Genomic DNA, 144,179 nt, shown 5'->3' on the forward strand with positions numbered 1-144,179 from the left:
TCGTGTTTTAGAGCTTGCCACATTACATTAGATTGGAAACGGGCTGTCCCATATGATGGCAGGAGAATGGTGGTAGACACAGTTATGTGGTATGGTTTCAGATTACTGAGCATGATGGTCTTTTCTTTAGATTGTATGGCATAGGGTAATTTGTTTGGGGCTTTGCATTTATTAAATTCTTCATTTGACACTGAGTCTCATGCCAACTGTCAAACTAAAGGGAGGGAATGCCCAGCCTTGAAGGCTACCCTATACCTGGTCCGATCTTCAAAATACTGACTTTGTCACTTTCCCTCTCTAGGACTGTTCTATCCCTCCACTGTGGTACATGTGGTTACCTTCATGGTTATGACTTTAGCTGCTTCTGATTTCAGTCTTTTTTTTTTTTTCAGATTTTATTTATTTATTTGAGAGAGAAAGAGAGAGCAAGCATGAGCAGAGGAAAGGGCACAGGGAGAGGGAGAAGGAGACTCCTCACGGAACAGGGAGCCCAATGTGGGGCTTGATCCCAGGATCCCAGGATCATGACCTGAGCTGAAGGTAGATGGTTAACGGACTGAGCAACTCAGGCTCCCCTGATTTCAGTCTTCTAAATCATTATAATACCCTACTAATTATAGCTAGCATTTTTACAGCATCCACCACATGCTAAACACTGTGCTGAATGTTTTCCATGGATGCTATTTAACCCTCACATGAACTGTGATGAGTGTTTCAGGGAACATCTTAATAAAACCTACTCCCTATGTTACAGACAAGAGGCTCTGACAGACTAAGAAACTTGCCCAAGGTCCAACCCCCAAGTGGTGAACCTGTGTACAGTCTGACTCCAGACCTCACTCTCATCAGCATAGCCTGTGCCAGGTACTGGATGCTATTACCTCCTTGGATAATGGGTGTTCCATGTGAAGTCCATACACTTCCAACCAGAATGTTCTCCAGCTCCTCTTCTCTCCACTACAGAGGGCAGTGCTCTTACCTAGCTCTCCTGGACGTTGGTGGGAGCTAGTGAGTTTGAGGAGACCATTGACCTCTCCCTGAATGACTACTTCACTGTAGCCTGACACATATGGGAAGCTTGCTAGGAGAGTAAGAGACTAATGATTTATACATGGAGGTATCCAGCGCACATTTTATGTCTGTCTTGTGATGTTGGCCTTCATGGGAACATTTTACTGAGTCACAACAAAGTACCCATGTCATAGTAGGGCTACACCAGTATACGAGGTATTACTTCTGCTCTGCAACAATTTAATATCCACTGGTAATCAAGAGTTCTGTCACCTTTTGGGGTCCCAAGCTTGATATCTGAGTGTTCCAGATGAAGAAGGTGACAAACTTCATGCCTCATCCAGCATACCTTTTCTTTCACTGATAAAGTATCTTTGAACCCAACTTTTTGGTCTGCCTAAGGCAAAAGCCCTCCTCTCTTCTTCCTGCACCCAGGTCCTGGGATAGTGCTCTAAAGAAATCCTTACTGGGCACCAAATACCCCAGCATCCTATCTGAGAAGTGTTGACTTATGGCAGAAGGAGCCTTTTATTGAGGCTGGTGGAGAGTAAAGGGAGGTGAGTGATTATCTTGACCTTCAGGGAAACCTTGAAATCTCGGTGAGGGGCATGAGGCCAGAAGTCAGCCGATCATCAGTGATAGTCTATCTAGAGGACACAGGCAGCTGTGAGAGCTGTAGTAATGACCACATACCACCAGTCGGCTATTTACCACCATGCAGAACCAAGCAAATTTGTGGTCCTGGGATTCTTTTTAAACTCATGCTCAGGACAATATTTCCGAAGATTCTATATTAAGACGTTGATATTCTACTGATGAAATATTTCAGCTGCACATGTGATCTCCAGCACTTTGTTGTAATATGCTTTTGAATATTTGGTAGTTTGGTCAAATGAAGCTAGGAAAAGAGAGGGAAATGGAAGAGGGTAGCTGAATTTTTAAAAATCTTGATAAATGGGTTGTTGTTTTCCTTAGTTGGTGTAATGAATTCTGAGCTTTTTATTTTCATGGCAATATTACCCCCATGATGCTTATGTCCCCTAGGCTAATAAATATAATCACTACCAGCTTGCAAAACCAGCTACTGACTACTATCCAATAGTGTAGGACAGGCATCAGCATACGGCAAAATATCTGATGATAGAATGAGAGCCTTTTCTAAAGGTCAGATCATTTTTCTGTGGCCTCACTAAGTAGTCTACAAAAGACTTCTCTCACTTGCAGGGTATTTTTCTCTAACTCTGGCATATTGTTTTTGCTCCCTAACTCTAGAAATATATATTTTTAAGTTTCTCTTATTTTTATATCAAGTAGAAATGGTGAAGTTTTATCACAGCATATTGTAGAATTTTACCGTAGGGATTTTCATCTTTCCCTAACTTTTTTGTTCTCTTTTTAAAAAATTTTTAATATACTATCCTACCTTGGGATATCTTCTTTCCTACCTGACATAATTTTTGTATTCTCCTCTTCTGGAGTATGATTTTTAAATAAAATGACTATAACATAGAAATTCACAGATTTCTTTTTATAGCCTCATACTTAGACAATGAAATATTTTAATAACAATTACTTATTAAAATATATTGTGATAGCCTTATAAAAATGGAGAGGCTGTCTGACACTGTTCTGACAAATATTCCACAAAGTCATAAAAGTACAATTACAATTTCTGGTCAATAAACAAATATTTTTTTAAAGGCCTGTCTTATGGAAATCACAGGGAGATATAAAAACATATGAAGCATGGTCTATGATCTTAAGGTGTATACTATAGATATAGAGAACCAACACAAAATAAAAATGTTGTCATGGGCCAAGAGATACATGACAGTTTAATGTAACAATAAAAAAAGTATCTACATGATTAATTGCAAAGTGAACTGTATAAATAATATGGTCACTTCTTGGAAATGGAAACATGTGAAGTATATCTGCTTGTTGAGCATTTGACCTACTCTAAAGAAGTTACTACTGAGATTCAAAGTAAGAATGTAAGCCATTATTGTGTTCAGATGTGGCACAAATCTGGCTTCAGAAGCTGTGCTTCGTTTTTTTTTTTTTTTTTTTTTTTGATTTAGTAACAGAAATTATTTAAGACTGTGGTCACCATCTGTCAACATCAAAGCTTTACTTAATGACAAATAATGCTTTGAAACTATCTCTGTGTTGATTATAAAGCTTTCGTGTGCTGGAAAATTTCAGTCGAAAGGAAGAGCAAATACATCTAGGCCACTATTGATATAGATACAACATTTATAGGTGACTGTATTTTGGCCAGGGTTGGTGGGAAATTTCTTATTACCTCCAAATTTCTTACCATGACAAAACTGTAGATAAGTTAATTACATTTCGCAAGAGGTAGTGCATATCTCCTATGCAGATTGGCAAATTCTGATTTTCTAGAGTTATCCAACTCGCTGTTCTGCATATATTTCTATGCAGGAATTTTTGTTTGGCATTTATGTTTTCTTACAACATTTAATTTGAACATTTTCAAACCTGTAGAAAATCTGCAAGAGTAATAAAATAAACAGCCGTTAAGTTTACCAAAACTCATCAGTTATTAACTTTTTGAAACATTGCCTGTTTTTTTTTCTCTCTTTCTTTTCATACACACATGTATGCACACAGACACACACAATGATTTTTTTGGCTGAACTGTTTGAGAAGTAGTTGTAGGCATTATGACACTACACTCCTAAATATCCTAAACATAATATTGGCTGAACTATTTGAGAGAGACGTGCAGGCATTATGACATTACAGTCTTAAATATTTCAGGTGCATCATCTAAAAGCAAGAAAATTCTTCTTATAACCACAATACAACTATTAAGCTCAAGAAATTGAGTATTGATACAATACTGTTATTTAATATATAGCCTATTCAAGTCATTCTTTCTGCGTTAATAATATACTTTATCATTTTATTTTTAATGTTTTATTGAAGTATAATTACGTAGAGTAAAATGTACAGATTTAAAGTACGCAGTTTAATGTTTTGGTAAATGTGTACAAGTAACCAACACCCCAATCAAGATCTAGAACATTTCTGTAACCCAAAAAAGTTCATTCATGGCAATCCTCTATGCTTTACAATCCCTAAAGGAAATCACTATTTTTAACCCAAAAGAGTGCATTGGTCTGTTTGTGAATTTTATATACATGGGATCATTCAGTGTGTATTAATTTGTGGTTAGTGTCTCTTTCTCTGGTCCTGGATACCAGCGTCTATAGATAAATTTTATTAGAACACATGCTTGTTTGATTATATTGTCTATGTATGGTTGTTCTCATATGATAACAACAGCACTGGCTTGTTGTGACAAGAATTGTTTGTCACATTCTCTCTCCTTTCCATTGCTGTTTGGTATACTATGAATTACTGCAACCCAAATATAAATTAACAGCATTTTGAATGCCATGCCTATTACTGTGCCATAACATTTAATTATTTATTTTTTATTACCAGTGCCTACCCGCTGGTCAAAACATGATAAGAAAAGTCAGTTTGGAATGTTGTACTTTTAAGGAAGAATGAAGGATGAACTATTTTATCAAATTAAATTGCACAGCACTGCATTTTGTCTGCAGTGATACAGTAGCTGTGCTGAGATAATGTTAGAAACATAACAGTAATAGACTAAGCTCTCTTTACAATAGTCCCACTCACAGAAAACCAACTTTCAGAAAAATTAGAAGTTTTAAAATGGAAGATCGCATCAGAGCAATATTTCATCAAAAAATTTAAAAATATTAAAATATGGCTGAAATCAAAGTAAATTTTTGAGCAGCTCCTTTGTTAGCCAAGCAAGGAAAACCATTTACCAATGTTGAGTTAATTTGTGTTTGATTGCAACAGATGAAGAAATGTGTCCAGACTATTGAGACTATTAGCCTTTAGTATGAACAGTTGCTTCAAGAGTTAAGGATATTGAGAACATCAGATGGAGTAAACATACTTTCCATATTCCTCCCACCTAGAACACCTGGATATTATATATTAAAAAATTAAGAAGAGTCTGAAAAATGGAGAGAAGGAGGCAGACTGAGTAGGGAGCTTAGGGCTTATGGAATGACATAGTTTTTGTTTTGTTTTGCTTTTTTCTGACGCATCTATCCCATACTGGGGACAGGAGAAGCCAGGAACTTACTAATGCCAAATGGTATAGACAAAAATGCCCTAAGAAGGACCTGCTCACTCTAGCCAAAGGCCCAAGAAAGGGGCTGCCTAGCAAGACAGAAAGCTTTTAATTTATAACTGTACTACTCCAGCCAAACACCACAGAAAAAACTGTGATCAACCTTCACCCTCACCAATGCTAGAGTGGAAAGTATGGATATTTAACAAGTTACCCCAAATGCATTTCCATAGCTGTGTCAGAGGCTGAGTCGGGAAATAGGATCTTCATCCTTGCTGGGTGGTAATGAGAAATCCGTGGTGCTGATGGAAATGACATAAGAAGCCTGGAATTCACCTACACTTGGAAGAGGAGTATCAGGGAAAGCTTAGTGGAGAGGGGTTTTTCACCACCACCCAGAGATAGAGGTCATTCCTCCCAACATTGTCAGTGGAGATCATTTGGGGAGCTTCTAGCTCACAGTAACAAGGAACCCCACTCTTCCTGTTGACAACAGACAACAGAAGCCTAGTGAAGAATCTGGGCATCTAATCCCACCTGGCAGTAACAAAGTGGTGTCCTCTTTCTCACTGGAGTTGTGTCAGAGGGAGTCTATTAAGATACAAGATTCATAAAAGACCCCAAATGTCCAGATTTTAATAATAGAAAAATCACTTGTTATTCAAAGAACCTGGAAAATCTTAATATGCATGAAGACATCATTAGATGCCAACCCTGAGATGTCATAGATGCTAAAATTATCTAACAACTTTAATGCATCCTTCATTAAAATACGTTAGCCAGCAACTATGAACACACTTGAAACTAATGAAAAAAAAATTGACATTCTCAGCAAAGAAATAGAAAACGTAAAGAAGAATCAAATGGAAATTCTAGAACTGAAAAATACAATAGCCCTCGAACAAACTCAATGGATAATCTCAACAGAAGAATACATGTATTGGATGATGGAACAATAGAAAATACCCAAGCTAAATAAGAGAAAAAAGACTGAAAATAAAAGTGAACAGATACTCAGGGACCTGTGGACTATAAAAAATATCTGACATTCATGTCATCAGTGTTCTAGAAGGAGAGGAGAAAGAGGACAGAGCTAAAAAAGGATTCAAAGAAATAATGGCTGAAATTTCTCCAAATTGAGCAGAAGGCATCAACTTAGAGATTCAAGAAGCTGAATGAACTCCAAACAGGATAAACCCAAAAACATCAAAAGCTTTTGAGAGTTAAAGGCAAAGAAAAACATTTTGAAGGCAGCCAGAGAGAAACACTTCAAATAATTTGAACGACAGCAGACTTTTTAACAGAAACCAGGGAGGCTAGAAGGAAATTGTGTGACATTTTTTCAAGTGCAGAAAGAACTGTCAACCCAGAACTCTATATCCAGCTAAAATATTCTGGGATGAAGAGGAAATTAAGACATTTTTAGATTGAAAGGAAGACTAAAAGAATTTGTTGTCTGCAGACCTACTACAAAAGAATAGATAAAAGAAGTCCTCTAAACAGAAAGGAAATGATAAAAGAAGGAATCTTGCAACACCAGGAGGAAAGAAAGAAAAGGATGAGCTAAAGCAGAAGGAAATATACTACACTTTCCTTCTTCTCTCATGTTTTTATTATTATATTTAATATTTGAAACAAAATTTATGACACTGTCTAATTTCTTTTGTTTATATAGAAGAAAAATGACAGACAATAGCATTATAGAGGGGGAAGGAGAAATGGACATAAAGGAAGGTAAAGTTTCTGGGGCGCCTGGGTGGCTCAGTTGTTAAGCGTCTGCCTTGGGCTCAGGGAGTGATCCCAGTTTTCTGGGATCGAGCCCCACATCAGGCTCCTCCTCTGGGAAACCTGCTTCTTCCTCTCCCACTCCCCCTGCTTATGTTTCTTCTCTTGCTGGCTGTCCCTCTCTGTCAAATAAATAAATAAAATCTTTAAAAAAAAAAAAGGAAGGTAAAATTTCTATACTTCACTCATACTGAGAAAAATGTCAACACTAGTAGACCATAATATACATGTGCAATATAATATCTAGAATGCTACTAATATTGTTAGGGGAACAGATACTCTTAAAAACATGACAGATATATTGAAATGTATTTCTTAAAAAATTTAAGTGACAAAAAACAAATGAAAAACAGAATAAACAAAAGAAAGTAAAATGGCACAATTAAGCCCCAACATATCACTAATTACATAAAATGTATATAGTCTGAGTACACCAATTAAAAGAGGAATTGGCACAGTGGATTTTAAAGACAAAAAAATAAATATGATTTCACTATAGGCTGTCTATAGGAAACTCACATCAAATGTGATACAGATAGGTTGAAAGCAAAAGAATGAAATGAGATATACTATGCAAACACTAATCAAAAGAAAGCAGGAGTGGCTATTTTAATATTAGATTAAGTGAATTTCAGGACAAAGAAAATTAAGAGAGAGAGAGAGAGAGAGAGAATTCATGAAGACACAGGAATCCTAAATCTGTATATACCAAAAAGCTGTGCTTCAAAACATGTGAAACAAAAACTGGAAGAAATAAAAGGAGAAGACAAATCTATAATTACAGTTGGAAACTTCAATACCCCATCTAACAACTGATAAAACAATGACACAGCACATCATCAAGGATAGAAGAGCCCAAAAGCCAACAGGAGCTAATCCATACTGATAAGGCATACTACCCAACAACAGCAGAATATCTAATATTTTCATGCATCCATGGAACAACACCAAGATATTATCCTGGGCCATAAAACAAACCTCAACAAATTTAAAAGAATTGAAATCACACAGAGTGTGTTTCTCTAACCACATGTAATAAAACTAGAAATCAAGAACAGAAAGAGATCAGGAAAATCTCCAAACACTTGGAAAATAAACCAGCACACTTTCATATTATCTATTGGTCAAGGAGGAAGTCTTGAGACAAATAAATACATTGAACTTAGTGAAAATGAAAGCAAAACATCAAAAATTGTGGGGCCTTGCTAAAGCAGTGCTGAGGTGGAAATCTATAGCCCTAGATGCTTATTACATAGGAAGGAGGAAAATCTCAAATCAATAATCTAAGCTCTCAGTTTCTGAGACTAGATGAAGAGCAAAATAAACTCATAATTGGGGGTGGAAAAAGCACAGAAATCAATAAAATTAAAAACAGGCACGCAATAGAAAAGCTCAAACAAAAGTTTTTATTTAAAAAGATCAACAAAACAGAAAAAACTCCAGCAACACTGACAGAAAAAGAGACAAGACAGAAATTCCTATTATCAGGTTGAAACAGAGTATCGTACTACAGAGTTTGCATACATCAAAAGAATAATAGAATACTCTGAATAACTTTACACAGTACATTTGACAATTTATAAGACATGGACTAATTTCTTAAAAAGTGTAAATCACTACAACTCATTCAAAGAACAGCCCCCAATCTACTAATAAAACTGAATTCACACACACACACACACACACACACACACACACACACACACACACATCAAACAGAATAAAAGCCCAGAAATAATTCCATACAAGTATGGCCAATGGATTTTTGACATAGATGTAACAGCAATTCAATGGAGATTTAATTATCTTTGCAAAAAGGGCTTTAAGTAATCACATAATTATAGCAAAAAATTAAATATTGACATAAACCTCACACCTGATATAAAATTAAGTCAAAAGGATCATAGATTTAAATGTTAACAAAAATTATAAAACTTTTCGTTGATAACATAGGAAAAAATCTTTCAGACGTAGGGTTTGGTGAAGAGTGTTTTGTTTTTGTTTTTTTGTTTTTGTTTTTGTTTTTTAAAGTTAGCTCTAAGCCTAAGTGGGGCTTGAACTCAAGACCTGGAGACTAAGTCACATGGTCTACCAACTGGGCCAATTAGACTGCCCAGGTGAAGAGTTCTGATAAAATACCAAAAGCATAACCCATAGAGAATAAAATTAGACTTCATTAAAATTAAAAATTTTACTCTATGAAAGACTCTATAAATATGATGAAGAGACAAGTTACAGACTGGAAGAAAACATTTGAACACCACATAGCACAATGGCTCAAAAAAAAAAAAACAGTAAAAAGCAAACAATCCAATTAGAACACAAAGAAAGTGAAGAGACATTTCACTGAAGAGGATATACGGGTGACAAATAAGTACATGAAAAAATATTTATTACTAATCATTAGGGAAATGCAAATGAAGACTGCAATGAGAAATCATTGCACACCTATTAAAACAGCTAAAGTTAAAAATAGTGACAACACCAAATGCTAATAAGGATGTGGAGAAACTCAAACTCGGACTTTGCTGGTGGGGTATGGAAAATGATATACACCCACTCTGGAAAATATTCTGACAGGTTTTAAAAAAAACTAAACATACACTCACCATATGAGTCAGCAAATGAATTTCTGAGCATTTATCATGCAGAAGGAAAATTTAAGTCTACACGAAAACCTATACACAATTGTTCATAGCAGCTTTACTTGCAAGAGCAAAGCCTGGGAACAGCCAGGTATCTCTCAATAGTTGAACAAAGTGTGGTATAGCCGTATGAATCTACAACAGTAAAAATGAACAAAGTATTGATATACTCAGGAAGTTAAGATATATTTCAGGGGTATTATGCAGTTGGGGGGAAAACCCAATCTCAACAAGACATATGATGTATTTACATAACATTTTTTAGATTACAAAATTATACAGATGGAAAAGAGTTCAGTGGTTCTCGGGAGTTAGAGATGGTGGTGGTATGACTTTTAAGGGATAGCACATGGGAGATCTTTGTGGTGACGTAAAAGCTCTCTATTTTGATTGCATGGCAGAGGTTGCTTGACTTTACCCGTGTATAGATTGATAAATATTGCACCAGTATTACTTTCTTGGTATTATATGCATTATAACTATGCAAGATATAACTTTTTGAGGAAATAGGATGAAAAGTACATGGGATATAACTATACCATCTTTGCAATTTCCTGTGAATTATTTCCAAATGTTAAGTAAAAGAAATAAGGCAGATTATTTTAAAGGTTTTCCTTGATTCTTAATGAACTTAGAGATTTTCCTAATAAATCTCGATGGCTGTTGTTTGCTTGAGGATGAATGCCAAGTTTGATATGACTGAAGAATGCGTGGAACTAAAGCGTAGAGCTTGCTTCTCCCTCTGCCTCTACTGTTCCCCCTGCTTGTGCTCTCTCGCTCTCTCTGTCGAATAAATTTTAAAAATCTTAAAAAAAAAGACCCTCTATTCTGAATAAATAAATAAATAAATAAATAAATAAATAAATAAATAAATAGTTTCACTTTTACTTGGTCAGGATATATAATATTTACATGTTATTTTCCTCTTTTGCCTTGTAACTTTTTGTCTTTGAAGGATTCATTCATAAATTCCTCTGTCCTCTGCTGAGGTTTCTCAGCAGTCTCTTGGATGAAGCTTATCCTCCTATGGGTTTGTCAGGATCGGCTCATGAATAGAGTATTTCTTGAGATCCTGCAAATTTGCTACTTTCCTGTGGCTTTGACACTTGAAGAATAGTTTGGCTGAATATAAAATCCTTGGTTCCAACTTTGTCTTACTGTGTCTCTGAAAATGTTGCTGCATTCTTGTACTGCTTCATAAGTGGATGTCAAGAAGTCAGTGGTCATCAGATTGATTTTCCTTGTTAATAACAATAGCTTAGCTGGATATAAAATTCATTGATTCTCACTTTGTTTTGTAGAATTTCTTTCAAATGCTGGTCCGCTGTTTTCTTGCTTCCTATGTGGTTGCTCATAAGTCTTGTCAACGGGATTTTCTTCTCTCTCTAAGTGACTGTTTTTTCCCTGGATCCCCTGAAGGTTTTTTTTTTCCCCCTCAATCTTGAATTTTATTTAAGGTTTATAATAGTTTTATCAGGATACATCAATTTCCCCAAACATGCAATGAGGACTTTCAATACATAGATTTAAGTCTTCTTGTATTCCCAGAAAGTTGTCTAGGATAACAATTTTATCTTTTTTAGGTTAATAATTTTAAATATTAGGTATACTTCATTGGTCTCTTCTTTTTTTCCATGGTAAGTTGTATGTATGTTTTATGTCTTCTTTGCCTATCTTCTATTTCTAACACATTCTGTGTGATTCTTTGCACTTTTTCAAATTACCTTTTCACTCATTTGGCTTTTTCTTCATGTTCCTTATTAATATTGCATTTAAATCTCTTCTGCTCTGGGCTTCTTGCAATTTAAATGTAATTTCACTTCATTGTGAATTCCCCATTGCTCTCAGACCACAACGCAGACATGTTTCAAGTATTTTCCACTAAGGATGGTATTCTGTTGGGAATGATTTTCTCTATATTCTCTCATTTCTAGGCTCCATGCTATCATTTCCTCTTTTCTACACACTTTCCACTTAAGTGTCCCCATAAGCCTTGATTCTGGAGCTGAGAATTATGAGGTACGCAGGACCTTTATTTTTCTATTTACAGGTAATTTGAAGGAAACTAGTGTTGTATCTTTAATTTGGAAATGTTTCCAAATCTGTTCCTACATAACTAGATAACTCGCAACTTCTCTGCTTCAGATAACTGAAGAAAAAGAGTGGTTATGCATGTCCTTCATTATACAAAGGGGTAGTAATTATGACAGTGTGGCCTTGGTGCAGAAACATATAAACAAGTGGTATAGACTAGAAAGTCCAGAAGTATATCACACTAGAAGGCACATTGATTCGTGACCAAGAATGTTAATGCAATCCATGGATAAAGAATCTACTTTTTAACAAGTGATATTGGAACAGGAGAGAAAGAACATTGACTCTTATTTCATGACATATGTGTAAATTAACTTGAAATGAATCATAGGCCTAAGTGTAAAAGTTGAAATGAAAATTTCTAAAATAAAATATAGAAGAACACCTTCTCAGCCTTGAAATAAGCAAAGACTTTTAAGACAGAAAGAGCATTAACCATTAAGAAAAAAATGTTAAATTGGACACCATTGAAATTAAAAATGATTGCTTTTTGAAAGATTTCAATAAGAAAATGAAAAGGAAAGCCACAGTATGGGAGAAAATACCTGTAATACATAATATTTGACCAAAGACTTGGACCCATAACTCAAACAACTCAATACTAAGAAGAAAATCAACTCAGTAAAATAGAGCAAAAGATTTGAACAATTTCTCCAAAAATGCTGATCTACAAATGGCCAATAAGCACATGAAAAGATACTCAACATCAGAAAAATGCAAATCCCACAGAATGGGATCCCACCACTCAGAACCAGAATGGCTGAAATTAAAGACATTAGCAATAAAAAGTGTTAGCTTTTGGAGCTTTTATACATTTCTGGTGTGACTGTAAAATAATACACTCACTTTGGGAAACTGGCAGTTTCTTTAATGTTAGCCATACATCTACCATATGATCTAGCAATTCCACTTCTAGATATTTACCGAAGGGAAACAAAAATATACATCCACATAAAAACTTGCAAATGAATGTTCTTAGTAGCTTTATTCATTATAGCCCCAAATTGTAAACAACCCATGTCCATAAGCTGGTGAATGGATACACAAACTGTGGTACTATCCATACAATGAGGTATTACTCAGTAATAAAAAGGAACTAACTACAGATTCATGCAACAACATGGTGGATCTCCAAATGTTATGCAAAGTGAAAAAGCCAGACACAAAAGTACATAATGAATAATTCTCTTTATACAAAAATCTAGAAATGAAAAATCTAATGTATAGTGATAGAAAGCACATCAGTGGTTGACTAGAGCCAGAGATGGGCTGAATTGACTGGGAAAGAGCACAAAAGAGTTTTCCAGAATGATGAAGTTATTCTGTATATTATTGTGGTGATGGTTACATTTGTCAAGCTTAACACACTGTTCACTTAAAATGGATTCATTTTTATTATTTATTTATTTATAAAAGATTTTATTTATTTATTTGACAGAGAGAGAGCACAAGCAGGGGGAGCAGCAGAGGGAGAAGGAGAGGGAGAAGCAGACTTCCTGCTGAGCAGAGAGCCCGACATGGGGCTCGATCCCAGGACCCTGAAATCATGACCTGAGCCAAAGGCAGACATTTAACACACTGAGCCACTCAGGCGCCCCTGGATTCATCTTTTAAATGTGAGTTATGCTGCAATTGAATTGGTAACAAATTATAAAAGATGTTCAATCATCTCTTCCTGTTATTTATTCTTTCAAAGGGGTAAAATAGTGTTGGAAATTGAACATTATAATGCTTTCAATTAGTGAGCACCCTTTGCACGAAGTACTTTCAAATAGTACAAAGTTGAGAAATAGTCACTTGATCTTAATATTAAGATCATAAATCTTTCCTAGATGTTCTGTAAAATAAAGACTACTTTCTTCTTGAAAACTGGCCATAGTGCCAGGACAACATACTCTGATCTTTTTGTAAATCTACCTTGTGTTGTTACAATGCTTATTTTCATGGGTATGTTACTGAGGTATAAGTTACAATGTACCTGTTTTAAAACACGCTTCCTTTTTTCTCACTTTATGCTTTTCTAACTACTGGCTGACATCTGTCTTCTACATCAGAAAGTGAAAAGTCAAAAACCTTTCATGTCTTGAAGTGTTCTGAAGCTTTATTTTCCATATTTTTTTTTCACTCCTCCAGAGCTTTTTGCAGAACTATTTTTTTTCCTTGGGGAGTACAAATTATCCCATTCTAGTAGTAATCTTTTGAAAATATCACCAACCTTAACCATCTGCTTCCAACTATTAAAATCTGACTAGCAATGATCTTAAGAAACACAGAAACTTCAACTGGTACATTTAGATGGTTTCTTTCTAAGATGCACGGTCCTTGTTCCGTAGTCCTGAATCTTGATCTACCACTTCTGCAGACTCAACTGTTAAAAGTAGGTAGATGCACGAACATGGTTGTTTTCTTGTAAACTAACTGCCAAATACGGACGCATTCATTTGCTAGGGCGTGTGTAACAAAATACCACCGACCTGATGGCTTAAACAACAGAGATGTGTTTTTCCACAGTTCTGGAGTCTGGAAGTCCAAGATCAAGGTGTCAGCAGGTGCGGCTTCCCCTGAGGCCTCTTGCATTGACTCGCAGATGGCCATCTTCTGGCTGCATCCTCACACGGTCTTCCCTCTATGTGCGCACATCCTTTGTGTTTCCCTGTGTCCAAATTTCCTCTCCTTATGACACCAGTCAGATCGGATTAGGGCACATGCTAACAGCCTTGTTTTAGTTTCATTATTTCTTTAAAGACCCTATCTCTGAATATAATCACATTCTGAGGCAGTTCGGGTTAAGGCTTCAACATATGAGTTTGGCGGGGTGGCACAATTTAGCCCATAACAACACCTGACTCATCATTCCCTTACACACGGTTCTCTAGAGCCCTGAGACATCAATAGACCACTGTGATTTGGCAGAATATTCCGGTAGAGACCCTCTATGAACAGTGCTCTGTGTGAATCATCTCTCTCCTACTCAAGCTTTGCTTGAATGCAAAGTGTACATTGATGCCAGAGATGATTCCCATTGGCAATTTAGAAACAGATCTTTTTCCACACAATTTGACCCACTTCGCTAATTATGTGAATAACATCTGAGAGAAAATTACTATCACTTTACATAAACTCATTATGGAGCTTGGACACAGTCTTATTTAAGTAGTTTTTGTAATAAAGTCTGGTCAGAGTCATCACACGTGGACCTTTCAAAGGGAATTCTATCTCTGTTTTAGCTGCCTGCCTCAGAATATGTGCCAAGTACTTTTAAAGACATTCACCTTCTGCAATGTAAGTTTTTGTGAGCATGTGGTTTACATTTGAGTTGATTTTTTCATCCATCTGCCTACAAGAATGGACACATTTTATTGAGCATTTCCTGAGTTCACAGTGGAGAAGTATTATTATCTTGAAACACTGACACCCAAAAGGCAAGAGAAAGGGTTACACTTGCCTCAGAAGATGAATTTTTGTTTCAGAAAAGAACATAGAATATCAGTTGGTATTTATGAAAATAGAAATCGAAATTGTGCTTTTTTTGTGTGCTTCTATCTTCCGACACTGTAAACTATATGTCACCATCAAAATGGGAAGACAGCTAGAATGTAACGAACTGGTTTAAACACCATAAGTTGGGGCGCCTGGGTGGCTCAGTTGGTTAAGCGTCTGCCTTCGGGTCATGATCTCAGGATCCTGGGATTGATCCCGTGTTGGACCCCCTGCTCAGTGGGGAGTCTGCTTTTCCCTCTGACCTCCTCCTCATGTTCTCTCTCTCTCAAATAAAAAAAATAAAATTAAAAAAACAACAACACAGTAAGTTGAAGTTGAGAAGGAATTGTTATTACCAAACTGTAATTAGTGCCTCGCTGTATATAAAGCAAGTTAAATAAGCATAACTGTCCTAAGGTCATTTACACAGCATCCCACAATCACGAAGGACACGTTGGTAGCTCTGTACCATTCCTCACTCAGTGGAATTATATGGCAAGCTCCTTGCTTGGAAGTCTTGGCCTCTACTTTCTTCTGGACTTGCCTTTTAACTTGTTTCTCACAGCCCTGTAGACCTCTTGTGGTATGTGCAACAGTGACCACATTCACAGAGAACTCCACCTAGAATCTTGTACCCCAAACTTGGCCTATGTGGGCTTTATTTATCTCATGCAATCTTAATTCTTAAAATTATCTTATATAAAATCAGAAGACTTCACATAAAAAATGCAGAAACTTGTGAGTTTGTTTTTTTCTGAAATCACTGATGTTGGTGAGATTTCAAGCAGTTGAGCCCCGGGTTGAAAACACACACTTACATGTATAACATCATTTAAGGTCCTTTTGTAAAATTTTATAAAATTGGCAGTGACATTATTATTACATTATGATGATGAATTTTGTAATGAAAGATAAAATCATTGAAAGTATAATGAAATGCGATGTTCTACTACCGAAAATGTCTAAGGAATACGTACAATTCACCCAGCTTTATCAATGTGCTTCTTCAGCTTTGGTAATTCAAAAAACAAAACAAAGATGCATAAATTTCTGAAAATCTTTCCAAACTTTTCTTTCTTCCTTCCTCCTTCCCTTCCTTCCTCCCTCCCTCCCTCCCTCCCTCCCTCCCTCCCTCCCTCCCTCCCTCCCTCCCTTCCTTCCTTCCTTCCTTCCTTCCTTCCTTCCTTCCTTCCTTCCTTCCTTCCTTCCTTCTTTCCAATCCATCTTTTCTCTAACATGAAGTAAGAAATGGTTCTATCTTAGGTGAGAAAGACTAGCCAAGCTTTGTTTTGTGAAATAACTTTGGGTGGCAATGGAACGGATGGAGGTGTCATGTTGGCCATTTGTCACTATGATTAGTACAGAAAATGTTACTTTGGAGGAATAAAACATGTATTAGACACACTCAGTACATAACTATATACACACATGCACTTACACACACCTACAACTAGCGTTTCCATGTAGGAATTTCTGCCCAGCATTTCTTGGGAAATTTATGTTTTCCGAATGCTGAATCCTGAGGAAAATTAGTCCACAAACTGGGAAAGTGAAGAAAAGTGTTATAGTTTTCATGTGAGGGTTTTTTTTTAAATTTTATTTATTTATTTGACAGAGAGAGAGAGAGAGACAGCCAGCGAGAGAGGGAACACAGCAGGGGGACTGGGAGAGGAAGAAGCAGGCTCCCAGCGGAGCAGGGAGCCCCATGTGGGGCTTGATCCCAGGACCCCAGGATCATGATCTGAGCCGAAGGCAGATGCTTAACGACTGAGCTTCCCAGGTGCCCCTCATGTGAGATTTAAAGCTTAATAATCTATAGAGCATTACTGGTTGGAAGGAATCCACTGATATCAAGTCAAAAGCAAGAGCAGGAAACAGGCACACCATGGAGTGAAAAGTTAAAGTTGACATTTCCAGGAACTGGCACAGGAGCAGGTAGGAGAGAGGCAGTCCTCCCGCCCCCCTCCACCATCAGCCTACTTGTAACTAGTGCTATGTTACAGCTGTATGTGCGTGGTCCTATCTCCCTGATGGTGAGTCATTGTGGTATATTGAATACTATTGAGTTTATGCACACATTTTATACAAATTCAGTTGGCGGTGTCCCAAGAAATAACAACTGGAAATAATTGGGAGAAATAACATTTGGAAGCAAAATGAGTCTTTCAATGGGAAATTTTAATACACAGTGCCGATAGGAGATGTGAATCTTATGTTATTTAGGTATGGCCTAATAATGTCCGTGGGAGTTTCCCATTATTTGAATATTTGCTATAGGTGACAGCTCTCTGGAAATGCTATTAAAGGTAACATTTCTTATTTACTAAACAACTGTTTAAGGATATCTGAAATAATTGGGGCACCTGGATGACTTAGTTGGTTGTGTCTGACCGGCTCAGGTCATGACCTTGGGGTCCTGGGATTGAGCCCCACAGGGAGTCCCACATTAGTCTCTGCACTCAGTGGGGAGTCTGGTTCTCACTCTCTTGTCCCTCCCTCGCTCCTGCTCTCTCTCTCTCTCTCTAATAAATAAATAAAATCTTAAAAAAAAGATATCTATAATAATGAAAAAGAGAAAGAAGAAACTGGAAGTGCTTTATGACTAACCTAAGATTTCAGGATTACTACAAATTCCCAGGAATTCTGATTTTTTGTTTCCAAATTCTGAAGATTTTTGTCTGTTGGGAATTTGGAAACATTATCTTCCACCAACTTCAGGAGGTGTAGGGAGTCAAAATTTCTAATTTTAAAGCATGATATCTGTCCTTTATTTGAAGGTTCAACTAATAGTCTAATTTGGCAAAAATGGAAATTGTGTAATTATTTATTTCTGAGACAAAACAGAAAAGTACTTTAAATGCTCAAGGTGGGTGCATGTGCGTGTGTGTATGTGTGTGTTGCGTGTGTTCATTGTGTGTGTGTATGTGTGTATAAGATATCAAATGGATAGGTAGTTTTTGGTAAAACAGAAACAGTGGGAATCCTCAAGTAATTTTGAAACAATGTAGTATGCTTTCTATTTCCATATAAAATGAATTAATATGCATTTAATTCAATGCGTTACTTATTCACATTTTATTTAATGATAAGTAAAAGACCTTTTAAAATTTTACTTGACCTTCTCTTCTGTTTTGTTTACTTTGCCAGGGAAAGCAATGCTATGAATATTGAAATTTGTATCAAAGATTTCTAAAATCACCAACTATTGACTTAAAGAATGTTGAAAACCTAATTGTTCACACAGTTGTAATGATAACTCCTCTCTTATAAAGCTGCTTTGAAAACCCACGGATCTTTCTGTACTTAAAAAATGTAAATGACTTTTTTGCCCATGGGGAGATTAATAAATTCACTAAGGTGAAAAAAAATGAATCCTGTCTTCCCCAGTAAGAAAATTGCTCAAAGATTAATTTAGCCTGTTTAATTCAGCTCTCAAATGTTTCTTAGAGCTCTAAAATATTTCTCTACCTTCCCTGCACCTGGGGCATCAATTTGATTATTTTTACTCTTGATTTTAATGTGTCTACTTTCTTCTATAGCAAGCCATTTTCATTTTCATTCAGTTCATTTTACCCTTGGTTTCTTTTTTATTTTTTTTAGAAGATTATTGCTATTCATGTTTTGCTGATGATCTCCTCGTACATTATTTTGGGTTCAAAGCTGAAAGGAATTTGTAACAGATAGCGCATTTTCCCCTTCTCTTTCCACTGTCAGCCCTTCCCTCCCCTGAACATAAATACCCATCGTCGGTGTTGATGAACTTGTGGTTTGCTCTGTACTCGACACAGGGCTTTTTCATGAAGCTAATATTTTAAGCTAAGGGAGACCATAACACACCTTAGCAAACTTTTAGTAACAACATCCAGCGCTCCAAGAGCCTAGTATTTACCGAAAGGTAAAACTGACTGAATCAAATGCTACCTTCCTTATGCATGTTGTTTTGATCAAAAAACACAGTTGACTGTCACATATTTTTTCACTGCCTGTTATCTTAAGCAACGTAGTGGCTGTTGTAACTCTTGAGGTCAACTTCGAAGATTTACTTCAGCTATAATCATCTTTATAGCACAAAATGCAATGTGCTATATAAAAGTAAGATGATTCTATTATTTATTACACTTAATTTTTTTTCCCTTGATATGGTTCTGGCTAGATTTCCTTATAAGATATGCCAGGATTTATCGTTCAGTTTATACTTGATATCAAAATTCATTTGCTTTCTTTATGTCTTTTATTATACTTACCTCTTGTGAAGGATAAACAATTTCATTTTGACTTGAAAGAATAGACATTTTTAAAAACGGTGAGACCTAGTACTTTTTCTGCTTAATGGGATCGATCTTAATGGAAATAGCTTGTTGAGAGTAACCTAGAAAAGCATTATTTTGGTAATAAAGCCAGGATGGTGTCTTGGTACTTTGCTTTAATCATCTTGTTTGACTTAAGAAAGCACATCAATACCTCTAAAATTTTTAACTTTAACGAAATGCTTACATTTATGACAACATTTTGTGAAATCTGGAGCCAGAAGGCTAAGGGCGCTGTATGTGCTTGCTTGGAGTGCTCTACTCAAGACATGAAAAATGTCCAATGGGACTTTTAACCCCAGATCTGTGAACTTGGGAAACTGCTATGAAACAGAGAAAAGACAGTAATTAAGTTACAATCCTGTGACTCATTGCTGTAAGTTGTTTCTATTCTGCATATTACATGCCTGATTAATTCCTGGGGTGGGGTGAGGGACAGATCATTAGTGACTACAAAAGGGAGGCATAGTAGCTGCCATGGTCACCTCTTCTCAGTGGCATCCGACTGCTGCTTATTACCAGGGGGCGACGCTCAGCATTGACGACACACCCTTAGGCCAGATGCTTCTGTTTATTGGGCACAGAATCTGATTTTACCTTTCCTAATGGAAAATGAATTCAAAGAGCAAAAAGATACCGTTTCAATAAGACTAGGGAAAAGATGCAACCTGTAAACTGTCTACAGACTACGGAATAAGTGAAATGTTATGACAGGGAAAAATATGTGTTGGTAACATAGCCTGACTCATATTTCAAGAGCAAAATTGAAACCATACTTCTGAAGGGTACAGATGGTGACAACTGGAAAGGTGCTCTGAAATGCTACTATTTCAGAATGTGTCATGCAGACCCTCCTCTGCCCGATCACTTTCATGTGTAGGACAAATATATCTCAGGAAGAAAAAGCAATTTTGCTCCTAAGTTCTGGGTTGGAGAACTGAGAAGTGGAAGGGCTGAAGAAGAAAGCAAAGTATTAAAATAAAAGGAATTTCTTCTTTGAAACAACACTAATATTATATTAATAAAACATTACACACAAAGTAGGGCCAAAGTCCAATAACTGCACCAAGAAGTGAGTATCATAAAGGTCTGGTTATTGGCCCACAGGGCAAAGTATACATGGATAAATGAGTCCTAATCTTTATACCATCTGGTACTTTATATGCCTTAAAAAAGAAGTAGATTATGTGGAATCAAAGTCAATATAAATTTTATCTTAATATCAAGGTTAAATGAATTCCCAGATAATTAAACATCTAAGCAAAAAGGAGAGTAACAAATAATGTCTAATTGAGATTTCTCTTTCAGTTTTGATTTTTAAATTAAAAAAAAATTTTTTTTGCTTTTAATCAGAGCTAAAAGTAACGGTAAAACATTATAACACAATATTTGCTTTTCAGACAAAAGTGTCTGAAAACCATGTGCAAGGATAATTTCTTATGATGTATTTTTAGGTTAATGAACCTTGGATAAGAATTTAAATTCTCAGTTGATGAGTCAACCTGGAATGGGCTCAGGGATACAGTTCAACTCATCATTCGTGAATTTAGAGTTTTATATTCAGCTAGTGTTAAACAATTTTTAAAATTAGTATCTCAAGCAGGGCTGCAGAGGTACTTTTTGATTCAAGAGAGGCAGATAAACACAGTGTCTCTTACTTACCTTGAACTAGCAGTGCTTTAAGAGGCTCATGTCAAATGGGATCCAAGGGCATGGTGAGGGTAAGGACTTTCTGTGCCATACAGCCCCTTGCTCCTGGATGGAATATGCTGGCTCATGTCAGGTGCACAATGAGTGAGTGCATTATTAAATGAATGAATGAATGAATGAATGAATGAAACGGTTGATCCAGTTGCTTTGTAAAACTTTCTTCTCTTTTTCACTGACTCTTGGTTTTTCATCTGAATCTCTGCCTACTCCTCCGTGGTGTGTGTGTGTGTGTGTGTGTGTGTGTGTGTGTGTGTGTATGTGTTTGTGTGTGTGTGTGTGGTGTTGTATATGTACCCATACCTGTCTGTGTTTCTTCCTTGCTCACCTGTTCATTTAATATTTTTGCTCTTTAAAGTTCAATTTTCTTCTCCTCTAGGTGTATATTTCCTACTGAGGGATCTTACCTAGAGATCTAGTTGTATGGTTTCACACACTAGGTATTCTTGTGACACCCAAATGCCCACAGAGCTTTAGAACCGTGTATCTATCTGCCAAGTAGATATTTCCACTTAAAGTGTCATAAGTATATGACACCATTCATGGTTCAACCAAATGTCTTCATTTTCCAAATTCGGTTTTGTTTTGTTTTTAAAATATTTCCTTTCATCCATCTCCAGAACCAAAATGGTTTGTTAGCACCCTTGACTTCTTCTCTACTCACCCAATCAGACACCAAGTCCTGAAATCTATTTCCTTAATATTTTCTTAATCATCTGCTCCTTGTCTTTCTCATGACACTATATTGGTTCTGATCTCAATGACTTCCTTCTCACATTACTATAACAGCATCCTCTGTTCTTCTGCATCCTTTCTCAATCCCTCCATCTTACACTTTGCTGTCAGAAGGTTCTTTCAAAAATCCAATATGATCACATCACCCTTCTATTCAAATATATTTATTATTTTCCTTTAAGGTTTTCAAAGTCCTTAGTTTGGTATACAAGTCCTTCCACAAACTGGCCTATCCCAACATTTCTAGCTGCAACTTCTGCCACTAACCTCTTGCAATTAAGAAGTTCTCATTTCATGCTTCCGTGTCTTCATTCTTCCTGCTACTTCTGCCTGAAATATCTGCCTGAATCCTTTGTCTTCCCTCTGCCTACTTCTGTACTGGTTATTAAACAGTAAACTGCGTTCAGTGTCACCCCCTGGAAAGTATTCCCTCCTCCTCAACTCTCCTTTGATCTGTATGATTTATATGCTCCCCTTTTATTCTCAGGTCATTCTAAAAGCATAACACTCATCACATTGTGTGATCATTTCTCTCACCTTTAGCTCTTTGAAGACAAGTAACTCCCCATTCAGTTTTGTGTGCCCAGAACCTATCACAGTGCCTGACACATTGTAGACACTCAGTAATGTTTGCGGAATGGATAAATGCACAAATTCACAGGCAGAGTTCTGGGATTTAATTATGGCTTGGACATGAAGAAAAACATGATTCTGATAATGGACAGTTTGGCTCTGACATATTGTGATTTTTCACACATCATTCCAGATATTTGGATTTCAATGATAAGATTAAAAGCATGCTATTAATATAATCACAGCAGTAAAGTAGGGTTATGACTTTGGATTTAATGTATCAAGTTTAGTGATTGTTTTCATTAGTCTTTGGGTTTTATGTTCATGTGAAACTTGGACTCAACCAAGCTGCTTGAGTTTCATTATGAAACTGAAGCTTGTATCTCCTCATACTAAAACCTCAGTTTAAAACTCAGCAGTTTCAGGGGATCATTTTATAAAAATATCAATTCTTGCAGTTTTGGAGTTGAGTGACAGCCAAAAGTTTCAGCAAAACATCTGAGCAAAATTACTTACCAGTGCTTCACAAATGGTGAATAAAGCATAGCAAGACTAAAAAGTGGAGACCCCAGTAACATTATTTTAACTATAAATCAAATGTGTTTTGGAAAAAAAAATGATCTCAGGAAAATTTCTTGTGACCTTAAACTATTCACAGGGTCATCTAAAATTTTTGACCCACCTCTCGTATTCTTATTCTTCATTCCCTTGAATTCTTCATAAGACCTCTGACCCTGACCCTAGATTTCCAGGATGTGCTCATCTATTTGCAATTTCTTTTCGTTAAAAGAAAACTGATTTGAAATTACTTGGAGTCAATTTACCATAAGAAAAATAGGAAAATTGTATAACCTCCTGATGTCTTGTTTCTCACTCATTGGAAGAGTTGATACTCTGTTTAAAGTGCAATTCTATGTAGGTTATTTCAAGCCGAAAAGTGTTTTGATTATTCAGCAGAAGGCATGGATGCAAAAGGCAAATTTATCATTGGGCTTACTTCTTAATAGCCAGAGTATTTCATCTGCCAAATTTCAATGTGAATTTTTGTAAGATTCTTACATTTGATCTCCCATTAAAACATGACTACAGCTTTAATGTCATTTATGAGGCATGTATCACCAAGACTTGTAATTTACATAAAATATTTTTATCTTGTTCTAATACTTTCTTTTTGATTGCTTACTTCATATCCCATAGCAAGTGTATAATTTAATATAAGGTCAGTCTCCTTAAGGGGCATGTTTTACAGTGTTTCTCCAGTGTTATTTAGTCTTATTCATTAACATTTGTTGGCACCTGGAGCAGTGTTCATCAGTACAACAGATCAGAAAAGAAACAATATGAATGTTTTCAAGAAAGCATAATGTATGTTACACTCTATTTAAAAAACACGACCTTTTATGTAATCTTTTATTTTAAAAAATGCATGATCATTTCCCTATGAACACACATAGGAATCTGAGTTGTATGTTGTCTAATCCTCATGAAATCACCTATTTTAGTTGAGCTACAGAAACCACACGAGTAATTTAAAATGGTAAGATATAAAGGACTATATTGACTTCCAGCATGATGGTGTGAGATGATCTGTGGACTTGATCTACATTGAAACTGGTGAAAACTAATTTAAAAAGAACTGAACAACCATGTTTAAAGCCTCTGAAAATGATCTTCATTTCAGAAAAAAAAATTTACTTAACAAAATCTATAAAACTCCTGTAGAAAAAGCATAAATTTGTGATATTTCAACAAAGACCAATCCCTTCCCTCTTCTAGCATCTAAGGACACAAAACTCCTCTTCAGTTCGCTGCAGAAGGAGCTCCCAGGAGGAGGAGCACGACATCAACTTTTCTCACTCTGTCACCAATTGCCTTTCTGAAGGCTAAGTTTTGGGCAGGTGTTTTTGAGACATTAGGAACACCTTTCCTCTGCCCAGCCTCCCGTCAATAAACAGAGACTTCTCCTTGGGCAGGGATGTGCTGAGACAACTTGGACCATGACTGCCCTTGCATGTGTTGTGAAATAGTGGTTCCGTATTAGAAAAGGCAAGCCAAGAATGATTTAGGCTGCTGCCCATACTCCTCCATCCAGCACTCAGTTCCTAGAGCAGGGGTGTCACAGCTTGCCGTTGTCCCACCACCAGTTCCAGATACCTGCCTCAGAGATTTTGTCTGGGGTGAGAGGCAGGTTATAAAACAGAGAGCATATACACTTTCCCAAAGGAATTGACATCATTTGCAATAGAGCATGGAGAAGTCCAAACCTAATGGTGTTCTCCAAAACACTGGAGGTTGCATTAGAGAACAACTGGAAGAACATTCAAGATACAGGCTGAACTGTAGGTCAGCTAGTTTGCAGGAGAGAGTTGGAGAAGGAGATAGTGAGGAGGAGCCCTCCTGGGGTCAGAATAAATACCAAACACTGAGTTTGGGTGCTGTTCCTTCAAGGGAGCCCAAATTTGGTTAGATTGTTTTTAGAAGAATTTATGCCCTAAGGCATTATAGAAACAATAGAACAATCAACCTCCCATTAGTGGGGCCTACTAGTTAGGGGTGGCCAGGGAAAGACAAGAAGAAGCCCTGCTAAAACCACTGTCAAACCATATTGACTGTGGGTGTACCCAGAACTATGCCTTCTTGAGAATGAACATCATGGGTTTAACATTATGGATGAGGAAATAAACTTTACTTAGATAACCCAGCCAGTCACTGAGCAAATAAACTATCAAATAACATTAAGAGCCCCAAGGTGAGGGGTAACTGGTACCCAGAGTTGCTAAAATATATGATAAAAAATGTCCAGTTTCTAACAACAACAACAACAAAAATATGAGACATGTAAATAAATAGTAAAGTATGATTCATACACAGAAAAAATAAACCAGGCTGCAGACATTGTGTGGGGAAGTGACTGGATGTGGAATTTAATAGAAACACACTTCAAAATAGTCATGAAAAGTGTGCTCACAGAACTAAAGGAGACTTCAAATAAAGGAGTAATGGAAGATATGACAATGTTATATCAAGTGAGAATATCAGTAGAGATAGGAATTATAAAAAAGAACCAAATGGAAATTTTAGAGTTCAAAAGTATAATAATTGAAACTAAGAATTTACTAGAAGGGCTTAACAGTAAATTTCAATGGTTGGATGGAAGAATTATCAAACTTGAAGATAGATTATTCAATACAGTCTGAAAAAGAGAGAGAAAAAAAGAATGAAGAGAAATGGAAAGAGTGTCATAGAAAAGTGGCACACCATTAGGTACATCAAAAACTGCATAGTGAGAGTATCAGAAAGAGAGCATGGAAGTGAAAAGAACAGAAAAATACTAGGAGAAATAATAACTGAAAACTTCCTAAATTTATTAAAAAACACTGAAGTACACAAGAAGTTCAACAAATTGCAAGATGGATAACCACAGAGAGCTCCATGAGCAGACACATGATGATAAACATGCTGGAAGTCAAAGGTAAGGAGAAAATATTGAAAGTAACAAAAGAAAAATGACTTGCCATTTACAGTGGAACACCAATAAGATAATAGCTGAAAAATGCTCAAAGATTAAAAACTGTCAACCAAGATTGTCATATCTAGCAAAGCTATCTTTCAAAGGTGAAGGTGGAATAAAGACATTCCCGGGTAAATAAAAACTGAAAGAACATATTACTAGCAGATTTGCCTTACAAGACATACGAAAGGAAGGTCTTCAGACCGAATTCACAGAAAGAAGGAAAAAGCACTAGTAAAGTAATTATGTAGTTATAAAGAATAGTATAAATGCATATTTCTCTCATTTTTTCTGATTAAAACAAATGATATGAAATGATATGTATAAAATGTATTGTTGGGCCAATAACATAAAACTGTAATATATTTGTAATAAAATTGCCAAGAATAGCACAGAGGAAGTGGGTAAGATAAAAGCTGTTTTGGGCCAAGGAAATGGCTACAGATGGTTAATTAATTATAACAAAGTATTTAAGTTTATAACATTAATAAATGTAGCATGTATAACATATAAAAAGGGGGGAAAGGATTTTATAAATTTATATATTTTACTATATAATTAATATATTTTATATAAAATATGTTAATATATTATATATTTTAATATATATTAGTATTATATATAATATTATATTGTAAACATATATGCCCCTAATGACAGCATGAAAATATATGAAGCAAAACTGACTGAAATAGAGGATGAAATAATTTAACAATAATAGTTGGACACTTTCAATAATATATAGAGCAATTAAACAAAAGATTAACAAGATCAATAAGGAAATAGAAACACAATAAAGACACAACATACTAAAACTTATGGAATGTCATTAAAGCAGTACTTAGAAGGAATTTATAGCTGTAAATTTCTGTATTAAGATAAAAAGAAAGATCAAATTAATAACCTTACTTTCTCTGTGAAGACACTGGGAAAAGAAGAACAAACTAAGCCTACAGTAAGCTAAAAAAAGAAAATAATAAAGATTATAGAGGGTATTAATTTAAAAAAGAGAATAAAAAAAACAATTCAGAAAAATCAGTGAAATGAAGAGCTGATTCTTTGAAAAGATTAACCAAATGGATATACCATCAGTTAGACTGATCAGAGAAAGAAAGGACTCAAAAGACTAGAATTAAAAATGGAAGAGGAGGCATTACTGACAACCATCCAGAAATTAAAAAAAAAAAAAGATTATAAAGGAATTCCATGAAAAATTCCTGTATGCCAATACCATGTATGCCAATAAATTTAGATCATTTAGAGGAAAGATTCCTGAAAAGACACAAGTCTCCAAAACTGACTCAAAAAGAAATAGATCACCTGAATAAACCTATGAAAGAGTAACACTGGCATAATAATCAAAAAACTACCTGTAAAAGAAAGCTCGGGCCCAGATGTCTTCACCACTGAATTCTACCAAACTTTTAGATAGGAATTAATGCCAATTCCTCATGAACTCTTCCAAAAAATAGGAGAGTAAAGAGTACCTCCCAACTCCTTTTTTGATCCCAGTTTTACCCTGATACCAAACCCAAAGTCATTGCAAGGAAAGAAAATAATTAATATCTCATGTGGAAATGGATGCCAAAATCCTTAACAAAATACTATTAAACTGAATCCAGCAACATATATATGTAAAAAGAATTATACACTCTAACCAAGCAGGATTTAGCCTAGTTATGCAAGGCTGGTTTAATATCCTAAAATCCATCAATGAGAATAAAAAACAATCATATAATATATCAAATTATAATCATATATCAATAGATAAAGAAAAAGCACTCAACAAAATCCAACACCCTGTGATGACAAAAACACTGAACAAATTAGGAATAGAAGGAAACTGCCTAAATATGATAAAGAACATCTATGGAAAACCCACAGCTAGTATCATACTGAACAATGAAAGACTGGATACTTTCCCTCTAAAATCAAGAATAAAACAAGGATATGTGCTCTCAGTTCAACATTGTACAGGAGATTCCAGCCGGGGCAACTAGCAGGAAAAAGAAATAAAAGCCATCCAGATTGGAAAGAAAGAAGCAAAACTACATATGTTCACAGACAACATAATCTTGCATTTAAAAAAATCCTAAAGAGTTCTCTAAAAACCATGGGAATTAACAGAAGAGTTTACTAAGGTTGTAGGATAGAAGATCAATGTACAAAAATCAATTGTATTTGTCAACACTCATAATGAAAAACCTGAAAATAAAATAGACTTATAGATCAACGAAATAGATTGAGAGTTGAGAAATAAAACCAGGCATTTATGGTCAGCTGGTTTTTGACAAGAGTTCCAAGACCCTTCAACAGAGGAAGAATAGTCTTTTCAACAAAGCATAATGGGACAACTGAATAGCCACATGCAAAAGAATGAAGTTGAACACCTATACAAAAATTAACTTAAAATGGATTAAAGACCTAATTGCAGAGTAAAAACTATAAAACACTTAGAATAAAATATGGGAATAACTCTTCATGACTTGGATACGGCAAAGGATTCTTATATATTACACCAAAAATATATGCAACAAAATTAAAAAAAAATTTAGATTTCATCAAAATTAAAGACTTTTGTGCTTCAGAGAACATTAAAAAAGTGAAAAGACAACCCACGGGATGAGATAAACTATTCACAAATCGTGTATTTGTTAAGGGTCTTATATCCAGCATATATAAAGACGTCTTAAAGCTCAATAATAAAGAGACAACCTAGTTTAAAAATAGGGAATCTATGGCTTTGAGTGATAATCATGTGTCAGTGCAGGTTCATCGATTGTTAACAACGTACTGCTGTGGTGCTGGATGTGGACAGTAAGGGGAGGTTGTGCATATGTAAAGGCAGGTGGTATGAGGGAAATCTCCAACTTCTGCTCAATTTTTCCATGAACGAAAAGTTGCTCTAAAATAAGGGCTGTTATTTATTTCTTTAATGAGCAAAATATCTGAATGGCATTTATCTAAGGAAGGTATACAAGTTCTACATCCTTAGTCATCAAGCAAGGGAAAATTTTGTGTTATGTATATTTTACCACAAATATAAGGATATGAAAAAATGTTAAAAAGTTCTCAGATGAGGGCAACTGAAACTCTACTTTTAATCTTAAAAAATGATATGTTTAAGGCAAGACAATTGTATTAAAATATGTCTGAGAAACAGTCTATTAACAAACCGGACCGTGAGGGTGTTAAGAACTGTATTTGAGTGTTTCATACAGGATGTTCTCCATGGATCTAGAAGATAGGGAGACAAAGAGCAAATATTGCTGGTGTTTACCAAGCAGTGTCCAAGGAGAGGTTCTATTTGGAAGAGGTGAATTGTGTAGCCCTTGGAGAAATTTACTGTTTCATGAAGCAGGAAGAGTTGATTAAACTTTTCTAGAGCCAATAATTAATATCCATGGTCACAAAGGAACTTCGGGCTTTATAATTTTAATGCCTTGATAATTAGAAGGAGCAGCAGTGTTGGTCACCATAATAGTCTACTGTCTGGCAGTGTCTGTTCTGATACAAATGAATGAGTCTGTATCCTAGTTTATATAGTAGTTACCTATGACATCTTTCCTGGAAAACAGAATGCATAGCTACAGAATGAATCAAACATACATTTGCATTATACAACCCTGGAGTTGGTAACCCCTCAGATCACCACAGGAGGCACCAACCTCTTTCTTTGCAATCACTCTCTAGGTGCAATAAGGATCAAGACACCACAGCTTAAAGCTGATTTTTTGTGTTGTTGTTAAGTGATAGCACATTGCTTTTTAAGATACTTTTTTTTAATGTTTACATTTTTATTACCAATTACATATGACGCATAATTACACAATGCATAATCAGATTCACAATTATACAATAGTTACATTATTGCACACATTGAAATAATACTGCTTATGCTATCAAGAATAGGAAATTATTACAGGGATATCACCAATGGTTGTATTGGTTGTGATTGTGCCTTTTTTTTTTAAAGATTTTATTTATTTGAGAGAGAGAGAGAGAGAAAACAAGTTGGGGGAAGGGGCAGAGGGATAAGCAGGCTCCTGCAGAACGGAGAGTATGATGGCTTGATCCCAGGACCCTGGGATCCTGACCTGAGCTGAAGGCTGATGCTTGACTGACTGAGACACTCAGGTGCCCCTGGTTGTGTCTTCTTCAAAGACATGAATTATCTGTTCAGAGGAGGGAGGCTTTTTAAAATTATAATTCCAGAGGGGGAGATTAATATTTCTGGGTGATGGGCATTGTTTTTAACCAAGTGAGACAAAACAAAGCATCTTCTGGGCCTAGACTGGATCTTTCTTTATGTTTAAATTTATTTTCTTAGACTTTGCCCCCTCCCTGGAATTAACAATTCATCCACTCATTTGGCCCATATTTATTAAATTCCTTCTATGCCTCAGGTACTTTTCTAGAAACTGGGGTACAAAGGTGAGCAAAAGACATAGTCGCTGTCTGAAAAATATATCAGGGATTAATAAATACTTGAAGAAAAAAGAATGTAGAATATGAATAGTGGAGGCAGATCCAGAGACTATTAACTATTTCCCATTATCCATTCTCCATGCTGCCCCCCTTTTTTAAATTAGTCCTAGAACCCATGCAACTAGGTGCAACTATATGACTAAGTCCAGGCACTGTAATGTGTTACTGCATTTATAACCTACTGTAAGTGATCTTATTTTTTAATTATGTTTTTAATTCAAATTCAATTAATTAACATATAATGTATTATTGGTTTCAAAGATAGAAGTCAATGATTCATCAATATTATATAATACCCAGTGCTAATTATATCACGTGCTCTCCTTAATTTTACTCCATCCCTCCACCCTCATCCACTCCAGCAACCCTCATTTTGTTTCCTACAGTTAAGAGTCTCTTACAGTTTATCTCCCTCTCTGGTTTTGTCTTGTTTCATTTTTTTCCTCTCTTCCCCTATGATCCTCTGCCTTGTTTCCTAAATTCCACATATCAGTGAGATCATATAATAATTGTCTTTCTCTGATTGAGTTATTTCACTTAGCATAATACTCTCTCTAGTTCTGTTCATGTCATTGCAAATGGCAAGATTTCATTTTTTTAATGGCTGAGTAATATTCCATTGACTATATACCACATCTTCTTTATCCATTCATCTGTCAATGGACATCTGGGCTCTTTCCATAGTTTGGCTATTGTGGACATTATTACTATAAACATTGGGGTGCAGGTGCCCCTTCAAATCACTGCATTTGTATCTTTGGGCTAAATACCCAGTAGTGCAACTGCTGGGTCTAGGGTAGCTCTATTTTAAACTTTTTGAGGAAACTCTACACTGTTTTCCAGAGTGGCTGCACCCGTTTGATTCCCACCAACAGTGTAGGAGGTTCCCCTTTCTCTGCATCCTCGCCAACATCTGTCATTTGCTGAGTGGTTATTTTTAGCCATTCTGACTGCTGTGAGGTGGTATCTCAGTGTGGTTTTGATTTGTATTTCCCTGGTGCTGTAAGATATATTTTTAGTGTATACAAACAGATAATTTAACAACTGTTTGTTGAGTATTAAATATATGTCCGGCACCTACACAAATGGGATAAATAACTCTATAAATGCCATAAAATCTTCACAAAACTCTTCTGAAGTAGACACTGATGTTAAGACTAACAAGGACAAAACTATTACTATCATATCTATTCTAATGATGAGGTGGGGGAAGCTTAGGCAGAGTAATTGGCTCAATATCACACAGCCTAGAAGTGGGGAGTTGGGTTCCTAATGACTGAGGAATGTGGTATAGTCTCAAAATGCATATTTAAGTCTTACATTCAAATCAAGTTGCTCAGCAAAAGTAAAGAGATACAAATGTTCCTACCTATGTACCTATATAAATGCAAAAATATAAAGAAAATAAAGGAAGAAAAAATAGCAATTTAAGTTATTCTTCCAGTCAATGTCCGTAGTGACAGTTGAATGGGGCTACTACTGTGGTTTTATCAGTAAGATGTGGCTGCGTGTTTCTCATGGTATAAGCACTCATCCTGTGGTGGTTCTAGTGTTTAAGGATAAATATTTATCATGTAAATTATCATGAAGAGAGGTTAACTTTTTCAACTGGCACATATAAGAACAATCAAGGTTATTTGAAAATGGAAGATCTTCACTTTATGCAGTTCCTAGTTCTGAGACATACACTTTCTTATACACACACATTTATTTGCAGTGTAGAAATATACAAGTTAGATGATGTATATTATATTGCTCTGTATGTAGAGATAAGTCCTATCTACTACGGCTAACATTTTCTATGGAAAAGAGCAATTAACAAAATTACAAATATATCTTTTATATCTATTGCAAAAGGTAATTATTTATCAGCTCAACTAAGACATACATTGACTACAGATGACACTAGGTGAATATTGATTTAGTCTGAATCTCTGCTCTGGAATGCCAGGAAATGAAATTTAAACACTATCATATATTGACAGGCTCTAATGAATATAATGAAGTCAGAAGATTTTAGTTAAAATGGAGAAAAGCTTACATTGGCAAAACAAATAATTCCTCTTGGTTATGAACAGAACTGATGTTTAATCTTTAGCTACTGCCTATTTCATATTAAGTTTACATTTTATTTTTCAGTGGTTAAAATAAATTATTAGTATTAAAATTAATTGTAGTTTAATAATAAATATTTGCATTTTTATGCTGTGATATCTATAGTAATGCCAGTAACAATTACTTACAGTTTTTCACCTGTCTTACCTTTAAATAAATGGCTATCATAAACTTTTAAAATAAAACATTTTAGTGAGCAGTATAGTAAACAAGAGTGAGAAAAATCTCATGAGGGGAAAGTGAAGTAGTAAATCATAAGAGGGTCAGAAATAATACATTGGGTCCTTAATCTGTGCTGGAGACATTGTCCTATTTTAGGTTTGACAACAGACTTACCTGGGTATTATTCTCCAGCTCAGATTAAGGACTCATAAAGTATTATTTCTGACCCTCTTACAAGCCACTACTTCACTTTTCCCTCATGAGATTTTTTTGACTCTTGTCTACTACTGCTCACTAAAATGTTTTATTTAAAATTTTTTGATTAACCATGGGGATTAAGGAGAGCACTTGCTGTGATGGGCATTGGGTATTGCATGGAAGTGTTGAATCACTATATTGTACACCTGATACTAATACTACACCGTATGCTAACTAACTGGGATTTGAATAAAACTTATAAAAAAGAATCTAAATCCAAATCAATCTGGCCCCAAAGCCTGTGTTTTCTATGCTACAGCCAACTCCTTCTGAGAGGAATCCTTTATTTAAGCCCATGAACTCAACATCTTCATTAAGAGGTTTTTTCCCCAAGCAAGTATTTTCAGAATAAAGAAGATGTTATTTGAAGGACAGTCTGAAATTTAAGGAAAAAAAAATCAAATCTAATGGTAAAGATTGTTTTAATGTCCAGTCAATCTTGTCTCTAAGAAGAGATAATGTTGCTACTGTTGTTTTGAACAAATGATGCTGCAGTCGTTGAACATTTACAGTTAAAAATTAACCTCAACCTAAACTACCTAAACTTCACATTTTATATAAAAATTAACTCAAAGTGGACTACATAGGCATGTAGTTATAAATTAGATTTAGATATGTAATTATAAATCTTGTGAGAAAAAGCCAATAGCAAAGTATTTCTGAGATTTAGGGTTGGACAAAGATTTCTTTCTTTCTTTTTTTTTTAAGATTTTATTTATTAGAGAGAGAGAGATAGCATGAGCAGGGGGACAGAGGTAGAGGGAGAAGAAGAAGCAGACTTCCCTGTGGAGCAGAGAGCCCATGTGGGATTCGATCCCAGGACCCTGGGATTATGACCTGAACCAAAGGCAGACACTTAACCCACTGAGCCACCCAGTCACCCCTGGACAAAGGCTTTTTAGACAGGATACCAAAAGCATAATCTACAAAAGAAAAAATTGACAAACTGGATCTCATCAAAATGGGAAAGTTTGTTCTGTGAAAGACCCCTAATAAGAGGTTGAAAAGACAAGCTGCAGACTGGAAGCAAATATCTGCAAATAGACACATTCAACAAAGATCAAAGATGTAGGATATATAAAGAATTCTCAAAACTTAACAATTAAAAAAAAAAAAAAACCCAAACAACCCTATGACAAAAGGGCAAAAGACAAAAACAGACATTTTACCGAACAGGATATACAGATGACAACTGAACCTGTAAAAAGTTGTTCCACTACATTAGGTATCAAGGAAATGCAAATTAAGACCACAATCAGATATCACTACCCACCTATCAGAATGAACAATGTAGAAAATAGTGAGAACACTGAATGCTGACAAGGATGCAAATAAACTGCCTCACTCATGAATTGCTGATAGGAATGTAAAATGGTACAAGCCGAGTAGGGGACCCCTTTTTCAGCTGGTCCCCTGAGTCGAGTTGGATAGGTACTAGACCAGCCTGAACATCCACGGAACCAGCCTGAGACGCAGGAAGACGCATCTGGATCTCTACAAATGAACATCTCCAGCGCTGAGTATTGAGGTACGAAGTGGGGAGCCGTGAAACCGCGCAAAGATATTGGAAGATAAACAGAAGGGGGAGGGAGCCACCGCATTTGGGCGCCGGGAAGCGGTAGCCACCTGCACGGGGGAATGGGCAGACTGGAGGACGGGCATCCGAGAGACAGCAGACTGAGACCGTGAGCGGGGAGCGCGCGCCACCAGACTGAAACGGAACTCCGGTGCGCTCACTGGAACCAGACTGAGACCAGGAGCTCCGGGGAGCGCGGGGGCGGCTGGCAGCTGGCGGTGTTAGAAACACAAAGGACAGAGACTCGCCGGCCCTGGAAGTGAGGGCTGGGACGCCGGGTGTGAGGCGCACATACCGGGAGGGCGCAGGGTTGAGCAGCACCAACAGAAACAGAGTTAAAGTGGCCAGAATATCAGTGGAGAACGGTCCACGATCCCTCTGTTCTGAGACAGAGGCTGAGATTCGGCCACTGCTGCTCTGACTCTCAGAAGAGGCACAGCAAACAGCCAGGGAAAGCCATCAGAGAACAAAAGCCTGGAAACATCGGCTCACAGGGTGCCCATCCCCATCACCCCTCGCAGGGGACACGGAGACTCTACCCAAACAGTGTTGCCTGAGTACTGGCACGGCAGGCCCCTCCCCCAGAAAGCAGGCTGAAAAATCAAGAAGCCCACATCCCTAAGATCCCTACAAAACAAGGGCGCACAGCCTGGGTCCTGGTCAATAATTCGGGCTCCGGACAACCCCGCAACCTCTCCTCATCAGAATGACGAGAAGGAGAAATCCCCCCCCCCCCAGCAAAGAAAAGACAATGAGTCTGTGGCCTCTGCCACAGAACTAATGGATATGTATATAACCAAATTATCAGAAATGGAATTCAGAGTAACAATGGTCAAGATGATGTGTAGACTTGAAAAAAGTATTAACGAAAATGTTAATGAGAATATAGAATCTCTAAGGGCAGAAATGAGAGCGAATCTGGCAGAAATTAAAAATTCTATGAGCCAAATGCAGTCAAAACTAGAGGCTCTGACGGCCAGGGTAAATGAGGCAGAGGAACGTATTAGCGAATTGGAGGATGGGTTAATAGAAGAAAAAGCAAAAATAGAAGCTGGACTTAAAAAAATCCATGCCCACGAATGTAGGTTACGGGAGATTACTGACTCAATGAAACGATCCAATGTCAGAATCATCGGCATCCCTGAGGAGGTGGAGAAAAACAGAGGTCTAGAAGAGATATTTGAACAAATTGTAGCTAAAAACTTCCCTAATCTAGTGAGGGAAACAAACATTTGTGTCCAAGAGGCAGAGAGGACCCCTCCCAAGCTCAACCATGACAAACCTATGCCACGTCACGTCATAGGGCAATTAGCAAATATTAGATCCAAGGATACAGTATTGAAAGTGGCCAGGGCAAAGAAATTTCTCATGTACCAAGGCAAAGGTAACAGAGTTACGTCAGACCTATCTACACAGACCTGGAATGAGAGAAACGGTTGGGGGGGCATTTTTAAAACTCTTTCAGAGAAAAACATGCAGCCAAGGATCCTTTATCCAGTAAGGCTGTCATTCAGAATTGATGGAGAAATAAAGACCTTCCAGGATCGCCAGTCATGAACCAATTTCGTAACCACAAAACCAGCCCTACAGGAGATATTAAGGGGGGTTCTATAAAAGTACAAAGGCCCCAAGAGTGATACAGAACAGAAAGTCACAACCGATACAAACAAAGACTTTACTGGCAACATGGCATCATTAAAATATCTCTCAGTATTCGGTCTCAATATGAATGGCTTAAATGCTCCCATAAAATACCACAGGGTTGCAGATTGGATAAAAAGACATGACCCATCCATTTGCTGTCTACAAGAGACTCATTTTGAACCTAAAGATACATTCAGACTGAAAGGAAAGGGATGGAATACCATCTTTCACACAAATGGACCTCAAAAGAAAGCTGGGGTAGCAATTCTCATATCAGATAGATTGGATTTTAAACTAAAGACTACAGTTAGGGACACAGAAGGGCACTATATTATTCTTAAAGGATGTATCCAACAAGTGGATATGACAATTATAAATATCTATGCCCCCAAAAGGGGAGCATCAAGATACACAAGCCAAGTCTTAACCAGAATAAAGAGACATATAGGTAAAAATACATTAATAGTAGGGGACCTCAACACCCCACTATCAGAAATAGACAGAACACCCTTGCAAAAACTAAGCAAAGAATCAAAAGCTTTGAATGCCATACTCGATGAGTTGGACCTCATAGATATATATAGAACACTACACCCAAGAACCAAAGAATACTCATTCTATTCTAATGCCCATGGAACATTCTCAAGAATAGACCATGGGACACAAAACAGGTCTCAACTGATACCAAAAGACTGAAATTATTCCCTGCATATTCTCAGACTTTGAAATTAGAACTCAACCACAAGGAAAAATTTGGAAGAAACTCAAACATTTGGAGACTAAGAACCATCCTGCTCAGGAATGATTTGATAAACCAGAAAATCAAAAATCAATTTAAACAATTTATGGAGACCAACGAGAATGAAAACACAATGGTCCAAAACCTATGGGATACTGCAAAGGCAGTCCTAAGGGGGAAATACATAGCCATCCAAGCCTCACTCAAAAGAATAGAAAAATCTAAAATGCAGTTTTTATATTCTCACCTCAAGAAGCTGGAACAGAAACAAAGGGACAGGCCTAATCCACGCACGAAGAAGCAGTTGACCAAGATAAGAGCAGAAATCAACGAATTCGAAACCAGGAGTACAGTAGAGCAGATCAACAGAACTAGACGCTGGTTCTTTGAGAGAATTAATAAAATTGATAGACCTCTGGCAAGACTTATCCAAAAGAATAGAGAAAGGACCCAAATTAATAAAATTATGAATGAAAAAGGAGAGGTCACAACCAAGAACAATGAAATTGGAAGGATTAGTAGAAACTTTTATCAACAGCTTTATGCCAATAAATTAAGCAATCTGGAAGAGATGGAGGCCTTCCTGGAAACCCATAAACTACCAAAACTGAAACAGGAAGAAATTGATTTTTTAAATAGGCCAATTAATTGTGAAGAGATTGAGTCAGTGATAAACAATCTTCCAAAAAAATAAAACTCCAGGCACGGATGGTTTTCCTGGGGAATTTTAACAAACATTCAAAGAAGAAATAATACCTATTCTCCTAAAGCTATTTTTAAAAAATAGAAACAGAAGGAAACTACCAAACTCATTTTATGAGGCCAATATTACCTTGATCCCCAAACCACGCAGAGACCCCAACAAAAAGGAGAATTACAGACCGATTTCCATAATGAATATGGATGCCAAAATCCTCAACAAGATCCTGGCAAAGAGAATCCAACAGTACATTAAAACGATTATCCATCATGACCATGTGGGATTCATCCCTGGGATGCAGGGGTGGTACAGCATTCGCAAATCTATCAGTGTCTTATATTTTATTCAGAAACAAAAATTCAGAAATCATATGATTCTCTCAATAGATGCAGAAAAAACATTTGACAAAATACAGCATCCTTTTCTGATTAAAGCCCTTCAGAGTGTAGGAATAAAGGGTTCATTTCTCAAGCTCATAAAAGCCATCTATGAAAAGCCTACAGCAAATATTATTCTCAATGGGGAAAAGCTGGAAGCCTTTCCCTTAAGATCAGGAACACGACAAGGATGCCCACTCTCGCCACTATTATTCAACATAGTACTAGAAGACCTTGCAACAGCAATCAGACAACAAAAAGGGATAAAAGATATCCAAATCGGCAAAGAAGAATTCAAACTGTCTCTCTTCACAGATGACATGATACTCTATATGGAAAACCCAAAAGAAGCCACTCCCAAACTATTAGAAGTTATAGAGCAATTCAGTAATGTGGCAGGATACAAAATCAATGCTCAGAAATCAGTTGCATTTCTATACACGAACAATGAGACTGAAGAAAGAGAAATCAGGGAATCCATCCCATTTACAATAGCACCAAAAACCATACGTTACCTTGGAATTAACTTAACCAGAGACCTAAAGGAACTATATTCTAGAAACTACAAATCACTCTTAAAAGACATTGAAGAAGACAAAAAAAGATGGAAAAATATTGCATGCTCATGGATCGGAAGAATTAACATAGTTAAAATGTCCATGCTACCCAGAGCAATCTACACTTTCAATGCTATCCTGATCAAAATACCGAGGACATTTTTCAAGGGACTGGAACAAATAGTCCTTAACTTTGTATGGAACCAGAAAAGGCCCCGAATTGCCAAGGAACTGTTGAAAAGGAAAAACAAAGCTGGGGGCATCACAAACCGGATTTTGAGCTGTACTACAAAGCTGTGATCACAAAGACAGCATGGTACTGGCACAAAAACAGACACATAGACCAATGGAACAGAATAGAGAACCCAGAAATGGACCCTCGGCTCTTTGGGCAACTAATCTTTGATAAAGATTAAAACATCCGGTGGAAAAAAGACAGTCTCTTCAATAAATGGTGCTGGGAAAATTGGACAGCTACATGCAAAAGAATGAAACTTGACCACTCTCTTACACCATACACAAAGATAAACTCCAAAGGGATGAAAGACCTCAATGTGAGACAGGAATCCATCAAAATCCTAGAGGAGAATATAGGCAGCAACCTCTACGACATCGGCGAAAGCAACCTTTTTAATGACACATCTCCAAAGGCAAGAGAAACAAAAGATTAAATGAACATGCAGGACTACATCAAGATAAAAAGCTTCTGCACAGCCAAGGAAACAATCAAAAAAACTAAGAGGCAGCCCACGGAATGGGAGAATATATTTGCAAATGATGCTACAGATAAAAGACTGGTATCCAAGATCTACAAAGAACTTCTCAAACTCAATACACGAGAAACAAATAAACAAATCATAAAATGGGCAGAAGATATGAACAGTCACTTTTCCAATGAGGACATACAAATGGCTAACAGACACATGAAAAAATGTTCAAAATCATTAGCCATCAGGGAAATTCAAATCAAAACCACACTGAGATACCACCTTACACCAGTTAGAATGGAAAAAATAGACAAGGCAAGAAACAACAATTTTGGAGAGGATGTGGAGAAAGGGGATCCCTCCTACATTGTTGGTGGGAATGCAGGTTGATGGAGCCACTCTGGAAAACAGTGTGGAGGTCCCTTAAAAAGTTAAAAATTGAGGACCCTATGATCCAGCAATTGCACTACTGGGTATTTACCCATAAGATACAGACATAGTGAAGAGAAGGGCCATATGCACCCCAATGTTCATAGTAGCATTGTCCACAATAGCTAAATTGTGGAAGGAGCCGAGATGCCCTTCAACAGATGACTGGATTAAGAAGCTGTGGTCCATATATACAATGGAATATTACTCAGCTATCAGAAAGAACGAGTTCTCAACATTTGCTGCAATGTGGACAGCACTGGAGGAGATAATGCTAAGTGAAATAAGTCAAGCAGATAAAGACAATTATATGATTTCTCTCATCTATGGAACATAAGAACTAGGAAGATCGGTAGGGGAAGAAAGGGATAAAGAAAGGGGGGAAATCAGAAGGGGGAGTGAAGCAGGGGAGACTATGGACTCTGAGAAATAAACTGAGGGCTTCAGAGGGGAAAGGGGTGGGGGAATGGGATAGACTGGTGATGGGTAGTAAGGAGGGCACATATTGCATGGTGCTTTGGGTGTTATACGCAACTAATGAATCATCGAACCTTGCATCAGAAACCAGGGATGTACTGTATGGTGACTAACATAATGTAATAAAAAAACATTAAAAAAAAAAAAAGAAACAATCCCAAACTTAGTGACACAAAACAACATCCATTTCATTATATATGCAGATTTTGTGGTCGGGAATTCAAAGAGGTTATACAGTGGGTATATTCTTTTCTACTGCTATGGAACAAATTACCACAAAATTAGTAGCTTAAAATAATATACATCTGTTATCACAGTAGGTCAGTTGTCTGGGCACAGGTTAGGTGGGTCCTCTGCTCAGAGGTTCACACGTTTGCAGTCAAGGTGTTGGCTAGGCTGCATTTCTTTCTGAAGATGAGGGCGTTTCTCAAGCTCACATGGTTGTCGGCAGAATTCAGTTCCTTGTGGTTGTAGGACTGAGGTCCATGCTTTATTGTTGACTGTTACTATGGGGCTACTCTTAGCTCAGAAAAACATTGACAGTCCCTTGCCACATGGGCCTCTCACAACATGGTAGCTTCCTTCTTCAAGGTTGGCAAAGAAATCTGTTTCCTCAGGAGGGTCCCAATCCATCTTTTAAGAGCTTTTACCTGATTAAGTCAGGCCCCACCCTGAATAATCTCCCTTTTTGTTAACTCAAAATCATCTGATTTGGGACCTAAATTATATTTGTAAAATCCCTTCATTTTACCATATAACATAATCATGGGGATGATATCCTATCATATTCACAGCTCCTCTTCTCCCCTCTGAAGGAGATTGTACAGACTGGGTATACAAGGGGAGTGTGTGGGAATCTTGGGGGCCATCTGAGTATAATGCCTACCAGGGCAGAAGTGTCTTATCTCTGCTTCTTCAAGTCAGGTGGGGTGGGGACTTATCTCAGCTAGGAAGACTGGAATTAGTGGGGGCTGGAGCCATTTATTGGTACCTTTACTCAACTCTCTGGCCCCTGCTCAGAGAAGACTCAAATGATAGACTCAGTTGGGACTGAAGACCAGAGACATTTGTATGTGACCTGTCCATGTAACTTGGGCTTTTCACAGCATGGGGCTGGTTCTGAGAGGAAAGATCCTAGAAGGAATCATCTGAAAGTGAGCATTTCAAGAGATCCAGGTGGAAGCTGAATTGATATTTATGACCCAGCCATAGAAGTCACATGGCATCATTTCTGTGCCACAAATCCACACACATTTCAGGGACATAGACCCTTCTTCTCAATGGGAGGAATGGGAAAAAATCTGTAGCCATTATTTTTTTTAAAATACCATCAGCAAACATGTAATAAATATCTGCTGAATTAAAGAAAAAAATGGTACAAGCCTTCTGGATTAACAGTTTGGCAGTTTCATGAAAAACTAAATATGTAAATATCACATGACCCATCTATTTCATTCTTGGACATTTAGGCTAGAGAAATGTGAAATTATGTTTATGCAAAAACTGTCAATGAAAGTTTCCAATACATTATACATAATAGCCACAAACTGGAAATAACCCAGATATTCTACAATGGGGGAATGGTTAAATAAACCAAGGTACATACATAACCATTGGTATTTATTTAACAATAAAAAGGAATGAATTATTGACACATGTCACAATTTGGATGAAGCTCTAGAAAATTATGCTGGATGAAAAAAGTCAACCCCCAAAGACGACATGTTACATGTTTCCATTGGTATAGCATTCTTGAAATGACAAGATTATGAGACTAGAGAATGAATCAATGGTTGCCAAGGGTTAGGGGTGTGGTGGGGGAGGTTGCAAGGGAAATGGCTATGGTTATAAAAAGGAACAGGAAGAATACTCATGGCGATGGGATTCTTGTATCTTGACTCTAGTGGTGATCACACAAATCTACACATGGTGAGATTGCATACAGCTAAAACACACACACACACACACACACACACACACACACACACACACACACACAGGAATGCATGTGAACCGGTAAAATCTAAATAGGTCATGGGCAGTTTCCTTGTTTTGATATTGTACTATGTCATGCAGTACATTAACATTGGAGGAGACTGAGGGATGGGTATATTGGATCTCTCTCTATTATTTCTTACAGCCATACGTCAATCTACAATTTTAACAAAAACAAATGAAAAAATGGATACTAAGAATCACACATACACAGGCAAGGAAAATACAGAAAGTTCTTGGGTCTCCTTTAGCCTGTCAAATCATTTGGCTTCGTAATTTTAACGTGTCCATTTGGGGACTCTTAAAAGTGCTAAATTCAGGTTTTTTTTGCTACAGAGAACTTTTAAAATGACAGTATTATTTTTTATTTTGTTAACAATCCATTTGAGAAGATTGGAATCTGGCATATTAACCCACATTTTAAAGGCAAGGAAATGCAGGTGCCATGTGGTTAAGGTACTTTTCCACAGGTACAAAGCTGGGTAACAACAGGAAAGAGAAGCAAATCTCTAGATGGGGCCCCTTCCTCCAGGCCACACTAACTTCCCCAAGCATCAACCACCCATTATGCCAAACTTACATTGAATCTTCCTGAAAGCATGTTGCCTTGCTTAGCTGCAGAACCTACTCCTTGCTTTCTAGTTAGAGGTCAATTTCTCGAAGAGAACAAGGGAAATATGTTGAGACGTGATTATGGAGAGTTTTGTATTCTGGATAAGGAGGTTAGATATAATGTGATTGGCAATATCATTCAAGGTAGTTGAACAAAGGACTTTAGCAAGATGTATCTGTTCTGAAACATAAAGAAATGAGATTGGCAGAATTGTTATGAAATGACTGCAATAATCCAATTGAGAGTTACAAAGAGGCTAAATAGAATGTGATTTCAAAGGTTAAGAAGTAATGGGGTTCAGAGGAGACCATCCCAAAATATGCCACTTTGGCATACTGATTATTTTGAATTAAAGTTACTTAAGAAACAACTAGTGCAAGAGAACACTCTGACCCTCCTCCATCCGCCAGAGAGCAGGAAATAAATGCCCCACGTGAAGGGGACCCTCCTGCATCTGGTGGGTAGAAAGCATTCTTATTGCCACAGATAGGAAATTCAGAGCCAGGGAGGCTGTATAAACAAACCTTGTTACTTCTTCAGTAATGTGCTAAACTTCTTTGTCTCATCAATTCTTCACAAATTTATTGTTTCTTTCTCCAAACGGTATAAATGCTGCCTGCTTTGTTCACTTCTTTGAGTCTCTTATTTTTAGGAGCTCCCATACATGCTAAATTAAATGTTTTTCTCCTGTTGATCTGTCTTATATCAATTTAATTGTTAGACCAGCCAACAAACCTAGAAGGGGAAAAAGGAGAAAAAAAAATTCTCCTCTATAGAAGAAAGGGAAAAATATTTATCAGGGCTTCACTACTGATACTGGGCAATATAAAGATATTGAAAACAGTGTTGGCCATGTGGGTCAAATTTAATAGTGAAATTTTGTATATTACAAAATAAAAACCAGGTTTACCAATAAAACACAGCAACAAATATTTGTTGATGCACTAGTGATTAAGCAATAGAAAATAAACTTCTGGGTTGATGAAACTTCGATCCTTGAAAAGAAGGCATACAGACAGTATAACAAATTTTGTCCCTGCATTTTACCAGAATTCAACCTGACCGAAGAGTTAATAGACTGATAAATGTCTCACCAAGATTAAATTTCCCCTGTGTCAGTAAGACTTCTTTATAAAACAATTCTTCACCATTCTCAAGACCAAACTGGTCCCTGTTGGACACTCACCCATTGCTAAAATGATCAACAGCCCCCAATCAAATATATCCTGTCTCTGATGGACATTGGATAATAACATATATTATTAAAGAGAACATAATACAATAAACTGAGCCTGTGGAACTGTGAAAAATAGAACGTAGGTGATGGGGGGGTGGGAATTCATTCAAACGAGCACTCTGCTATCTAAATGGTCTCTGCCTTCACTTTAAAAAGGACTGGCCACTCTGCAATGATTAAAAATGAAAATTGCGATTCTAAAAATGTGTCTATGAAGGGGATGGGAGATGTTATAACTATATTAGTTCTCATACCTTGGTACATATAAGAATTACCTGAGGGATTTGTTAAAATTCAGTTTCTTAGGCTTCAATCCCATTCTCACCCAAAGATTCTGATATGTCAGTCCTGGAATGAGACACAGAGATTTGTGTCTTTACATGTATTGTACTCCAATACTCACCACCCACCCTCCCCAACACACACACCTGGTTTATACTCTGACACTGTAAAGATTATCTGGGAAAACACTTCATAAAACACAGGATCAAAGAGCACACATCATCTTATTGCAGAAGAAAGAGCAGAGACTCGGGAAAGTGAGGCACCTTGGGCAGTGTCATACAGTGAATCAGCCTAATACATACTGATTTAACCACCGCCCATATTCTGTGCTATTCATCTGGGTCCACACAAAGTGTGGCAGTAGCATTCCAATGTGTTAGCGTCTCCTTCTTTATGATTTCTTTGTTGAGCTGTAAAATCCTTGACATGTGTGTTGCTCGATGCTGGGATCCAATGTTGTTCATGCCATAGTTTGATATGGAGTCCATGTGAGCCCAGGAAAAGAAACATTGGAAGACAACTTTAACCCCTTTGTTTTCCTATAAATACCCCTCAGGGTTCTGTTCCCTGCTCTCCCTAGTTGCTGAAAATCTTTGCAAATTAAGTGATGATGGTCTGATAAGAACATATATATCAGGATCATGCCCTTTGCTTTCTGGGCACCCGCACTTTTCTACCACTTCTTTTATTAGATTAAAATAACAAAAGCATTTGTTCATAGCAAAAACACAGATGTCTCATGGCCAAAAAAAAAAAAAGATAGAATATTACATTTTTCTAAAGCCTGTTTCTTATTAAGCCAGACTTGATTGGTTTTAGACCCAAGAGACATCGGCCAGTGCTTATTTCCATGGCTTCCTTAAAGATATATTCACCCAGAATCTTTCCTTTTCCTATTTTCTCTAGGAAAAGTAACCAAAGGAACACATTTTCAACCTTGATGCTATCTCATAAGAGGTTAGAAGAATCAGTTAACTTTTTCCTGTATTTGGACTGTCAGCTTCAATATTCTCCCTGATATTACTTTATTTTTTTAATCACAGTCTCCAAGCAATGGCAAATTTTTATTCATGCACATGATGACTGTGATTTTCTAGATAGAGTTTTGTGCTTTGGAACTTGAATTGCAATGCAATTATCTTTCCTTTTTTACCCTTGCTTTCCAGGGAGATAACCCTACAAATTTTGATTTTCTAGACATAGTGTGGTCTTCTTTGAATTGCAAATTTTCCTTTCCTTTATATTTTTAGGCTGAAATTTTTATACTGCAAAATGCATTCTTATAGAGTTATACACACATATGCCCATATGCATTTAAACATATATGTTTTTTAATTCAAATATACAGATGGGTAATAACCCCCTGCTCAGCATTACCTTGAAGGCTTATCTAATTTTAACATTTCTTGTACATGGAAACACAAGAAAACATCTCTTCCAGTCCTTTTCAAACTGTGCCTGGTTAATTTATCATGTCAATCAATGGCATTTTCACAAGTCAAATGAGTACATTCTATCTTTAGGATTAAAGTAAAATTTGAATTTTAGCCAGTATTTTAGAGTGATTTTAGAAAGTGGTGATGGAGAGGACAGTGGCATATTAGGTATGATATTTCATAATATTAAACTCAGAATGTTAACATTAGTAGGAAACTTGAAGAACCCATCTGAACTATGGATGCTTAAAAAAATCTGATGAGAGGTATGACTTATTTTCCTCCTCCCCAAAATATATGCATTGTTGCATACACACACACACACACACACACACACACACACACACACACACACAATTTTGGTAAAAAATTTGTAGGCTTTCTGTGTACCGATAATTCTGGTTTAGGACACCCACGTAACTTCAGCACTTACAGATGATAATAGCTGGAACTGACTCTATCATTACTGAATCCACTATAGCTAGTATAGTACCTGACACATACTACACACTGAATGAATGAATGTTTGATGAATGACTGAATGAATGAGTGAACGAGTCGCTGCTTGTTTCTGCATAAAGACAGAAAAGTTTTTTTTCCTTTCTTCTTTGAACTCTGGAATTGTAATTGTTGGAAATGAATTGAAATTTATGTCTCTGTAAATTTGAACTCTTGGTAAATGTCTACCTATTGTAAAAACAAAAGCATAAGTGTGTTTTTGATTTAACTTAACTGTGGAAATATTTGAATAGTTACCAAAAATCACTTCAATTTCCCAAACTAAACATATTCTTGAAATATTCCATATATTAGATGGCTTCCATAATCTCTCATGACCTAGTTTTACAGTTATCCTCCCCTGAACAATGTATAGTATATCTCCTTCTCAAGAGTGAATACAAAGGTGAACAGTTCCCCAGATTGTTGTTAGTGAAATAGGCAAATGAGCACTTCACTTACATTTATTTTCATCTTTTCCATATACTTCTGGTCACAGAGATTTATGGCACATTAATACAGAAAACCCATTGTTTATGACCTTCTTCCCTTCACTGAAGATAAATGGACATCAAGGATGTGAATGTGCACGGGGCGCCTGGGTGGCTCAGTGGTTAAGCGTCTGCCTTCAGCTCAGGGCATGATCCTGGCATTCTGGGATCGAGCCCCACATCAGACTCCTTTGCTGGGAGCCTGCTTCTTCCTCTCCCACTCCCCCTGCTTGTGTTCCCTCTCCTCTGGCTATCTCTCTCTCTCTGTCAAATAAATAAATAAAATCTTAAAAAAAAAAAAGGATGTGACTGTGCAAAGAATTTCTCTGTATTTGAGGAAATTGGTGTCTCCAAACTACTTGAAGTCCTACAATAACCAGATTTTAAGTATCTCAAAAATAGTGGATAAATATGAGACTTTTTCTGAAGAGTCTCAAGCTTGTTAATTCTTGGATAGATGATCACCATCCTTTAAACCCATAGTGGGAACATACTTGAGACTAAGTATGGGAGAGGAGAGGTCTCTGGGCACATTAAATTGTAACATCTTTTTGACCAACTCAATCCATAACAAATGAATTTTGTCTTTATCTTTTTAGTTCATTGAGTTTTAGAAAAGATTCATAACTTTTATCTAATTTAGATCATTTTCAGTCACTATTTCTTTGAATATTCTTTCTTCCCTCTTTCTCTCTCTTCTTTCCATCTGGGATTCCTATGATGTGTATGTTGGTACATACACTTGCTCCTTTCCATAGGTCCCTTAATTTCTGTTAAGTTTTCTTTTTCTTTATTCCTTTTTCCTTGTACTCCTCAAGTTGGATAATTTCCATTGATCTATCTTTAAGTCTGCTATCTTTAAGACTTTTCTTCTGCCTTCTCTAGCCCGCTTTGAAGCTTTCTAGTGCATTTGGCATTTCAGTTACTGTACTTTCAACTTCAGAATTTGTTTTTAAAAATAATTTTTATTTCTTTACTGATATTCTCTATTTGTTCATACATTGTTCTTGCAGTTTCCTTAGCTATCTGTCCTTGGTTTCCTTTACCCCCTGGGCGTATATAAAACAGTTGATTTAAAGTCTTTGTTTAGTAAGTCCAATGTATATGTTTCCGAGGGGACTATTTCTGTTCATTTCTTCTGTGAAAGGGCCGTCCTTTCTTGTGTGTGTTTTTTTTTAATGCTCCATAATTTTTACTTGGCATCTGGGCATTTTGAATATAATGTGACAAATCTGGAATCAGATTCTTCACCATCCTTAGAGTTTATTTTAGTTGTTTGCTTAACTGTAGCTGTCTGGTGATTTTTCAAGAATTTTTCTTCAAAATCTTTTTTAGAAGTCTATATTCTTTGTCATGTATGGAAAGGGAGAGAGAGAGGGAGACAGAAACAGAAAGAATATCCTCTTCTAGTCTTTGCAGATTGGCTCTGGGCTGGGAGTAAGCCTTCAACATTTAGCTCTCCTGTTTGCAGCTCTGTCTTAGCCTTTGCTTCCTGTTTTCACTGAGCCAGAGATCAGCCAGAGGGAAAAGCTGAGATTCCTCTTAGGTCTTTTCTGAATGTGCTTCCTGCCCTGGGTGTTTGCATGGCCTTCTAAGTTCTCCAGGATGCACAAGTATTTTTTTAATACATTTGATTTTCCAAAGTAACTTCCTTCACAGTTTTTCCTCACAGGATTTTGACCTGTTGTATGACTTAACGATAATCTTTTCCCCCTGGCAGTTATGGATTTTTTGTTTAACTATATTTTAGGAAATTCCTGTTGCTTTTTTGCTCCGTGTGAGTTCCCAGTTAAGTGAAACGAAGACAAGCCCTTGAATTAGTCCTTCAGTGGTCCCCAAGCAGATTAAACAGAAAAACACAATTCTCTGCAGATATGGACCACTCTGCTCCCTCTGGAACCAGAGACTGGGACTCCACATTGGTAATGCAACCTGTGATCTTCAACACCATCACCGAACTGGGGAGGGAGTGGGGCAAGGACAAATAAAAATGCCACAGAACTTTCCTACCCTCTTTAAGTTGCTTTTTTTTTTTTTGATTCAGTACTCACTTGGTGGCTGTAAATCTTTGACTGTTTTCTGGAGTTCTGACAAAGTTGCTTCTGACAGTTTTTGCTTGATTTTTCTATTTTTGTGTGGAGGGACAGGTTTTTGGAGCTGCCGACTCTGCCACTTTTGCTGATGTCACTACTTCATCACAAAATAATTCTGAGGCTGCCTTGGACCTTATTCACAGATTCTGACCTAAATTTTTCTTTAGACCTGATCACTGTTCACCCTTGCTTCATGGAGTGTGGATAAAAGAGCTACATTAAACTCTGTGTGATAAATCCGACATCTGACTCACTGCAGGTTTGGGTTCTGTTGATTATCTTTTCCCTTCAGAGTTGTTAATCTTCCAGTGGTTCTTTGTAATTTTGGATTACATCCTGAGCATTTTGTATATTATATTATGGGAGTCTAGGTCCTGTTAAAATCCCTTGGAGAATGTTAACTCTCTTTGTTTTATGTGCAATCAATAAAGTTACTTTCAGACCACAAGTCACCTTTCCTGGGCTGTGGTTCTAATGTCAAGTTTAATTTTCAAAGCCTTTGAAATGCTGTTTGATGTGCCATCCATGGGCCAGTATGGAACCTGGGCTATGGTCTACACTGTCATTTTGTTCTCAAAGCCTTTGCTATTTTGATTTGGGTTAGTTCTGCACATGTACAGCTTGGGGAGGAGCCAAGACTTCATACATAGACTTAAAGGATACTTTACTCCAATTTCCTTTATGCCTGGTTTCCCCCCACACTTCTCCTGGTGCCTGGTTAGATTGATTGGTTTTAGCCTCCCTGCACCATCACACAATTTTCAGGAGGGATCTGTTTGGGACAAATCAATATGAAAAAAGAGAAAAAAGAATCGCATTTCCCCCTTGCACTATTTGGAGTACAGGGAGTTATTCTATTAAAATGAAAGATTAAGTTTTTTCTAAGAGTTGGGTGCCTGCAGAGCTGTTGCTTCTACTGCCACCACAAGAGGAGTCTAACCTCATGACTGGGGCTTGCCCCAAGCAGGTCTGGTTGGGTAAAACAAGTGCAAAACAAGTGTGATCTACTATTACACTCTCTTCCTCACGACCTTCCTTCATGATTCTCTGGCCAGAAAAAGAGACATTTTCTTACAGTTTTTCTGTCTCTGTTCACTACCCAGTTCCAAGGTTGGGTTCCAGGTTGCCCTAGAGTCTGAGGCAAGAAAAATGGGAAGAATTAAAAAACAAAACAAAAACTCATCACCTTATAGACTTTTCTTTGAGTTTTAATTTCTCTTCTTAGTCTGCCTTCTATTTGCTTTTCAGAGCCTTCAGACAGTTGTTTTATATCTTCTATTTCGTGTTTTATAGTTGGTAGGAGAGATAGGGTGGAGTGTGCTTACTGCACATTAGCCAGATCTGGAATTTTTTAAAATGCTTTTATTGTAAGATAAAATAGAGGTAAGGAGAACCACATAAAACAAATGTATAGCTAATGAACCATTCAGCTTTAAAAAAAAATAGTACTTTTCACATACCGAAGAAGCTGTCCATGGAACATATCACATCACACATTACTGCCTCTCTTTCCAGCATATTAACTATTATCCTGACTTTATAATAACCAATTCTGGGTAGATTTGGCACCCAAGTGTGTGTCTCTAGACATTATGGTTTAATCTTGACCACCTCCTTTTATTTGACATGCTATAGTAAGCTTTATTAATCATCAGGTTCTCCTTCTATCCTTTGATTTTCCCCTCAAAATTTTTTTCTGCTGAAGAAGTCAGGACATGGGACCTGTGGAATTTTTTTAGTCTGGCGAGTCCTAAGGACAAACCTATGGTCTAGCTCATCATGCCCTTCTTTTCTATTTGCTGAAAATTGGCAGCTGGACCTCAAGGCTTGATCACACTCAGGTTGGTTACTTTGGCAAGATTATCAGTAATTTTGTGCTTTTTCATCAGGAAGCGTTTGATGTCTGATTGTCTCTCTTTTTGCAATATCAGCTGTCATTGCTGCTAAATACCTGGATCTAATAATTTGCTTGAGGTTGCACATTTGTGATATTCTAATTTTATCCCTCTATTTTCATTTACTAATTAGAATAATTTTATAAGATGATACTTCTAATGACAGCTTGTATAGGAAATGAAGTAAAAATACTTGGCAATTTCCCTCTATCTACCAATTTTCAAGATAATTTGTTGTTTGTTATCCTTTGGACATAATCAATTAATATTTTTTTAGAATTGCTATGAGTTTATGGATTTAAACATATTTTTAGCTTTTAATCCATTAGAGCTACTGTTCTTATCAAGACTCAACCTTTTCCTACTATTTTTGAGCAAACTGAGTTTCCTGATGTTGGGCTCTAAGGTTTTTTTGTTTTCTGTTTTTTTTAATGTAACTCTAACAGTCTCTGATGTTTTAATGTTACAAAATTTGGTATAGAGATGCTCACTGCTATTAGGTCAAATAAGTTGGTCACTGTTTTTAAACCTTTTCAATGATCAGGGTTAAGACATTCAACCTGCTATTCACAATTCACAGTCAGGACTTCCCAGTTTTTACTTAACATCCTCTATCGCACTATTTTCTACCTTTCCTGTATACCAAAAATTCTGGTTCTTAAGGACACAGGGTATGATAATTGCTCATGTTTTATATCACATTAAATCACAACACATAGAATAACAACAGTAATATTCTACATTAAAATGGTCTGAAAATAGATCTTCCCAACTCTCCCCCATTTTTATGTTTATACTGTGCATAATTTTTAAGATCATAGAGCTATTACACACTATGGTCTTTAAAATCTCATTGATCCTTAAATCTACCAGCAACTGTATAGTTAATACTCACCATTGATTCTTATGTGAACGTGTCTTTACTCACTTTGGTTTCTAAAGCTTTTTCTATAGTTGATTCTTTAAGAAGAGATCATAGGAGCAATATTATCTGAATTCCTGCATGTTGGTAACAGTTCAATTTTTCTGGGTTGAAAATTGAAACTTTGAGGGTATTCTTCAAATCCTTGGCTCCTATTTTCTTTCATTGAGTATTTTAAATATTTTCCTCTGATGGAAAAGTATTACTGTTGAACAAGGTGATGATAACATAATTTTCTTAATCAGTACTTTGCTCTTTCTGTTTAGTTGCCCAAAGGCTTTGTTTCACTGTTTTTTAAGTCAGGTAATTTTTTGGTAACCGGGTTGGTGCTCCTCGTGCTGCTCAATATTGTCATGTATGTGCTGTGCTCTTTCATAATATAGTTCCAGTTTTTTTTTTTTAATTTCAAGAAAGTTTGCTTAGCTTTTAACTTGCAATATTTATTCTTTTTTTTTCTTCAGTGTTTTCTATTATCAATAAGTTAGGTTTCTTTTCTGGCCTATTTTCAATATTTGTCACTTTCTCTACAATCCTTTTATGTGTTGTAGGGGACCAGAATATACCACTCCAAAATACACCGTTGAGCGTAATGATTATTTCGAGCTGGAGGAAAATGAAAATCAACACACGTAGAAAAAAAGCTTTCCCAGAGCTTCCCTTATCTGACTAAAAGCAGAAACTTCTAAGAAATTAAGGCTGTCATAAATCTCTTCTCCTGAGGAAGTTTTATGGCCACAAAGAAAATGGAAAGTTGGCACCAAGAAGAACCTGCACAAACCAACCTTCCTCCACTAGTTTCCCCTGTATTTTGCCTTCCCACAGTTTGCTGCCTTTGGAAGCCTAAAACCCTTTTCCTTTATCTTGTCACGTCTCTACAAAATTTATTATTCTTTGTTCACATGCTATATCAGCCCCAAGTTCTAACCACCCTTTTGAGTTACTCATCAGTGGGTTCTCCCATGTGGATGCACAAAGCACATGTTAATAAACTTCTGAATTTCTCTTGTTAAATCTGTCTTTTGTCAGTCTAATTAGTGATTCCCCAGCCAGGGAATCCAGGGGGCTAGAAGAAGAACGGGGTTTTCCCTCTCCCACAGTTTTATATTGCTTTATGTTTTATCTAAAATTTATTTTTCTTTTTGTCTCCATTTTACTTATTATCTACTCTGCTTATTTTTATTATTATTTTTTAAAGATTTTATTAATTTATTTATCAGAGAGAGAGCACAGGTAAGGGGAGCAACTGGCAAAGGGAGAAGCAGGCTCCCTGCCGAGCAAGGAGCCCAATGCGGGACTCAATCCCAGGACCCTGGGATCATGACCTGAGCCAAAGGCAGACGCTTAACTGACTGAACCACCCAAGCATCCCTATCTACTGTTTTTATTTCTCTTGTGTTCTTTCTAATTTAGCCTTAATTTTTGAAGTCATATTTTTTTCTTCCATTTTGAATTCTTTTAAAGTTTTTCTCACCTAATTTCTAATTCTGATTCCTATTTTATTTCATGCCATGTATAATTTTCTTACAGTCATTTAACTCTTTTTAAAATAGTAAGTTACTATGTTTATTTTTATTTTCTAGCCTATTTTTTTTCTTGGAATGCCAGTCGGTACATATTCCTGTTCCTTATTTTTTTTTCTCTAATGTTAATTTTGTGTAGAATTTGACCTCAAACATTTCTGTTGTTCATTGATATTTAACAGACTTTATTTTTTACAATTTTAGGTTTATAGCAAAATTGAGAGAAGATACAGACATTCTTATATGCTCTCTGCACCCACATATGTGTAACCTCCCCCATTCTAACATCTCTTACCAGAGTGGTACAGTTGTTACAAGTGATGGATCTACCCTGACATGTCATTTTCACTCAAAGTCCATAGTTTACATTGAAGTTGTACATTCTGTGAGTTTGGACAAATATATAGTGACATGTATCCACCATTATAGTATCTAGAGTAATTACACTGCCTTAAAAATCCTCTGTGCTCTGCCTATTCATCTCTCCTTCCCCTAACTCCTGGTAATCACTGATCTTTTACTGTTTCCACAGTTTTGCCTTTTCACGTAACCTCTCCAGACTAGCTTCTTTCACTTAGTAATATGCATTTAAATCGCCTCCATGTCTTTACATGGCTTGATAGCTCATTTATTTCTAGTGCTAAGTAATATGCCACTGCCTGGATGTACCCAAGTTTATTTATCTAGTTACCCACTGAATAATCTTGCTTTCAAAGTTTTGGGAATTGTTAATAAAGTTGTATAAACACTCATGTGCAGGGTTTTGTGTGAATACAGTTTTCAACTCCCTTGGGTAAATATCAAGGAGCATAATTGCTGGAATATAGAATAAGAATAGTTTAGTCTTGTAGGAAATAACCATACTGTCTTCTGAAGTGCTATACCACTTGCATCCATTCCCACCAGCAATGAATAGGAGGAGCTCCTGTTGCTTCACTTCTCACCACATTTGATGTTGGCAGTGCTCTGGATCTGGCCCATTCTAATAGTGTTCTGGTGTCTCATTATTTTGATTTGCATTTCTCTTACAACATGAAGTGGAGCATCTTTTCACATGCTTATTTTCCATCTGTCTATCCTCTTTGGTAATGAGTTTGTTAAAGTCTTTTGTCCTTTATAAAACCGGGTTGTTTGTTTTCTTATTGTTGAGTTTTAAGGATTCTTTGTATATTTTGGATAACAGTTTTTCATGAGATATATTTTGAAAATATTTTCTCCTAATCTGTGGAGATATTCTATGTCATTTTCTTGACAGTGTCTTTTGTAGAGCAGAAAGTTTCATTTTAATGAAGTCCAGCTTATTATTTATTACTTTCATGGATGGTGCCCTTGGTAGTATATCTAAAAAATCATCATCAAATACAAGGTCATCTAGATTTTCTCCTATTATCTTCTAGCAGTTATAGTTTTGCATTTTACATTTAGATTTGTGATCCACTTTGAGTTAGTTTTTGAATTGGTTATAAGCTCTGTTTATAGAGTCTTTTTTTTTTTTGCATGTGAAAATCCAATTGTTCCAGCACCATTTGTTGAAAAGACTATCTTAGCTCTATTGTATTGCCTTTGCTCCTTTGTGAAAGATCAATTGACTATATATATTCTAAAGATTTATTTATTTACTTATTTGGTGGGGGGGGGGGCGCAGAGGGAGAGGAAGAGAGAGAATCCCCAGCAGAATCCCTGCTGAGTGCAGATCCTGACACAGGTCTCAGTCCCATGACCCTGAGATTATGACCTGAGCCCAAATCTAGAGCACAATGGACTGAGCCACCTAGGTGCCCCTACTTGACTATATTTATATAGATCTATTTCTAGGCCCTTGATTGTGTTCTATTGACCTATTTGTTTATTCTTTCACCAATACCACCTTGATTTCACCATGCCATTTGATTGCTAAAGCTTTATTGTAAATTCACCAGTGAACTCATTTGGGTCTGGTGCTTTTTGTTTTAGAAGGTAAGTAATTATTGATTCAATTTCTTTAATACATATAGGCCTATGCAGATAATGTATTTCTTCCTGTGTGTGTTCGGCAGGTTGTGTCTTTTAAGAAATTGTTCCGTTTCAGCTAGGTCATCAAATATGTGCCTACAGAATTGTTCATAGTATTCTTTTATTATCCTTCTAATTTCCATATCTGTAATGATGTCCCCTCTTTCATTTTTGATGTTAGTAATTTGTTTCCTTTCTCTTTTTCTCTTAGGTAACCTGGCTAGAGACTTATTGATTTTATTGATCTTTTTCAAAAAACCAGATTTTGATTTCATTTATTTTCTATTTTTAATTTTAACTAATTTTTGTTTCAATTCTTCTTTTTCTCTTCTGCTTACCTTGTATTTAGTTTGTTCTTCCTTTTCTAGCTTCCCAAAAAGTTTAGATTATTGGTTTTAGATATTTTTCTTTTTTAATATATACTTCCAATGCTAAAAATTTCCCTCTAAGCCCTACTTTCACTGCATCCCACAAATTTCGATAAGTTGTGTTTTCATTTTCATTTAGTTAAAAATATTTTTAAATTTCTTTTTGACTCATGTGTTATTTGGAAGTGTGTTGTATGATCTCCAAGTATTTGGGGATTTTCCAGCCATGTGTCTGTTATTGATTTCTAGTTTAATTCTATTGCAGTCTGAGAGCAGACATCATATGATTTCTATTCTTTCAAATTTGTTAGCATATGTTTTACAGCTCAGGCTCACTGATATTTAAATTTAGTTTTCGTGAAATTTTCAAAGGAGTTTTGGTTCAGATAAGTTTTAAAAAAGATAAATGTTTTGTTTCAGAATCTACTTAGCTTGGCAGAAAATTTATGAAGGTAATACAGAGAATTCTCATATACTCTCCACTAGTTTTTCCTATATGAACATTTTAATTTGGTATGGTATATATATCATAATTACTGAAACAATATTGATACATTACTATTAACTAAAGTCCATACTTTATCCAGATCTCTTTTATTTTTTACTTAGTATAATTTTACTGTTCTAGGATCCCACCCAGGATACCACATTACATTTAGTTGTCGGATCACATTAGGCTCTCTTTGGCTGTTGACAGTTTCTCAGACTTTCTTTGTGTTTGATGACCTTGACAGTTTTGAGGAATATGAGCCTGGCATTTTGTACAATTGAAATTTGTCTTGTGTGTTTCTCTTGTTTAGATTGGGTTGTAGATTTTGAGAGGAAGTTTGTAGATGTAAAGCACCATTCTCATCACATCATACGAAGGGTAAATGTATCATCAAGGCTTATCGTTGATGCTGTTGACTTTAATCACCTGGCTGAGATAGTGTTGATACACTTTCTCTACTATAAAGATACTGTTTTCTGTTCTTTCACTGATTAGAAGGAAGTCACTATATTCAGCCCACAGTTAGGGAGCTAGGAATTATGTTCTATCTCCTTGGGGGTGGTGCATATACTCAACATATTTGGAATTCTTCCTCATAGGATATTTATCTGTTCTCCAGTTAGCTTTTTTGACTTTGCAAAGTTCCCTGGTTTACCTTTAAGTATAATGTTAGAAAAAATATGGCTGCTTGATTTCTGAGATTTCCTAGCTGTGTCTCCTTTGCCCACTTACATCTGGACTTTTAATTTTATCTCTGTTTTCCTCCATCCTGTTCAATTTTGGCTCTACTCCCAGCCATTTCTCCTCTGTTTGTGTCTTTGACCTAGAAGAGAGCATTGCTGGTCTGTTTCCAGGGTTCATGTAGACTTGGCTGTTTGCGCCCCTTCAGCTCTCATTGCAGACTCCTTAAACATATCCAATAGGCAAAACTCCTTCCAATTCCGGCTGTTCTCTAATGGGCCTGCTGCATGTTCCAGTGAATACTTTTTGTCTCTTCAGAGTTCTCTGGTTCTCAGATCTTTGTCACTTTCTGCTTTCTTCAGCACAGAAGCTATCCCAAGCAGGTCTGTGACTGCTGATGGTTTGTCTCCAGTCTTTCATAGTTTGGATTTTTGGAGATTCCTGGAAATTTGGAGATTTAATTTAGTTTAAAATATTGTCCAAGGATTTTTAATTTGCTATTCATTAACTTTGTATATGTGTATGTTTGTGTATGTGTGTTTGTGGTGTGTGCATGTATGTATAAACTCACAAAGATCCAAAAAAACTATGCTCTTTCATGCACTTTTGCTCTTTCCAGAATTCCACCCACCCTCTCCTTTAACTTTTTTGATTGGTTATTATTTCAACATCTGTATCGAGGTATAATGGATGTACAAAAACTGTACAAATTTAATGTGTACGATTTGAGGAGTTTGGATATACGCATACACCTGTTAAAACATCATCTACCAAAGTTTCTTTGTCTTCTTTTTCCTTGTCTTCTTTTTTTGTTGGCTATTGATTTTACCTTAAAGTAGGAAAAAAAAAGTGTCTGGTAATATCACATCTGCAAAATCATCAAATTTTTTTCTTTCTTAATTGTTACTGTTTTGCTGCTGTTGCCATAATTCTAAATTCTGGTGTGATTTATGCATGCACACTTACTCATTGTACAGACATATGTACAAAACATACACTCTCAAACACATTTTCACATGAATTCACAAATACACACACCCATTCAGACACATGCTCACATACACAAACTACTCATGCATACAGACCCACACATGCCCACACGCATCTACAAATGAATACAAGCACATAAAATGTTATGAAATATTTCATGTCAATTCATAAGACCATAAATCAACTATGTATTTTTCAGTGCAGTCCTTATCCTTTAATGCTTACAAAAGTCCATACAAAAGAATGGCTTAATCATATATATATATGAAATGAATGCAAATAGGGATAATTTATATTTTTAAAAACTTAATGATATCACTGAAATCTACTTTCCACATGGGTTAGTCAAAGCCAAATAGAAAATTTAAAAGCAGTATGTCTCCCTAAACTATAGCCCTATTTATCATCTAATCTCTTAGGTTATTTAGATGATGAAATTCTTCACTTATTTTTATTTTAACTAAATAAAATCCAATCAAAGATAAAATAGTATTTTTTTAGGATTCTGAATTGAATTTTCATGAGCTATACAGAGAAATTTAATCAATGACTATAGTTGGAGATTTAAATCCAGTATTGTTTCTTAATTTGCATGATAAACAAATACCTTTGTGAATTCTCCCTGAAAAGGTAATTGCATATTGTATTTAAAGAGACTTGCATCTTTAGCTTAATTTAACTTCAAAAAAGACACATTTATGTTCTCATTAAATCTGTTCTACAGTTTTATTTCATTGAGTTTAAGCTTCTTTTAAAAATGCACAAAACTGCCCACACTAGTAATTACCCTAATTTTTAAAAATGCAGTCACAATTCAATCATTAAGAGAAGCAAAGCTTCAGTCCATTAGCAGTTGTTTATAATAGCACATCTCAATTGATTAAACTGTAGATTTTTTTGTAGGTCTTGTTTTATAAATTGAGCTAGTCAAGTAAACATAACATTGGTAATAGTCTTCAGAGCAACTGTCAAAATGACTTATTGTTTTTACAGTCCTGCATTCCTTCAGAATTAATAATACCTTTGTGCCCTTTATAACACTTATTATTGATGCCATGAAGTTCTCTATATTTAATGAGTAGATGTTTCATTATAGAACATAGTTCTGTTGACAGATAGAAAATTTTTCTAATCTGTTTCTCTTTTCCTCTTGATTGAAAGATTGTAAATATGCAATTAGCAGTTGAAGTAGAAATAAAAGAAGAAAATATCAGCTGTCAAGTATTTCTGTTGGAAGAGACAGGATGCTTTAAGCTAAGAACAGCATGACAAAAGATAAAAGCATCTTTCCCAATGAGGCTGAAAGTTGCAAAATGTTTAAACATTTGCTTTGCTTTTTTCTTCTATGAAAGAATTGTAATAATTGTCTAGGATGAAACAGAAATTAATGAAAAAACACACTCTTCTCCTACAAAGCTGACTAAGGTCAAGCTTTCATACTGTTGCATCATACCCAGCTTATGATTTCTATACTTGCATTATAGTATTCTTCAGTAATGATGGGGTCAATAGCTTCTAAGAATGGAAGAAAATAGAAAATACAACTATAGGAGTTTGTCAATTGTAACACTGATATTGGTCAAAGTAACAGTAAAATGTTAGGAATTCTTGATCAATACCGTCTAGAGTATTTATTACTCCTTTCAGCTTATCAGTTTAATCTAAAAATAGCAGAAGGGTTTTCATATTTTGGCATCTCAAATTATACTCTTCAATTTCCTATGACTTTGTTTTGGTCTCATGATTTTGGATAGATGTCTATCTTTTATTTTATGAAACCTACACTTTTTCAACAGACTGCCAAATACAAAATGATTTGTGTGACCTATGAATAATAAGCACCTTCCCATTCATGAAGAAAAATCTTCAGATATTTTGGAATGTGCAAATATATCCTAGACATTTGACAATTGGAAATGCAAATAACTATATTTCTATATATTATTTTATTGCAGATTCTTTATTATCTTATTTATATAATCATAAATATTTGATATACAATGTAAATATATTAGTAAATTAATTTATAATTTTAAAAAATTCTCAATGAAATAAATAACTTCCACCATCTGTTTACTTTATGGTTTATGAAGAACAATCCTTAGGTCTGATGCACTCAAATGTCCACCTTTTGCTCCATTGAGAGGTAAATTCTTACTTATTTTGAGAAGACAAGGGAATTCTACATTTCTTCAGTTAACTTTATAATCTTATTGTTAATGTCTAAGTGTTTGATTGATGTGGGACTTTTATCTGCATATGCTATGACATTGGGATCCAATTTGACTTTTCTCTATATAGTGAATCATTTCCCCCTGCAACTATTATGAAATAATCCATTCTTTCTCCAGTCACTTGTAAGGCCATCTCTTTCATCTACCAAGTTTCCCTGAATAGATAAGTCTGTATCTGGATTCTTTATGCTGTTTCATGACCTCTAGCTTATTCATTTTCCTATACCACATTATTTTATTGATGTGATTTTGTTGTAGGTTTTATACCATAGGAGGGTGCTTCTCTTCGGTTCTCTTTCATGTTTACTTTTAAAAAGATTACCTTAGATACTTATCGATATTTTATCATTTGAATTTTAAAGTTAGTATTAAGCTTCCCCCTCAATCTGTGTGAATGAATTTGAATTCGAGGATTAATTTTGTGGGGGGTGCAAAGAGAATTGGTATCTTTATAGTATTGAGTTATCCCAATCGAGAATAAGATATTTTCAATAAAATTTATTTACATGATTTTCTATGTTATTTAAATGGCATTTTAACATTTTTTGTGTAGCCTCCCTTTTTCCTGATATTCAACTTATATTTTACTTCTTAAATTACACTTCTCCTTGTTTTTGATGGAAATAAGAAAACAACTGAATTTGTAAAGTGGTCTATCTGGTCACCTTGCTAAGGTCTCCCTTATTTGTGAAAGAGTCAAAAAGTGTGCAGGACTGAAGAGTGAAAATCGGCTTTAAATGAAGAAGCAAGAAGCAGCCCAGCCATTAATCAGTATGGGAGGACAGACACAGATAAAGTCAGCTGCAAAGTTAACATTGTATCTCCCAAGGTCATGCTGCAGTTGTAAAATGCCACAAAGAATTCACTTTGAGTGATTATTGTTCTCTCCCATGCTGCCCCAGATCTGCTTTACTTGCTTCATTAATTACAGGAAATACCCAATTGCTTAGCCACATTTACCTTAAGAAAGCACCAAATCCCTAGTTAATGCCTGCATCTTTGAATTCCTCCTTAAAAACAGCAGCCAATCCAGCGCTGATCTTAGCTTCCCTTAGACTCTCCTCAGAATCCTTCAGAGGGAACCCAAACCTAACCGGAGATGAGTCCTTGCTCCCCTTGTTTAGCAGAATTCCAGCTTCTTCCAGAATTTCTTCCCTGAGTGCTGCCCCCACTGTCCCACCACCACAAAAAAGGATTTTTATCGATTATGGGTTTTACAAGTTGTATTAGTTTGTCTCCTCATTCTGTTGGGGTTTCTACGAAGATGCTCACATATCTTTCAAAACATGATTTTTTTGGGGGCGCCTGGGTGGCACAGCGGTTAAGCGTCTGCCTTCGGCTCAGGGCGTGATCCTGGCGTTATGGGATCGAACCCCACATCAGGCTCCTCCGCTGGGAGCCTGCTTCTTCCTCTCCCACTCCCCCTGCTTGTGTTCCCTGTCTCTATCTCTGTCAAATAAATAAATAAAATCTTTAAAAAAAAACAAAAACATGATTTTTTTTTTGTCTTTTCTTTCATGCCTTATCCGTTTTCTTTCCCAATTGCATGGGCAAGGACCTAAACATTACTATGCTGAACAAAAGCAAAGACAGCAAACATCCTCAACTAGCTCCTTGTTTTGTCAATCATGAGAAAGCTCATCTAGCTCCTTTTATGAAAGGTAGTCATCAAATTCATCTGGCTCCTTGTCTTAAAGGAGATAGAATCTCAAGGTTATTGTTTTTGTTTGCCAGTTAAGCATGTTCGATAAAAAATTTTTGCAACTGGCCTTTATTAAGTTAAAGAATTCCACCCCCCACTCCCCATTTCCTAGTCATTCATATTTTGTTTTTATTGTATACAGGAATTAACAACTTTTTTTTCTTCATCTACTAAGGTTTTCCTGTTATTTTTGAGCATTTCTAATGATAAACCATCCTTGCTTACCTGGGCTAATCCAGATCATAACATGATGTGCTATTTTTAAATGTGCTATTTTTTTTTTTTTTGGTATCTCATTGTACTTTTAAATTGCATTTCCCTGATGACTAATGATAATGAGCATATTTATGTGCTTTTTGGTCATTTGCATATCTTCTTTCAAGTGGAATGAAGAGTTAATTTTACATTCTGGGTAAAAAATTTAAATATATACTTTCCCAATCTGTGGCTTGCCTTTCAATTTTCTGTACAATATATAGAAGGAGCAAAAGTTTTGCTTTTAATTTTGATATACTCTAATTTATTAATATTTATCTATGGTTTGTGGTCTTTACTGTCTTATCTAAGAAATCTTAGTTTAACACAAAATCTAATAATTTCTCTCCTATTTTTACTTATAAAAGATTTATAGTTTTTAGTTTTCCATTTAAGTATATGATGCATGTTGAATGAATTTTTATATTTGATATGAGGTAAAAGTTAAGGTTTGTTATTTTCCTATAAAATATTTAATTGTTTCAGTTTCTTTTATTTAAAAGATTATCCTTTCGCCTTTTGAATCATCCTGATAATCTTGTTTAAGAGTAACAATATATATGTGGGTCTATTTCTGGACTCTATTCTGTCCTATTGATTCATATAGACATCCTTATGTCAATCCTGCACTGTTTAATTTTTTTTTAATATGAGTATAGTTGACATACAATGTTGCTTTATTCTTTAAAACATTTTTAAAGATTTTATTTATTTATTTCTCTGGGAGAGAGAGCACAAGCGGGGGAGTGGCAGGCAGAGGGAGAAGCAGGCTCTCTGCTGAGTAGGGAGCCTGATGCAAGATGCAATCCCAGTACCCCGGGGATTATGACCTGAGCAGAAGGCAGATGCCCAGCCCACTGAGCCCCCCAGGCATCCCACAATGTTGCTTTAGTTTCAGGTGTACAGCATAGTGATTCAACCTCTCTATATGTTATGCAATGCTCACCGTTAGTGTAGCTACCACCCGTCACCATACAAGCTATTACAATGTAATTGACTAAGTTCCCTATGCTATACCTTCTACTCCCCTGATTTATTCATTCCATAATTAATCCTGCACTGTTTTGATGTCTGTAGCTTGATAGTATGTCTTAAAGTCAGATAGTATAAATCTTTCAGCTTTGTTGTTTTATAAGATTATTGCGGGTATTGTGGGCCTTTTACATTTCCACATAAATTTAAAAATTAGCTTTTTCCACAAAAAGGGTCTGTTGGGATTTTGATTGGTATCATATTGAATCCATACATTAATATGAGAAATTTTGACATGCTGACAGTATTGACTCTTCTGATTAATAAGCAAGGTATTTGTTTAAATGTTCTTTCTCTTTGACAGATTTCAAAGTTCAGATGTGGCAATTTTTCTTAAATTTCTCTTTCTTCATATTTCATGTTTTTATTTTTGATGCTATTATAAATTGTACTGGTATTTTACTTCAATTTTCAGTTATTTGTGCTAGTACGTGAATATATAATTGATTATTATATACTGATCTTATGTCTTGGAATCTTCATAAACTCAGTTAAGATACTAGGTTTTTTGTAAATTCATAAAAATTTTCTACTTATATAATCATGTGGATTACAAATACAGTTTTACTTATTCCTTTTCAATATTTGCTTTTTCTTTCTTTTCATTACCTTTGTGAAGTGTGTAGGACCTCTAGTATAATATAAAACAGGAGTGGTGAGAGCAGACATCTTGCTGTATTTGTGAACCTAGAAGAAAACCCTCAGCCTTTTACCACTAATTATGATATTAGTTATCAATTTTTTATAGATGCTTTTATGAGGTTGAGGAAGTTCCCTTTCATTCTTCATCTGTTTTGAGGTTATACTGTAAGGGTCTATTAAATTTGCCAACATACTTTCTATATCTACGGAGATAATGAAAAAAATTTGTCTTTCAGTTTATTAATTTTGTGGATTACATTGATTGATTTTCTAATGTGGAACCAAGTTTTCATTTCTGGGATAAAGCCAACTTAACCATGATGTATTATTGTTTTTTATTGATTTTTCTTGGATTAGATTTGCTAAAATTTTGTTACTATTTTTTAAGACTAAATCTATGAAGAAGAATGTCTATTGCTCCCCTTCCCCCCTCCACTTTTACTCTGTTTGATTTTGCTATCTAGTTAATACCAACCTTGTAAAAAGAGTGGGGAGCATTCTCTCTTCATCTATATTTGGGAAGACTTCTTATGGAATTATTATTTCTTCCCTAAAATTAGTAGAATTCACCATGAAAGTCATCTGAATCTGGGATATTTTTTCTTTTTTACATTATGAAATCAATTTAATAGATATATCAAATGAACAACAGCAGACTCACCCAGCACTGAAGCTGTAGGTGGTGGCAATCTGCCACCTGCACTCCCTTCTGCCTTAAATTTACCTCTTAATTACCCTTCTTTCTCTCCCCCAACACAGCCACTGGCCTGCGGGGGTCACATGCATCCCTGCGTCTTGGCCTAAAGACAGGCGTGGGCTTCCCATTTCACAGTGGACCCGACAGGGCTTATAGAGCAGAGGGTCCCCAGAAATCGGAGCCCCATCCTGCCATGCCACGCCTCACAGTGCTGGCACCCTGTCCACCTCCATTGGGCACAAGGCAAAACATGGCGATGACTGATACTGGCTTCCCCTATCTCATGCCGGGGGACTGATGCACAGAATCCCACTCCTAGCTCATTTCCAGATTAGAAGCAGGAAGGAAGTTCACTTTCATTTTTGAAATTTAATTCCTCTGGACATGCACTTCTACACTGACATATTTTTGTTTTCAGCAATTTAAAGTTGCATTGTGTTTTCAGTTTCCACGAGAACACTGCAGTCATTCTTATATTTGTTTCTGTGTACATAATATATTCTTCCTTGGCTGCTTTTAAGTTTCTTTTTTAAGATAATATGAGCAATGATTAGTATGATTTTATGGATATTTACTCTGCTTTGGGCTTGCTGAGTTTTTTGGATCTGTGGATTTATAGTTTTCAACAAATTTGGAAAAATTTCAGCTATTATTTCTTGAATTTCTTTTCTTGTCACTTCTGTTCCTCCTTCCAGTTTTCACTCGGTACCATGTTTGCTTGAGATCATTTCACAGGTCACTGAAGATTTTTTTTTGTTTCTTCATTTTGTGCTTTGTTTTTAGATTTTTATTGCTTTGTCTTTTAGTTCACATATCTTTCCTTTTGTGGTGTCTGACCTGCAGCAATGTCTAATTTCAGATTTTTTAGTTTTCAACTTCAGAAGTTTCATTTTTATCTTTTTCCTATATTCCCCCCCCCCATTGTCTTCATATTTTTCATTACCTTTGTGATCACGTGGAGTGAATTTATACTGACAGGATATTGAATGTCCTTTTCTACTAATTCCAACATCTCTCGCATTTCTGAGTCTTTTATTGATTGATTTTAATCTCGGTTATGGATCATATTATCCTTCTTCTTTGCTTCTGGTAATTTTTTTATTATAGTTGAGATTATCTCACTCATGCCGGCCATTTTAAAGAACATTTGGCTTTGTTCTGGCATGCAGTTAAATTCCCTGGGATTTGTATGAGTTTTCAAGGATCTCCTTTATGTTTAGGTAGTGCTAGTCCAGAGCAGCCATGTTCCAGCCCCCACCCCCGCCACTATTCAATTAGTCTCGCTATTAAGGCAAGACACTTAATGCATGAAAATTCTAATGCCCATCCTTATGAAGTTTCTCCAGGGTGGTTAGTGGCAGCACAACTACTCATGATCTTCTGTAAAGCCCAGGAAATTGTTCTGCTTTCTGGTAGTTCTAGCATGGGCTCTTGTATACACAGAGGAGTACTTAGCGGAAGTCTCAAAGGGATTCCCCTGCAGACCTGCAGAACTATTTCTCTGTGCAGACCTTTCCCCTCAAGTGCCCTGTCCCACAGTTCTAGACTCCTTAGTTTGCTGAATGCCAGTTTCTGTCTCCTCGATGCAGGAAGACCACTGGGCTCTGGGTCTCCATTCTCTATGCTGCAGCCTGGAAAGTATCTCTAAGAAATACATTTGGTCAGTCATGGGGCTCACCTCATTTTTCCCTTTTCTTGGAGATTACTGTCCTGTTCTGTCCTCATATCTTTTGGCTGGTTTTGTAATTTTGTAAGGAGAGAATTTCGTACAGCAGTTAATTCTTTGTGGACAAAAATGGAATTTGATAGTTTTTTTTTTTTTTTGTAACTTGTCTGTTCTTTTACTGTACTGTCCTTGTTGGTTTTGAAATAATTTTCCTAGCCTCATTAAACAAGACGTCCAACTTTCCTTTTTTAAAAAATTTATTCTGTTAAATAACAGTGGTAAGAGTGGACATCCTTACCTTGTTTCTGACTATAAAGAGAACCTCTCAGTTTCTTCACATTGAGGATGACATTTAGGTGTGGGTTTTTTATGTATGGCCTTTGTTATGTTGAGCTATGTTCCTTCTAAACCTGCTTTGTTGAGGGTTTTTATCATGAATGGAATTTGTACTTTGTCAAATGCTTTTTCTGCATCTATTGAAATAATCATATGGTTCTTATCCTTTCTTTTATTAATGTGTTCTATCACTTTGATTGATTTGCCAATATTGAACCACACTTGCAACCCAAGAATAAATCCCACTTGATCATGGTGAATGATTTGTTTTGGATATATTATTGGATTCAGTTTACTAGTATTTTATTGAGAATTTTTGCATCCGTGTTCATCAGGGATATTGGTCTGTAGTTCTCTTTTTTAGTGGAGTCTTTATCTGTTTTTGGTATCAGGGTAATGCTGGCCTCATAGAATGCATTTGGAAGTTTCCCTTCCTTTTCTCTTTTTTGGAATAGTTTGAGAAGAATAGGTATTAACTCTTCTTTAACTAATTAATTAATTAATTTTTTAGAGAGAGAGAGTGCTATGCATGTGTGTGTGCGTGAATAGGGGGCTGGGAGGGACAGAGAGAGAGAGAGAGAGATTGAATCTTAAGCAGGGTCCATGCCCAACATGAGCCCAACATGGGGCTCAATCCCACGAACCTGGGATCCTGACCTGAGCCAAAATCAAGAGTCAGATGTTGAACAAAATGAGCCACCAGGTGCCCTTGGTATTAACTTTTCTTTAAATGTTTGGTAGAATTTGTCTATGAAGCCATCTGCCTTGGACTTTTGTTTGTTGGAAGTTTTTTGATTACTGATGCAATTTCTTTGATGGTTTTTGGTCTGTTCAAGTTTTCTATTTCTTCATGTTTTATTTTTGGTAGTTTATAGGTTTGTAGGAATTTATCCATTTCTTCTAGGTTGACCAATTTGTTGGCATGTAGTTTTTCATAATACTCTCTTATAATTGTTTGTATTTTTGTGGTGTTGGTTGTTATTTCTCCTTTCTCATAGTGATCTTATTTATTTGAGTCCTTTTTCTTTTCTTTTTGATATGTCTGGCTAGAAGTTTATCAATTTTATTAATATTTTTTCAAAGAACCAGCTCCTGGTTTCATAGTATGGTACTAAAACAAAATGGACACATAGAACAATGGAACAGAATAGAAAACCCAGAAATGAATCCACACTATATGGTCAATTAATCTTTGACAAAGCAGAAAAGAATATCCAATGGGAAAAAGACAGTCTCTTCAACAAATGGTATTGGGAAAACGGGACAGCAACATGTAAAAGAATGAAACTGGACCACTTTCTTATACCATACACAAAAATAAATTCAAAATGGATTAAAGTCCTAAATGTGAGACTTGAAACCATAAAAATCCTAGGGGAGAATACAACACTCTTTGACATTGGCTGTTTACATCTTTCTAGATATATATCCAGAGACAAGGGAAACAAAGGCAAAAATAACCTATTGGGACTTCATCAAAATAAAAAACTTCTCCACAGTGAAGTAAACAATCAACAAAACTAAAAGTCAACCTACAGAATAGGAGAAAATATTTGCAAATGACAGATATGATAAAGGGCTAATATCCAAAATATATAAAGAACTTATCAAACTCAACACCTAAAAATCAAATAATTCATTTTAAAAATGGGCAGAAGACATGAATAGACATTTTTCAAAAGAAGACATACAGATGGTCAACAGACATATGAAACATCACTTACCACCAGGGAAATACAAATGACAACTACAATGAGATGTCACCTCACAACTGTCAGAATGGCTAAAATCAGCAACACAAGAAACAACAGGTATTGGTGAGTATAAGGAGAAAGGGAAACCCTCTTGCACTGTTGGTGGGAATGTAAACTGGTGCAGCCATTCTGGAAAATAGTGTGGAGGTTCCTCAAAAAGTTAAAAATAAAGCTATCTTATGATCCAACAATTGCACTACTGGGTATTTACCCAAAAAATATAAAAACACTAATTCAAAGGGATACATGCATCCCGATGTTTATAGCAACATTATCTACAATAGCTAAATTATGGAGTCCATCAACTGATGAATGGATAAAGAAGATGTGGTTTATATATATACAATGGAATATTATTCAGCCATAAAATGAATGAAATCTTGCAACTCCATGGATGAAACTAGAGAGTATTATGCTAAGAGAAATAAGTCAGTCCGAGAAAGACAAATACCCTATGATTTCACACATATGTGGAATTTAAGAAACAAAACAAATGAACAAAGGGGGAAAAAAAGAGGGAGACAAACCAAGAAATAGACTTTTAACTCTAGAGAACAAACTGATGGTTACCAGAAGGGAGGTGGGTGGGGGAATGGGTTAAATAGGTGATGGGGAAAAGGAGGGCACTTGTGATGAGTACTGGGTATTGTAGGCAAGTGTTGAATCACTATATTGTACAACTGAAACTAATATTATACTGTATGCTAACTAACTGGAATTTAAGTAAAAACAAGAAAATAAAATGTATTCTGTAACAACTTGTATATATCATCATTAACAACTGGTTAGAAGTTACTCTCAAGCCATGTGGGCCTTTTTTTTTCTTCTTCTTTATATAACCATTTTAATTTATACTTAATAAAAATTTGTATATTAGTTTTTATGTTTTTGTAATGATTTGACATGTTATTTTATTTCCAAGGTTTCAATGTCTCATCTAACTTTTCCAAATTTATTGATGATATATAGTTTCTAATTTTAACATCACAATTGTATCTCTAGTTGCTTTTCTCTTCTTATACTGAATTTTGTTTATTTGTACCTTCTTTTTGGTTTTTATTACCTCTTATCATTTCTATTTTATGTTGTTTTTTTCCAAGGAACCAGTTTTTTAAAAATGTCACATCTATTAAGTTTTACTGTGGTCATTTTTTCTCTATTTCATTGAGCCTGCTATTATTTACATATTATTTACTTCCTGCCTTCTTCGTTTGGGTTTGTTGTCCTTTTTCTAGCCCTTTCCCTCATCTTTCTTATTATCTGATGGAAAAATTATTAATACTTGAAAATAAAAAAGAAAGAAAAATTGGAAGCAAGTATGAATAGGCAGCTCACACATGTGGTTTAGAGATTTATGTAGAAATACCAAACTTTCTAGAAATCAGAAAAATGATACACCATGCTGTTTCTATCAGGTTGACAAATATAAGAGAGTTGTGTAATTCCCTGTGTCAGCCAGGTTTGGGCAGGGGAGAAAGGGAACTCATATATTATTCATGTTTTAACTCAGTAAAACTATTTCAGAGGGGATTTCGACAATGAAATTAGGGCTCTGTATGCCATAAACTCCAGCAGTCCCATTCCTGGATATATTCCCCAGAAAAAATGCCCCAGCACATAAACTCCTTAAGGCCAGGGCTTTTAATTTTTTTTCTGTTCAGTGACATATCCTACATGCCTAGTATAGTGCATGACACTTATTGGATACTTAATACATATTTGTTGAATTAAATAACTCCCACATGAGTGTTACAAATGGATGTGTGCGAGAATGCTCACTGCAGCATGATTTGCAGGAGCAAAGAAGCCTTCACTGAATTCAGTGGGAAGGGAATGTTATAAGCAAAATGGAATAATAGCATTCAAGGGAACACTGCTGCAGTAAGTAGTAAGCAGACAATAATGTGACTAGATCAATGTGGAGTGAAGAGTAAGCATCAAAACAAGATCAAAGCAATGTATCAATTTAAAGTAAAAAAAAAGACATGAAAGAGAACTTTTTATTTTGAAGGAGGCATACGTTTTAAGGACATGAATTAACGCAACTAGAGTAGGTAGGAGAATGGAAATAAGAGTGAGAAGAGGAAATTAAAGTTAAAAAAAATAAAATAAAGCAGTGAGAGGGAGGCGCCTTGCACTGACCGGTAGTGGGATGCTGGAGTTCCGTCTGCACGATGCCTTCGAAGTCCGAGAAAAAAAGTGTGTGCACATGTCATTTTAACTTGTTTTGTCTTTTTAACATACAATTCAATTTACTAATGACATAGTTTTTCCAAGAAGGCTTTGGATTACAAAATTACTCTTCTGCTAAGTAAATTGATGCTAAACCCCACACCAGGTATTTCTTCGAGATTAATTTACAATTAACAATCTGGCTTGCCTGTTTGTGGCAGACAGACCACCTGTTTGTTTTGGTTATACAAATCCAGCATTGTAAACAACAGCGTCATTTTACAAAATAATTGAGGGACTGAGTAGCCATGGAAATATTACACAAGGAGAATATAAACTACACATTTTTATGTAGCTTGTTAAGTCAGATTGGTATCTGGAAACCGAAAGTTATTACTGTCGGCAATTATCCGTTGGCCTATTAGCACACATGTGAAATGACTGTGGACGAGGCGCATTTTGCAATAAACAGGTGTCTCTATCCCACAATCGGCACCTCTGTGGCGAAGCTGGAGTGATGAATGTCATGCTTTCACAGAGAGACACCATCCGTCTATGTGAACATTTAGGCCCAATGGCCATCGAGAAAGAAGTAAACTTTGTTTTCTTTAGGAGAAAACCATGTTCTCAATGGTCTTATTAGAACTGGGTAAAATGAGTCACAAAGGGAAAAACTGAAGTAGAAAATGCCCAGTTGAATACTGCCACGTCCTCGTTCCGGGCAAAGAGCACAGCTGTCTGTACAGAGAGCAGAGACACACAGAGAGGAGGTGAATGGGTCCTCTCCTGCTCCAACTCCTCCAGGAGCTTCAGAAAAGAGAACAGAATGTAAAGCACAAGGAGAAAAGGGAAGATTACAAAAGAACCTTTATCTTAAAGGTCCTATTCAAAGATGTACTTTCTTTTCAGGCAAGCGCAACAGTTACAAGAAGTCGCTTTGTCTCTTTACCTACAAATTTCACGCTGCCCATGTTGGCATTTTGGAGAGCAACATTTTAAAAGAAGGACCCCCACTTTTTTGTTAGCAATAATGGGAAGGGAAGGAGTTGGAAAATAACTGCACCATTTCTGTTGTTTAGTCTAGGGATCTTGTTGGATTCCACTGATAATAATTACTTTCTAATGATATATATGTATTAATTATATCTATGTAATTCTAAAAAGGACTTGAAGTGATTACTTCTTTGGTAATGTGTTATATTTTGAAAAATATTTGATGCCTGTAATACTTTAATAAAACCTCAAATAAAAATATTAAACTCATAAGAATAAGTGGATATTAGAAATATTATATAGCAGGAGAACAAATTTTCCTAGTAAAAGTTATAACAAAAAAGATAAGCCCAAGGAATCTCTATTCTTTTAAAAGATTTTATTTATTTATTTATTTATTTATTTATTTATTTATTTATTTGAGTGAGTGGGGGGAGAGGCAGAGAGAGAGGGAGAGAGAATCTCAAGCAGACGCTGAGCTAAGCCTGAAGTGCAACACGGGGCTCGAGCCCATGACCCTGAGATCATGACCTGAGCCAAAATCAAGAGTCCCATGCTTAAATGACTGAGTCACCCGGGCACGCCCCAAGGGATCTCTATTGAAGGAAACTCTGGTGACAAATGACTGAGAAGTTAACTCAAATGTCTTCCCCGCTTGCAGGGAGTTACAGATTAGTATGATGGAAGCCCTTGACTTCCCCAGGGTTTGAATGGTGGCAGGACCCCAGTTTTCTCTTTATGTAGATCTTGGCTCCATCACCACAAAGCTGGCATGTTCTCAAGCTCTTGCTCTCAGGTTGCAAGATGACTGCAATTGCTTCTACTTTCCTTCTTCCAGTTTCCAGAATTGACTCTTAATTTGTTTCGATTTATAGTCCTGAGCCACTCACTGTTTCTAGAGAACTGGAATACATTGATTGCTTGGGTTTCATTCACCTGTTTCAGTTTTGGATGAGGAGTGTTCAGGTTCACCCAAGCCTATTGGTTGACACAGGGGGTTTCTCCAAAAGCAGCATCAGTGGACATTAAGATGGGAGAGTAGGTACTGGAGAGTAAAACTAACAACTGTCCATTACGCTGTCCTTTGATGATCCCTTTCAAATGCCCATCCCCTGCTAACTCTGATAATCACTCTCACCAATGTGTGTGTGTGTGTGTGTGTCTATTCATCTAGACCTTTCTTCTATAAATTTATATAAAATATTTGTATGTGAAGGGAAAGATTTTATTGTGTATTTCTATTCTTACTTTTTAAATCTGCATCTTTACATTAAATGAAGTAACATTTTCTTCAACTTGCTTTTTTCCCACTTGATCTTGAAGATCTGATCTTGTCAGTGCATGTGAATCTACCCCCATAGTATAAGTACACAGAAAGCTATCACAAGAAAGGTAGTACCTATAGATTTATCTTAACCACTACTGCAAAATTTTATATCATATATGCACACATCAGTAGATGTAGCTATATTTAACTACAGTGTCCTTAGCAGTTGCTCAATTAAAGATTTTTTTCTCTCCTTTCTATCCCTGCTTTTAGCATCAGCAATACCATAATGAACATTCTTGCACAAGTTTCTTCATATATGTGGAAGTATTATTTTTAGGGTAAATATTGTACTGAAAAGTGGCATCATGAAATAATGCCACATTCCCTTCAAAATGTCTTTACCAATTTATACTTATAGCAATTCACGGTTTACTTTTATAGCAGTAAATGAGATTGTTTGCTCACCGTTATCAATGCTTGATATAATCAACTTGTAGTTTTTTTTTTTTTTAAGATTTTATTTATTTATTTGACAGAGACAGCCAGCGAAAGAGGGAACACAAGCAGGGGGAGTGGGAGAGGAAGAAGCAGGCTTCTAGCTGAGGAGCCTGATGTGGGGCTCGATCCCAGAACACTGGGATCACGCCCTGAGCCAAAGGCAGATGCTTAACGACTGCGCCACCCAGGTGCTCCCTCAACTTGTAGTTTTTGCTAAAGGTTAAAAAAATGGTATTAGCTTTTTTGTTTTAATTTTAATTTCCCTGTTGATTATTGAGACCTATCATCTTTTTATGGTTTTATTGGTCTTTTGCTTTTTATTTTCTGTGGATTACCTGTGCACATACATGCTTTGCTATGTAAATAAACGTTTTTCTTTCATCTGTAGAATTTTCTCATGTATTCTGAATACCAATTCTTCATCTTATTATCTAAGTGATGAATACTATTACCCAGTGCATTATTTGTCTTTTTAAGTTTACCAGTTTTTTTTCCTTCCTGGGCTTTTTATTTTTAAAAATTGAGATATAATTGACATATAACAATGTATTAGTTTAAGGTGTCCAAGATAATGATTTGATATATGTATACATTGTGAAATGATGATTACAATGATGATTAGTTAATATCCATCACCACATATAGTTATAATTTTTTTCTTCTTATGATGAGAACTTTTAAGATCAACTCTCTTGGCAATTTTCATATATCCAATATAGTATGGTTAACTGTAGTCATCATGCTGTACATTATATTTCAAGATTTGCTTATCTTATTGGAAGTTTGTAACTTTTGGCCACTTGCACCTGTTTTGCTCACCACAACCCCCAACCTCTGGAAACCACTGATCTGTAATGTGTTGTCTGTATCTATGAGTTAGGTTTCCTTCTTCTTTCCTCCCTCCCTTTTCTTTTTCTTTCTTTCTTTCTTTTTTTCTTTCTTTCTTTCTTTCTTTCTTTCTTTCTTTCTTTCTTATTCCACATTTAAGTGAGATCATATGGTATTTGTCTCTGTCTGAATTATTTCACTTAGTATGATGCCCTCAAGGTCCAGAAGCCTTCATGATTTTGTAAATTTTTGCTACATGATCATAAGCATATGCTCATATTTTTCCTTTAATACCTGCTTAGTTTTATTTTTACATTCTTACGTTTGAGACATTAATTCATTTAGATTTATGTTTGTATGGTATGAGTAAGCATCTATCTTCATTTTGTTTTATTTTCAATTTTCTCAACACTACTTAATGGAAAGTGTAAATTTTCCTTTCTGAGGTGGGATGCACACTAAATTCTTGTGTATGAATGGTCCTGAGGTCAAAATTCTAGGGTTTTAAATATTTTATTCTGCTGCTTGATAGAGTAAAGTCTTTCGTTCTTTTTTGTTAAAATTGTCTTGGCATTCTGACTCCATAAAAATTAAGAATCAATTTGTCGATGGCCATAAGAAACAATTTTTGTGCATTGGGTTGGAATAGACTGAAATTACAGACAAATAAAGAAAAATGAACATTTTTACAGTATTCAGTATACCCAAACACTAACACATTATAGCTTTCCATTCATTTTTGTTTTCTTTTATGTTTACTAAGTAAAATTTACAGGAATCTTTTCCAAAAAGGTCTAGTATATCTCCTGATAAACACGTTTTCTAGGAATTTAACAGTTAGTTATTTTTGCTTTTAGATAACTGCTATACCAAAAAACTATTAATTAAAACAAAGTACTGATGTAGACATAAAAATACACATACCATTAGCACACAGCTTGATGAATTTTCACAAACTAAACCTACCCATGTAACCAATGAGCATCAGGTTAAGATACTGAATGTGATCATACCTTCAGAAGCCATACTATGCTTCCTTCTGGTCAGTATTCCATCTTTGATGAATAGTCAGTATTCTGGCTTCTTACAGCCTAGATCGGGTTTGTCTTTATATAATTTATATAAATGAAAGCATTCTGAATATATTCATATGTGTCTGACTTCTTTTACTCAGGATTATACAGGTGAGTTTTATCCATATTTTTGCACATAGTTGTAGAGATTTCAATCCATATCATCACTGTATAAATAGTCCACTTTATGAATATATGACATATCTACCAATTATACTATTGATAGGTATTTGGGTAGCATATTTTTAGGCAATTGTGGATACTGTTGTGCTGAGTATTTTAATCAATGAATTTTGGTGAATATTTGTGTGCATTTATCTTGGGTATGCAGCTACTAGTGAAATTGCTGGGTCATAGAAAATGCATATTTCTGGCTTTGGCAAACATTGCCAGTTTTCCAGAATGTTTGTGCCAATTTGCACCATCATGCACAGCAATGTAGGAGGATTCTGTTCACTTCACATCCTGGTTGACAATTGGCATTTTCCGTCTGGTCATTCTGTGGTGGTATCTCCTTGTGGTTTTAATTTACGTTCACTTGATATCTAATAAAGTTGAGCTTTTTTTTTCATATTTTATTGCCATGTTGATCATCTCTTTTGTGAAATGTCTGTCCAAGTTTTTTGTCATTTGAAAAATTGCTTTGTCTATCTTCTTCTTTGTAATTTGGAATTTCTTTATATTTTTTTTATATGAGTCTTTCATTGGATATGTTTGTCCTAGCTTCTGTGTTGCCTTTCCACTCTCTTTGTTGAATTGAAGGTCTTAATTTTGAGAGTTCGATTAAATATTTTTTCTTTTATCATTACTGCTTTTTGAGTTCTCTTGAAGAATATATTGCCTATTCCAAGATCATAATCGCTTCTATATATTCCTCTGAAAACTTTCTTTTACCTTTCACATTTAGATCTCCCATCCATTTGGAATTAATTTTTTTTTTTTATCCAGGGTGAGGTAGGAGGTCAGGATTCATTTTTTCCTGAATGAATATCCAATCCATCTGGCACCATTTATGAATAAGACCATACTTTCTCTTATTACACTGTGTGTCATGTTTGTCATAAAAAAAAAACAAAAAAACAACATCAACAGTGGCTAAATATATGGGGGTCTGTTTCTAGACTCTATTCTGTGCCAGGGTTTCCTTTGTCTATCTTGGGTTGATACCACATTGTCTTAATTAGCATAACCTCAGAATGTGTCTTGATATCAGGTATTGTCAATCCATCAGCTTAGTTCTACTTCCTCAAAGATGCCTTGGCCATTCTCAGATTTTGCAAAGGCTTTTTCATTTCCATATGAATTTTAAATCTACTGGTCAATTGAAAGTACTGTTGAAATATTGACAGGAATTGCCTTGAATCTATTGTTTAATTAGGGGAGAATTAACATTTTTGTAATACTGAGGCTCTCAATCCACAAATTTGGTATACTCCCCAATTTATTTAGGGCTTTAAATTTTCTCTCAATAGTGTTTTATAATTTTCAGTGTAAAGTTATACATATCTTTCGTTAGATTTTTCAAAGGTTTTTATGTTTCTGGGTGGTACATTAATGGTTAATTTTTCTTTTTTTGGTGGCTGGTATATAGAAATACAATTAATATTTTAACATTGATCTTGTATCCAGTGACTTACTATGCTTAACAATCCTACTAGTTTGTCTATAGATTCTTTTGGATTTTCTAAGTAAACAAACATGACTTCTGTGGATAATGACCTTTTACTTATTCCTTTACAAACCTTACGCCCTTTTTTTTAAATATCACTGGCTACTGCTTCCCTTACAACACCGCCCAGAAGTTGTAAGTAAGCATCCTTGTCTCACTTGAGGGATGAAAGTTTCAATATTTTACCATTGAAATATAGATGAAAGAATATATCCTTGCTATAGATTTTTTAAGATATTATTTATTAACATTAAGAACATTCTTTTTCATTCCTATCTTGCTTAGATATTTTATCATAAATGGATGTTAAATTTTATGATATAACTTTTATACATGTTTTGACATGATCATATGCAATTTCTCTCTTGTTTTAATGTAGGAAATTACATTGTTTTCTAATATTGAACCATACTTGATTTTGAAATAGATATTAATTAGATGAAACACAATGGACTTTGTCTATATAACTGGGTTCTTCTTCTTCTTCTTTTTTTTAGCTCTGTGTATTTTATTCTGACAGTCAAAAAACATGTTTTGTACATTTTAGAAATAGATCCACTCTTCCTTTTTATTTTAGAAATAGCCTATAAAGAGAAAGTACTATGGCTTATAGCAGTTGTTAATCTTTCTTTTTTTTAATAATAATTTTGTATTATGTTATGTCATCATACAGTATATCCTTAGTTTCTGATGTAGTGGTCCATGATTCTTTATTTGCTTATAACACACAGTGCACCAGGCAATATGTGCCCTCCTTAATACCCACCACCGGCCTATCCCAATCCCCCACACCCCTCTCCTCTGTAGCCCTCAGTTTGTTGAGTCCACAGTCTCTCATGGTTCATTCCCCTTTCTGTTTACCCCCCCCTTCATTCTTCTCTTCCTTCTCCTACCGATCTTCCTATTTCTTATGTTCCATAAATGAGTGAAACCATATGATAATTGTCTTTCTCTGCTTGACTTACTTCACTTAGCATGATCTCCTCCAGTCCCGTTCATGTTGCTGCAAATGTGTAATCATTCTTTCTGATGGCTGAGTAATATTCCATTGTATATATGGACCACATCTTCTTAATCCAGTCATCTGTTGAAGGGCATCTCGGCTCCTTCCACAATTTAGCTACTGTGGACAATGCTGCTATGAACATTGGGGTGCATATGGCCCTTCTCTTCACTACGTCTGTATCTTTGGGGTGAATACCCAGTAGTGCAATGGCTGGATCATAGGGTAGCTCTATTTTTAACTTTTTAAGGGACCTCCACATTGTTTTCCAAAGTGGCTATACCAACTTGCATTCCCAGCAACAGTGTAAGAGGGATCCCCTTTCTCCACATCCTCTCCAACATTTGTTGCTTCCTGCCTTGTCAATTTTTGCCATTTTAACTGGCATAAGGTGGTATCTCAATGTGGTTTTGGTTTGAATTTCCCTGACAGCTAATGATTTTGAACATTTTTTCATGTGTCTGCTAGCCATTTGTATGTCTTCATTGGGAAAGTGCCTGTTCATATCTTCTGCCCATTTTTTGGTTTGATTATTTGTTTCTCGTGTATTGAGTTTGAGTTCTTTGTAGATCTTGGATACCAGTCTTTTATCTGTAGTGTCATTTGCAAATATCTTCTCCCATTCCGTGGGCTGCCTCTTAGTTTTTTTGACTGTTTCCTTGGCTGTGCAGAAGCTTTTGATCTTGATGAAGTCCCACAAGTTCATTTTTTCTTTTGTTTCTCTTGCCTTTGGAGATGTGTCATGAAAAAAGTTGCTGTGGCCGATGTCAAAGAGGTTGCAGCCTCTGTTCTCCTCTATGATTTTGATGGATTCCTGTCTCACATCGAGGTCCTTCATCCATTTGGAGTTTATCTTTGCATATGGTGTGAGAGAGTCATCCTATGAGAGGGCTGGGAACTACTTGAAGGTTGTAGTCCATTTTGTTAGAGGAAGGTGATAGAAAGGATATGCAACTACATCACTGTTTTGTTTTTCTTCCTCAAACTCTTACATAAATATTCCTGCGGATGTTAAGATACCCCATACCCTGCTGCTTGGCCCTGGGATTAGGGGATGGTGTAGATATCTCTTCCTTTCTGGTTTCTCTCACTTTGTTATTCCAGTTGCACATTCTGTTCATGTCTCTGGATGTCCTTCTCTCATGGGTTCTGCCACCATGGTCATGCTCAAATTTGCTACAAACTTCTGGGTCATTAAAGCCCGATAGCCTAGAATATGCTCAATGTGCAGGCCATACTGTGAAGGCTACCCACCCAATCATTCTGTTTTTCAGTTTCTTATGGATTTCTCATACTCTGAACCACTAATAGTATTCATTTCACTTTTGAGCAATGTTACATATATCTTATTTATAGGATTTGGTGTGTGGGGGGTGAGACTGCTCATATCAGATGTGATCAGACTGCCTTCCTAAAACCAGATCTCTGAAGTACCACCATATTAAGATACTTGATGGCTCAGTTATTCGCTAATGAAAATTAGACTCTTCTGCTAAATCTTGCATTTTATATTGACTAGTACGGTTTGAGCTCTCTGTTCCAAAAGCTATTAAGGATTCAATTAACATTCTCTCATACAGTATGAATATTATATAACACTATAAATCACTTGGATTCTCTGTGATAACATGGCTGTCTTTCCCTTTAAGAACATGCAGCACATCTTTAATTTCTAGATTGGATTAGACTGATGGCTGAAATCTAATGTCACCTGTGGTTAGTCACTCTTCTTCTTCTTCTTTTTTTCCCCCAATCTACAGAACCTTAAAATTCTTACTTACTCCTGATGAAAGTGCATTTTTGAGAATGGTTTGGGAGATTGTTCTTATTTATGTTCTACTATGAGCTATTTTGGAGGATAATCTGATAGCCCACTTCTCTACTAATAAATTTAGGTCCTTTATTATAGTCATTAGTGGACTCAACTCTTTCATTTCCCTAACGTGTCTACTTTCTGGAAAAATAAATCAATTCACCTTTTAAAGTTTTTCCTTTAAAAAGAACTCTTATAAAGATTCTTTTCGGTTATCTTCTTTCTCAATCCTTGGTCTCTAGAGACTTTGAAAGACTAGCAATGGAAGTTAATGTGTGCAAAGGCTAGAAACACATGCATCTCATGTCTAACGTTGACTGGAGTGTTGACAGTTTGTGGTAGATGCAGTTATATTAAATTTAGTCAGGTATAGATATGCCCTGAGTTGTAGAAGACCCAGCTGTATTTAATTTAAATTTAACCTACAAAAGAGTGAAGAATTTTCTAATAGAATGACTGTTTAAAAAGGAGGCTTATAAGACACACCATTATGATTGCCTGTCAGGCAACTATGGGGGAAAAAAGCAAAAGAAAGTGCAAGAAGATGGGAAAAAAGAATGCAGTATAGAAAGTGAAATATTCTTACAAATCAGCTTCAGAACAGCAATGCTCTTAGATTACAAATTAAAGTGGTCTTAATCAAGAGCTTAAATTTGGAGACACAGGTTGTATCTCTATATAGCTACATATAAATAAATATTCTACATATGTAATCACATAATCACTTTATATATACCCAAATGTTTTTATATCGACAAAGGTAGAAAAATATGTTTCTTCATATGACCAGAGAAGCACTTGCTGTTGACAATGGAAATGAGTGGTGGACCAGGTTAGAAATACATAGTGGAACCATTCCCTCTACATTTCCCCACCAAGGCATCTGCATGGTAGACTGTCAGTCCATTCTCACGTCAGAGCCTTCCTTGGACACCATGTCTATATCTTTGTAGTTGATATGTGGATAACAACATGTCATGTGTTATGTATGTGGTCTCATAGATGTAAATCAAAAATGTAGATAGAGGGGCGCCTGGGTGGCTCAGTCGTTCAGCGTCTGCCTTCGGCTCAGGGCGTGATCCCGGCGTTCTGGGATCAAGCCCCACATCAGGCTCTTCCGCTGGGAGCCTGCTTCTTCCTCTCCCACTCCCCCTGCTTGTGCTCCCTCTCTCGCTGGCTGTCTCTGACTCTGTCAAATAAATAAATAAAATCTTTTTTAAAAAATAGATATACATATTTTTTTCCTTTATGATATTCTGTATGAATCCCTTCCCTTTCTAGTCCAGTGCTAATGTAACACATTGGGGTCTCATTCAGAAAAGATTAGGTAAAATTAAGTGACTAATTCCAGGCAACTATCTTAAAGAAGATGTGGAAATAGTGCATGGTGGGTCAGTAAGGGAATCTGATGCACATTTGTCAGGCCCCACACCTCCATAACAGAATTATTAAGTTGCATTTGCCTTAGTTTCAATGTTTTCTTCATTTTTTCCCCCACACTTCTTAGTTGTATAAAACAAACAAAATACTATTTTGGAAAGATGCGTATTTTTCTCTGCCATCACATTCCTTCTTAGACACGTAAAAAGGCTAATTCTGACAACTAGTTAGCCCCCAAATGGGAATTTGCCTACATTTACACTTCATTGAAACATTATGATTAAATAATTTTATTTTTAAATACATTAACAACATGAAAGAAGGATTAGATGTAGATACATTTGGGACAATCCAGCATCAGCCCAACTGAGAAAAGGCTTAGCTGCCTCCAGTGTTCTGACTTCTAATTTATTTTAACTTATTCTGGCCCATTTACAACACTCTATCCTTCTGAAGCAGCTTCTTGGCCATGCCTAGTGTCCACGCCCTTTTTATTTCCATCTGCTCCCTTTCCTACAAACAGACATTTAGGAAACAATCAGGGTTTCTAGGATTATAGAGATTTTAAACCCCTAAGGTATCCCAAAGGCATATATTCTGGATATCTTGATTTCTATAGGATTTTCCATATTTTAATATTTTAAAGATTTTTTTTGTTTAATGATATCCTAAGACAATTACACATATATTCTGAAAAATTTGAACACAACTTTATAACAGAATGTTATATGATTTCAAGGTCTCTGTTAGCATAATTGCCAACATCTAGCTTGTGCCCAAGGAAGACCACACACACACACACACACACACACACACACACACACGTATAAATACATATAACTATATATGTGTATATATATGATGTTATATAAAACTGGAAGTTGTTCAGGGACTTGAATAGAGAGTGTGGTGGGAGGATTCAACCATCACATGACACACGCAAAATGCAAAACACAAATTCACAAAATGCAGCATGCTTTGTAGTAAATACTGTCCTCACATTTTCAGTGAATTTCTTGAGCAGATACTCTTTTTGTATACCCCAACTAAATATGAGACTAGTAGGAAATAGGCAATGAAACATTGTTTGGTCAACCATATTTTTAAAATTCTTTCACTATTGTACTTTGGCTGCAGTATTAAATTTATTAACTCATAAGATAGCTGACCAATGGTTAAAAATTTTTCATTGCTAAAACAAAAACAATAATTGCAGTGACCTGTGTGATTGTTCATTGCTAAAACACAAAAGAACCAAGATGATAGAAATAAGTGTCAGGCACATGTAATTGAATTCCCTGTTATTAAACTTAACTTAGGTAATGGATGTTTAGCAGTGAAACACGATCCATTACTTTAATATTTTTACATCAGAGCATATTGATTTTGTAATTTTGTTTTTGTTTAATTTTTTAAAATTAAAATACATAAGATATATAAGCTAGTGAATTTTATCAATTTTTGTTTATATATTAAAGCTGCATCTGAAAACAAATATTTTTTTAAAAGATTTATTTATTTATTTGAGAGACAGAGGGAGAGAGTGGGGAAAAGGGCAGAGGGAGAGACTCTTCAAGCAGAATTCCCGCTGAGCACAGAGCAGGATCTTAGGACGCTGAGATCCCGACCTGAGCCAAAACCAAGAGTCCCACACTTAACTGACTGTGCCATCCAGGCGCCCCTGAAAACAAATATTTTAAGTTAATGCATGATATCTCAGAATTAATTTTATTCAAATTTTATTCAAAAGGGAGCTATATATTATACTTAACTGCTCTGGATGGTCTTACCCCAACATAAAGAGTAAGACTTTTCTTGAGAAAAAATAATGGTGCAGGTAAGTGGTGAATAGACCATGAAGATTGGGAAGTGGGAGAAAGAAGCTTTATTTCCTGTCTTCTGATATCTGTACCTACAATCATGGAATTTGTTCCATATCCATGGTTATAAGTTGATGTTGTATGGAATCTCATATGATTCTTACAGAGAGTTTCAGAAAACTGCGTAATAAGTAAAAATTAGCCGAAGCACCTCTTTTGATACTAAGTCAGACATAATTGTGCAGTCTTCCCTAATAAACTCTTAAAGCCAAGGACAGCATCTATTTCTAATTTCAGAAATGTTCTTTTTGTGATTTTAGTCATATGTGGGAACCCAGGTGGCATAATGGAACTAAGGTGACCTTAGGTAAAAATGAATAATGCTTTCTTTGGGGAGAAAAGTTAACTTACAATCACTAGTGAAAATGCTTCCCAAGGAGCCTTTACATTTAGGCAGAAAATAGAAGCGTGCTGTTACTTTAATTTTTTTTAAACCAGAAATCGATTTGTTTTCTGTTTTTAGTGAGTAAAAGATCCATTTTTGAAAAATGTGTTCAGGGAGTTTTCCAAATTATATGACATAGTAGTCTAGATAAGTTTTCAAAGTAAATGAAGAATAAAAATATAGATATATCCAATTTTTGTTATAGCTTAGATTTTTAATGGATAATAAGTATGTCAAAATCATATTATAGAAAGCAGTACAATTTTAGTAAAGAGAGTTTATAATTCTGTTTTAGTCATTGGGAAGTAATTTAAAGTACTGAAATTTCCTTTCTGAAATCAAATTTCAGTTATAATCCAAACTTAGTATAAGTTGTTTAAAAAAAATCTGCTGAGTTTTTTGTTCATTTGATGAATGCTGACTTTGGTTGAGCCAAACATCACTTGAGCTCAGAGGTTTTCCATTTATTATTCTGAAAAATTATTGGACATAGGTGATGATAGAGTTTCAGGGAGAATTATTAACTTTTTCTAGAACTCTTCTTTATTACCAAATAATGAACATATTAGATTACTTGGAAAACAAATTATTATTATTTTTTAAAGCAGTGAACTTTAATTCACAGTCCCACAAAGTAAGAAATTACTTCTCTTGAAAAGGAACAAGTCTCTTGGGAATGTATCTCCATAGAAAAGAGCTAGAGGTGGCAGATCTGATTCATTTTAAAATTGGTGAAAATCATTGATGCCTCAGAATTCAGTAACTGTTACTGGTGATAGGTAAAGCAGAGGCATTTCAGATTAGTAAGGGAAAGAAATAAGGTAGAATTGGGGTTGCACGAAAAAAAGGAAGCAGGAGGAAAAAAACTTCATGATGAGTTTGGGGTCTGTGGTTTCACTGTAACTTGCTGAGAGTTAGAACTGAACATTTGTGGCTAGCGATAGATTAAGCGTTGATCAAATTTCTCTTAATTCAAAGAAAAGGGGGCAGTCTTCAGAAGAGTTCAGCCTATCAGAAAAAAGCTCACATCACCAATTATGAAGGATTTGGGAGCTATCAACGATATGCTTTCTTTAATTACAGTGGTGAGAAACAGACAAAAGTGACACACCATTTCTGCACACCGTGGGTGGGCCTTAATCTCATAACTTTGGCTCTTCAATGTAAATGACATTTTACTCAATGTAACCTCTTCAGGGACTTGCAGTTCATCAAAACCTGGCAGTCAAATGAATTATTTTATTTGGGGAAATCAAGAGCAATGCATACTGAAGTACTGATGTTTCTCATTCTTATAGAAAAGAAGAAAAATCAATTTCTTCATAAATATCATAGTAATATGCCCACCTGGATTCTTACTCCCATCTGTTGTCAAAGGGGCCAAAGACAATCACACCTGTAACAGTAGAAACACAAACTGAAATTGCATTGGAGGTCCTGAGGAATGGGATTCTCTCCATTATTCATATATCTTTAAGAGTTGTAGATACAAGTTTTTCTTTTTCTCCCAGACAGCAGGAGTAGTCGGCAGCATTCTGCATAAGTTAATCTTGTTACATTCCTTGTACATAAAATTTTAAAAATCCTCCCAAAACCTTTAATTTAAATAAGGTATGCACTGAAACACTTATGCCAAACCTGTCACAAAACAGAAATTCAATAAATGCATGTTTTAATATGTTGAATGTAAATATATTTTTATAAATTTTTATAGTTTTTAATAAATTTTATAAGTTTTATTTTAAATTTTATAAATTTATGTACATAAATTTTTATGTACACTTATGTGAATCTACAGTTTGATGATTATCTCCATATCTCTAAATAACATGTCTATATTGCTTATATTATTACAGTCTCAGTTTTCCAATATTTAGCATTATTTAGGAGCTTTCCATTCCACTATAGGAAAATGTACTTTGCTTTCTTTCATCCCTGTGATTCTATCATATAAACATTTCCCATTACCTATTCTCTGTGCCTTTTCATAATATATACATTTTAAATATAATATGTAATAAATGATATATAAATACATATTATATATAGAAGCCAATTAAGTCAATATTTCATTTAACAGTCATTTTTAAATGAAATAGATATTTCATTTTATATTTTTAATATATATAAAATAGTAACATTTTTCAATATTAATTTTCTGTGTATGATTCATTCAATCCTAATCCAACAGTTGCCTGAGTCTCTTCTCCATATGCACAGATACATCAGGTATTTTTATAAATCTCTTCTGGGACCTTCTAACTTGACTGGGTTCTCACTTTGCTTGTTAGACAGCTATTATGTTTTATTATTGCATCACCATTATCCTGGATATATTGTTTTACCCTTTTTTTAAAAGATTTTATTTATTTATTTGACAGAGAGAGACAGCAAGAGAAGGAACACAAGCAAGGGGAGTGTGAGAGGGAGAAGCAGGCTCCCCGCTGAGCAGGGAGCCTGATGCGGGGCTTGATCCCAGTAGCCTGGGATCATGACCCATGACCCGAGCCGAAGGCAGACACTTAATGGCTGAGCCACCCAGATGCTCCATGTTTTACCCTTTAAAAAAATATTATTTATTTGACAGAGCACAAAGAGGGGGAGTGGCAGGCAGAGGGAGAGGGAGAAGCAGGCTCCTCACTCAGCAGGGAGCCTGATGTGGGGCTTGATCCCAGGGTCCTGAGATTAAGACCTGAGCCAAAGGCAGATGCTTAACCGACTGAACCATCCTGGAGCCCCTGTATTGTTTTACTCTTACGTTAAATCCCTTGCTTCCTAATGCTCATGTCTTCCTTCATCTTGAATTATCTTTTCTTTTTAAAGACTGATAGTATCTTCCAGAAACAGTACATGGGAAGTAATTTGTGTGTGTGTGTGTGTGTATGTGTGTGGTCATGCAAGTCCAAAAATGGCTTTATTTGGTTCTTAAGGATTAAAGGTTTGACAGTATAGAAATCTAGATTAAAATTTATTTCACTCAGGGGCACCTGGGTGGCTCAGTCGTTCAGCGTCTGCCTTTGGCTCAGGGCGTGATCCTGGCATTCTGGGATCAAGCCCCGCATCAGGCTTCTCTGCTGCGAGCCTGCTTCTTCCTCTCCCACTCCCCCTGCTTGTGTTCCCTCTCTCGCTGGCTATCTCTCTCTGTCAAATAAATAAATAAAATCTTTAAAAAAAATTTATTTCACTTAGAATTTTTAAGGTGTTTATGTAGTTTTCAATGTTACTATGGGAAAATGGAGGTTATAACAATTCTTAATATTTTTTTATGTGGCCTGTTGTTTTTAATGAGAAGTTGTAGGAAATTTTCTTGTTCCCAGTGTTCTGAAGTTCATAATGCCATGCCTTGGTGCGAGTTTATTTTCATCTATTGAGCTGGAAACACAGCTGTACATGGTGCAAATTTTAAATCTTGAAACTGATGTTCTTTGATTTGGAAAAAATTTGTTGAATTATTCGCTCTTCAAGTTTTTTTTTTTTTTCACTTACTGAAATTTATTATTTGGATGTTGGAATTCTAAGACTGGATTGGGAATCTAATTTTATTTTATATTACCTTATTTTTATATTATTTGAATTTTAAAAGTGTTTTTGATTTACAAGAAAATTGTGAAGATAGTACAGAGAGTTCTTTCATACCCCACTCCCAGATTGCTCTAATATTAACATTTATATTAGTAAATTAGTAACACACGGTAAATTTGCTACAATTAATGGAAAAATATCAACACATTACTATTAGCTAAAAATCCATCTTTTATTCAGATTTCCTGGTGTTTACCTAGAATCTTATCCAGGGTACCACTTTCTATTTAGTGAGCATGTCTCCATAGGCTTCTCTTGCTTATGATAATTTCTCAGACTTTCTGTTTTTGATGACCTTGACTCTTTTAAAAAGGCTGATCAGGTATTTTGTAGTATGTTTGTCAACTGGAATTTGTCTGATTTTTCTTCTGATAAGAATGGAGTTATGGGTTTGAGGGAGGAAAACTATAGAGATAAAACGCCATTTCCAGGACATCACATCAAGTATACATGCTATCAACGACTTATCACTGTTGATGTTAACCTTGATTATCTGAGATAGTTTTGTCACACTTCTGCACTGTAAAGTTATTCTTTTCTCTTCCTTCTATTGTGTGATCTTTGGAAGAAAGTCACATGTGTAGAGCACTTAGGGAATGGGAAATTATGCTGTACTTCTTTGTGAGTAGGGTATCTACAGAAATTAGGGAAAAAATTGCTAACCATATACTTGATAAGGGATTAATATCCAAAATATATAAAGACCCATACAACTAATTCAAGAGCAAAAATCCAAATAATCTAATTTTTACAATGGGCAAGGGCTTGAATAGACATTTGTCCAAAGAAGATTTATGAATGGCCAATAGATACATGAAAAGATGTTCAATATCACCCATCATGAGGGAAATGAAAATCAAAACCACAATGAGATATCACCTCATGCTTGTTAGAATGGCCATCATAAAAAAGACAAGCAGTAACAAATGCTGACATGGATGTGGAGAAAAGAGAACACTTGTGCACTGTTGGTGGAATTGTAAACTGGTATAATTATGGAAAACAGTAAGGCAGAGCCTCAAAAGATGAAAATAAAATGACCATAGGATCCAGCAATTCCACTTCTAGCAATATATTTAAAGGAAATGATAACTAACTTAAAAAGATATTTGCAGTCTCTTCAGAAGATGGCGGAGGAGTAGGGGACCCCTTTTTCAGCCGGTCCCCTGAGTTGAGTTGGAGAGGTACCAGACCATCCTGAACATCCACGGAATCAGCATGAGACGCAGGAAGATATATCTGGATCTCTACAAATGAACATCTCCAGCGCTGAGTATTGAGGTACGAAGTGGGGAGCTGTGAAACCGCACACAGATATTGAAAGATAAACGGAAGGGGGAGGGAGCCACCACATTTGGGTGCTGGGAAGTGGCAGCCACCTGCACGGGGGAGCGGGGTGGACTCATGGACCGGCACCCTCGAGAGAGCAGATTGAGACCGTGAGCTGGGGAACCCACGCGACCAGTCTGAAAACCAGAGCTCCGGTGTGCTCAATGGAATCAGACTGAGACTGGGAGCTCCGGAGCGCTGGGCGGCTGGCGGCTGGCAGCTGGCGATGTTAGAAACACAAAGGACAGAGATGTGCTGGCCCTGGAAGTGAGGGCTGGGACACCGGGTGTGGGGCACACATCCCGGGATGCTGCAGGGTTTAGCAGCACAAACAGAACCAGAGTTAAAGTGGCCAGAACAGCAGTGGAGAACGGTCCGCGATCCCTCTGTTCTGAGACAGAGGCTGAGATTCGGCCACTGCTGCTCTGACTCTCAGAAGAGGCACAGCAAACTGCTAAGGAAAGCTGCCAGAGAACAAAAGCCTGGAAATATGGGCTCACAGTGTGCCCATCCCCATCTCCCCTCGCAGGGCACACGGAGACTCTACCCAAACAGGGTTGCCTGAGTATCAGCATGGCAGGCCCCTCCCTCAGAAGGCAGGCTGAAAAATCAAGAAGCCCACATCCCTAAGATCCCTACAAAACAAGGGTGCACAGCCTGGGTCCCAGTCAATAATTTGGGCTCTGGACAAGCCCACAACCTCTCCTCATCAGAATGACGAGAAGGAGAAGTCCCCCCCAGCCAAGAAAAGACAATGAGTCTGTGGCCTCTGCCACAGAACTAATGGATATGGATAGAACCAAATTATCGGAAATGGAATTCAGAGTAACAATGGTCAAGATGATGTGTAAACTTGAAAAAAGTATTAACGAAAATGTTAATGAGAATATAGAATCTCTAAGGGTGGAAATGAGAGTGAATCTGGCAGAAATTAAAAATTCTATGAATCAAATGCAGACAAAACTAGAGGCTCTGACGGCCAGGGTGAATGAGGCAGAAGACGAATCAGCGAATTGGAGGATGGGTTAGTAGAAGAGAAAGCTAGAATAGAATCTGGACTCAAAAAAAATCCACGCTCAGGAATGTAGGTTACGGGAGATTACTGACTCAGTGAAACATTCCAATGTCAGAATCATTGGCATCCCCGAGGGGGTGGAGAAAAAAAGAGGTCTAGAAGAGATATTTGAACAAATTGTAGCTGAAAACTTCCCTAATCTAGCGAGGGAAACAAACATTTGTGTCCAAGAGGCAGAGAGGGCCCCTCCCAAGCTCAACCATGACAAACCTACGCCATGTCACATCACGTCATAGTGCATTAGCAAATATTAGATCCAAGGACACAGTATTGAAAGTGGCCAGGGCAAAGAAATTTCTCACATACCAAGGCAAAGGTATCAGAATTACATCAGACCTGTCTACACTGACCTGGAATGAGAGAAAGGGTTCAGCGGGGGGTGGGGGGGGGCATTTTTAAAGCTCTTTCAGAGAAAAACATGCAGCCAAGGATCCTTTATCCAGCAAGGCTGTCATTCAGAATTGATGGAGAAATAAAGACCTTCCAGAATCACCAGTCATTGACCAATTTTGTAACCATGAAACCAGCCCTACAGGAGATATTAAGGGGGTCCTATAAAAGTAAAAAGGCCCCAAGAGTGATACAGAACAGAAAGTCACAATCTATAGAAACAAAAACTTTACCGGCAACATGGCATCATTAAAATCATATCTCTCAATAATCAGTCTCAATGTAAGTGGCCTAAATGCTCCCATAAAACACCACAGGGTTGCAGATTGGTTAAAAAGACATGACCCATCCATTTGCTGTCTAGAAGAGACTCATTTTGAACCTAAAGATACATTCAGACTGAAAGTAAAGGGATGGAATACCATCTTTCACGCCAATGGACTTCAAAAGAAAGCCGGGGTAGCAATTCTCCTATCAGACAGATTGGATTTTAAACTAAAGACTATAGTTAGAGACACAGAGGGCACTATATTATTCTTAAAGGATGTATCCAACAAATGGATATGACAATTATAAATATCTATGCCCCCAACAGGGGAGCAGCAAGATACACAAGCCAACTCTTAACCAGAATAAAGAGACATATAGATAAAAATACGTTAATAGTGGGGGACCTCAACACACCACTATCAGAAATAGACAGAGCACCCATGCAGAAAATTGACAAAGAAACAAGGGCTTTGAATGCCATACTCAACGAGTTGGACCTCATAGATATATATAGAATACTCCACCCCAGAACCAAAGAATACTCATTCTATTCTAATGCCCATGAAACCTTCATAAGAATATACCATGTTCTGGGTCACAAAACAGGTCTCAACCAATACCAAAAGACTGAAATTATTCCCTGCATATACTCAGACCACAACACTTTGAAATTAGAACTCAACCACAAGGAAAAATTTGGAAGAAACTCAAACATTTGGAGACTAAGAACCATCCTGCTCAGGAATGATTCAATAAACCAGGAAATCAAAAATCAATTTAAACAATTTATGGAGACCAACGAGAATGAAAACACAATGGTCCAAAACCTATGGGATACTGCAAAGGCAGTCCTAAGGGGGAAATACATAGCCATCCAAGCCTCACTCAAAAGAATAGAAAAATCTAAAATGCAGTTTTAATAATCTCACCTCAAGAAGCTGGAACAGCAACAGAGGGACAGACCTAATCCATGCACGAGGAAGCAGTTGACCAAGATAAGAGGAGAAATCAATGAATTAGAAACCAGGAGTAGAGTAGAGCAGATCAACAGAACTAGAAGCTGGTTCTTTGAGAGAATTAATAAAATTGATGGACCACTGGCAAGACTTATCCAAAAGAATAGAGAAAGGACCCAAATTAATAAAATTATGAATGAAAAAGAAGAGGTCACAACCAAGAACAATGAAATTGGAAGGATTAGTAGAAACTTTTATCAACAGCTTTGTGCCAATAAATTAAGCAATCTGGAAGAGATGGAGGACTTCCTAGAAAGCTATAAACTACAAAGACTGTAACAGGAAGAAATTGATTTTTTTAAACAGGCCAATTAATTATGAAGAAATTGAAGCAGTGATAAACAACCTTCCAAAAAACAAAACTCCAGGCCCAGACGGTTTTCCTGGGGAATTCTACCAAACATTCAAGGAAGAATTAATACCTATTCTCCTAAAGCTATTTCAAAAAATAGAAACAGAAGGAAATCTACCAAACTCATTCTATGAGGCCAATATTACCTTGATCCCCAAACCAGGCAAAGACCCCATCAAAAAGGAGAATTACAGACCAATTTCCCTAATGAATATGGATGCCCAAATCCTCAACAAGATCCTGGCTAATAGAATCCAACAGTACATTAAAAGGATTATCCATCATGACCAAGTGGGATTCATCCCTGAGATGCAAGTGTGGTTCAACATTCCCAAATTGATCAGGGTCTTAGATTTTATCCAGAAAGAAAAATTCAGAAATCATATGATTCTTTCAATAGATGCAGAAAAAGCATTTGACAAAATATAGCATCCTTTCCAGATTAAAACCCTTCAGAGTGTAGGGTTGGAGGGTACATTCCTCAATCTCATAAAAACCATCTAGGAAAAGCCTACAGCAAATATCATTCTCAATGGAAGCCTTTCCCTTAAATCAGGAACACGACAAGGATGTCCACTCCTGCCACTATTATTCAACATATTACTAGAAGACCTTGCAACAGCAATCAGACAACAAAAAGGGATAAAATGTATCCAAATCGGCAAAGAATAAGTCAAAATGTCTCCCTTCACAGATGACATGATACTCTACATGGAAAACCCAAAAGAATCCACTCCCAAACTATTAGAAGTTATAGAGCAATTTTGTAACGTGGTGGGATACAAAATCAATGCTCAGAAATCAGTTGCATTTCTATACACAAATAATGAGACTGAAGAAAGAGAAATTAGGGAATCCATCCCATTTACAATAGCACCAAAAACCATACGTTACCTTGGAATTAACTTAACCAGAGACGTAAAGGACCTATATTCTAGAAACTACAAATCACTCTTGAAAGACATTGAAGAAGACACAAAAAGATGGAAAAATATTCCATGCTCATGGATCAGAAGAATTAACATAGTTAAAATGTCCATGCTAACCAGAGCAATCTACACTTTCAATGCTATCCCGATCAAAATACCAATGACATCTTTCAAAGAACTGGAACAAACAGCCCTTAAATTTGTGTGCAACCAGAAAAGGCCCCTAATCACCAAGGAACTGTTGAAAAGGAAAAACAAAGCTGGGGGCATCACAATGCCGGATTTCAAGCTGTACTACAAAGCTGTGATCACAAAAACAGCATGGTACTCGCACAAAAACAGACACATAGACCAATGGAACAGAATAGAGAACCCAGAAATGGACCCTCGGCTCTTTGGGCAACAAATCTTTGATAAAGCAGGAAAAAACATCCAGTGGAAAAAAGACAGTCTCTTCAATAAATGGTGCTGGGAAAATTGGACAGCTACATGCAAAAGAATGAAACTTGACCACTCTCTCACACCATACACAAAAATAAACTCCAAATGGATGAAAGACCTCGATGTGAGACAGGAATCCATCAAAATCCTAGAGGAGAACATAGGCAGCAACCTCTACGACATCGGCCAAAGCAACATTTTTCATGACACATCTCCAAAGGCAAGAGAAACAAAAGATAAAATGAACTTGTGGGACTTCATCCAGATAAAAAGCTTCTGCGCAGCCAAGGAAACAGTCAAAAAAACTAAGAGGCAGTCCACGGAAAGGGAGAAGATATTTGCAAATGATACTACACATAAAAGACTGGTATCCAAGATCTACAAAGAACTTAATCAAATCATAAAATGAGCAGAAGATATGAACAGACACTTTTCCAACGATGACATACAAATGGCTAACAGATGCATGAAAAAATGTTCAAAATCATTAGCCATCAGGGAAATTCAAATCAAAACCACACTAAGATACCACCTTACACCAGTTAGAATGGCAAAAATTGACAAGGCAAGAAACAATTGCTGGAGAGGATGTGGAGAAAGGGGATCCCTCCTACATTGTTGGTGGGAATGCAAGTTGGTACAGCCACTCTGGAAAACAGTGTGGAGGTCCCTTAAAATGTTAAAAATTGAGCTACCCTATGACCCAGCAATTGCACTACTGGGTATTTACCCCAAAGATACAGACGTAGTGAAGAGAAGGGCCATATGCACCCCAATGTTCATAGCAGCATTGTCCACAATAGCTAAATCGTGGAAGGAGCCGAGATGCCCTTCCACAGACGACTGGATTAAGAAGATATGGTCCATATATACAATGGAATATTACTCAGCTATCAAAAAGAACGATTTCTCAACATTTGCTGCAACATGGACGGCACTGGAGGAGATAATGCTAAGTGAAATAAGTCAAGCAGAGAAAGACAATTATCATATGGTTTCTCTCATCTATGGAACATAAGATCTAGGAAGATAGGTAGGGGAAGAAAGGGATAAAAAAAGGGGGGGTAATCAGAAGGGGGAATGATGCATGAGAGACTATGGACTCTGAGAAACAAACTGAGAGCTTCAGAGGGGAGGGGGGTGGGAGAATGGGATAGACTGGTGATGGGTAGTAAGGAGGGCACGTATTGCATGGTGCACTGGGTGCTATACGCAACTAATGAATCATCGAACTTTACATCAAAAACCAGGGATGTACTGTATGGTGACTAACATAATATAATAAAAAAAACATGAAAAAATAAAAAGATATTTGCACCTCAATGTTCAAAGCACCATTATTTATGATAGCCAAGACATGGAAACAATATGTCTCTATTGGTGGATGAATGGATAAAGAAATTGTGGTATATGTATTATTACCAAGCCTTATTGACTATATCAGAATTGAATCTCATGTCTGTTTCTAGCCCCTTCTCCCGTGGTTCAACCACCGCACTTACAAATGCTGCTTTAATTCAGGTCCTCATAGTTTTGCTCTGGGATTATGAATAGTTCCTAACCGGTGTCCTGGCTTTCTTTATCCACTCTGTCTCTCCCTTCCCCATCCAGTTACTACACCACATCCATATTTGCCATTCTAAACAAAAAAATGATAAACAACAAAAGTGACCGTATTTGACTTTTTCCTGGTTTATATGATAAATTTCCAACTCCTTAGCCAGGACACCAGGCTTGGCAATGAATTCAATGCAGCTAATAAGGCAGAATGAGAAATACAGAAATCTCTGAAATTTTAGTTAGAATGACTAAGTTGAATGGCAAGGCCATTAACCAAGATTGAACTAAAGAAGGAAGAAGGCTTATGCAGTTCAGTTGGATAGAAAACTAGTTAAGTTTAAAATATGGTAATTATTAAAGGGTGAATGAATAAATAATACTTTTTTCCTCCATTAGTCCTTGAGCATCTATAACTGGCACCAGATTTGAAGGTTTTCCTTAAAGCTATTAAATAAAATGTTTTTGGTTTTCCTCTCCATCATCTGAGATTCCATCTTCTCTGGAATGCTACCTATTAAAGAACATGAGTCTTACCTTACTTAATTTCATTTCCTCCAGTACCAGGCAGAGATCTGGCATGAGTAGGTGCTCTGTAAATATTTGACTGACTTGACATATAATATAACTTTAAAACATTTTTCTTCTCCATGAGAACAGCTATTATATTATATTATATTATATTATATTATATTATATTATATTAGCAGAGGATGGTGACAAACAATGTGGGGCATTCTGGGAAATTGGGCAATGTCAACTAAGTATGTGAGTTTTATTTATATTTATTTTTTATGGAAGTACAGTTAACCCACAGTGTTATATTAGTTTCAGATGTACAATATAATGACTCAACAATTCTATACATTACTCAGTGCTCATCCAAGATGAGTGTACTCTTGATCTCCTTTTTCTATTCCATCCGATACCCATCTACCTTCCCTCTGGTGACACCAGTTTGTTCTCTATATTTAAGAGGTTAACTGGGCAATGGCCATTAAGTAGGGCACTTGTGATGAGCACTGGGTGTTATATGTAAGTGATGAATCATTAAATTCTACTCTTGAAACCAATACTACACTATTTGTTAACTAACTGGAATTTAAATAAAAACTTTTTTAAAAAGAGTCAGTTTTTAAGGACAGATACCATATTATTTCACTCATATGTGGAATTTAAGAATCAAAACAAATGGAAAAACAAAGAAAAAAGAAGAAAAAAAAAGACTTAAATGCAGAGACTTAAATACTGAGTATATGAACTTTCCAATGGTATGTAATTAGATGAGAGTTTGCTTTTGCTGCAAATTATAGGCAGGTCAAAGTGGAGGGGGTATAGGTCCAAAGTTCCCAAATTTAGCTGTTACTGGAATTTCATGCAGATTGCTCAAAAGTTCATATTTTTGGGTTCTAGGCCACTAACAATGAGATTCTGATCTCTAGGGGAGCTTGCAGTTTGGAATTACATAACTAGCCCAGGGTTGATACAGAATTTGAATTTAAAGTTTACTTGGTTTGGTAATGTGCTATGATTTTCTGGTCATAAATGTATGACCAATAATGAGTAAAATACAATTCAACAGTTTTCTCTTTTGTAGAATTTTTCAGTTTTTAGTCTGTTAATTTCTTCATATGTCTCCAAGAGAGGAACAGAACATACTGCATTTATCAAGTCGATGTAATCATCTTCTTTTGCTGATTACCTAGGACTAGGGTTTGGGGGAAAAATTTGAATTTGTAGTAGTTGGGCAGGGATCTAATTACTGAGCCTAAGATCTAATTTCAGAGCAGAATTATCAGCAAAGTTAATTTTGTTCTAAGTCAAAAGAGTTACTGACCCAGGGCTCGCTGAAATTTCCCCTCATAGAAGCCAAAATGGATGGCAGTTTGGGGGTGTTGCTTATCACCTCAACTTCCCAAATTAAAGAGATCTTCTAAGGATGGGAAGCAAAGCATGTCCCAGGAACTGGATGTTTGGCTGCATTCCTAACAGCCTTAAATCTTAGTTTTTGTTACATATTAATACATTCAGATGGAATAAAAAGAATAATGTTTTACACTATTAGAAAACACAGAAAAATGGGTGTAATTTTGATGAAAAGTGTTTTAGGACCAGGATATAATGATTATAGATATACATTTCCTGCAAGTGATCTATCATACATGAAGATGATACTTCTTGCCCAGAACTAGCAGAACAAATACTTCATACAGAGTATTGACATGTATTTATAGTGTTACAAGGAATGGAAATAATCTTTTCCTCTAAGGTTTTTTTTTTTTTTTTTTTTTTTTTTTTTTTAGGTTTGGTTTTGGCCTTGTACTATTTACTATCCAAATGATGAAAGTACCCCAAACAGTTTATCCTCACATCTTAAGATATTAAATTATGCCTAAATTGTCTTCATTACATCCTACTGAGTGTAGCTCACTTACTAAATGTCGACTATAAACCTAGCACCTGCAGGAATATGACATGAAAAAGAGGATGATTTATTCATATGAAAAATGCTTTTCCATTTGTAGTAAACATAAGCTATGGTCAATTAATCTGAAACTCTGATATTACTTTTGATATTATTCATAAATGATATCACATTAGTATATTCTTACTTATTAATGAATAACAAGGTGACTATTTAGAACTACTTAATCAATAATATACTAAAACCCTTGGGGTTTGAAATTATCCTTGATAAAGTTGAGAAAAATTATAAGATTAAACTCTTAATCAATGAACTGACTGCCTATTTCTTGGGAAAAGATAAATATTGTGTGGTCAGTCATTTCATAATAAAACCTATTTTAAATCATTTCATAAAAATGTCCAGATCAGCACAAATATTCTCTCACACTGAATGAAAAGTTCTATTAAACAGATCTAAATATTTTCTTTGTGTTTACCTAAGGATTGGCTACCAATAAATTTTATGTAAGTGATGAAAATAGCAGTCTAAAGCTTCCATCCAATAAACCATATTCCCCCTCCCCAAACCTAGTAAAAGATATGGTATTAAATTTGTTAAAAGTTGTCACTGAAGATATGGAGATTAGATTTTATGCCATAGACAAGACCATGAATGTATACTAGTTTATAATATCATATTACCTCATTACATAAATCCTTAGCATCACTGCTTAACACTTAAAACAAAATCCTTGGAGAGAAAGACACATTTAAGAGTGAATAAAATATTATAACTATAAATACCCACTTTTTGCATATATGGCTTAAGCTAAATATTGTCTTTTCTGGAATTGTTCTAATAAATTGATTTTAACGTTAGAATCTTAGTGTAAACTTGGCATATAGAAATAAAATCTTATGGCTGTGATTATTTTTCTCGTCACTCAATGTTATAAATTTCTAAAATGGAAACCATAGGACTTAAACAAGAAAAATGAGTTGCTAGAAATATGACCACAGGAAAAATGTTAGTAGCTTTGGTTTATGTTGTTTTCCCTAGAGGTAATACTTTTTTGATAATGAAAATACATTAGAAAACCTATAATGCCATCAGAGGTAGGTAAAAGTAACATCGTTATATTGCTGAATAGAGCTATTTTAGTTTTTCACATATAACTTATTTCAAATATATATTTTCAGTTATTATCTACTTAGACATCACTTTTTTTTTAAAAAGCACAAAACCAAAATCAATGGAGTTAAGCATTACTTGTGATACTTTAAAAAGCCAAATCAATTATAACTAACATATTAAGTTAAATTATTCACTGCTGTTTGTTCATACAAAATGCTGAAATTACCATATGGCAAATATTGGGTGTTCTTTTTCTTTTCCCTCCTCTTTTTCACCCTTCAGTTACTAAAAATATAAAAAAATTTAAATATTAATAAAAATTTAAAACTAAGGTATTTTTTCCCACAAAGCAGGTTGTTAATAAATACTTTAAGTGAATGAATAATTAAAAATTGATAATAATTCCCAAGAAGGTATTTTTTATATTACTAGTGGTATTTTGATTTTTTAAAATATAAATAATCAAGAGATTATTACAGGGTCAAAGTAAAGCTATACTATACTATGTAACTCTCAGGTTACCCTTCCTAACCTGAGGAAGAGTATAAAATACAAGTATTGAAAGTTGAGGGGAAGGGTTGACTGTAATATTGAATGGCATGAGTGGCAAAATTGGCCAAACATTTGTTAAAAGACTAAATTGGACAATGTACAAGATTTTGAGGGATAGCAAAGAGGCTAATTGGTTAATCTATGTGATGCTAAAGCCCTTATTCAGCTTTATGTGTCATTTAATCCTTGTTTCCTTTATCTTTATAAATTTATTAGAAAAATTCTATTTCTCTGGCCTTGCCTTCTCCTGTTTTACCAGTATTCTACCGTGACTTTCTATATTTAAATTGTATTGTATTCCAAATTGCCCTGGAAAGTCTTCCACTGCTGCCGATGGCCAAAGAAGCTATTGTATTCCAAGACCTTCTAAGGACACAATGACAGCACTTACTGTGGTCTATCAACCCTTTCTCAAGACTGTAGGTACTGGATGATAGGGATTCTTTTGTCTGTATCAAACATAGGGATGTTAAGGGGTGCCTGGGTGGCTCAGTTGGTTAAGTGTCTGCCTTCGACTCAGGTCATGATCTCAGGGTCCTGGGCTCAAGTCCCAAGTCGGGCTCCTTGCTCAGCGAGGAGTCTGCTTCTCCTTCTCCCTCTGCCTGCTGCTCCCCATGCTTGTGTACTCTCTCTCTCTGTCAAATAAATAAATAAAACCTCTAAAAGAAACATAGGGATGTTAAATATCTTGAATTGATGAGGGTATTCACGTTGCTACAGATTCACATCAATGTCTCCTCAAGTCTGTTTGTTACATGTGACATCAAATATCCTGCCATTTGCATTGAAGGTGGCACTTTTGATCACTGCAATATGAAGCCTTCTTTTATTGTTCCTGGTAGGTTTTTGTAAAATAATTATTTTTCAGTTTTTCCTTGCCTGTTCATTAAATTCCCTTTCTTTATCACTCAGGCATGAATCCCTACAAGCTTGAGCTGAGAGCAAGATGGAACTGACATTATGCCATATTTCAGAAACACTGACTTTTTCTTCTTGAAGTAACTTGATTTCTCTGACTCTGTCTTTCTCTAGGACTTACTCCTCTTCAGGCAACACCTCAATCTCTGTGTAAATAGAGCCCTAGCTGACCCATAAGATGGGCTCTCCAAACATCCTGGTATGTCTTCAGTACTAGGGTGAATCGAGATGACACTCAATGCAGGAGCATCTATGATGTATAAAATGCTCTCCAAAACCCAAATCAAATTAAGAAATCTTTTATTGCCATTTCTTCCTTTCATCATTAACAATTATCATACCACTCTAACCATAAAAGCATCATTCACTAAAACACAATTATAATTTTAAGTAATGGCTAATTAGTAATGTAGTTTAATACTGTAGTTTTGCTCACTTTCATTCATAATTAATCCTATTACAGTTCCCTTCTTCTTCCCACAAAGCTGTTATGGCTAAAAACAAATACGGGCTAATATCCATAGCAGGAAAGACTAATTAAAACTACTTAATTAGATTTTGGTGAGCACTTATTTTATCAATGCAGATTTTTTCAGCTAAAACTTTTCTGTCTTTATTCTAGCCTTTCATCTTCTCAGTGTTTGAAAGCCTAGTTATTAAATTCACATGAGTTTCATTTTGACATAGATAATGGATTCAGATAATATTTCCACCTATGATTATGCTGGATATATACTACTGATCCCTCCAGACTAACTCTCTCCTCTTCCACCCCTACATGGGTGCAGGCTGAACTACATGAGTATATTGAAGAGATGCCTTAGAGAAGGTCCTTCAGTTGGGTTCATCTAATTAAGCTAATTTCCCCAGCAGAAAATCGGGATGAAGCAACAGAGTGAAGTCAGGGTAATTTATTCCTCTGGTTGGTTACCTGAGTGATTGCTTCCTGCTGGCTATGTCCCTAGACTAAAGAACTACTTCTCTCAAGGTGGTCTTACATACATGTTTCTCTTCTGGTAGGTTCTAGTAACTGCCCCTTCTTTTGTCCCTTTTTATGAGTGATGACAACTTTTCTTTTTCTAGCCCAAGTGACTGTACTGTCCTTTGTAGTTCCCCTGTAGTCTAGCAACATTTAGTAAAGTGTCCCTTTGTAATGAACTCTTCTTGAATTTTCCTTGGTTGAAGGTACAGTTTTTCTGATCGGGGCCCTGGTGAATATGCTAAGTTAAGGCATGAGGTCTTCACCTTAATACTAGATTATTAAATTTATATCAGAACTGTTAATACCTTAATTGATAAATACATCCTTGATGCACACATTAGTCTCTGTGGGGTTCTTAATCTCCCAGCGTACACCCAACCCTTCCTTTATTCTGGAAGGAAATAAGGTGGTCATTGGAAAAGAAATATGGTTAGGAATTTGGTTTCTTCAAATTGGTTAAGGTTTTCTGGTCAGTCATAATCTTGTAAGGATTGTTAATGCACCTTTTTGATTAGTGACTGTATAATGAGAAAATTCAAATTTAGATAACCACTAATATTTAAGATATTGCTTTTTTAAAAAAAATATCTCTATTACCAATGTCTTCACTCCTTATGAGTTTCTTGCTCCTTCTCCCGTTGCTGTGACAAAAATTTGGGTTTGAGCATCATTCTCTTTTCCTCTGTCTTTCTCATCATAGAAATCTAATTGACTACAAAATCTTAGTGATTCCATTACCTGTTCTGAAACTTACTCTCCAACTCCTCTGCTAGAAACCTAGTTTAGGCAATGTTCATCCATAATTAATACTAAAATTGCAAATCTGATCACCTAACTCTTCTTAATAGCATCAATAACTTCTTTGCCCTTAGGGAAAAAAAATCTAAATGTCATTACTTAGATTGTAAGAACCTCCACGATTTAGTTCACACCTATATCTGAACTTCATTTCTCAAAACTTACAGGTTAAGTTCCAACCATACTGAATTTCTTTCAATTTTACATTCTGTCTTTGCTATGCTTTCTTCTTAATGTGGGCCTTCACATATTCTGCAAATATCTTCCCAGGCTTGACCCCAATGATATATGTTCCTCTTACAAAATCCTGAAATACCTTGCTGTGCTGGGAAGAATTTAGCTGCAAGTCACTGAATACCTAACTAATAGTGGCCTGAACCATCAGGATAGTTATTGTTTATTAGAACATCCAGAGGTAAGCAGCTCCAGTTTGGGTTTCTGCTTCAACGGAGAACCGTGGTTCTTTCTATCATCCTGTCTTTTCACATCATCATACTGTCTTCCATTCTGAAATTTGTAGCTCTCTGTTCACATGTTACATACTCTAGTTCCTAACATCAGACAGTGAACATCGCATTCAGAAGCAGAAAGGACAGTGTGAGAAAGAGAATACTCTCTTTTCACCTCACACACCTTTCCAGTATCAGGGAGAAAACATTTTCCTAAGTTTTCAGGTGACTTTCACTTGTGGCTTGTTCACCAGACTGTGATATTTTGCCCACCTTTAACCAATCACTTGCATAAGATTGATGGAATTGGCTCATATTAGTCATGATTCACCCTACAGGACTAGTGCAGTTAGGCCCAAATAAATATGAAGATCTTTAATAAGGAAGAAAGAATGGATGTGAGTCAGCAACTAGTGATGTCTGCTGATCTGACTTTATCTCTGCAGCCTTACCCCTGCTGCCGTGGGATCCCTCTCCATGCTCCCCACTCTATATCCCAGTTACACTGAAATTCTTTTAGTTTCTACACTGTTCCGTGTGCTCTTGGCATCCATGCACTTCTATACCTGATGCCTACAACAGTCTTCCCCTTTGCCCAACTAATGTCAATTAATCTTTCAGGTCTCAGCTGTGACATCATTTGCTTGGTCATTACATTGTTTGTGCACCAATCAAGTAAAGGGACCCTCTTTGTAACCAATAATTCTCCCAATCACAGATCCTGCTAGGCTACACTGTCTATATACAATATTCTGATGTAATTGATAAGTCTCCCTTCCTCCCTCATACTTACATTGAGCCCTTGATCCCCTTCTTGTTTTGTCAATAAGGGGTCAGTCTCAAGAAAGGGAAGTTACAGCAAAGTCTTTTGAGTTTCAAGAGCTGAGGACCAGGGGAATTCAGAAGACAGAGAATTGGAGTAAGTCTTCCCTAGTTACCAAATCTGTTCAGAAATAATTCCCTGGGTCGGATGGGAAGAGATTTGCAGGGGAAGCCAGAGAAGGTGTGTGCTGACGTGTGTTCCTGCAAATGGAGTAATGAGCCCGGCTGCCTAGGGGACAACAGGACTTCACATGGGTCTGAGAGAAGAGAGACCTTCTCTGGCAGACCTGGGAAAGCTGGCAAGGTCTCAGTATCCCCGCCTGCAGGTTTGGGAGTAGAGGAGTAGAAAAGCCTGTGTGATGTTCCTAGGCAGAGGGACCTGAGCACCCTCACATAGTGAGAGGCTTTGAGTGATTTCTGAGTGTCAGAGGTCAGCATGGAAAGGGTGAAGAGGCTCAGATAGCTCTGTTAAGTGGCTTTTCATTCCAAGCGACTTGGGAGCACTGTGTAACTGGGTGGGGGGGGGGGACATAGCAAAGGGGGAGAGAGCCTGACAGGGCTTTGCGGCTAGAACAAGGTCTTCAGAGTGACACGTAAGGATGGATGAAGCAACATCTGACAAAGGATATCTGGGGAAATGCTGCTGTGCATAGGGGACAGTACGGGCCAGAGTTGCTTGGCAATCCCTGGGCGCTGAGTGAACTCCTGAGAACACACACACTCCCGGGAAAAGCAAGGAGAGCAGTAGGGAGTTGGTGCTAAATTGATTAAATTTCTATTAACTAATATAATGGGGGCTTAAAAGAGACATTAAATTATTAGGGGAAAAAAATCATGTTCCTGCTTATTGCAATTCCTTCCTGCCATATCTGAGCACTTGCCTAAGTCATGGAGTCTTTGGGCATAAGCTTCTTGTGGTTGTAGCTGCCAAAGCAGAACCGAGCACAGGGCGGACGGGTGCTTGCAAAGTATCGCGAGAATCAATCAGTAACTAGCTAGCGTAGTGGTGGAGAGTATGGTTTGGAATGTTTTACACAGGCGGGGAGGATTGGATGAAAATAAATACCACTGTGGATCAAATCTCCATTTAGTTTAAAAACAACACTCAGATTCTTAGCACTGTAACTAACGTCATATCAAAATACCTTCAAGAAAAAAGTCACTTAAACATCAAGCGTGTTTGTGCAATTCTAGGCAATTCATACTTCAAAGAGTTTGAAAAGATTCTTCAGAAACCCAAGATATGTGTCTTATGATGGGGTTGCATACTCAAGGTTAGCTTTTATGCAGACAGATATCTATATGTATTTTACAAATATATGTATGTAATATTGGAAGTGAGACAATTACACAACATGCACTCATTCTTTCCTGAATTTTGGGCTCAAGAAATATAACAATTTGAGCAGAAGATTAAACTCTGGCTGAAATGCCATCATGTTTCCAATAAAAACTGAGCAAATTTCACAGTTTGAAAAGGGTTGAATATTACAGAAAACCAGCAGCCTAATAACCAAGATCATGTAGGATTCCAATAAAATAATTCCTTGTTATAATCATTATGTACCTAGCTCTGTGGTTACTCTTTCTTTACCTTTCACAAGGAGGAAAACAAAAATGACAACTTCCTGTTCAAAGTATTCAGAAATAAAAAATAACCCACCTGCTTGGAACAAACTTGTTTCCAATATGAAAACATTATATATTTATATTGTTCTTCACAAAATGAAGAAAGATAACTCAGAAATAGAGGAGGAAAACAAACAAATAAAAAGAGAGGAGGTAATCACACAACATATTACAACTTCCCATACGATGTTAGATTATTGTAGGAGAGCCAGCTGGCGAAATTATTGGTCTTTCACTGTTTTCACTGCTAGTTTCAAATTTGGTTTAAGCCTCTAGGGAAATGAGTTTGAATGTCTCATCTCATTCCTAGAAGCAACAAATCTCAGGGGAAAAAATCAGTTCAGTTCTCAGAAGGAATTTGCATGGCCTATGGAGTGGCAAAAGGCCTGCTGTGCATTCAGGGCTTGACCCGCATCTTCCAGCCAGGTTGGTGGGCCTAGGTCTGTGCCTGCTTGAGTCTCTCAATGAAGTAACTAGCTCCTTGGAGCCTCTGCCTTTCCACGTGGATTCATGGGAGTTTTTCCCTTCAGCTGAGCTGGCATATGCCAGTCTGGGGGTGTACCTCCTCCCAAGGAACTGCTTCCCTTGGAGAGAATAACTGATGTTAGGCAAAATAAGACTGGGAGTGGACGATAACAAAGAAGGCTGGTGAAGGGTGAAGCAGAGCTGGCCCACCTCGTCTGTCTCCGCTGCCCTTCAGGTCCTCCCTGAGTGTTAAATGCAGATGGGGACTTAAGTAGCAGGACATGACCAATTCTTCCCACCCTATGTCTAGCCATACTTGAGTTGTTTCATAACTGTTACTTCATTTAAATTTATGCAGAGCATCCCCATGCAATAAGGTCCTACAGTTCCTCCTGCCTTGTCTTTCAGCTAAGAGAAAAAGCGATTTTCCCAGGAAATGAATGCAGAGTCAGCTACGAACTGGCCTGCTCCCTCCTGTGCCAACCGTCTCTCCTGATACCGTGCCATAAGCTAGTGTTATTTACCTGGATTCCTCAGAGAAGCCAAATATATATATAAGATGAGTTCAAAGCCAAAACTACATTGCCTACTACAGTATGTTGCAGTAACGCCATATGAACCCTAATGGTAATAAAAAGAATGAGCTCACGAGGTGTCTGCATGTGTTTGGAATCTGCTTATGCAGGCTCAGGTGGTCAGCATCAGGTCAGAATGAGGGGTGCTGTTTAGCCAGGATCTCGGGAATACCCAAGGACACCGTACTTTAATACAATTAGACAACCAAACCAAACTACTCGGCACTGATGTTTCTTTTCTTCAATTATGCGATTGAATTGTGTTTGAACATTGGCTCCCAAAACCTGAACTGTGGTCAATTATTGAAACAAGAAGCACAGAGGAATACATTTTTTTTGTGAAAAGAACAAAATATTTCGCATAAATTGGTGAAGTATTAGCTGAGCTTTGAAATGAATAAAATATGTGAACCATTCTATCAAGCCGGTCATATTTGAGCCATGTCACCTTGCACAATATCCTTTCGTGGCCTATAAATTATTGCTCCATCCTAATAAGGAAATGACTCTGGGTATAATGATATGGTTTTTCCCCCCTCTTAGTAATGAGTATATTAGTCTGATACAACAGGAAAATCTGTTTTATATTCTTTCTCTGGCACGAAGCTATAAACAAGTACTCCAGGACAACTTACAAAGAATTTAGTAAGACTTTTGTGTTTTGGAATGTGCAACATTTCTGAGTCATTCCATTCCATTGAACTTTTACAGAGTAACAGAAGTAGCATATTTCTGACCTAAAGCATATTTAAACAGCTAAGTTTGGTTTGCTCGGTCAGTCCTGACCTGGAGTCACCCCCAGAGACTTGCTTCCTCCCTGTGTCTGATAAGCAGTGGCAAGAAGGTTGTGGAAGATGTGAGAGGAGCCATTGTCCCCTGGAAGCTCCTCATTCCCCATTAGCTCTGGTATTCTCCAAGCCAAAATATCTTGTACACCATCACAATGACTCTTTGGCAGAAGTAAAGGCCTTGAGGGTCATCTGTGGAAGGAAGGATTTCTGATCATCTGTTCGCAAATACCGGAATAATGTAATACTCAGGGCACATGCATTTTCCATTTCTATTCTCTTTGCTAATGACTCTGATCATTCTCTCAGCCTAACCAGAGTTGTGGCAGGCTGTAAGGCAATGGGCCAATGGGAGCCCCCTCCTGCTGGAGGATAACGGATGCACAAATGAAACCATAATGATGAGAATGAAGAATGAGGCACAAAGGCTGTGATTAACTCTGCTGAACATGGAGTCTCTAAGGCAGCTTGACGTGAATGTCCACCCTCAGGGGAGGTCTTTCTGTAGCAAGGAAACTGCTTTCTGAAGAGAACTACTTCAGTTTGTTCTGAGGGTGCTCTATTCCATCTTATGCAGCAAAGACTCCAACATCAGAGGGGAAGAAGCTTCCTTGGAGAAGTTGTGTGTATCTTAGCTCAGACTGTTGTAACAAAATATGGTAGCCTGAGTGGCTCAACAACAGACTTCATGTCTCACAGTTCCGGAGGCTGGGAGGTCCAAGGTCCAGGTGCCAGCAGATCCAGTGAAGGCTCTACCGTCATGTCTGTGTGCTTATGTGACCTCTTTGTGAGTAGGTGGAAAGGGAGTGAGGGTGAGTGTCTCTTCTCATCACCTCATCTAAACCTGAGTATCTACTAAAGGCCCCATTTCTAAATGCCATCACACTGGGGATTAGGGCTCCAATATACAGATCTTACAGAGACACAAGTCAGTCCACTTACAAGTGAGGTGAGCTTTGTCTCACAGAAGGACCCTCTCTGCCACAGGTGCTTCCTTTCAGATACAGTCCTCCCACCTTCCACAGACACAGTATATTCCACTTAGCTGGGCACTGGGACTACAGATAGCTACAAAAAATGAGTTTTACAGATTTCTAAGTTGATGTTACTAACTCTCCTTCTGAAGAGTTTAGGACTAATTTCATGCCTATCAGAGGGAGAAAACTATACTAACTCCACTGCATTCCATTTCATAGAATGAGAGGATTCTGATCAGATTGTTGGAATCAGGTGAGCATGGACACTGAAAGGTCTTTAAAATTGCACATGACCGTTTGATAACTTGGCAAGGACAAGTTTTGTGGTGATGACAGATGGCTTCACACCCCAAGAGATACGCTATCACTTTATTTGCAAATATTAGGCACATAATTGTCAACATGGCAGAATGAATCACATTACTCATCACTTGGGTTTTCATCTAATCACAATAAGCAGAAAAAAAAAAGCTAGCATTATTATAGACTTTAAAACACCCCACATCCTGCTCCACGCTCAGTGGGGAGTCTGCTCAAGATTCCTTCTCTCTCCCTCTGCCCCTCCCCTGGCTCACACTCTCTTTTTCTCTCTAAAATAAATAAATAAATCTTTAAAATTAAAAAAAAAATCCAAAACCTTTGTAATGTATTAGAACTGGAAAGGAAGAACAGCATCCAAGTTTGAGTCCTGACTTCGCCCTGATACACTGACCCTGTGACCTTGGAGCTGGGGTGTTTGGGGGAACCTACTAGGAGAGGGCCAGTTGGTGGGTAGTCCCTTCAGATCCACTTCAGTATTCATGCTGAGGCCTCATGTGCTCCAAGCTGCTCCCAGTCAATGAATGAGCACAGTGGAAGTGTTGGATTTGACCATTTCATCCCAATGGAGGACTCCTCAAACTAGCAATCTTTGCTCTGGGTCTCTCGATCAACCTGGCCAAGAATGTCTTGGAGCTACCCTTGCAGTTTAGAACTCTTCTTTCCTAATCCTTCTTCCACCTTTTCCATTGCACCGATGTCAGATCTGCCTTACAACGTGAAGGCTCTGCCCATCTACTCCTGCTCCCTCTGGCCTTTATCTTTCTTTCTTTCTTTTTTTTAATAATTTTTATTTTGTTATATTAGTCACCGTACAGTACATCCCCAGTTTTTGATGGAATGTTCCCTGTGGCCTTTATCTTTCACAAGTTTTCCTCTCAGTGAGTCTCTGCACGTCCAATTCTGTCTTGAGGTGTGCTTCTCAGAGGAACTGATGCACTCCCCCAGGTCCCATTGGCTCAGGCTTTTGTTGACTCTGCGTCACGTCGATCTGAGTTTGTTTGATTTTTTTTTTGTTTCTCAGGGCTTTTCGGGACCAAGGACATGGATAGTGTCTTAGGCAGCTCTGACTGCTATAAGAAAATACCACAGACTGGGTGGTTCAAACAACAGAAGTCTATTTTCTCAAAGTTCTGAAGGCTGAGTCAAAGACCAGGATGCCAGCAGAATTGGTTTCTGGTGAGACCTTTCTTCGTAGATCACAGACAATGCTTTATCACTGGGTCCTCACCTGGCCTTTTCTCCGTGCATGCATGTGGAGAAGGAGAGAGTTTTGGTTGCTCTAACTCTTCTTATAAGGACAGCAGTCCTATAAGATTAGAGTTTCACCCTATGACCGCATTTAACTTGAATTATTCCCTTAAAAGCTCCATTTCCAAATACAGTCACATTGGGGTTTAAGGCCTCAACATATGAATTTTGAGGGGACGCAATTCGATATGTAACAAGTAGGTACCACACAGAAGTTCCCATCTTAACTGAATTGTAATCAACCACATGGTCTTAGAAGGGGAATTTTAACTCTCTTGGCCCCAGTGAAATAGTAGGATTGAATTGTATAACAGCATATGAGCACTAAGGGGAAATACCTTTCCAGAGCTCAAGTTCCAGAAGGGAAAACTAGCGTGGTTACATCATTTGCTCCTCTTAGAAGAATGAACAGCATGAGCTACTTCTCAAATGACCAAGGTTCTTGCAGCTTTGAAAGCCCACCTCCGTCTTGTCACAATGCAAAAGTATGAATTCCATTGTGGAGAGGGCATTTTTGTTTCTTGAATTCTCTCCAGTGTATTCCCTTGCACAGTTGTTGTTGTGTGATGGACTAGTAAAAGCTGGTTTTGTGTGTGTGTGTGTGTCTGTGTGTGTGTGTTTTAAATAGAAAAGTTTGCCTATCCAATCTCATGAAACAATGTTAATTGGTTAATCTTTGCTCCCAGGTGAAGAGATGTTAAAAATTAGTGTGGGTGTCGTACTTACCTGGCTACTAATGCCATGCTTTTGTTGAGAACGTGGACAGCAAAATATGAGTTCAACGTGAAGTATGTACTCTGTAAGTGGTTACTGAATGAATAAAAACTGAATGGTGTGTGAAATACAGTGAGAGCTATTATAATTTAGATGAAAACCAGAAGAGACTCAGGGCCTTAGATGTAGGAGTAACTGTCACAATGTTTAGTACAAACACATTGATTGCTCTTCAATTTTTAATTGCAATTAGATGATGTCTTTATCTATTGTCAATTTAATTCCACGCCTTTGCCTAGATTTATTAACTCCATGATTACTAAAAAAATATCAAGCAATTAGAACATTTCTTTTGTGGTCCAAATGGTCTGCTTTGCCATCTTGCTACTTGTTCCTATATACAATCATCAGAATATAAAAATCTCAATAAAGGATCCCATTAATTAATGTAACATGCAAGTAATTACATTCTTTCTCTTTCTAGCAATATATATTCTATGCATCCAGAGAATTAGAGAATTTAATAGCCAGAAACAGTATCTTGAAAAGAGAAATGAAAATAAATGTTCTTTTCCTCAGCTCCGAATCTTTTTCTTATTATGATTTCAATTGCTTTATATTAAGACAGAAAGCAAGGTTGGGTAATAGGGATTAGGTAATAGTTTCCAACACAACTGAATACACTGTTGAGAGTGGCCTCCATTTCCTTTCATGTGGGAGACCAATCACAGAAACTGGTTAGGTAAAGATAGACTGAGAAAGCACACTTTTCCTCTTAAAATGGCATTTGAAGGCAGCTAATGATTCAGATAGAGGAAAATCCTTAGGAGCCTATGGTGAATCACTCCAAATGGTCCCCGTGCCCCGCCCCCCTTTTCATTGGAAGGACCGTGGAAAGCTTTCCCTAGTAGGAATAATGCCAAGAGAAACAGAGTAAATGAAACTATTTCTAATGTGTTTTGGTATTGTAAACATACATGCATTATATTCAAACACTCAGGATAACTTACTTACTGCACAAGCCAATTAGATCATCTCCAATCACATGTGGAAAGAGCTCAGGCTAATCTAATCAGCTCAGGGATGCTCCATTTATTTCTGTGTTTCTGATGCCTTTATAATATTACAAACTGATCTGTAAACATGCTCTCCAGTGAGGAGAGCTCCTGCTCTTGGAAATAGAAGTTCAGCCGAATTCAGTTTGGGGCAATAGCAATCTTGTCATGGTTCTCAAATTTGGAATTAAAAAAAAAATCACTTTATCAAAGTATGACTGACATACAAAAGACTAGACATAATTAATGTATACAACTAGCTGAGTTTGGAGATAGGATACACCTGTGAAACCATCATCACAATCTAGGCTACTAATATATCCATCACATCCCAAAATTTTCTCCCATCATCTTTATTTGTTGTTGTCGTTATTATTATTATTATTTTATGATAAGAACACCTAATATAAGATCTATCCTTTTAGCAAAATTTTAAGTATGCAATACAGTATTATTAACTAAGTTCTCTACTGTAGAGTAGATCTCTAGAATTTATTCCTTTTTTAAAATTTAATTCAACTGGCCAACATATAGTACATCATTAGTTTCAGATGCAGTGTTCAATGATTTGTCAGTTGCATATGACACCCAGTGTTCATCAAATCACATGCCCTCCTTATCTAGAATTTATTCATATAGTATAGCTGAAAGTTTTAACTCTTTGCCTAATAACTCCCTGTTTGCCCCTCCTTCCAGCTTCTGACAATGACCATTCCACTCTCTGCTTCTATGAGTGACAATTTTAGATTCCTTATTCAATAACATCATTGTATTATTTGTTCTTCTGTGCCTGGTTTGTTTCACTTAGCATAATGTCCTTCAGGTTCATCCATGTTGTCACAAATAGCAGGATTTCCTTCTCCTTTAAGGCTGAGTAATATTCCATTGTATTTGCATACCACATTTTCTTTATCCATGTATCCATTGGTAGACGTTTAGGTGTCTGCCTTCTCTTGGCTATTGTGAATAATGCTGCAGTGAACATGGAATGCAGGTATCTATTCAAAGTTCTAATTCCTTTGGATTCTATACCTAGAAGTTGAATTGTTGGGTCATATGATAGTTCTATTTTTAACTTCTTGAGGAAACTTCATACTGTTTTCCACACTGCCTGGACTAACATACATTCCCTTCAACAGTGTACAAAAGTTCCATCTTTTCCACATTCTTGTCAATGCCTGTTATCTTTTTTTAAAATAATATAACCATCCTAACCAGTATAAGGTGTTATTTCATTGTGGTTTTGGTTTGTATTTCCCTGACAACAAAAGAAAAAAAATGACAAGTGGGATTACATCAAACTAAAAAGCTCCTGCAGAGGGAAGGAAACAATCAGTGGAATGAAAAGGCAACCTACAGAATAGGAGAAAATATTTGGAAACCATATATTTGATGAAGGGTTAATGTCCAAAAATGTAAAGAACTCTTACAATTCCATAGCAAACAAATTCACTAAAATCCAAAAGAATGGACAAAGAAACTGAGGAAATGTTTCTCCAGAGAAGACATACAAATGGTCAAAATGTATAGGGAAAGGTACTAAACATCAGTAATCATCAGGGAAATGGGATTTAAAAAAACAAAAAACAAAATAAAACAAAACAAAAACCAACCTCTCCAAATAAGAATACTGTTTCTCCCTAGAAAGTGTAACATTAATTTATTACTTAACTAAAAATGTGGGCTTTGTTTTTCATATTTCACTGAACTTTTGACCATTTGATATTTACTTCTACATGATTCTTTTTTTATAATAATATTTTTTATTATATTATGTTAGTCACCATACAGTACATCCTGGTTTTTGATGTAAAGTACAATGATCATTAGTTGTGTATAACACCCAGTGCACCATGCAATACGTGCCCTCCTTACTACCCATCACCAGCCTATCCCATTCCCCTCCTCCCCTCCCCTCTGAAGCCCTTAGTTTGTTTCTCAGAGTCCATAGTCTCTCATGCTTCATTCCCCCTTCTGATTATTCCCCTTTCTTTATCCCTTTCTTCCCCTACTGATCTTCCTAGTTCTTATGTTTCATAGATGAGAGGAACCATATGATAATTGTCTTTCTCTGCTTGACTTATTTCACTTAGCATTATCTCCTCCAGTGCCGTCCATGTTGCAGCAAATGTTGAGAAATCGTTCTTTTTGAAAGCTGAGTAATATTCCATTGTATATATGGACCACAACTTCTTAATCCAGTCGTCTGTTGAAGGGCATCCTGGCTCCTTCCACGATTTAGCTATTGTGGACAATGCTGCTATGAACATTGGGGTGCATATGGCCCTTCTCTTCACTACGTCTGTATCTTTGGGGTAAATACCCAGTAGTGCAATGGCTGGGTCATAGGGTAGCTCAATTTTTAACATTTTAAGGGACCTCCACACTGTTTTCCAGAGTGGCTGTACCAACTTGCATTCCCACCAACAATGTAGGAGGGATCCTCTTTCTCCATATCCTCTCCAACAATTGTTGTTTCTTGCCTTGTCAATTTTTGCCATTCTAACTGGTGTAAGGTGGTATCTTAGTGTGGTTTTGATTTGAATTTCCCTGATGACTAATGATTTTGAACATGTTTTCATGTGTCTGTTAGCCATTTGTATGTCTTCATTGGAAAAGTGTCTGTTCATATCTTCTGCCCATTTTATGATTTGTTTATTTGTTTCTTGTGTATTGAGTTTGAGAAGTTCTTTGTAGAACTTGGAACTGTCTCTCTTTGCAGATGACATGATACTCTATATGGAAAACCCAAAAGAATCCACTCCCAAACTACTAGAAGTTATAGAGCAATTCAGTAATGTGGCGGGATACAAAATCAATGCTCAGAAATCAGTTGCATTTCTATACACAAACAATGAGACTGGAGAAAGAGAAATTAGGGAATCCATTCCATTTACAATAGCACCAAAAACCATACGTTACCTTGGAGTTAACTTAACCAGAGACGTAAAGGACCTATATTCTAGAAACTACAAATCACTCTTGAAAGACTTTGAAGAAGACACAAAAAGATGGAAAAATACTCCATGCTCATGGATCGGAAGAATTAACATAGTTAAAATGTCCATGGATCGGAAGAATTAACATAGTTAAAATGTCCATGGTACCCAGAGCAATCTACACTTTCAATGCTATCCCATTCAAAATACCAATGACATCTTTCAAAGAACTGGAACAAACAGCCCTTAAATTTGTGTGCAACCAGAAAAGGCCCCCAATCGCCAAGGAACTGTTGAAAAGGAAAAACAAAGCTGGGGGCCTCACAATCCTGGATTTCAAGCTGTACTACAAAGCTGTGATCACAAAGACAGCATGGTACTGGCACAAAAACGGACACATAGACCGATGGAATAGAATAGAGAACCCAGAAATGGACCCTCGGCTCTTTGGGCAACTAATCTTAGATAAAGCAGGGAAAAACATCCAGTGGAAAAAAGACAGTCTCTTCAATAAATGGTGCTGGGAAAATTGGTCAGCTACATGCAAAAGAATGAAACTTGACCACTCTCTCACACCATACACAAAGATAAACTCTGAATGGATGAAAGACCTCGATGTGAGACAGGAATCCATCAAAATCCTAGAGGAGAGCGTAAGCAGCAACCTCTACGACAACGGCCAAAGCAACCTTTTTCATGACACATCTCCAAAGGCAAGAGAAACAAAAGAAAAAATGAACTTGTGGGACTTCATCCAGATAAAAAGCTTCTGCGCAGCCAAGGAAACAGTCAAAAAAACCTAAGAGGCAGCCCACGGAATGGGAGAATATTTTTACATGATTCTTAAGGAAAATAAGTAGATGTTTATGGGGTGGAAAACAAAAAGTTATAAGTTCTCTAAGTTCAGCCAATAGTGGTAGGTGTTCTGTCCAGATCCCCTGGCTCTCTAGATGTTGTGAAACCTTGTTGGGGGAAACCTCCCCTTTAGAGTACTTTCGATGACCAGGATCTATAGTTCTCAGGAGGTCTTCCTCAGGCTACTGGACCCCCTTAGTTTGCAAGGGCAGAATTGAAAGTTAACCATAGTCAATCTCTTAGTAGAAGACCACTCGCATTTTGACTTTTTATCAACGCTACTTTGCCATCACTTCCTTCCCACCACTACCAATCCTTTCTGTGGTCTTAGAAAAACAACACCACCACCCTAGAAATTAAAAAAAAAAAATCCACGTGGAGAGCCTGGTTTTCAAGATCATGCTCTTTTCATCTCCAGGCCATGACACTTTAGTTAGATAGCATAAGGGTTTGTGTGCAGAACTTTTGGTTGGGCTAAGAATAATCTAGGACATTCAATTTCTAGTTCCATAAATCTGACCTTTTTCATTTGCTTTACATTTAAGGGAAGGAAATCACCACTTAAATATGTCTTAGACCTGTGGTCATATGTTTTTGCAATATATCGTATTTAAGAAAATAATTACTTAGTAGTATTTGTTAAGAAGTTAAGCATTACAGAAAATAAGAATAATATTCTTATTTTGGGGGCAGGACTAAATTTCTTTTTTAAAATTCTTTTTGGCTAAATTACAGAATTTTTAAAGGCTGATTTAAAAGTAACTGGTTTTCTAGGCGGGTGCACGGACTAGAGGTCTTTTGAAGGTCTAGTACACCAGTGTCAGGGCGGTGAAGAGGACTCACGTCCACACAGTAAAGTCTATAATGACATTGAGCATTTGCCTAAATTTATTTATTCAAGAAAGTAATAATATCTGAAATGAAATAGTACATTATTTATTAAATCCATGATCTCACTTCAATAAAGATCTGAGGTGAGAAATTAAAAATTGCAAGGCTAAAAACAGGGATTGTTACTTTAAAAAAATGTTAAAGGTATAAACCTCAATAAATCAAATGTCCGGAGAAGTAATGAATAAATTTGTGTTGCTTAGGACAGTAAAATGTTATTATACAGAGATCTTATAAAATGTTTCTCCCACACTATATTTAAAACACCCCAGGAACAAAGGGACGTCATAAAGATATTTCCCCATATATGCCAGCTAATAGGTAAGCCTCAATGAAATATGGATGCAAAGTTGAAGAAACTTTGTAGTTACATAACAATAATGATACTATGAATTAGCATACTCATCATTACCCTTCAAAGTGTCTCATCAAAGTTCAAGGGAAGCAGAAGCTGGTCCAGGACATGGACCTACTCTTTCATATCTATATGAAAATTGTCATAAGGTCAACAGAAAATAAATATGAAAATACTTTTATGAAAGGGAGAGAAGCTAATTTGAAGAGTAGCAATAACTGCAGTAATAATAGAAAAATAAGTTCCCTTAAATTCTCTTAATGTGCTTTTCCACACAACATTGATCCAATCGCACACATAATCATTAAAAGATAAGATCAAAGTAATCATAGGTTAAAAGGGATGGAAGTGACCTCAGAAGTTATTAATAGAAGATAACTTTTTAACTTTTTAAATGTCTCTTTTATTACAGAAATATTTCATTCATTCTTTTGCAAATAGAACAACAGTCATTAACTATAAATATATGCCAGGAGTTAGCACTAGGACTAAGACCCAAGGATCAAAGATGAATAAGTCTTTCAAGAAGTCCTGGACAAATAGAAAAGACATATAAATGCACATGCTTACCATGTAATGGCATTTATGCCACCCCCCCAAAAAAAAGAAAGAAAAAAGAAAGGGAAGGAAAAAGAAAAGGGAAACAGAAGGAGAGAGAGAGAGAGAAGGGGGAGGGAGAGGTGCTATAGTACCGTTGACTGGAAGGTAGGGTGGTTGGGATTAGGGTGTAATAAGACTGAAAAGGAGGGCAGACCAATATCTGTCATGAACATAGATGCAAAAATCCACAATAAGTTACTTGTGAATTGAATGCACAGAAAACAAGAAAATAACTATATACACCTTGACCAAGTGGCATTTAACCCAGGTATGAGAAATTGGTTCAGTATTTGAAAATCAACTAGCATAATCTATCACATCAACAGAATGAGAGAGAAAAAAAATGAAGACAGAGATTTGAGAGATATTTAGAAGGAAAAACTAGCAAACCTTGGTAGCCGATAGGATGTGGAGAAAGAGAAATCAAGGATGGTATCAAAACTTCTATTTTGGATGAAGACTTTCAGGACAGTTCTTTCCAAGAGAAAAATACAAGAGTAGGAAATATTTGTATTGGACAGGGATGGAAATGGTTGATAAGTTGATAATGAATTTAGTTTAAACTCCTGCTTTAGAAGCATATGCCAAAATTCACCTCTTTTTGAATTCAGCCTTCATAAGACATCTTAGAAAAAGTTAAATAAATCAAAGATCCTTCCCAGCTCTTATCACCCTTCTCTATTCTCCTCTTTGTGAGAAGAGAAAAAGAAGTATAGGTTTCAGTCACAATGTTGTTTACAAACCCTGTATATTTATAGCCCCAATCATTTAACATTTTATAATTTTTATTTTTATTTTTATTAAAGATGTATTTATTTATTCTAGAGAGAAAGAGTGGAGGTGGGGCAGAGGGAGAGAGAGAATCTCAAGTAGACTCTTCACTGAATATGGAGCTGGACTTGGGGCTTGATCCTATGACCCTGAGATCATGACCTGAGCCGAAATCAAGAGTCAGTCACTTAATCAGCTGAGCCACTCGGGTGTCCCAACATTTTGTAAATATTAAAAAAGAATCTGCTCTCTTGTCACTGTCTTCTGCATATAGATTACTTGAAAAAAAAGGGAAGTTAATTTTTTAAAGAAAAATTGTTCTTCAAACTTCTTCTGTGGTAAATATATAGCAAAATTTACCATTTCAACCATTTTAAGTGTATAATTTAGTTGCATTAAGTACATTCACGAAGTTTGCATAACGATCGCTACTATCGGGGAGCCTGGGTGGCTCAGTCCATTCACTGTCTGCCTTCGGATCAGGTCATGATCTCAGAGTTCTGGAATCGAGTCCCACATCAGGCTTTTTGCTCGGCAGGGAGTCTGCTTCTCCCTCTCACTCTCCCTCTGTGTTTTCTTTCTCTCTCAAATAATAAGATCTCAAAAAAATTCACTATTGTCCATTTCCAGAACTTTCCATTCTCTCAAACAGAAACTCTCTGCAACTCAATATTGACACATTATATACTTAAAAGTTGTGTACATATATTACTGTGTGCAGTACTGTGTGTAGGCAACTTCTAAACTGGCCCTAGACGATCTCCGCCATTTGGCATTCACGTCTTTGTGAGATTCCCATTAACCCTCAGCGTGGTTTTAACCTGGTGCTGCACTTCTAATGAATATGGCAAAAGTAGTGGGATGTCCCTTTGAGATCATGGTACAAACAGTCTGTGCCTTCCATATTGAGCACCCTTTCTCACTTTGTCACTTGTTCACTCTAAGGCAAGCCAGCTGCTATGATGTGAGCAACCCTGAAATTTTAAAAGCTCATGTGGCAAAGCGAGGAGCTGAGATTCTCGGTCTGCCAGACCATGAGGAACTGAAGACTACCAAAATCCATGTGAGGGAGTTTAGAAGCAGACCTTTCAGATCATGTCAGTTCTTGAGAAGACTGCAGCTCCCACCCATAGCTTGAGAGCCACGTGATGGAAGATCTGAGCCAGAGGCACCCAGCTAGGCTGCACTTGCTTTCCTCACCCACAGAAACCTTGGTAAAGAAAGGCTTGCTACTTTCAAGCCACTAAGTTTGGGAGTAATTTGTTATGTAACAGGAGATAACAAAATACACGGTATTAACTATGTAATTTTATGTTGCAAAAAATGTACAGCAAATCAAAGAAGAGTATGAGATAAAAAGGAAACACTATTTTATAATGTTTTTTTACTTTAATTTAATAACACGTTTGTTCTAATTAAAATATTCAGCAATGCGATCAAATATAATCAATTTTTTTTAAATCTCAAATTAACATTTTGCAATATGTGGTTCTAAATTCAATTTATTTTGATATTTGATTTTAACTACTATCATGGATGAAAAAATAGTTTCAAAACAGATTAAAATAGAAGAATATTATTATTTGTACTTAGCAAACCATGAAATTTATTTTTCAATATCATAAGGTTTTTCTTTCAAGTTCTTTAACCTTTTTCCATTTTTCTTGATAACAGTCTTTGATATCAAAATCTAATGTTCTTTATTTTGATTTTTTAAAATAAGCTATGAATTTTTTGCCCAAATTTCTTAGAAGCATACTGAATATTTATAGTTCCCACATATTGTATTTAATAATAAATAACATAATGATGGAATTGCTCCAGATATTGATTTGAAAACATTCTTCCATAACATTTGTTTCATTTTTCTCATTCATTGTAAAAATAATTTTCCATATTTTGAGGGGCCCAATTAAATGTGTTTATTTTTAAATTATATGTTTATTTGCTATTTGACATCTAGATATCACTGCCAACTAAATCATCAGAATTGGTGTATATATATATTAACAATTTCTTTTGACACTTTTGCTATAATAGAACTGGAGAAAAATCTTAATTTGTTTCAAAAGATGTTAACAGGCATCCCAATCTCATAATACAGTATTTTTAAATTTTTCTCATATTTTAAAAGACTGGGTTTTATTAAATTAAGGACATTGATTTTACCATTGCACTTTATACATCCCTTTGTTGCAATAATGTTTCTGTGAGTAACGCTGTGAATAATTTCACATCTGGTGCCATCTCTGTAAACTTATTTTAGAAACCTTTAAATAATATTACTATTTTTATTTTTGTCAGAGCAGTTCTTCTATCAGTGGCTACATTTATACATTTTTTTTCCTTCAAACATTTTTCACCTTCTCCAGGACCTCTTTCTTTAGTGACTTAAAATAATTACTTCTATAGGCATTTTATTTTAGCACAGATTCTACAAAATAACATGATACATGCTAGAAACATCTGTGCTTTTATTAAACTGTACAGCACACCTTACAGACTACACGCTTTTTTATATTTATTTTTTACAAACATTCAAAAACGGACTATATATATCATCCAACAGTGTTTACTGACTAAAGTATGCGTTTAGTTTTTTGCCATATTTTCTATTTAGTGTTACAAATACTTTTACCTTGGCAGAAGGAACAATCATTTCTTCCAATGGAATGTATCTTTCTTTCCACAGTCATTATTTACTTTAAAACAGCAACAGTTTTCAACTATTTGTCATTAAGTTTAGTGAAATTCTGCAAGGTATTGGACGAAGGTTTGCATTACTTAAACATCACTTGAAACAACATAATCATTGTTTTCATGATCTGGATACGAAGTTCTAAATGTTTTAGGCATAATAGGTTCCTCTTATTATCAGCTAATATCACAGTGGAAAACTTATGGTGAATGTCATACTTATTAATAGTGGCTATAAATCCATATTTAAAGCACTTTTTTGGGCAACTTTATAATTTGGGGGGATTTTTGCATCTAGTTAGAATATAGATATACGTGTGTGTGTGTGTGTGCGCGTGTGTGCGTAAAAGCGATTTTATAATATGCCTGACAGAATTCACACCATGAGAAAAGTGTCAACTCCACCATTTTCTTGTGTTTTTTGTGTTTTCTCGTGTTGGCATTATTCTCATCTTCCCCTGGGCTGGAGATTGGAGGTTGATGCTCAGCGACCATCCCCTTCTCTATTGGACTTTGCCTTGTGCTGAAGATCTGGAAAACTTCCCATACTCCTTTGCAAGCAGGATTCCCTGTACAGTTTAGGTTCTGCCAACAAAATGCACTTCAGAAGACTTGGGAGGTGGAAGGTTGCTCCAAGTCATTCCATCTTCTCCAGTTGTGATTGGTGCTTGGGCTTTGGCAGCTGAGGATGGTGATGTGGCCTGCCAAATGCCATCCCCTTACCACCATCATCTTTGCAGGGCCATAGCCAGGGGTGACTGTGACCTTGGTCACAGTTTTCTATATTTCCTAATCTTTGGATGGCAGCAGCACTTCTTAATTTTCTGTATCAACACCTGAGAACTAGTGGTGGTCTCCTTGATTTTACTCTCTCATGCAGCCCTTCCAGTGATCTTATAATCACTTCGTTCTCTGAAGGAAGGCCATTCAATACTTGAATACTTTAATGCTTGGAATCCTTAGCATGAGTTTTATTTTCCTGACTTAACCTGGGATTACTTAAAGTCATTTGTCCATTTTGACAGATTTCATTTCATTAAAACTGGACAAAGCCAGGCTCACAAAAATGGCAAGACATAACAAAATACTTATGAAAAGACACAGTAAAATGCTCTCCTTAAGATTTCTTGTAATGCAGGAGCTTAACTGCTTCCTTGCCTTTTTAAACAAAAATCTGAATGAAAGTTTTATTATTTTCTCACCATATCCAGTAGATTATCTTGTATTCTAGAGGATGAGTGCATTCCACCTTAAAAATCACTGCTTTAGGTAATTAGGGAAATAATATAAATTTTCTAGACTTTCTAACTCTTGTTATTCTTTAGTCAAAATAATAGGATAAAAACTATAAAGCTTCCATTCAGCCCTTTCCTTTGAGTTTCCTTTTTAAAAAACAAAACAAAACAAGACACATGTCTCCCTTCTAATCCAATTCCTACCAAAAGTTCCCCTCCCTTATTTAAAGCATCCCTCAGACTCTTGGATCCTGATATGAAGAAGTTCTGAACAATGAACAGAAAACTTTTTAGTCCTAATTATAAAAATTATGTTAACTCTCTCTCCTTAACTCAATGTTTATAGACTATTTTCAGGGTATAAGGCAATGTGCTTTGTGAAATAAGTGCTATAGACTAAATGTTCGTGTTTTCTCCAAATTTGCATATTGAAGCCCCAGTCCCAGAGGTGATGGTATTTGGAAATGGAGTGTTTGGGAGTGAATTAGGTTTAGATGAGGTCATGAGGTCACGTAAGCACTCAGTCAGGTGGTGGCTGCCTACAACCAGGAGGAGAGCTCTCGCCAGCCCCTGACCATGCTGGCATCCTGATCATGAACTTCCAGCCTCCAGAACTCGGAGACAACTTAGCTCTGTTGTTTAAGCCACCCACTTTATGCTATTTTCTGATGGCAGCCTGAGCAGACTAAGATAGTGAGAAATCCACAGAATATAAGATATGGTTCCTGGCTTCGATGAATATAAAATAACCAACAACCCAAACAATACAAGGTAGAATCATGAACAATCCAAGCTAAAATAGTCTGCAATTATTATAGATATTAGGAAAAAAGAGATCATTTTGCTAGGCTGGAGCAAAAGGCATCACAAGATAAAATCTGATTTTTAATATATTGTGCTATCATCCAGCAGATGACACGGAGGCATAAAGCTTAAATTTATTCCACAAGTGAGGGCTTTTCCCTGTAAAATCCATACCCCTCTCTTATTTTTTATTTCTCTTTCTTTTCCATTCTCATTTCTCTTCTGACCCTTTTGTACTCACCAACACATTTCAGCATGCCTCTGAGATGTGACTGATACTGTGATGGAAAAAAGATCCACTAAGAACAACTGTGCTTACTTTTTTATTTTAATGATGAATCTGGAAAGCTTCCCAGATGAAACATTTATTACACTAAATGTATTCTGCTGAGGAGGAAATTGGCCAGAGAAGCATCGGGCAACTACATGTATTTACAGTACGTTGACCTCTCTTCTCCCCATTTCTGTGAAACATCTGTGAGTGATCTTGCCAACATTTTTGGCCTATGACTGGTGTTTGAAATCAGACATTTGAATTTCAGATATGTGCATTTATATTTATGTAGCCAATGAGCCATCCTCACAAGACATTTCAAAATAGAAATGCCAGTTGCCTTGTTTAATGGAAATTGACAAAAAGTTAGAGTTTTGTTTATATGTTTGGTTTTTTTTTTGGTTGTATATTTAAATCCTATTATTTGATGCAAAGGCCTTAAATCTTATAAGAATAATGGGAACAGTGCATTCCTTACTTATCATTCATGCAGAAGAGAATGTACTCATTGTACTCTTAGGCATTACAGACAACATTTGGGCATTTCTCCTGAGCACTAGGTTTGTAGTTGGATTAGGAGAAAAGACAGTTTTGTCAGTGCATGGAGGGTCTTTGGTCAGGGAAGAATGAGAGAGAAAAAAATCCTGGGTGAGGTAAGTTCATTTTGAAGGGAAGATTCTGAGATAACACATTAACGAATATGATTTGCCACTAACTTTACATGGAGTTTTCAAATACTGGAGCCTCTTGAGTCAATCAGGGAGGTAAACTGATTGCACCTTAATCTACCATACAGTGTTGTTGAGACCAGGTCCATTTTCCATAGACCTGGATTCCAGAATTCTTTTCTTTTCTCTTTTCTTTTCTTTTCTTTTCTTTTTTTCTTTTCCTTTTCTTTCCTTTTCTTTCTTTTCTTTCTTTCTTCCTTTTTTTTTTTTTTGGCTGAATGGAAGGACATACTGGTTAGTCATCCAATCAAATTAAGCTTTCAGTGGCCAAAAGGAAAAAAAGTACAGCTGCCAATAACTTCATATGATTACTGCCTATCAAGTTGGATGGTGCTGTGGTTCCTCCTGAGGCAAAGTAATGTGCTTTAAGGATCCCCAGGTTGGTGTCCAAAGTACCTGGAACTTAGTCCTGGATGTCACATTTACTAACTGGGTGATCTTGTGCAGCGACTTAACCTCTTCATGCCTCAATTTCTTGATCTAAAAAGTGGGAAGACTAGGGCCAGCCTCACCCAGTTACTGCGAAGACAAACAGATGCAATCAAAATGATTGTTAAGGTGTGACACATAAGATGTGAAATGATGCTTATTTTATGTTTTTCTAATGACACTTTCACATTTGGGGTCTTCTTGAATCCTGGAAGTCACCCTTTATATGATACCTGCATAGTAGGATTATAATTAGGGTCAATAGATGAATTTCATAGTGATGTAGCCTCCATTTTCTTTAAATCTCCATATTTCCATTCAAGCAGTCCACTGAAAAGTGTTCACAGGTATTTGGCAGAGCTGACCCACTTTTGAAGGGAGGAGGGACCGTGGTACTCACCATTCCAGAATGAGAATCCCACTGTATTCAACTATAATAAGAGGAAGGAAAATATGGGGAGTCTGGGACCCCCCACATTCTCTTTGAGTATGTAGGCATAGACTAATTGCATAGAGTAAATACAACTTGAGCAAGCAGGGATGTAAACTGTATGCACCTATATTCCTCATGCATGTATATGAATGTTTACTGTCATTGTATAAAACTGCCCAAGGAGTCAACTGTGTCTACAATCAACATGGCAGTGAAAGCCTATGATGTTTTTCCAGCAAAGCATTTTTTAAAATTCCAATTTTTCGAAAGGTGATACAATCCTTTGGTCAACGATATTCACTTTTTCATGAGTCTCTTTTACAGAGGGCCTTAGAGTAACAGTTGGAAACTGCATTAAATATCACCAATAAAAGACCTCACCTCTCTAAAGTGCCTGAAGTAAAGCACAACATTGAAGTTCTATGCTGCTCCTTAGTTGAAATGTAATGATCTGGACTTCCCGTATGTTAAAAACTTTTGTCGTTGAATAAATTCCACAGTAGGCAAGGTATATTGTATGTCACAGGACATTAAAATGATCATTCAAGCAAAAGAAAATAATAAACTGGCTAGACCATAAATCTCAGGCACCCTCAGTGACTATTAAAAATCTGCCAAAATTCACTGTCTAATGATGTGGTTCCAATCAACCCAATTTATCAACCTTATGGGCTGATTAAAACTCTATTACTCCATTAAGATTAACTCCTCACTTCTGGGAAATAGAATTTTGTGAAGTAAATCACCAGATTGAGAGCCTGGGATCTGGTAACTACACATTGCTAATAGAAATGATTCTTAAAACTTTCACTTGATTCAGGAACATGAGCATAAGTTTTTTTGTTTGCACGTTCAGAATATCCTGTTATATATCTTCTGTAGTTTGAAAAGCGTGCATTTCTCTTGAAACCAATCCTTTCTATATTTTCCATTTTCAGAAAAGATACAATTCAGTCCAGAAACACCACACCAAACCCCTCTCACTGTGTCTGTGATCTTTGAGCTCCCTCAGGTATAATCAGGAGGTGTCTACTTACATAGTGGGGGGAGGGAGGTCCATTAATCACAGAAAAGCATTCTTTATGTAGAAAAAGGGGTTCACTCCACACTTTTCCACATAAAGACGTGACATTCAAGTAGAAATGGATGGAATTTGTTTTTATGAATAGGGTCCTTGCTGACTAATTCTTTTCTGGGGAGGGTAATGGGCAAATGCTATCCAGATGCATTCCTCTGGAACCATTCCCAGTTTGGGAAAGTGAAAACTACTGTACTTGCAGTATAATACAGGGCAGTCAGAGAAACATGGTATCTCCATGAATAGTGCAGTACTGTTGCCTTCCCCTTGTCTGGTGTCATGAAGCCAGAGCTGTTACAGGGGTCTTCCATGGCACACTGAGGATGAGATTCACCCAACATTTACTCCTTTCTTAACTCATTTTCTAGCAGCAGCCAAATGGGATCAAAATGGCACCAGAATCTCTAAATCCACTCAAAACCAAAACCAAAAAGGAGTGTTCCAACATCTATTTGTGTGTTTTCCTAATTCAGCTTGTAGGTAAAGGAAGAAAAATTACCCTTCTGGCACCCTACAAACCTTCTCACTTCTCACAAATTCTTGCCCAATTCCTCCTCCTCTTGGTCTTTTCTTCTGTCTGAGTCCCATTCCTTTGCTTATCTATTAAATTGGATGCAACCCATATCTCTCCTCACACTTCTCATCTCACTGTATCACTTCTTCATGACCATTTTTTCATACCTATAATTCCAACTGAAACTTTATTTTTATCACCTCCTTATTGCCAAGGAGTACTTACATGAGCTTTGCTTTATTTATGCATATATAGTTTATATATGAACTTAAATATTTGAACAATGGGTAGTTTGTTATTCTTGCATAAATTTAATTATACTGAGGCTATAGAATAGGTTCCAATAGTAACTTTCAGTCCTTCTTACCGTACACTGTGACATTTTTTATCACCCTGATTTGGTGCTGTTAAAGGGAAGTATTTTCGGTCTAAGGTGGAATCAAATGTCCTGGACTAAGATCCCTGCTCCACTCCTTACTGTTTGCGTGGTTGTAGTCACAGTGTTTAGCCATTCTGCCTCAGTTTCTCCTTCTGAAAAATAAGTGAACACGTAAAACTATGCACTGGAAAGACCCACGCTGTTCCTGGGAGACTTGACAAGCAGAGTAATTTCTGACACTTCTCCGAGGGTATTAGTCAGCTCTGGTGTCCATAACAAGATCCCACAGGCTGGTGGCTTAAGCAACAGAAATTTGCTTTCTCACAGTTCTGAAGGCTGGAAGGCCAAGATCAAGGTGGGAAGAGATGATTCCTGGTGAGGTCTCTCTTCTGGCTTGCAGATGGCCACTTTCTAGCTCTTCACTGCATGAGCAGTGAAAGAGAGAGGGAGAGCTCGGCTCTAGTGTATCTTCCTCTTGTCAAGACGCCGGTAGGGCCCCACCCTTTAGAGTTCATTTAACCTTAATTACTTCCTTAAAGGCCTTATTTGCAAAACAGACACATTCTGAGGTGCTGGGGGTTAGGGCTTGAATGTGGGGGAAGTTTACACATTGAGCCTCTAACACCTAGTAGAATATTTAGACTTTAAAGACAAAAATTGAAATAACAGAACGCATATCATAGTTCTATTGATAAAAAGTATAGAAATTAACATATTTTGACAGTTCCCCAAATTATATCTCTAGCTTCATACTCTAGCCTGAGCTCCAGGTCTAGATATTTAATTGGATAGCTTCTCATTAATGTTCCTTGTGAACTTCAGTTTCCCCCTTCTCTCCATTTCTTCATCCCATCTGCCTCCTCCACACTACCTAGTTTCTCCTGAACTTGCTGACTGATTTTCTCACCTAGAGCAGAAACCTGTGGAAATCCTGCAGAAATCCTAGTCTTTTAGCGCCGGTGTCTGATAAAGCATCAAGCATTGCTACTTTCCCCTCCAAAATGCTTGCTACACTCTGCACCTCTCCACCTGCAAGTGCAGTTAACTTTAAGTTAGGATTCTTGACTTTATGTCAAAAAAATCAGTTTTTGTAAAAATTATACACATTCACTGAAAAAAGTTAAAATAACTTTAAAAAATGCAAGGAGTATTTAAAAAAACAGTGACCCGAAGATAATTGATACCTTTACTATTGGGGGGGCAGTATTTCTTTTTCTTTTTTTAAAGATTTAATTAATTAATTAATTAATTAAATTGAGAGTGAGTGAGAAGGGGGAGAGGCAGATGGAGAGGAAGAGAATCTCAAGCTGACTCTGCTCTGATAATGGAGTCCTATGCTGGGGCTCTATCTCATGACCTGAGCTGAAACCAAGAGTCGGATGCTGAACTGACTGAGCCACCCAGGTGCCCTTGGGGGATAATATTTCTACAAACAACTTTCTGTATGCATGTTATATATACTTCATCATATATGTGGTACTTTATATTTCATGATATACTATTAAATAGAAAGTACTTTATAATTAGAGTATATATTAAGAATGAATATAAATTATATATTTTATAATAAATGGAATGTATATATACTCTATACTATATGTAAAGTCCATTTAGTGCTATATAGAATGGATGACATACACGGTATTATAAAAGAGCATATAATATACAGATATATCATAGTGTAATATAATTTGATAAAATCCAATATATAAGGTACTCTATAATAATATAAAGGTGCTCTATAACTGTTTTGCATTTAGTATTAGGTAACCAGCTGACTCATCATTGTTTTGCTTGCCCCCCATACATCTCTCATTAATTCAGAATCCATTTCATGGACAGTATTGGCAGAACTCAGAAAAAACTCCCTTAGAATTGAGGACAAAGTGTAAGCTCCTTAGCACGGTTCACAATTCAATGACAGAAGGGTAAATGGATACAGATAAATACAGCCATTTACAATCTTCCTTGTTGATCTTTCCAGATTAGTTTCTCTTGCTTCTTTTTGCATTCTGTGTTGCAACAACACTTAACTACTACTTATTTAATTAACACATTAAACCACTTCAGTTCACATATATGGGTCTTTTCTTACATGTTTTCCCCTAACTAGAATATTCTTTTCCATTGTATCCAACTAGAAAGTTAGTTATTTGCTCAACATTTTGCTTAAGTCTTTTCTCCCTCTGTGACCAACCCAAACACAATCATGGTCCTTAACTTCTACTCCAAAATCATTTATCTTACATTCAGGGGTATTTTCTATTACCAAAATTGTCTTGCACGACATGATTACTTTTGTGCTTTATCTCTCTTCCTTCTCTTTTTCTATTCTATAGCCTCTATTCCCTGAAGTAAGAGAATGTCTACTTTAGGAAAGACAATCAAATGTTTACACAATTATCAATAAGCTGATTTCTAAATAGTTGGAGAAGATTTTGAAACTTATTCAATTATTCCAAATATATACGATTGGGATGAAATTTTTATGAGATTTCTATAACATAGATGATTAACAAATACTAAAAGATTATACATTCTCTCACTTTGTTAAGTACAACGAATTCATAAGTTCTAAATGTACATTTGTTCTGTGGCTGAAAAATATCCTTGAGGTGAGTGTAATATTGAATACCTCCATTCTGACAATGATAACTTCCTAACAATGTGGAGCATTTCTTAGACCTAGAATTTCGCAGAGGTATTAGAATTTCATAACACACAAACTTTTCCCCTGAAGCTCAATGGTGCTTCAAATATCCATCCTACAACCTCATTCATTTAGCTACTATCCTTGTTAAAATATAAAAACTCTCCTGTGAAGTTCTCTGTAAAAATTTAAGTTATATTAAGCCCTAATGAGAAGCTTTTATATTTAAGAGAGGTTAGAACATTAAGCCACCCCATCACCATATAAATAATCTGACATAAAAAATAAAATTAAACTATGACTATTCCCTAAATGTTATTTATCCCTATGCTTAGAATTTATAGTAGGGTCTTATTGAGATAAGTGGATAACATGAAGTCTTGTAAGGGCTTCTTATCGCTCTAGAAGATCTGACACTGGAACAAAACAGAATACTCATTACTTGGGGGCAATAATTTGAAAGGGGGGAAGAATACCCCTTGTCCATATTCAGATTCATGCAGGCTTTTCTTTTGTTCAGGAGGAGACTTGCTTCATTCTGGTGTTTATACCAAAGTCTTAACAAATCACAATGTATTGAAAAGAGAGAAGAAAAAAATTCTGAAATGGGCCATATGCCATATCTCCACAGGAAGAGGCTAGAATTTTTTTCAAAGATAGAAAAACCACTTGATAAAAAACCAAACTCCTGAGAAGGGCTGAGTAATTAAACCAGTAGGAAACAAGAGGAATAATCCACAGTATTTTCTAGGAGTCAAATATGAGTCAAGTTTGCTTGGAGATTTATCTGTTTAAATGAAGTATAAAGCCAAGATGGATGAAAACACAAGAACGAAGTGTTAAAATACAGTTTTGTAATACGGGATTAATTGAAATCAAAGTAACATAAGGATATTTATATACCTAAATATAAATATATATCTAAAATAAAATAATATATTTAAGTAGCAAAACACTAATGAATGGTTTGAGTATGATAAAATAGTTTGGGACTATTTTTCTTACGACTGATATGCCAATAAATGACGAATATTGTTATATTATCAGAAACACACAAAAAGAAGCAAAGACCATTCATATAGATGCCAAATTTGAGAAGAATGGCATATTTTAAGAATAGTAGCACATACTTCAAAGCAATACTTCTTCCTAAAAGAGTGAGGAGAGACATCCCACTTCTATGCCTTGGGTTTTGAACTCCTGTATTTGAACTATGGGAAAAACAGAAACAAAGAGTGATCAACAATTCAATGCATATATTGGGAAAATCCCCATGAGATATTAATGTCGATTGAAGAGAAGGCAATGAAGTGTACTGAACTACTTCTCATATAAATTATTTGTGACTTCAGAACTCCTTGATCACAACATCCTGTTTACCCTTTCCACTTGGTGATGGATCACTGGTATACATTATACCGTATCACGTGATGTGGGCAGGAATATTCATTTCAAAATGTGAAGTTCACTTGTGCCATAGTCATGGGTTCATCTCTTGTAAGTCTTAGTAAGAAGCAAGGAGATATTTCTCCAAAGAAGAAAAGAACGTCATGTGCAGAAGATGTGGCTTTATTCCAAACTGATTGGGCTATTCCTATTAGAGCTCCATACACACACAGTTTTTGTCACTCACACTTCAAGTATTTGAGGGCCAAATGGTGGAACAGTGGGCACTGTGGCCTGGACTTGCTCTGGAGACTGAATTTTCTCTGGATTCCCCTCAAAACTAGCAGCCTTAAAATATTACTTCTTAAATGAGTCAGAGAAGCACACTTGAAACTGGTGTATTTCCTCTAAAATCTGAAGATATCTCTTTTTAATGATGGGCATTTTGTAAGATACAAGAGTCTTTTCCTATAGAAGGAAAACCCTAATATTCTAATGCTTCCAGGGGTTGACCCCTCAAGTTTCATAGTTGATTTCCCACCATCTGGCACAATCATGTTTGACAAAGTGATCTGTGGTACTTAATGTTTGCTATTTTCTGCTTATCATGTCAAATCAGTATGACGCTAACAGTGTGGTAGACCAGTGTGATGTTTTGTGGGATGCCAAGGAAATGAACATCTCCATAATCTAAACTATGGCAAAGAGTGAAAGATTTGGCATAATACTGAGGCAAGGTAGAGAAAGTATATTGTTGCCTCTGCCAGATAAAAGCCAATAGCTTTTGGTAGCCTTTGCAGAAAGACAGTAAGTATATAACAGAAAAAGCACACACAATACTCATGAAATGAGGTTGATTATACCTCTTATGGGTGAAATACACTGGACCAGAGAAGGTTGTAGAAATTCCTTATCCCATAGCTATGATAAGAACATGAAATTAAATGTGAATTCTGTCTGAGAGATAGCATGTAGGGTCGAAGCCATACAAATATGTGCAAACATATTCTTTTAACACAAAGATGAACCAAGGTCATTATGAGGAGCATCTCTGTGAAACAGAAGATAAAACATAAAAAAAAAAGCAAGTCAAAAGGGACTAAAGTAAAAGGAATAGGAAAATGTACAGTGAGGCTTTTATATGCTCTTTGTAGCTTTAATATGCTTATTTATAAGGTCTTGGACAAAGCACATACTTCTGTATGCATAGTTCATTAAAACATGTATTCTGAAATATAGTTTAATATTTTAGAAGCAACTTCAAAATGGAATTTTCTTTAAAAAGATTTATTTACTTATTTGAGAGAGAGAGAGAGAGAGTGCAAGCGGGAGGAGGGGCAGAGGGAGAATGAGAGAATCCTCAAGCAGACTCCCTGCCAAGCACAGAGCCCAACGCAGTGCTCATCCCAGGACCCCGAGATCATGACTTGAGACAAAATCAAGAGATGGATACTTAACTGACTGAGCAACCCAGGTGCCCGAATATAGAATTTTGAAAAATAATATTTACTCTCTTTTCCTTTACCTTTTTTATAATAATTTTTTATTATATTATGTTAGTCACCACACAGTACATCCCTAGTTTTTGATGTAAAGTTCCATGATTCATTACTTGCGTATAACACCCAGTGCACCATGCAATACATGCCCTCCTTAATACCCATCACCAGCCTATCCCATTCCCGCACCCCCTCCCCTTTGAGGCCCTAAGTTTGCCCAAAGTACTAATTTGAAAGATGAATAGACAGTGTTGTTTATGAAATTTTTCTTTGAATAAACAGTTACTTAAATTCTTGAATTTTTATGTGTCTGTAGTGATTGTAATGAGTACCAAGGTGTGTGTGTGTGTTGGATTACATCCATTTATAAGACATACACACTTATATAAACATGCATGCATGTGTCTGTGTACTTATATGTATATTCTATGTGTTATAAATCAATCCACAGTTCTCTCCCAAAATGCAGTATGTACAAAGTGGCTGAAATTACTTACCTCTCTCCTAGCCTTCAAACACAAGTAGACAGTCATCATACTACTACAACAAAAAGAGCAAAATTAATTATAGAGGTGATGAATTAGAGAACATTCTTTCACTCAGTTTTTCTTTGGCTTCCCGCCAAAGATTATGTATAATGAAATTAATTACACACTTTTCAAATAAAATATATAATACTCTATTTATTCTTTATGCATTAACATCAATATCCAGCCCATTCAGTGAACTGATCAAAAATGTTTTTAAAAAGTTGCATTATCAGAGGAAAGCTGGATGTGTGTAGAATCTGAAAATAGTAAGGAAAGGAGCCTATTGATCTGCAGTAGACTTAAAAAATTCTTCTTCTCCTACTATTTGCTATACTCCCAAACCTTCAGCCCATTTTTCTGTAGCCATCTTTCCTTTGCTCTCCTATAGGAAAGGCTTCTGGAAGATAGAATTGGCTGTGTCTACCTCCCTCTCCTCCACTGTCTCCTTTCTAAGTGTAGTGCTACGATGTCTTCGTATTTGGAACACCAGAATTTTAGTCCCCCCAATTTAAGGATTGGATATATATTCTCAGAAAAAGTGCTGGTTGTCAAGTAGGAAACATAACCACAACCTTCAGTGTTAACAGTTTGCTCTCACTTGGATACAATATCTCTCTTTGTGTTTGGAAGTATTGCTATTATTCCTGGTTCAGTACACAGGTGGAATATGGAAATCAGTGCATCAATTGTGGCCTTAGGACCAGAAGGACATGATTATTTCAGATCATGAGAATTATTACAACAAGTTACTTGGTAAGCATAAGCAATACTAAAAATTTCACATACACACACAAATAAAACCTACCTTGAATTTTTACTGGTTATTGGTAATTGGAGCACTCCTAATTTAATTAGTAATTTCTCTCTCCATGTTTGTGTTAGGTAGACAGTAAGCTAATGGTATATCTAAGATGAGAAATCCATGTCCGTAAGAAATATCCAGGACATTGCTCACTTCTCAGAGTCACATTTTCTCTCTAGGACTTTTAGAAGTTTGTTCGTTTTTGATGCCCATCAAATCCTTGGCTTCTCAACTGAAACTTTAATTCTATGGAAATATTCCCAGTGCAACTATCACTGCATCACTTAAGAGCTTAGTGATATATGTGGTGGATGATTATATTGTGGATATCTGTCTATGAAATAAGGGCATGAACTATTAACTTATACGATTCACAGAATTTCTATCAGATAGTAACATGAAATTCAAATAAATATATTAGATGATAATGGCTCCATAATCTATCACCAATTTCCCGAGTTATCCTATTCCCTACTGTTTAGCTAGTAAAGTAAATTTGCCATTGACCCATGGCCAAGGAAGGTGAAGTGGTTTGGGATGGAATTGGAAATTCTAGACATGGATAGAAAAATATTTTAATATGTAGTTTTCAAGTCAGAAATTGGTGATTTTATTTTTTTATTTTATTTTTTATAATATATGATTATTATAAAATATAAGGTAAATATGTAACTCTAAATACAAGATTATTGGTCCGTCACAGCATATAGATTACAATTTAGGATCTCTTATCCAGCTTCTATATGAATTCCCCCACAAGGACCATGACTGGTCTTGCTTGGCTCACATGTCCATTCTCAGCCCATAACTGAACACAATTACATATACCCACTTCTATGTTGGAGGAAGTGGCATCTTTTGATTGACAGCCTTTCCCCCTTCCCCTCTAGCATGTAAAGGCAGTTACCACAAAGCAGGTGTGAATATCTGCTACAACTCTTAAGAGGTCTGGCAAAATGGTGGTATGCTAGAACCTAAGAGAGATACAGCCAGTGAGAAGTTGCTCATAACAAATTTGATCAAGTTTTAAGAAAAGCGGTATCATGGGTTTGATTTGTACTTTCCTCCTTTTCAGGGAAATCATGTAGAATGGGAATTCTATGCCCCAAAGTGAGTAGAAGCCAAAATTTTGGTTTGGAAGTAGGGTATACTAGACTTCAGCATGGATTGTTTCAAGGACTGGCATGAGAAACCCTAATTTTTCTAGAATACACCTTGACTAAGATGTCCTTTAATTTAGGGGTACATGTTAAATCCTATTTTATGGATTAAAATCATTTAGATGACCAACATTTATATTTTTCTGGCATTTTAGTGGATTTGGGGAGAAAGAGAAGATGTATTTGAATAGTCTTCAACTACAAGAATTTACTTCTACCAGTTATTCTGTATTCTTATTGAAAGGAGATTTAATGGACAAAATTTATACACTTTTAGAATCATATTTATTATACTACAGTAAGTATCAGTCCCTATCTGAAAATACAAAGTGCTTTTATATCTAAAAGTGAGATGTGTTTTGATCTAAGGCTTTCACATATTTTGACTATCATATTGCTTATAAATTTTGTGTTATACAATTCTAACTTTCCTCTGTAGTGAGCACACCTAAGAAGCAATGATCAGAACTCACAGGTAATCAGTTCTTTCACTATCATCTGCAATAAAAATATAATTTCAATGCTTTGTGGTATATCAGTTTTTTTTTGAGACTAATTGTTCTAATGAATTAAACCACAAAGGCATTTATTGTATGGGTTAGATGACAATATTATTCTCTAGAATCAGAATCAATTTTTAATCTATGTAGTTTTCCTAAGCAAAAGCAAGTGAACAAATATTATGTTCCCAACCTAGGAATAGTCGGTAAGGCACAAATTGTTTTGTGTACTATATTTGTGACTTTCACTTAATTCAGTATATTCAGTACGCATCAGAGATATAAATTTTGTATTTTACTATTGTATTTATTGGTAAATTAATATAGATAAACATAGAACCAAGCATACATATCTATACAATTTGATTTGTTCCTCTTCTTTTTTTTTGCTAAAACGTCACATTTCCCATGTATTCACATCCATGATGACACCCTACCCTAAATGATGAAAAGGAAGTAGATTGTGTCTTTAGAAGAAACAGAAGTTTTTCATAAACATAAAATTATATAAAATTTCTCAGAAATTTGTGTTGCCTAGAATTAGTAAAAATGTGGACTTAGTCATTTTTAAGAAATGTGAATGTTTCCTTAGAAAACTTATTGATTTTTCTCATCTATGAACATAGTAGGTATTCAGTAAATTGAATAGCATTCTAAAGAACCTAATTTCAAGGGAAATTTAGCTCAGGAGATTTGATCTTTTCCATGAACTCTTTTCAGTTCTTTCTCTGGATTCAAAGAAAAATGTTTTAGCCATCTGTTCCAGTACTTTTACAAAAGAAACATTCATTTTAGGTTACTGCTTAGGTAAATTTATTACACTACCTTCTAAAATATTGGAAGGCCAATTACAGCTTAAAAGATAAGATACTTCTGGTGAATTGATACTATCAATCATTGGTTGTACCAATTTATACTTCCTTCAGTAGTGCTTGAGAATTTCCATTGTTCTATTGATCTACTCCCTTGTCACATTTTACAAAAATGGTGATAGATTTTTTTTTAGAAGATTTTACTTATTTATTTGACAGACAAAGAGAGAGCGATCACAAGTAGGCAGAGTGGCAGGCAGAGGGAGAGGGAGAAGCAGGCTCCCTGCTGAGCAGAGAGCTAGATGCAGGGCTCCATCCCAGGACCTGAGGTGAATCATGACCTGAGCTGAAGGCAGATGCTTAACGCACTGAGCCACCCAGGTGCTCCTGGTGGTAGATTTTTAAAAGTTTGTGAAACTAATGGTGAAATCATGTCTTGCTTTTTAATTTACATTTTCTTGATTTTTAGTGCAGTCAAGCATCTTTTCATGTATTGATCTATTTTTAAATTTGAAATAACTTTGTGTTCTGATTCTTTTTATTTATACATAGAATTATACATTTACATATACATATAACATATCTGAATAATGACTTTAATTTGTGTGCTATATAAAAGTTTTAAGTACTTTCCCCACTATATCATAAATTTTTAATATTGTTTAACATGTTTTATGTTGTACAGATTTTTTTTTTAAAGATTTTATTTATTTATTTGACAGAGATAGAAACAGCCAGTGAGAGAGGGAACACAAGCAGGGGGAGTGGGAGAGGAAGAAGCAGGCTCATAGTGGAAGAGCCTGATGTGGGGCTCGATCCCATAACGCCGGGACCACGCCCTGAGCCGAAGGCAGACGCTTAACCGCTGTGCCACCCAGGCGCCCCTGTACAGATTTTTTTTAACTCGAATATAGTCAAATTCATCTTTCTATTCTTTGTGGATTATACTTTTTTTCTGATGTATGAAGTCTTTTCCTACCCTAAAATTCTTTGAAGTAGGTGAATGTGTATAGTTTGCTTCTCAAAGCAATAATGTTCCTTTTTTTTTTGCTCCATCTGTTAGTGTTTTATGAATGTATAATAAAATATCCTAAATGATAGTGAATTTGTTGATGCCTCCTTAAAATTTTTTTTATTTCATATATTTCAAGGCTATGTTGAAAAGTGTGTAAAATTATTGTTTGTATATTTGATAGATTATTTTGTTATTTCTCTTATGTCATTATTTGTGCCTGATAATATAGAAATCCTGATAATATAGAAATTCAGGCACAAATAATGACATAAAAAGAGAAATAACAAAATAATCTATCAAATATACAAACAATAATTTTACACACTTTTCAACATAGCCTTGAAATATATGAAATAAATAAATACATAGTTTCAGATTCAAAAATATTTATTTGACAATCTTTGCATTTTTACAGATAAATTTAATTTTCTTTTTTTAAAATATTTTATTTATTTATTTGAGAAAGAGAGAGAGAGCATGAGTAGAGGGGGAGTAACAGAAGGAGAGGGAGAAGCAGACTCCTCCCCCATCCCCGAGCAAGAAGCCCTACCCAGCTCAATCCCAGGACCCCGGGATCTTGAGCTGAGCCAAAAACAGACACTTAACCCACTGAGCCACCCAGGCACCCCAAATTTAATTTTTCTAGATTTATTGGGATTGCTATTATATTTTGAAATATTGTTATCATATCTTTCTAAGCTGTTCATCATTTTTCTATTCTTTCCTGCCTTGTGTTCAGTGTGTTTCCTTTTTCCTTCTCCTATGCTAATTTGGAAGTTAAATTTTGGTCCAAATTGTTCTATTATAAACTTAAAGTCTGTCTTCATAAGTTGTGCAACAAAGATATTAACATAATTGCCCAGTGTATACCAACCCATTCTCCTTCTCCCATCTTGTTAAGGTTTTTGGCATGCAATTTTAGCATTACCATTTTCTCATAATACAGAAGAGGTTTCCATTTGACAGTTAAATAATTCCACAAACATTACACAGTAGTTCCCTTCACCAGCAGCTTCGCTTTCCACAGTTTCAGTTACCTGCGGTAAACCATGGTCCAGAAAGAGATGATCCTCCTTCTGATATATTGTGAGTCCAAAGTAGCCTAACATTATGTCACAGTGCCCATGTCATTGTCATTCCCCTCACTGCATCTCATCACACAGGTATTTATCCTCTCACACCATCACAAGAAGAAGGGTAAGTAGAGTATAAGATATTTTGAGAGAGAGAGAGAGAGAACATCCATATACTTTTATTATACTATATTGTTGTAAGAGTTCTCTTTCATCCTTAGTTATCGCTAATCTCTTATGGTGCCTAATTTATAAATTAAACTTGGTCATAGATGAGTATGTGTAGGAAAAAAAGCATATGTACAAGGTTAGGTAGTATCTGCAGTTTCAGGTCTTGGAAGGTATCCCCCATGGATAAGGAGAAAGGACTACTGTCCTAATTTTCAGCTTTTTTTGAAAATTTCATTTAAAATAGTTATTTATTTATTTATTTATTTATTATGATAAATTCATGTAACACGAAACTCACTCTTTTAAAGCATGTAACTCAGTGGCTTTTGTTATATTTACAAAGTTGTGTGGCCATCACCATTATCTAATTATACAACATTTCATCACCTTAAAAAGTAACCCCATATCCATTAACATGGATTGTTCATTCTCCTTACCTCCAGTCCATGGCAAAACCTAATCTACTTTCTGTTTCTATGAACTTGACAATCTGTGATATTTCATACAAATTAAATCACGCAGTAGGTGAACTTTTGTATTTGTCTTATTTCACTTAGGGTAATATTCTTAAGGTTTTTGCATGTTGTAACACATAGTACTCCATTCATTTTTATGGCTGTATCATATTCCATTGTATAGATATACCACACTTCATTTATCCAATTTAAATTACTTTTAAATTACATTTTTTGGCTCTTACGAATGATGTTGCTATGAACATTGGTGTATAAAGGCTTTATGTAAACATGTTTTCAATTTCCAGGTTGTGTGTGTATATATATATTATAATATATATATACGGAAATGAAATTCCTGGATCAAAAGTGGTTACATGGTTTACTTTTTGAGAACTTGCCAAACTAGTTTCCCAAGTTCTTGCACTATTTTATTCACACTATGAATGAATATATAAGGGTTTAAAATTTTCTACATCCTCACCAACAATTGTCATCTTTATTATAGCCATCTTAGTAGCTATGAAGCAATATCACAAATGAGATTTGATTTGCATTTCTCTGATAATTAATGACATTGAATATCTTTTTATATGTACTGGCTCTTTGCAGATCATTCTTGGAATAACATTTATTGCAATACTTGCTGATTTTTAAATTAATTATTTTCTTTTTATTTTTGAGTTTTAAGGATTCCTTATACATTCTGGATAGTAGTCCCCTATCAGATATATGGTTTTCAAATATTTCTTCTATTATGTTGGTTGTCTTTTAACTTTCATGATAATCTCCTTTGAAGTATGATTTTTAATTTTTCTAATGAACTCTAATTTTTCTATTTTTTTTCTTTTGTTCTTATTTCTGATATTTATATTAATCTAGGAAACCATTGCCTAATCCAAGTCATGAATGTTTTTGCTTGTGTTTTAAGATTTTCTTTTATTTAGTTTTAATTCTTATATCTAGTTTTTTTGAGCCATTCTGAGTTAATTTTTTGTGTATGGTATGAGGTAGTGGTCCAGTTTTAGTTTTTTGGGTGGGATATCTTATCCAGTTGTTCTAGGACCATTTGTTGAAGAGAATCCCCTTTCTTCACTAAAGTGTCTTGGCATTCTTTTAAAAATTAATTGACAATAAATGTAAAAATTTATTTCTGGATTTTCAATTCTAATCCATTGATTTATAAATCTATCCTTATCATTATGCCAGTACCAATGTATTAATTGAGTATTCTCTCTATTACTGTAGTAATGTAGTGGTATAAATCCTCCAAAATTGTTCTTTTTTTTTTTTTTTTTAACAAGATTGTTTTAGCTATTCTGGGTTCCTTGCATTCCATGCAAAGTTCAGTTTGTCGATTTCTACAACAAAACCAGTTGGTATTTTTATAAGGATTGTGTTGAATTTGTAGATCAATTTGGGGGAATTTCATAATTTTATCAATATTAAATTTTCCAACCCATGAACATGGGATATCTTTGGGTTTATTCAGATCTTTTTAAAATATCTTTCAATGTTGTTTTGTATCTTTCAGTATATAAGTATTGCACTTCTTTTGTTAAATTTATTCTTAAGCATTTTACTTTTTTGGGTACAGTTGTATATAGAATTATTTTATTAATTTCAGTTTCGGATTATTTCTAGTGTATAGATATGCAACTTATTTTGTATATTGATCCTGTACTATCAATGTATTACAATCAAGGTGGATAATTTCCACATTCAATACTATACATCAAAGCATCATGAATAAAAGCTTTCTGTGAGTGGAGCCAAATCTAAATGATCATACTCAATGCTCCTAATTTTAGAGTAAGGAGTGTGATTAGGTAAAGAAGACCATACAATGCTAGGAAGAGCATATTATTCTTTATAAGCATCATTTTTAAAAGCAGCATTATCAGTTCAAATCCTCTGAAAATGTCTATAGAACAGCGAGATAGCTGTTTCTTTGCCTGTGCCAACATATTTTTCCCACAATGAGGTGTCCACATATTCAACCAATCAAATAAGTTGGCTGGCTGAACATCCTAAGGTGCTTTAAAATTCAGTAAATAATACTAATCACTTCCATTTCAGTATTGATATTAAAGACCCTATTCATGCCAAAAAAAGTGGAATGCAGCTGTTCTGTGCTTCCTTTAGAATTTGTGTGTGGAAGTCATAATGAGAAATAAGCCTGTATTTTATGTTCATTTGTATTTAAGAGGTTTAAAGTTGGCGTGCATTAAGACATACCAGGAACTTGAGGAATACACCTCTCTTGGCTCGGAGAGGGGGTAATATGGAGGAGGGGCTATGATGTGATAAAAAGTGGATGGTTTCTATTTTTATAGGAATGTGGAATGCATCTGAGCTTACTTTGAAAATTTAATTGATTGATGCTGTTAAATGCATCTTTGTACAAATTTCAGAAATACTCTTAAATTAACACTAAGTTGTAAGTACCTGAAGCAGCAAAGAGTTTCTAGATACGTTTTGCATATTTTTAATTTAAACACTCAACTTTATATCCACATTGATCCACTATAATTGTAGTAAAAATACATTCTGTGTTGAGAGATTTCTGTTAAAAATATGCTTTATCTTTTAAAAAATCATTCCTTGATCTCTGCTCTGCATACCCACCTTCTAATTTGTACTCTTCCTTTGTTGCTGTTTATATTCATTTTAAAACTCCAGCTCAAATTACAACTGTTGTATATTTGATATGTGTAAACAGTGGTCTCTTTGGTGTTTTGAATAAAAGAGCATCATTTCCCATATAACTATCTGTCAAAAACCAAATTTCTATTTCTCTGAATCTTGTTTACTTGTAGTCAAGAATTATTTCTTTAAATTTCTTTTGAGGGATGCCTGACTGGCATAGTCAGGAGAGCATGCCACTCTTGATCTTGGGGTTGGGAGTAAGCCCCACATTGAGAGTAATAATTACTTAAAAAATTTTTTTTGAAAAGCACAAGTGACATTTTAATTTGATTCTGCTAGGACAAAGACTCAATTACAATAAGAATGAATGAAAATTCTTTCCTAATTATTCTTGCTTTTTACATACCCCTTGCCCTTTGGGGTGACTGGGAGCAGGAGTAGCTGCCCAAGTTCACTTGTCTTTTACGAATTCTTTGTATAAGTATCCAAGTCTTTTCTTCATCTTAGATGGATAAAAATCAATTCTATGAAAAAAAAAATGTTCTGACAAAACTGGCCGAAGATACTCTGAAGAATTAGAGAGGAAGTAGAATATGAATCGCATTACATCTTTTCTTCAACCTTCTATACATGAATCTCAAACACTATTTTCTCCTGATCTATTGTGTCCCTCCATTCACCCACCTTGCCCCACCCCTATCTCCCTGCCCCAGTCCCACACAGGCACATCCTTTCCTTACCATGTAATACAAGCATCCAAGAAAATTGCAGGTTGCATTTTTATCTCACTGGTCTTCAATCTTCTAGCATATCGAATCCATTCTTTACTTTAATATCCAAACAAAGAGCTCAAGCTTCCATGACAGGCATCAGAAGAATAACATCATATTTCTAAATACTTTGAGGTTGACTTATGTCTTGCCATCAGCTTTTCCTCTCAATTTTTACTCTTCATTCAATGATCAAACCTACTGCTACCTTACCTCCCTGCAGCTGTTATCTTGACCCTACCCATACTGTCTCCAGGGTGAACACGTGTTTCTCCTCATTCCCCCAAAGAACCACTGACACAAAGTTGTTTGGATAACAGATTTTCACTACAGATTTGAACATAACTGTGGGTTATTCTAGAATAGAAGAGCAAACAATTTTCAGTGAAGTCTTTGACATCGCTTTCCTAACAACTCGTTCCCCAAGTAAGCTCTTATTAAACCCTTCCGATCTGATCTTTCATGTGCAACTGAGGCTTGCTTTCCTACACTGGTATTTTTCTCACTACTCAAAAAATCAGGAAAAGTCGCCAATTCCTGCTATATGTTTAAAAAATTTTCTTTATCAAAGTAATTGCTCTTTGGACCTAACCAGGGACTTCACTAAACAGTTTTAACTAAAACTTCCATCAGATGTTTCTGAGTATGGCATTTGTCTATCTCAGGTCTACACAGGCCTAGTAACACAAACTTGAAGTCCCCTAAGATTAGATTTTTGTCTTACACTGACTGCTCCAGTAACATTCTTAGACTGGGGTGAGGGTCCATATAGGTGTGCATTCTTTCATATCAATGAGTGAGTGAGAGCAATTTTTCTACCTGTCTATGGCAGACCTCAATAGTTTTGGTGGCTTATCTTCAGATTTCATATTTTTTTCCAACAGGCTGACCCTGGGAAAATTTTGTCTTAAGCAGCTTACACTAGATCATGACTCCCTAACCTTGTGAGTATGAAGACTTCTCTGTCATCTTAAAACTTGTGTATACCTTCACCTGAAGGTACAAGTGCTTCCAGTATTGACTCTCAAGAAACTATAAAACCTAAAAGATTCTAAAAATTCAGTGGCATTATTCATAAAGTTGATTTTGTTAATCACCTAATATCTCTGTATACATGTATGTGGATAATTGTTTTTTATTTCACTACAGACAATGTGGGGTTCATGTTCAGATTTGCAGAGACGTAATGATAATTTGATGCCTCCAGAATCTGAGGTCCATAGATGAGAAAATGGATCCTGATTCCATGTAACCATCTTGTTTCTCTTCCTTACCTGACCAAGCTGTGTGCTGATAGATTCTTTGTTTAGTGAACACAAACCCAATGAGTTGGACACTGTAGGGAAGGAAAACCTCTTTTCTTCCACCAGTGCCCTGTAAATGAGGCCGACCAAGACAGATTAATAAGAGAAAAACAAACAGATCTGTGTTTCACTTACTCATGGGAATCGTACTCAGAGTAACTCAAAAGTATGGTTAGGATTTGGGTTTATAACTTAGGCTAAAGAGAGAGAGAGAGAGAAATGGGTTCTGGGCTTCTGGGTAGGGAAGTCAAGTTACAGGAAGATGAGCAGGACAAGTGGGCTAAAGAAGGGTTTTTATCCTGGTGTAGGTGGGTGCCTTTTCCCTTGATAAGAGTTTTGCTCTCTCTGGTAGGGGAGCTGAAGGCTATCTACAAAGGGAGACTATATAAATGTAAATTTCCTTTACTAAAGGAAGACTTGTGCCCTGTTTTTAGAGTTTTTCTCCTCTCAGTGGTCTTCAGTTTGAAAACAATCCAGATGCCAAAGCAGCATCTTTTGGAGCCCTGTATTTTGGGTCCCCTTCAATTCATTAGGCCTTTTCTCTCTTTACTTGTAAATAAGGAAACATGACCATTTAAACCTTGACCTTTGGGCATAATACCTGAAACCAAAATTAAATTTCCAGAGACTGGGTTGATATTTTCAGGTAGTATGGGCCTTCTGGTACTTCTCAAATCATGGCACTAGGGAGGATGCATGCACATTTGAATCTTAGGATTGTTTAGACCAACTGTGTCTTATGCAAACTGTCAGCTTCCTGGAGGTGAGTTGTCAATCTTTTCAACCTCCTTTATGTGACACATACCAGAATCCCCATGGACAAAGATATTAAAGGAAGCTTTTGATAATGTATTTTTGCCAGTTGGAAGTTTCTTGTTTTAAAATTTAAACACCTCATTTTTAGATTGAATTGGCTAAGTAATAATAATGACCTCATCCACTGGCATATGGCAAAATTAATATGGTTTATTATGTACTTTATAAAGGGTAAGTCATTTCATACCAGTGTGTATAAATATAGAAATTTTCCTCTAAGACGATCAAATATATAGGGAAAGTATTTTTAAACACATGGAAAAAGTAAAGTAATACATCATCTTTATTGGTTTTTTTGTGTGAGACATAATTTTTTTTTCATTCTGTAAGGTCTTCCTAAGCTTAATATGTGAACTATCTGAGACTGCCACCTTCTAGCATGTTCTATTTTCTGTATACTGCAATAGTACTTTTAGGTTCAACCTTCCTCTCAGTTGTTAGAAATACTTAACTGGACATGTCTAAAAGGGCTAATCCGGTTACTAAGTCAGTATGAATCAAGATCAGTGATTACATTATGCACATAAAGAGGTTTTCCCATTTGAAGAAATAGGAAAGAACTGAGCTTTGAAACCTCACAAACAATTGAATGATGCCTTTAGGAATGCATCTCAGGTAGATACAATTTTTACAGACATTGTCATTAAAACCTCTAGTTCAGCAATTAAAACAATTTGCTTCATAGAAATGGGCTTCACTTTGTTGTTTTATGCTATTCTGAACATCTTTAAACTTTCTGAATGCCAATCTTTTGATCTATAAAAATGATAGAGATTTTAAGATACAGCAGAGAAAAAGTAGGACACTTCACAAGAATTGTAATCTTCCAAATGTCTCTTTTTGTTAAAGTAACTATAAATGTTTTGGGAAACAAAATGTTTTAGAAAACTTTTGTAAGGATTGCTGGGTATCTATATGTTCTCTTGGTCTTATCTCTAAAAGAAAAATAAAAATCAATGATATATAAAAATAGCTTGAAAAAGATTCAAGAGAAAATTGACTTAAATTTAGCATTTTCTAACTTCTCCTAAAGAAAGAAAATCAAGTCTGCATAATTTTGTATGAGAATAAATAGGACAGAAATGCCAATTCAACTAATGTATTTTGATCATAATCTTCACCAAAAAAAAAAAAATTTTTTTTACATTGTGTCTATGTCATGGCAAATAAATCTAACTCTCAAACTCATCCCTCTATAAAAGATCCAGATACAGTAATCTAAAGGGCAATGTATATCTGATACTTTAGAAATATATGCATAATTTACCAAAACAACCAAAAGAAGTATGCAAATATTTAAATAAACATTTGGAACTCATAAAGTATTATTATTTCTTCAGAATTAATGATCAAATTTCAATAATTCAGCATATACCAGGGTTTGTAGTGCACTGTGTGTAACTTACTAAATATCATAGACCTAGAAGGACATGATTTTTTCGTATCTTCTGACAAATAACATGAGTCATTCATTAATGGCTGAGACCCTCTGTGTATAGTAGTAAATTTTTAAAGTTGACATAGCTTGGCAAATATAAAGCAGACATATTATGAACCATTTCTTCTATAGAATCATAAGACATTGGAAAGCAAAAAAAAAATCATGTAAAAGATAGACCTACCTTTAATAACAGTGGTCTCACAGGACAGTGAAGACATAAGTAGATCTGAGGCAGAGAAAGAGGAAAGGCAGAATGGCTAGAGAAACAGAGAGAAAGGAATAGAAAGTTCCTATGTCTTCTATGGACAGTTATTGAGTGCCCATCCCAGGCTGGCCATCATGCTGGGTACCAGCATAAACTGTAAATAAGGCATGCTTCC

The sequence above is a fragment of the Ursus americanus genome, chromosome 9 (genome assembly GCF_024610735.1).
Source record: "Ursus americanus isolate L20-20 chromosome 9, mUrsAme1.1.p, whole genome shotgun sequence".
Taxonomy (NCBI): domain Eukaryota; kingdom Metazoa; phylum Chordata; class Mammalia; order Carnivora; family Ursidae; genus Ursus; species Ursus americanus.